Source organism: Lonchura striata, chromosome 4, assembly GCF_046129695.1.
Source record: "Lonchura striata isolate bLonStr1 chromosome 4, bLonStr1.mat, whole genome shotgun sequence".
NCBI classification, from domain to species: Eukaryota; Metazoa; Chordata; class Aves; order Passeriformes; family Estrildidae; genus Lonchura; species Lonchura striata.
The window spans coordinates 20,666,187-20,810,365 of NC_134606.1; the positions used below are offsets into that span (position 1 = coordinate 20,666,187).

At 35.0% G+C, this 144,179-nt stretch overlaps 1 protein-coding gene across 1 annotated transcript; it reads right to left on the reverse strand.

Annotated features, from left to right (window-relative positions):
* Nucleotides 1-22,494: 22,494 nt before the first annotated feature.
* Nucleotides 22,495-90,921, reverse strand: LOC144246135 (uncharacterized). Its single transcript, XM_077782586.1, has 3 exons — nucleotides 90,621-90,921; nucleotides 30,182-30,431; nucleotides 22,495-24,209 (listed from the first exon to the last, which is right to left on the reverse strand). The coding sequence occupies exons 1-3, from the start codon at nucleotides 90,919-90,921 to the stop codon at nucleotides 22,844-22,846; spliced, it is 1,917 nt and encodes a 638-aa protein (XP_077638712.1). The 3' UTR covers nucleotides 22,495-22,843.
* Nucleotides 90,922-144,179: the final 53,258 nt, after the last annotated feature.

Below are 144,179 nucleotides of genomic sequence, written 5' to 3' on the forward strand. Positions count from 1 at the left end.
ATTGATTACCTTGACCTTGATTGATTATATAGATGTTGAATATGAATTAATGAATATGTGAGTTGAATATATGAAGGATTTGGAATATTAAATGATTGCATAACTGCTAAGTATTATGACGTAAATAAGTTATAAGTCACTCACTTGCTAAATGCTGCAAATTAATTCCATTTGATTGTGTACATATATATCCATACATCTATGTATATATGAGAAAAGTTAATATTTAATGAAATTTATGCAATGTAATTTGAAATATTAACTCAGATCAAAGGCAAAGTATCAGTAACATATTGTCTGAATAATAGTAACAGGAGCACAGAAAGGGCAACCATGTCCATGTGACTAGTTGGGATTATGGCCTTTAAAAATATATCCACATTAATTTTTTTGGGCTGCCTGACTCTAGGACCATCTGTTTTGATGGCAGGATGCCCATTCAGAAGTTGGTGGAGCTTTTGCCATTAGGCAGAGATGCCAGATATCAATAGGATTGAGACAGGAAGACCTGCAGAACACTGCAAAGGACATCTGTTCTCCAGGAAAAGAGGATAGGAGTCCATCTTCTGTGACAGCCCCACTATACTGACATCACATGCTTCCTTGCACCTATTGACACCTGTTCATAGTTATATGCCAAAATAACAAGAAAAAAATTGAGCTATCTCTGAACAATGGGAAATGGGTAGTATGGCTGTTAAAGGCTTCTGTGGCTGCCAGGAAAATCGATTTCACTGTGGTAAGCATTTGGGAAACCAAGGAAGACCATATGGGATATCAAGATCAAAGTCCAGGCATTTTGTATACCAACGAGCCCCTGGCAAACAATATTTCTTGGAAAAAACAAAAATTACAAAAAGCAGTAAATGGGGAAGATCTAACATAGGTTTTTTTGCACTTTTTATTAGAAGTGCAAATTACTAGAGGCATGGGTCATTCCTCTGACTGCCTCATAAAGAAGCAGCATAACTTCTGAGTTCATGAAAACTGTGGATTACATATTATAAAAAAAGTAAATGCAGAATAACTCTCTGTTTTTTCTTGTCACCCTGTCAGATAGATGACCAAATTAATCATTCTTCCAAATGAAATACCGATTTGACACTTAACATAGAGACATTGAAATTGTTGTAATGACCTATATGTTATAATTGTGGTATGACACTTTTATATATCATCTCCAGATCTAAAGATTAAATATATTCAAATTTATTAACAGTTTTGTCAGGGAGAGCACAGTCTCTTTGAGACAAAGTTGTGGGTACTGCATATGTGTGTTTAAAAACTGTCATTCTAATGTATAAAAAAGGAGTTCTTAGTCCAGTATACCAACATTGACAGTTGTCAATAAAAATATTTTATGGTGACTGTGTGAACTAGTGCTTCTTCTACAAAGTCTTTGATTGTAGATGTCTTTGATTTAGAGATATTTAATATATAGACATATATTATTTATCTGAGAGATTCAAAAAATTAAAATATTTATTATATATTCAAGAACTTCCTTCGTTTGTGGTTTCCCTTGAAAACTAAATATACTTTCATTTTAAAAGTTAGGCACGGATGAGTCGATATGTGTTTTGCGGAATTAGTTGTTTTCTTACTGAATAATGGAATATTGCATATTTAGGATGTACTTCTGAATTACAGGAAGTAATTAATGTAAAGCCATCAGTTGAAGACAACAGGATCATTTTCTTTTATGGATCTAGGATATAAATAGGAGCTTTTCTTCACACAACCAAAGGAAGCTGCAAATTCTTTTTCCTCACTGTGATTTTAAGCACCCTGATGTCTTTTGGAAGTATAATACAGCAGTGCTCAAGACTTGACTGACAACAGGATAACAGTCCTGGATTTCAACCACTTCAGATATTTGTTTGAAAGTCATATTGGATTAAAGCCTGGAGAGAAGAGGGGTCCAGGAGAACTAGTTGATATTAAAAGGTAACCTCCGCTAAGGTGAGGAACAGTTTAGTTTAAAAAGTAGGAAGTCGAACAGAGATGGCAAGAATCTGTATGGATGAGACCTCTTATCTAAATTGAGACGTAAAGGAGGTGTACAACAGAGAGAAACAGGGGAAGTGGACTAGGAAAGAACTTAGAGTTTCTGACCAATCATGCAGATTTGTGGAGTTAGAAAGGCCAAAACCTGGAGATAAACTTGCCAAAGCTTGTAAAGTATTTCACAAGTGAAAAAAGAGAGAGAGAGAAGACAAGAGCCCTGGACTGAATAAGGTAGGGAGTCTGGTGGCAAAGAACCACAGAAAATGCTGAGGTCACTAATAACCTGAATGATGGGACAAAGTGCATGCTCAGCAAGTTTGCAGATGATGGAAAACTGTGAGTAATTGTGGAACTCAGATTCAGTCAAAGGAAGAAACTGAAAGTTTTCTAGCCAGGCAGAGGCCTGGGAAACAGCTGGGAAAGAATGTAAATAATCCTTTATCTCTCTTGTTTTTCACATTGTTTATAGTTAAGTTCTATCACTGTGAGTCAATGCACAGTGGTGCACCAATGGTGGTGGGTTGTTTTCACTTCAAAACCAATGGATTTGATCCTTGCAAAGCTCTGTATAAAAGGGTGGTGCATTTTGAATAAACAGAGTTTTACTGTCACAGCCTTCTAAATCAGAGTCTTCTTCATTCCCATCCTTCCTTGACAACAAGAAGTATTGGCTGATACATCAGATTGACAGAGGGACATGAAAAGCCTGGATAAACTATTACAGAGGGACTATGTATGTCTAAACAACAAAGGGAACACCAAGTCCCAAAGCTGGGGAGGAAGAATCCCGTGCACCTGTATGTGGTGGTGACTGACCAGCTAGGAACAACCAACCATGTGTCTGTGTGACAAGGAAGCTTAGCAGCCTGGGCTGCATTAGGAGGAGTGTTGACAGCAGGTCGATGGAGGCGATCCTTAACCTCTATTCAGCACTGATAAAAAATCACTGTGTGTGCCCAATTCTGCGCATTCCAATACAAAGGAGATATAGACTCACTGAAGTGAGTCTGGCACAGGGCCACAGGGAGGCTGGAACATATTTTCTTTGTGGAGAGGTGCAGAAAGCTGAGGTTCTTTAGCCTGGAGAAGAGAAAGGTTAGGGAGTATCTTATTAATATATAAAAATTAGCTGAAGCAAGGGTGTAAAGAAGCTGGAACAAGGCTGTTTTCAATGGGACAGACCCTGAATACAAGAACACACTTTTCTGCAGTGAGGGTGGTGAAACTATGGAACTGGTTTCCAAAAGAGACAGAGTCCCTAGTCTGGAGATACTCAAAAGAATTACTTTCTCTAGCTGACAATACTTGAGCAGATGGTTTGGGATCAAAAACTTTCTGTGAATTTTGTGTTTCTGTGAATATTAATTTTTAATGGAATAAACAATTAAGGAATGTGTTTGACAAAAATTACTAATCAACTGGGTTTCATTCCATAATTTTTTATTGTATTTTTAGTGTTTTTTAAATGTTACCCTAAAGGTTCCACGTTCTTAATTTTGATTATTCCCTAGACATATTTATACATGAGACACTATCATTAATTATTAAGAATACTTATTAAAATTATATTACATTAAATATTATTTCCCCTCCATTCTTATGAAGAAAAGAGATTTTTAATTGGTTGAAGTATCTTAAAAGGGAAACCATGAAAAGGCATATGGTATTCTGAGAGAGATTTTCACATTAATTTTACTTTTTGTTATTATTTTTTAAATATGACAAGAGAAAAAAAAACCCTTAAGCTCTGTGTCCCTCATTTGTGAATAAAAAATAACATTATTTTTTTATATAGCATGAAATATCCTATTTTTAAGGTCATAGAAATGGTTTTCTAATAAAAGTGTGAACATTTCTACACAACTGCTGCAATGACTACTAACTTAGTAGTGATCAAGTTGTCAAGCAGAGTTTAAATCTTGCATGCATGTGGTTATTATGCTCCAACGAGTCTTTCTGACTTTATCAGATAAGACAAACTTCCACATTTCAGAAAAACATGGCTTCTTGTGTGACTGTCAGTATGATTCATGAGAAGTTCATTGCCTAATTTCTGGTCTTTTCCTCATATTATGTTTCAAACTGACAAAGATCGTTTAATGAACTGTAGATCTTTACACATATTTATTATGTGGAAATGAATTCAAATAAGAGTTGTATGTTCAGCTGTTCATGGTGATAGCCATCATGTTTAAGAAGTCTCTCTTGATTCTGATTTCTTATCTCAGGAGCAAATACCCTCCCAAGGATATTTGTAGGAGATTCAAGATGACAGGCAGTGTAGTAACAGCATTTTTAACTGGCTAAAAAGCAGTCATATTTCTCATTCTAGGGAGTTTCTAGACAGAACTTGCATCTCCCAACTGAAAGGCTAAATTTGGTATATAGTGCATCTCTATTAAGTTTTTATATTATATTCCATAAAATTCATGTTAAAAGATAAGTTTTTAAGCCCTAGTAAGATCACTCTTGTAAGTAATGTGGAATGTTTGCTTTTAATGACAATAATACCGACAATGTAAATACTAAAGAAATCTATTTCAAATGAAAGTCCATTTTGTTAAATAAAAAAAGCTTTTATTTTCATATAATAAGCTTTAAAAATAATATTTTTCATTGCATAGTACATATTTTACTAAAATTGTTTAGAAAATATTAGTTGTTCAACATATGTTTTTTTTTCTGGAACTAAAATGGCATCTTGAAAAAATTCAAACGGATATGTATAATAATAAAGAATTATTATCTCTGCTATACTCAACATTGTATAAATTGATGAATATTTTATTTCATTCTTTACACTAGGAACTCAGTGCTATATGCAAGAAATTTCCACCGAAACAGATACAGAGAGAATTAAAAACCTGTAAGGAACTTCTGCTTTGAAAAATCAAGCTGCTCATAGGAAAAAATAACACCATATTTCTAGAAAGAAAAATAAAGCTGGCTGAGAAAACTTATTGTTTAATGCTCCTTTATTCTGACTCATGTCAATTTATATATGTCTCTATATATTTGTTACTTTATATATGTGTAGAATTTTTAAATTATAATTTCACAAAGGAAAGACTATACAAAAGTATTTAACATCATAATATTGTTTTCATAAATAAAATGTGCAGGAAAGAATATAAAGTGGAAAAGGACATGTCTCTAAATTCCTAAAATGAGCTAAGCACAGAATATTCACCTTTTGCATTATATAGCTGATATGTAGATTCAACACACTATTATCAACCAATTATATTTAAAGCTGCTCAGTGAAGCAGAAGAAATATAGAGTTTAATACATGTGACAAATTGCTATCAGTGTATTAAATAAATACTAATAAACCCACTAATAAAATCCACATAGAATTTTGATTTCTACCAAATGACTGCACCTCTCATTTGTTACTTCTTGATCACTTTGGATACAGAGATGACCTGGAACACTGAAAATATTCCTTCTGTAAGCTATACTTCTGTGCAGTTATATTTATATCTTTAGTGAGCAGCAGGTTAGGAAAATGAACTTTGAAATGTGACTTCCATAGCCGATTCCTTACATATTTCTCCCTTGAAATTCTATCTTACAGGAAGAGTAGTCAGATGTCAGTAATTTAACCTACATCCTTCTGAATAACACACAATTTTTTTCTGACTTGGACTTCCAGATAGATACTTTCTTGGTATATGCATTATTAGTATACATGAATGTATACGAATTTTTCATATAGAAACATTTTATTAGCATTAATTTTTTCATCATTTTTACTGTGCATTGTTTTAAGTCTTGCTGCCTTATTTCAATAACAATGTTTGGCCAAGATAATATCTATTGGTTTTTTGTCAAATTTCTAATTAAATGGTATTTGTTTTCCTTTGTTCTCAAGTTCAGAGCTATCACTAGTTTAAAGTCAAAGTTTGGGCTTTGTTTTTGAATGGCATTAATTTCAATTACAATGGTAGATTTAAAACTCTAGGTACTGTTTTAAGATAAAGAATTCTTAAGATATTTTTAATTGCTGTTTTTAAAATATATAATTTTATTACTTTTGCTCTTCCTCTGTCTGTAACATACTTATATGAAAGTGTGGATAATCAAAGATCAACACAAACTTCTGAACTATATCACCTATGCTCTGGAAAATAATCTTTCTGTAATTGAAACCATGAACAGAGCAAAGATTAAGATCAGTGCAGCCACAAGCAGGATATACTGCATAAAGCATTGGTGTGATATTAAATTAAATTACTTAGGTTTCTGATGAATATTTTTGGCCTTTTTAGGGTCAATAAATAATGAACACAGATAAGCCAGACCAAAGCAGAAGGTAAAAATTAATCTTTAACAAAATCAAAAGAGTAGTCTCTTAATAAAATTCAAGGGGAAAAATAGTAAATTCTTGTGCTTTAGGGGAATTTCAGTAATATTCAGTAATATTACCTTAAAAATTGTAAGATATTTCTTAGAAACAATGTTGCATTGCTCTTAAATGTTGAATAATAAATTAAACTTATTAATTTAAATATCTGTTAAAGTTAGTATCACAGCTTGAATAGCTCTTCTGATAGTCCTTGGAGAAAGAAAAATGTATTTCTATCAGGGAAAAAATAAGTCTTTCCTTTTGATTGTTTAGGGAATTTAGAACATATTTTCTCTTGTTTGAAACATAATAGTTGACAAATTTTGGTAAAGAAATCTGAAGATCAATGACTTTTTACCTAAATAAGAAATTACAATTTCTCTTTCCAGGAAGTAAATGGTCTTCTAATTCTTTGTGGTAAAACAGGGTGATTGTTTCCTTAGCAAAATAAAATTAAAAGGCACTATAATTAGTAGATTAAACATGCATTTTTATTATAAAATGACAAATGAATATCTTATTTACTCACACTTTCTTAAATATCTCTGAAACAGTTTTGTAGAAAGACAAAAAAACATTCTTTAGGAAAGAAAAAAATGGGATGACTCTCAAATCTTTATCTCTTCTGATAAGTACTTGTCAGTGTTATGAATGATGGAGAAAATGCTGTAGTAGGAAAAAACTGATAGATTTGACAGAGAGTAGCAAAGCACAGAAATCAAAGTCTTCTATAAACTGTTTCAAGAAATGAGAGAATTGTTTACATATTGAAAAAACATGATGTCAATTAATAGAATAAATGTTTTCTTCATTATGTCCTCAAACACAGTAAGAAAATGGTAGATTAAGCCTTGGGGAACAAAATTTATTATGAGCATGAAAAATGTTACAGTTCTAATGCAGTTTTTAAATGACAGCATAATATGTTATGGATCATTTGATTTTTTGTATGAAAACACTATTCGGCGCCCAAAAAGGCATATGCTGCTAACGGCATGTATTGCAGTCCTTTCCTTATGACAGCTGGCAACTAACAAATGCCAGTCAAAACACAAAATGTCAAGCAGAAATTTTTCTCAATAAATGTATTTGTTTGGATAATAGCACCTAAATATACTTTTCAAAGATGCTTTTATTATTTTTGGATACATCATGCAAAAGTTCAACCACATTAATTCTTCAATAGTACACAAAATATCTCATTAAAAAGCTGAAAAATATATAGCTTCCTTTAGAGGAATTCTTATTATTTCCATTATTATAATTTTTTAAAAAATGAAACTTGATTTTTCCATATCAAAATATAAAGGTGACAGGAGAACATTGCCTTTCTTTAAATAATAATCAAAAAAATATCATTTAAGATTATGATCTGCATAGATTATTGCTACCAAAATTTTTGCTTTTTTTAAATGTAGTGAATGATGAGATATTTAGTTTAATAGCAGTTTGTACAGTAGTCACCATGTGCCTCCATTAGAAGTGATAAACTCCTCATTCTGATTTTTTTTTTCTACAAGGTAACTTATCACAGCAAAATCCATTGTTTAGGAAATTACACCTTTTCTTCCCTATAGTTTTTAAATTTTTTTTACTCAAAAGCAACATTTTGGTGAATGAGTGAAATATCCAAGAAGGAAGATGAAAATTTAAAATTTCAAATTTCTCTTTTAACCTCTGTTGGAGAGGTTAAAAAAATATTCCTGTACATTGACTACCTCAGCAATTCTAACTAAACTATGACTTGAAAGGTAGAACTAGCTGCATATTAAATTTTAGAATTTGGTTTCTAACCATATACAATTTTCTAGAAGATTAATTTTAAAGAAATGGGAGAATGGGAATACTCTAGACTAGAAATGGGTAGAGGTTTATAGAATCAGTTCATAAGAGCAAAGGAAAAGGGAGATTCTACTGGCATACAGATGTCCAGATGCCCAATAACCTTTACATTATCAGATAATCCAAATGAAAAACTGAATGTTTTTCACTATGTTTAAGTACACGTATTCATCTATATTTTAATAATATCAAGTCCTGCTGGTAGTAAAAGAAAAGTTTATCTTAAATAACATCATTAACAATGACATTCCAAAAGTGGTCTTCAAGTCTTTTAATGAATTTACTGAACTGATCCAGGCAATGGAGAAAAAAAAAAAAAAAAAAGCTAGAAAGCTCTTATCCCTGCATTGGTAAAGCCATTAGGCTTTTACATTAATTTGATGTTCATACATAATTATTTAGAGAGGAAGGATGCCCAGTCATGTAGGAAAGGAACCAATATATGGGCAAGTTTTTTGACAATCCAAAAGAAGGCTGAACAGAATACAACTTCTGATTGTAAATGAGAAGAGGTCTCTCATGATATATTGAAATGAAACCACAAACAACTATTTCATAAAAAGCTCACATTAAAAAAACAATTAGGATATATTAAGACACAGAAACAAGGTACCTTTGAAATAGAGAAGATGTATGCGTCAGGTAACGCAAGTTAAAATAAAGGACTCATAACTCAGTCTTTCTCCTGTCCAACATTTCTTTATATTATGGGTAGTTCATTCTGACTTATTCATCATCAAGAAACTTTGAGTCACTGTTGGGTTGGAATAAACTTCACACAACTCTCACTAGGTTCCAGGAGGAATCTTTAAAATAGCCTAAAGATCTGAATAATGAAAGACTGTATGCTCCATTCAAGTCATCTGCATAGCTCTCTGTGAATTTCTGAGCATTAGCAGCGTGAACTAACTTAACAATGAGCTAAAATAACAATCATACTGAAAGCAAATACACCCTGATTATGCTGAAGGCTGTCCTTACGGTTTGTTACATACACAGTTGCTACATTCAATCTTTCAACAGAAATGCATCATCAGTGGGGCATTTTGGTTTCTGGGTATATTACAGTTTCTCTGAATGCTGTGTCTTCTTACTGGCCGCCCTTACTTCTCACAGTATATATATTTCCCTAACTGAACATGCTCAGTTACTTTCAGGGAAAATTTCCTCCTCTTGCATTATGATTCTTACAATACAGTGCATTGCTGCTATACAAATCAAACTCAGCCATACAGTAAAACAACCTCAGTTCATACAATAAAGCTACTCACAAAACAGATTAACATCTCTCATAGAATGCTGGAGCATGCATAATCAACATCCATGATACAATATAAAACACAACAGCCATAACCACTCTTCCTCTGAAAATGTAGCTGAAGAAATGGAAAATATTCCTCTAATATTGAATCTGACCATTAGATTATGTTCTTCAGTAGTGAGTAGGGAATTTACAATCTAGGTCCTTGAAAACTGAGGATGACAAGGGGACTTGACTTGTGATATCAGCTGTTAAAATATCAGAACTCTATTACAGAGAAGTTAGCATCATAGAAGAGATTATGTTTGATTTGAACTGATAATAAATTTTGGAACATTAGGGATCAAATCTGTAAAAGAAGGGACATGACATGAAACAGAAAACTCTGTATGAGATCACTGAAATTGACCTGCAATGAAGCACTTAAAACTTCCCAAGAAGAGGTCATCTTGTCCAGAGAGAATCTCATGAAAAAGTAAAAATAATCTGACACAGAGAACAGGACTGAGAATAGAGAGCCGAGAGATAAAGGTAAGGAAACTAAAAATCCTTTAGATCACATACAAAAAGCTTTTCACATTATGTTAGTAAGTAGATTATCTGTAATACATAGAAAAAGCTGTGACAATGTAAATAAATAATATTTATTGTAAGAAGCTCCAAAAAGAAACAGAATGGGATGATGTTCTTTCTAGTCATATCAAAAATGGGAATCTCTGATTGCCGAGTTAAACTTGGTTGATTCACATTCTTTAGTCTTATACAGTTTCAGTACACAGTACAGGGAGCTAGTCTGAAGCCACCTCCTTGCCCTATCTTGAATGAATAACTGTTTGCAGAATGCTGTTTAAAATGGTATTATGGCATATCAGTCTTTTTTACCTCATGGTAGAATATCAAAAGCTATGTCCCTAAACCAATCATGATCAATAGCATCCTCAAAGTGTCTTTATGGGCAGATGTGCTGTGGTTTTTTTCTGTATCCTATTTCATTGCATAAGAATTATTTGGGTATTTATCTATCACTTATGTTAACTATGTACCCAACCCATCACAGATGGCATTCCCTATTAACACCTAGATAGACAAGTAGTCAAAAGATTTAAAAACTGCCCAACTTGCCACTCCATCTCATATAGAGAACAGCACAACAGAATGTGTATAAAGTTTATAAAGGTGAATTATTTGTTGGAGAAGATATTAATATAGTACCTTCATGAAAATATATTGAACAAAAGAAATAAACTTGAACTCCTGTGCACAAATTGTGTTGTCAGAAATACTGAAAACCCACAGATTAGTGAAGGTAAATAGGCACGTCTTGGGGACTGCAGTGATGTGCTTTTCTCCTTGCTAAAGAAATCTAGCTGTTTTAGAAAAGAATCTGAGCATATTACCATGTAAAATTTCACATTGATGAAAGGGTGGGTTTAAGAAAATGGACACAAATAGTCCAGTCCTGAGACTGTAGATGCAACACAACGTCAATTTTATCCTGAAGGCTTCAAACAGCAGATTCTTCCTCAAAAATGACCAAACATTACATGAATGTGTATGTGTTTATAAAAATATTTTTTAAAAAGGTGCTATTATCTTATGAAACAGATAACAAATATCTGTTATCAGAAGGATAGGTACAGACGTAACTCTGTTCCTGAAAATGTGTTTTTATGGCCTGTTTTGAAATGAAAATGTGGAAAATGGTTATTTTTACAGCTTCTGTGTATAGCATAAGCTACTAATATAAAGACATGAACTGAAGAAAATCTCTGGCCAACTACTTACTCTAGAATAATTAGTGAAGCACTTGTTTTGAATAATTTAAAATAAATTGTGTCATTTGCAGTAATTTAGACTACAGAAGGCATAATTAAACTTACTTAGCATATATAAAGTATGCTGTATTCCTTCAAAAACATTAAATCGTGGAATGGTTTGGGCTGGAAGGGTTCTTAAAGATCATTTAGTTTAAACACCCCTGCCATGGGCAGGGACATCTTCCACTAGACCTGGTTGCTCAGAACCTCATCCAATCTGGCCATGGACAACTCCAGGATCTGCACATCCAACAGCTTCTCTGGGCAACCTATTGCACTACCTCTCCACTCTCACAGTAACAATTTTTTTTTCCCTATATCTAATCTGAACATAATCTCAGTTTGAATCAGCACTCCTTTTCCTGTCACTAAATGCACTTATAAAAATTCCCTCTCCATCTTTCTTGTAGGCTCATTTAAGGTACTGGAAAGCCACAAATAGATAATTCCAAAGCCACCTCTTTTCCAGGCTTTCCTCTTAGGAGAGGTGGCCTATCCATCTAATCATTTTTCCTTCAGTAAACTGTTATTCTGTAAGACATGGAAGAAAATGAAAAAGGTTTAAGGATCTTTGTCAAGTCTCTTGTAAATCAACATTGTTCTGTTTCTTGTATTATTTATCCATCCTTTAATTGGTTTCAACTCCCTAGACAGCAAGGTCCTGTGATAAACTGTGTAGAATATCTGGATTATATCTTTCCTCTCCACCACCCTCATCTTGTTATTAATAGTTTTGAAGATTTATAGGTAGAATATCTGTCAGAATGCAGTCAGTGTTTAAGCTCCCCCATTAGTCAAAATTTGCATTTTTCCATTGTGAGGCTGACACTGTAATGCTACATGCTTTTAAAAACCCTGAAAAAGGTAACTACTTATATAAATGAAATGATGCAGTGTAATGCTTCTGCAAGCTACTTAACAGCTGGAAGCCTCATTTTTCAACCACTGTTACTAGAGAGTGACATCTTATTTCCTGTTATTATTTTTTTATCTGGAAAAAAAAAGGGTTTCAATCTTTCTGCATTTACTTGACATGCCCCAAAATTTTTAAATAAAAATATAAAAATATTTAATTATGTTGGCTATTAGGAATTGTAACATCTAAAATATGAGGGGAAAAAGAAAAGAAAAAAAAACTTGTGCTATTTTTACATCATACTCAATCATAATTACTCTGTAAGTATCATTATCCTGTTGAATTACATCATGTCATGTTGTTTTTACTTGATTTACCCCATCTTTAGCTTCTTTAATGTTGGCATTTTTTGTTAGTATGCATAGCAGTTCTTAAAATTCTGTGCCAACATTCTAGTCAAACATGCAAATGAACTGTATGTCTGCCATAACATTTTCCTCTAGGGTACCTTTGAATGAAACAAGCCAAAAATAACTTGTTCATTTTTGCTAAGAAAAAAATTAAACCAAAGGGAAGAGTTTATATGTGCATTTCCACTGCTTAAAGAAAGAAAATAGAAGACATGCAGTCCAAAACTTGGTTTGGATATACACCTTAGGGAAACAGCTTTCAAACTCTGTAAAATGTCTGCTTTAGTTATTTTGCAATGCAGGGTTTGTTTTGATCTAAGGCATGCAATATTTACCATGATACATGCCATTCTTACTGTAATGAAGTTAAATTTTGTTAAAATTTTTAATCAGTCCTTGGTATGATATGATATCTCCTAATACTTTCTCTCTAGGGTTATGGTGTTAGGACAGAGTAATATCTGCCAATTTTTGACAAGATAAGTAGGAAGTACTGAGTTTGTTTCTTTAGTGCATTATATTCCCAAACATAAAGCTAAAACAAGAAATGCACTCATTTAATGTTATTATTAAACATTATGCAATAGGCTCCAATACCCAATAGTATTTCTAGTTTAGTATTCCCATATTTATTCTCAGGTATACCACACTGAACTCCCCCTGTTTGTCCAAGAAAAACCTAGCCTGCCTACAGGCTGACAAAAAAAGGTACTGCAGGGAGAGAGAGGCTGGTGAGAGTTAGAAGAGATACAGCAGACTGGGGAAAAGAGGGCAAAAAGAATTAATTTTGAAAAGTAGACCCTTTTTAAAAAATAAGAAAATAAAGAATCTGTTTAACATGAGAATGAAGCCATATCCTCTAAGGACAAAGTGCTATAATTTGACAGATACAGTACAAAAAAGGCCAAACAAAATATTCATCGTAGACTTTTTGTGCATCAAGTCCTAACCCAATCTTTCAGCACAAACCAGGCAAGAAATCTATATGAAAAACAGCACCAGAGGTAACTGTAAATTGTCCAAGCTCTTGATGGAGAAACAGAAAGCTCCAGCACATTTTGCTCAGGAAAAAAATCCAAAAACCAAAAAATGTATAAAATTTTCGGTGAACATTGTATCTCATTATTTATCTTCATTAAGAGCAGCCAGGTGTAGAAAGTTATGTGGAGACATAGATCCTCTGAGGAGCCCTGGCTGGCAACAAATATGTGATGGAAGGTTGTAGACTAATTAACCTCTATTGTTCATTGTACACAGGAAGAAAATCATATTCATACAGAAGACCTTAAAAAGATAAAGAAGCTGGAAAAATAATATTGGAATGATGAGCTTCTAACTTATCAGTGTATCACAGGGCATTCAGAGCATTTAGACAGACCTAAAAAGTCTTTTGAATGCAGAAACTGGTTCCCTTTGCCCACACTCCAGCTTGACCTAAACTCCCAGCAGAACAGAGTAACTGCTGTGTTATCACAATACATAATGCAAGTGCTATACTTGTCTCCCTTCAGGGATTACTGGATTCATGTATAACACACCAAGGAGAGCTATGCAGTTCTTCATCCAGCAAAAGCAAGGCAGAATAAGCTTCATTTGCCTTTCAGAAAACCACCTGAACATACACACAACAGATTGAAAAAAAAAAAAACCAAAACAATAAATCCCCAAAATTTATGAAGGGATCTGAGCATTGTTTGAAATTTCCAGGTTAAATGATCCATTCAGACTTTTTACCATGGAAATCTGCCATTAAGTTTTGGCAATAACAGGTCACTGCTTTCATACAAAGTTCAAGCCAGATATCAAATATCTTAGCTCATTTGCTTTAAAATGAGCTGGATACATTAATAAAGATTTGCTACGTGGGTTTAGGACTTCCTCACAGGGTTTTAAAACCATATTTCTCATCATTATTATAAATACTAGTATTAGTGTAACATTCTTTATTTTCTCAGTGTTTAAGAATATAATTAAAAAGTTCTGTATCTTTTTTTTGATCATCTATTAGGTATTTTTAAGGTTATTAAGGCTGAATTTTAGGTTTCAGTGTTAGCTATTTGGATTTCTCTTACTTCTTCCTTGATACTGTTGTCAGGTTATAAAAGGGAAGTGATTTATTATTATTATTATTATTATTATTATTATTATTATTATTATTATTAGTGTTGTTGGTGTTGTTTTGTTGTTTTGTTGTTGTCTTTGTTGTTGTTAATAATAATAATAATAATAATAATAATAATAATAATAATAGGACCATAAAACTTACATATTTGTATTATTTAATTAAATAATAAATTATGAGAGTAGAGAATTGATACTTTGTAGAAATGGAAGCTAAATTAATATACTCAATAAAAGCTCAAATTAATATACTCAATAACATACAGGAAAAGGTTACAAGGATGGTTTTATTAGTTCAAAACAAGATTATATCTTGTCATAATTTAAACAAAAAATATTTAATGGAAACCAAGATAAAGAAATGCTCAGAAACAACTCATAAAAAATGCTCTACTGAAAGGAAAGTGTTCAGTCAAGGAATTTTCTATAATCATGCTGGCCCCTGTTTTTATGCAAGAACTGAACTACCATTGTAAGACTATTTCCATTCAATGGAAGACAATAAGGAAGGATAGCATGTGTTTTATGCAAAATTCCTATGCACATCCATATATATGACATGCACAGATGAGCTGGACCACTCCAATCTTACCTACATTTAAGCTAATGATCTCATTCTTATCCAAAGTAAATAAAAATAAAACTCCATTCACTAATGAAGAGAGGTGCTATGAGATGGCTGTGTTTGGCACATGTCCCCTAAATAGCTTCATGTGCTCAATTTCCAATAGCCTGAGGAATATTCCTTGCATGTACAGATCACCTCCTGCACAGAAAACTGAATTAGTATGCAGAAACTGTGCCAAGGGGATGGCCCTTTTCCTTTATTAATTTAAACATTTTAATATTCTCTATATGCAAAACAGAATTTGAATTAATGGACTTTAGCACTAATGCAGTGCCTCAAGCTAGCTAGAACATCTATCTTGTACATGGGATAAACATGAATTTGAATCCCTTACCACCAGCAAGGCTGGGAGCTCAGCTCAGTCTGCTGATGTAGTTTGTGTCCACATAAAGATCATATCAACTGACAGACAGAGGGAATTATCATTCTTTTGATGAGATAAGCAATTGGTCCTCCAGGGAGGAAGTAAACCATGACTGAGTTGCACTGATTTTTAAACAAGATCTCATTATAAATCTATAAAGACAGTGTAGCTGTGTTACAGTAGCATATATCAGACAGAGAATAAATGTCATATTTTAGTCTGTTGTGCCCAAACTGTTTATAGCTTCCTTGCAAAAAATCACAAATTCCACATGTGACAGAATAGAAAATAGAATTTACATTCTGTCTGGTATTTCATATTCACTTAAGAAACAAAAACTTATCAAGGAAAATACCAGAATATTTAATTTGAAAATAAGCATGAAAAATTGTGGCAAACAGAACCAGAAATTCAGGATGTGCTGGATACCAATTCTGAGAAATTACAGTGACTATTATTAAAAAGCCACAAGAACTCATGCACTGTTCTAATAGTTTTCTCTGAACTGAAAACAACAATAAAATATAAGAGTTTGTTTTTGTCAGTAGTATGGCCTGAGAATGAATGAAAGAGTTTTCAGTCTCTCATGGTTATTTGCTCTCCCAAATGTGTTCTGCTATAGGAATGGTGGGGAAAAAATCCACCAAAGTAAAGGTCTGAATTCAAGAGCTATGCACAAATACCTTAATCTACTGTAAGTCTTCCTTTACTGATGTTGGGGTTAAACCCCAGCAGGAAGCTTATCCAAACAGAACTGATCACTCATTCACCCTCAGTGGTATGGGGAAGAGTATTTAAATGATAAATGTGTTCATGGGTTGATCTAGACAATTAAGTATGTAAACCAAATGCTGTATGCATACGCAAAACAAAATAAGAATTCATTCACTGCTTCCCATCACTAGGCAACTGTTTAGCCATTTGTAGAAAAGCAGACCTTTATCATGCACAACAGTTACTTGGGAAGACAGGTGCTCTAATTTGAAATGTCTTTGTTCAACAGTCCTCCTCTTCTTCCTCTTTCTTTCCCCCAGATCTTAATGCTGATCCTGACTTCATATAATATGGAATACCTCTTTAGTCAGTTTGGGTCAGCTCTGTTGACCATCTCCCTTCCCAACACTCCCAATCTACCCACTGGCTGGGTAGTGTGAGAGAGATCAGCTTGACACTGTGCACTCACTGTTCAAGAAAAGCTAAAATATTGATGTGTTAATACTTTTATCTCTTTATTGTAGTAAAATGCTGGACAACCCATGACTCACATTCTTTCTCTGTACATGTCTAGAAAAACATCCTATTTCTTTCTTCAATTAAAATTTTGGCAGTCCAGTGACTGATTTATATATATATATATATCTTGTATTGATATATATATCTATATATATCTTGTCCTTGAATCTTTAATGAGTACACTCATGAATTTATTTTATGCCAATATTAAAAAATTAAGTTGATATTTCCACAACTATATGCAAGCTAGAAACCTGCTCAATATAACAGTGATTTTAAGTAAAAACAGCATTTTTCCTTTACATTGTTGGGGTAATGAAATATAAACTCTCGCAAATTGCAAAAAGTGCATTTTGTTCAAAACTTTTAAATTACTGTAAATGGGTGCAGACAGATATGCAGAGCAGCATGAGGAAATAACAGTGATGATTATTAACTTATGTGTACCTGGTAAGTCTCACAGAGTATAAAGAAAATGAAGTGAGTGAAAAGGATTTATCAATAAGGTAGAGTTTCTGTTCTAGTTGGGGTTCACGCTAGGAATTTGGTGTTTGTCTCTGTGAGGTTTTAAAGAATGTACTCGCGTGACTCAAAGCACTGCCAAAGCCACAGAAGGAACTTTGGGTAAGATAAGCCACCACATAAATCTCCACTGAGATAAGCACAGACGACGAAACCAGCAAGATGCTACTTCCAGGTGTGGTGAGGCACATCTGGGTAACCCTGCCACATGAGTAAGACAATGTATACACCTATTTCTTGTGTGTAAGGGTATCTATGAAAAATTCACTTTGGGTTCAGTGAAATGCAACAAATCCTCTGTGCTTCCCAGCAGGCAAGGGCTGCATCTTGATGAATGTGGAGATGTAGGGGAGGGTGTCTCAACTGAGACTTCTCAGGATGGGGGTGCAGAGAGAGTTGCAGCCCTCCGATGAGGAAAAGGAAGGGAAGGGAAGGGAAGGGAAGGGAAGGGAAGGGAAGGGAAGGGAAGGGAAGGGAAGGGAAGGGAAGGGAAGGGAAGGGAAGGGAAGGGAAGGGAAGGGAAGGGAAGGAAATAGGGAAGGAAATAGGGAAGGAAAGGAAATAGGAAAGGAAAGGAAAGGAAAAAGAAAAAGAAAAAAATAGGAAAGGATAGGAAAGAAAATAGGAAAGGAAAGAAAAAGAAAGAAAAGCTGATTCAAAAAGTAATAGAGATATTGGAAGAGTGGAAAGACCTTACACAAATATCACATTGAAAATTATCTACCAATATTTGATATAGTACACATTAGTATTAATTACTGTTATACAGTCAGTTTGGTGGGGCTGTCCAATAAGTTTTTCCTTCCTTTTCTTCAAAACTCATTTTTACTAGTAGCTCATCACTATGCCCAAATAGAAGAAGTTTGTGTTCTCAACAGCTGCTTTCCTATTTCTCAGTGTCTTTAGGTAATATTTTCAATGACAATTCACTTTTCAGCATTGCTCAGGCTTGTGCTCATTCTCACAGGATGAAATCTTTCCCAAAACATCTGTTCCCAGAAAGAACAATCTTCAGTAAACTTGGATACTTGCCAGCTTTCCAGAAAGTTATCCATTGGGCTGTCTGAAATATTATATTTCCCACTTGAGTAAGTGAAAAAACCTCATTACTCAGTATAATAATTTTGTGGATAATTAGTAACTCTCCCACTTCCTATAACTCATTCTTCTTCTTGCATTGTAAATGTTGCCAGCTATAACATCTACTGCAATAGATTATAATCTCAAGGACAGATTTTGGATCTGATTTAAATTTTCTGTACATTGATGATTAAGTGAACCCTTTCACAAGACTGATTATTTTTCAGGCAGAAATACATATGTGCTTGTAATATCAAGCGGCATATTCTTGGATCTTTCCCTGTTTCAAATTCAATTCTCTTCAACAGTCACCCTCAGCTTTAAACCTTGAAAGGTGTTTTCCCAGAGCATCAAGTCAGATCCATTTTAGCTCTGATGACAGTTCTTGCTCACAACCATGCCCACTCAACTTCAATTTGCACCAGATTTGGATTTATTCCATGGCCACAACCCTGTCTGTATATCAACAACTGTTTTCTTTTCCTGTGCTACTTATGACAGTGAAGGAAAGGCCAATAGCTTCCTTCTATATACTAAGATTGTAATCTATACTTCTAGCAGGAACATTGGAATTTAGTCAAATGTCACCATTACCCATCTTGAATGAGTTCCCATTTAGAACATCAGAAATGACTCAGAAATACAAATTCTGTGACATTGCCATGTCTGACTCTGAGATAATATCAAATGTTGAGGAAGAAATACTGAGATACAGACAAGGAACTGCATCAGTAGGTGGCTTTCTATGTTTTTTTTCTGCAAAACACTCTATTAAGTCATCTTTTTATATACAAGGGTTTTTTTTTCTTCTCCTTGAGATTCAGAGATCTCAAGCCTTTATTTTTTTTGTTTTACTTTGCATTACTGACCATTAAATTTCAAAAGCCTACTTAAATATTTTCCTTCTAAAATTAGCAATCCAGTGAATATATCTTATCTTCTCAATAATGACTGTCACACACATTTTGGCGTCAAATTATTAAGAGTTTCATTCCTGGTCTCACATAACAGCTGTCGAAATCTCTCTGCACATTCAGATATATTTCAATGCAGTAACAGTTTTGGATATTCATCTTTATTTCTTCAAGTAGTACCTGCCATGGAGACAGGAATGATCTTCACAGTTTAATTTTTGTCTCCTGTAAGCCTGCATAATCCCCAGTCTGTCAGTCACCAAGTCTGAATCTAGCATCTCATCTTTTCCATTGAATGAAAGGCTACTGCACTAACTGAAGATTTGCACAGAACTCAGTATCACTTTTTGGTTTTAATGAGATTTTGATAATAAATTGAAGAAGAAGGAACTTGATAGCTGTAAAAATATCCACTCTGATGGCACGATTCCAGCTATGAAATTGAAGATTTTGAAATTCATGAAAAAGTATTAATTCTTCATCTTTTCTCATGAGCTCTCTATTTGGGTAATAATTCTGCTGCTTTATTAATAGTAACTTGTAATCTAATACTTTGTCTAGCCACCTGACCAGCAACAAATAGACCTATATTCTTCTGAATAAACCTGTGCTACAAATGAAATTGTATCCAACTCCCACACTTCCAGAAAAGACAAACTTAATAAAGCAGTTAATATTAACAAGGATATTCAAAATGCTGAATGGCACAATGGATATGAGCTCTAATACTTTCTATTGTTGTAGGCAGACAAAATTCTGCCCTTAAGCTTAAAAGCAATATTTCCTTAAGCTGATCAAAACTCATTTGCCAGCAGTGCCGACATGTCCTTAGTATATTAAAAATATTAGAAAAAAATTATAGGCTTTTAAAGAAGTGATATTAAACAATTAGAATTCAAGATGTTGTAGGAGATATTTTAAGCAGTAAATGGCCATACTTGGAGAGCCTTTAATGGTGAGTTCCAATTTTTTTGCTAGTGCTTTGAATATTTCAAATTATTTATTTTAAATAGGGATAACTGATTTTAGAAAACTCATTTACTTCTGCTGGTTTTGAAGGGCAAAAATCTAGAATCACGGATAATAATAAAATACAAGATGTTTTTTTTCCTTAGCATTGAAGAGCACTGTTGTTTTTAATAATGACATCTTCAGCCTTGGTCTATAATGTCTGTGAATCATTATAATCAATAAAAACTAAAACAAACTTAATGATTTTTAGCAACAAAATATAATTAGTTATATTGTTTTAGAGGAATGAAAAATATACCATTGAAACTAGTTTTCATATATTCAAAAGATTGATTTTCTATTTCTTCCCATTATGGAAGGGTTCCTTAATTCTTTATGTGTATGTTTTTATTTCAATAGTATACTGTCCTAGGGTGATGTTATGATGCTCACATCTCGAGTCGTGTGTTCTGTTTATGGTTGATACACTGTCTCTTCTAAAAGTGCAGAATAAAGTAGAATTTCCATTTTGTCCCATTTCTTCTTTTCTCTATCTATTGAATTATTCACAAAAACTACAGCAAATGATATTCATTGTTTCACAGACCACTTATCCTTTTTCTTCAGTTTTCACATCTCCATTTTCTACTTCTCAAAGGTATACAAGCAGGACTAGACACTCTTTTAGTGTAAATATAATATATCCTCTTAATTAGTTTGAAAATTTATTGTACATATTGTTTTTTCAATGGTATATGAGGAAAACAATTTTCTCTCAGTTCAAGTATTGAAAGAATAATAATTTTGGAGCTTTTTTTCACATACAACAAATAAGTGAGTCTCTATACAAACTAGATCATATGCATTATGAAAATATCTTATAAATACATATGGATTCGTTTAAGGTAAGGCTACTTGTTAAGGAACAATAGTAAGTCTTATTCAAAGAAACCTTTTTCATATGCTCTAAAATCTGGTTTTATATATGATGAAATATATATATCCATGTCTTCGGGTTCAAAAAAAATCAAAGGAAACAATATTTTAAGAAATAAATAGAAAACTTTTTCAAGTACTGAACATGGGTAATATAACCAATATTGTTCAATAAATTTAATGGGGAACTTCTTTTTTATTTAATGTATTGATTGCAAAAAAATTTTAAGAAACATCTTTATTTCATTCACTTCAACATTCATTTTGTATTTATAGAAAAAGGCACCGACTACAAAAAAGCCTTTCCATGACTTCCTACAAACACAGGCTGTCAGGTGTTGAGGGTTTTTTAACAGCATTAGGAAATTAAAAAAAAAAAAAAGAAAAAAAAAAAGAGAAAAGCAAAAATAAACCAAACAGATAATATTTTAAAGTTTTTTTTCAAAATCATAGGAGTAATATTAATACATATGTTATAGTTCACGTGAATAATTTGTTTGGTGAATAGCATTATTAAACTGAAATCATATTAACATAATATGTAATTGTTTTTAATAATGTCTCTGCATATTAAAATAGGGACTTAGAGAATGAGGTAGAAAAATAACTGTCAGAAACAATTTTAGGCCTTTATGACCCAATGCTCTCCATCCCCTCACCCTCATTAATTTTGTTGTTCTCATTTATGAGAACTTATATTTGTAAGTTCTTATTTATGAGACAATGCTCTTCCATAGTTTGTATGTGCTTATTTTGGTTTTGTCTTTTTTTAATCTGTTCTCTTTTGCTTTTTCATAATATATGCTCTCCGTAAGAACCAAGCAATTATTCAGTGACAATCAGACTCAATAAACATTGCAGACTTTTAAACATATATTTTAAACACCTATTAAAACATATACCTTTTCTTTTAAACATCTATTTGAAACATTTAGAATAATCTTTTGTTCTTCTAATTATTGTTTGTAACAACTCCTTGTAAATTATTAATTTTTTTAGAAAGGATTATGATGGAGTTGTAAAAACTGGAGTATTTGTTTGAGTGAGAAATGATACAATTCCAATGGATGATTTTATTATTTTTGGATGTCAACACCAACATATAAAATTATAGTATGAGGCTTCTGGGTCTCTGACCACTCTGCTTGTCAGAGAGCCGAGTCCTCGGAAGCCGGATAGCGTAATGAAATCTTCCTCTATGAAGGCGGGACGGCACACAGGCGGCTTTATTCCAGGAGGGTTTATTGAGGAACAGCAATTCAGGGAGCGAAGGGAGAACAACCACTCCGGGAGGGAGCTCGCTCTGAGAGCGTCGAACAGGGGGCGGAATCGGGATTATAACGGGGACAAGAGAGGGAGGGTCCAGGCATGAAGCGTTCAGTGAGGGAAGGCTTCGGGGGCAGAGTCAGGGTCGAGTGGCAGGGTTATAACCAATGAGGGTAAGGGGAAAGAGCGGTTTCAGGGAAGGAACCAATGGAGGTATAAAGAACAAAGAATTTTCTAGCACCAAGGGATGACAGACATACTGATTGATAACAGGGGAGGCAGGGAACTACACACCTGTCACCTCCCAGGGTAATTCGGGGGGACAGTTTCCCAAGTCCCCTCCCACATCTCCCCCGTTCTTGTTAATTAAATAAATATTTGCCAAAGTCTTGGTAAGCGTCTTTTTGAAGATGGTTAAGGCAACTGAAATGAGAAGGACAATTATGAAAATCCAAAAGAGTCCTTTTAAAATGGAGGCTGCCCACCCGGGAATGCCCCACTGCATCAATAGTTTGTGGACGGGGTCCACAGCCGAAGTTTCCGTTTTGATGTCCTGTACTTCGGTCCGGATCCGCTGGATGTTGGCTTGGATGGAAGTGCTCCGTGATGTTAAATTGAAGCAACACAATCCTTCGAAGTCCTCGCAGCTGTGGCCATGGGCGAGCAGCAGGAAATCAATAGCCGCTCTGTTTTGTAATGTGGCTTGCCTGGTGGTTTGCTGGTCTGCCAGAAGATCGGAGAGGGCGGCAGACGAGGCGTTGGCATGCTTACTTATCCAACATTCTAGGTGAGAAAGCTCACCGAGGGCCTTAGCTGCCGCATACCATGGTAAAAAGATGGATACAGCGACCCTCTTTGTTTTTCCCCAATCGTAAATTTCGGAGTCACAATTTTCGTCGAATTGAGCATATGATCTTTTGGTGCGTGCCAATTGTCTTTCTTTTTTCCAATCTAGAATTTGAGTTCTGTTTGGAGTGAGGGTAGCAAGCTTGCCAAGGCTGCATGGGCCTCCCTGGAGCCGAGATGGAATTCCCGACCATACTCTGTCCCCACAGATAAGAAACATCCCCCTGGGCAATGTCTTGGGATGAGTGGATGAAACCGAAATCACCTGGCTAGTATAATTGCACCAGGTTTGGCTGTTATATTTTTTACTGATAGGTGTTACATCTTTCCGGTATGTGTTTTTGGCCAAGTCAATTCCGTGCCAATTTTGACTTGGCCTCCTATAATAGAATTTGACACAATATCTAGCTGTGGAGGACCCCAGTAAGTCCAATTCTTGGGGTTCCTCTTTGCTGTTGGGCAAAATTTTGGTCCACTCATCCCAAGTATCGACCGGGTTAGGCCTCCTACCCGTGGTTCGGAGCAGGTCGGAATTGGATACCGGCCAATCATCAGCTACCAAGGGGACCCCCACCAGGCAAGTGGACAGGGGATTGTCCACGTTGCCCATGGCCAGACATAGGTTATCCTGCTGCAAGGACTTTGCCAGCGTGATCCAGACGTTTTCTTTCGGCTGTGGTACCACCCAGCCATCTGCTACATGCAGCCACAGGAGGATGGAAAGCGTGGCTGCAACCAGCTGGGCGCAGTGGGACATCTTCTGTTGTTCCTTTTGGGTGAATGATGTTCTGGCAGCCATCCTAGTACTAAAATTAAACAAAACAATATTACCAACATACATTTGGTTCCCTCCCTTCCCCCAGCTCCCCCTTTTGGGTTAAAATAAAAATAAATTTCAGGACGGAGGGGTAAAGGGATGACGGGTTAGGTATGAGGGTAGAGGGAACGGCACAGGAGGGGATGGGGTGGCGGAAGTTGTTAAGTCTTGCAGAGGTAGGTATGTCCTTGTGATGAGGACCCGGGAGACGATGTTGGGTGGTCTTCCGGTCCTCTTCTTTTTTCTCCGTCGCCACGCCACTGCATTATCTGGTGGTGATTGTGATGGGGTCGCTGGGTTGCTCCTCGCTGGGGGGTCCGTGGTAGTGCTCTCCAGGTACGGTTTGACGTATTTTCCAGGAATCCATTTGGGACCCTGGGCTGTGGAAACACAAGCGTACCCTCTCCCCCACGTTATCAGAGGGTACGGCCCTGAGATGATTTTTGATTCTGGGTCTCTGATGAGGACTGGCGGACGCTCTTTCAAAACTGCCCTGGTGTTATTGCAAAAGTGTCTGAGTGCAGGGGGATTCGGCTCCCGGTCAGAACAATTTAAGAAATTAAGAACATAAAGTGCCTTGCATAATCTTTCAACTGGTGTCATGGCCAGAGCCGAATCGTGTTGTTGTTCTAGCAGCCTTTTTAACTCTTTGTGGGAGCGTTCCACTATTGCCTGTCCTGTGGGGTTATGGGGAATGCCAGTGGAATGGGCAATTCCCCATTGTTGTAGAAATTGTGCGAATCTTGTCGAGGTGAATCCAGGCCCATTGTCCGTTTTGATGGCTTTTGGGACTCCTAATGTGGCAAATGCCATGAATAGATGTTTGATGATATCTTTTGTTTTCTCACCAGTGTGGAGTGACGCGAACACGGCCCCGGAAAATGTGTCTATGGACACATGCAGGTATTTCAGGCGGCCAAAAGGATTATAGTGAGTGATGTCTGTTTGCCACAGTTCCAATGCTGCCAACCCTCGGGGGTTTATCCCCGTTGGCAGCGGTGGAAGGGCGAAGGACTGACAGTTTGGGCATGTGGCTAGTATGGCTTTGGCTTGTTCTTTTGATATTTTAAATTGTCGGGCAAGGGCAGGTGCATTTTGATGGAAAAACGCATGGCTGAGCCTTGCCTGTGCAAAGATGTCTGGTAAGGTTAATGAAAGTGCAGGTGCAGAGTAATGAGATGCCATTGCAAGGAGGTCGGCCATCCGGTTCCCCTCTGCAATAGCTCCTGGCAGGTCTGTGTGAGCCCGGACGTGTATAATATAATAGAGTTGCTCTCGGTGGGAGATCAGCCAGATTAATTCCGTGAGCAAATTGAATAACTGTTTGTTTTGAACTTCTTTGAGCAGGGCGTGTTCTGCCCGTTCTGCTACCCCGGCAACATAAGCCGAATCTGTTACCAGATTGAAAGGTTGCTGAAATTTTTTGAATGCTCTCACGACCGCAGCAAGTTCTGCGATCTGGGGGGAACCCTCAACCAGTTGGATGTCAGACTCCCACTTCTGACTCTCCGGGTCCTTCCAAGTGATCACCGATTTGTGGGATTTTCCCGACCCATCGGTGAACACCGTGAGAGCACCTTTAATAGGTGTTTTATTTTTGAATGACTTTGGGGCCAAATATAACGTGTCTTTGAATATTTTATGTTTAGGGTAATGAATGGAAATCTGTCCAGGGTAACTGTCTAAAGCAATTTGCAAACTTTCGTTTGTCTGAAGCAGGGATTCCAATTGTTCCAAATTAAGAGGTAGGTAAATGCACGCCGGGTCACACCCTGCGAGGGTCCGGAGGCGTTGTCTGGCTTTTATTATTATCCTAGCCATCAACTCTGCAGGAGTTGAAATAGTTTTCGCTGGCTGGTGCGGGAGAAACAGCCACTCAATGATAAGGAGTGGGTCCTTCCGCCCAGCGTCCCATTGAAAAAGCAGACCATGGAAGTTTGGGCACTTACCCAGTATGGCAAGGGTGACGGGAAGGAGCCGATCCACACGGTGGGCCTGACGGGATCGTATGGCCTCAGCGACTCTCTCCAGGGCTCCTTTGGCGGCAGGTGTTAGCTCGCGAGGGGAAGCTAGGTCGCCATCTCCTCGTAGCAGGTTGAAGAGCGGCGCCAGCTCCTCCGTGGTGAGTCCCAGGAGAGGTCGGATCCACGTGATGGTACCGCAGATCTGCTGGAGATCCCGCAGGGTCCGTGGGTCGTCTTTGACGGTGACAGATTGGGGCGCGACAGTCCTTCCCGTAATGTGAAAGCCCAAATACTTCCATGGCGCTGACAGCTGGATCTTTTCTTCAGCAATTTCAAACCCTGCAGCTTTAATGGCCTTAACAGTTTTGGAAAGTGTGATCTGCAGATAAGCTTGTGTTTCAGCGCAGATCAAGACATCATCCATATAATGCAGGATGATCGCTTCAGGGAACAGCTTTCTGATCGGCGAAAGCACCTGGGCTACAAAAGTTTGGCAGAGCACTGGAGAATTTTTCATTCCCTGGGGCAAAGTGGCCCATTGGTATCTCTTATAAGGCTCCGCCCTATTGATGGAAGGAACGGAGAACGCGAATCTGGGGGCATCTCCGGGATACAATGGGATGTTGAAAAAGCAGTCCCTGATGTCAATGACTGCGAGCTGCCAATCCCGGGGAAGCATGGAGGGTGAGGGAAGGCCAGGCTGCAGGGGGCCCATGTCCTCGATTACCTCATTGACCCTGCGCAGGTCTTGGAGCAGGCGCCATTTGTCTTTGCCAGGTTTTTTAATAACAAAGACAGGAGTGTTCCAGGGGCTGGTGGAGGGTATTAAATGCCCCAGGCGGACCTGCTCCTCTACTAATTCATGGAGCGCTTTTAATTTCTCCTCCACAAGGGGCCACTGGTCCACCCACACTGGAACATCGGTCTTCCAATTCAGCGGTGGGGAGGTGCGCTCCGCAGTGGCCCATACTAAAAATCCCATGCAGGGCTAGGGATATCGAGGCGGGCACCCCATTGGGACAAAACGTCCCTGCCTAATAACATGATGTTAGATGAAACAACAAAAGGCCGAATGGTGGCAATCTGTCCCTCAGGGCCCTCCACACTTACCAGGTGTTTGCTGCGCATGGAGTTGACAGCTCCTCCCACTCCGGAGATTGTGCCACAAGGGGGCACCAACTCCCAGTCGCGGGGACACTTTGACCGGGGTATGATGGTGACGTCTGCCCCGGTGTCTGCCATCAGGTCCAGTTTGATGGACTTTCCCTGAAGCGATAAAACAGTCTCAATCATTGGTCTGGATTTGCAAACATTTTGTGTGAGGAAGACAAAATTGTCTTCCCCGGAGTCATGTCCAGCGAAATAGTCCTGTGCTGGTGGATCGGTGAGGTCGGTCACGTCGAGGAGGTACATGGCAGCGAAGGGGAGCCCCTTGGTGATGGTGCAAGGTGGTTGATGGCAGACGACCGAGACGGTGACCTCGGACCCCGGCTGAAAACACACCACTTCAGGAACGACGGTAACACGGTCTGGTGTGAGCCTGCAATCTCCGAGTATTAACACTGTTACCTCACAATTACGGTAAGGGGGTTCCAGGAACCCAGCGGGAACTCTCACCAGGTCCTCATCCTGGAGAGTCACAGTGATGGAGCTTTTGAGGACCCGGTGAGTGTCTGAATTTAAGTTGCGGGTTCTACGGAAGAGGCGGAGCCCGTCGTCGTGGCTCCGCCAACCCTCCGGAACTGTCCGCTGGGCCACCGGTCCTCCCGGATGGTGGGGAGGCCTGGGCGCTGTGAGGGGCCACTTGTTGTCCTTGCGCGGCCCCTCCCCGCGCTCCGCGACCCGTTTCCCGCCTGCTGATGGTAGGGCATCGGGTTCCTGGGTATTGGTCTTGGGGAGGGTGTGTACGAGTAGTGTGGTTGCTCCGGGGGCCAGTATGGGCAGTTGGCTTGTATGTGGCCCATCTGGCCACACCCGAAGCACCGGATGGTGTTCATCGTCAACATCGCCTCCCCAATCCCCTTACTTACTGCAAGGGCGACAGTGGTCTCGGTGGAGGCGGCTTTCGTGCAGGCCTCCACCATCTGTGCGATGGTGGGTTCGGGGTCCTGAGGTAAAGTCCTTAATATCTTCTTTGTCTCGGCTGTCGCGTTGGTCATGGCCATCTTTCTCAGGAGCTCTTCCCTCGCTGCAGGATGGTCTATTTGCCGGTCGATGGCCTCCCTCAGCCGGTCCACGAATTTTATGAAAGATTCCTCTGGGCCCTGGGTAATAGCTGAAAAGTTCTGGAGCGGGGTTTTCCCATCGGGGATTTTTAACAGTGCCGCTCGGCCAGCCTCCTTGATGTCATCTAGGACCTCCGTGGGTAACAGTATTTGGTCCTCTGGCTGGCTGAACTCCCCCTCCCCTGCCAGGGCTTCTATGGCTTCCTCTCCCTCTCCAATTGCCTCTGCTAAATTGTGTTTTTTCAGAAGAGGCTTGAGGAGCTTTCTCCATTGAATGTCCCACAATAAAAGCTCGGTGGGAGTGAGCAGGGACTTGGCAATATATTTAACGTCATGCTGGACCAATGTATGGCCCGAGAAAGTGAGGTCCAATACATTCTTAAAGAAAGGAGAGTCTCGACCATAGTCTTTGGCAGCTTTCCTCAGTTCTTTAATCTCCACATATGGGAGTTGCTCCCAGTGTGGCCGCTGCCCCCTGGTCCTCACCACAGGTGCTGCGAACGGCCCCAGATCTTTTGCGAATTCTAAATCCCCATCCTTAATTGCCTCTGCCCTGATCCGGGCCCACCCACCTCCCGGCCTAGGTGTGGGCCGGGGGCTGTCGCTGTCCTCATCCTCATCGGAGGATGAGGCAGGACGAGCAAGGGCTCGGACCTTCCCCTTGGCCGGTGGGCTTCGGTGGCATGAAGCCCGGCAGGCCAAGATGGCCTGCTTCCGGCCAGGCCGACTTCCGGTTCCGGTGGCGTGGGAACCAGAAGAGGCCTGAGGGGAGGCGTGGCCAGGCTCACCCACCGGGGCGTGGCCTTCCGGCAGGGGGTTCCCTCCCACCGGGGCGTGGCCTTCCTGCAGGGGGTTCCCTCCCACAGGGGCGTGGCCTTCCGGCAGGGGGTTCCCTCCCACCGGGGGCCCACCCAGGGGTGTGGCCATGGGGGCTGGAGGGGCGGGTCCCGACGACGTAACAATCGACGCGGTGGTAGGGGCGGGACCCGACGCAGGGGCGGCACTCGACGGGGGTGGAACCTGAGGGGGACTGGCAGGGGCCCGAAGGGAGTGAGGAGGTGGAGAGGAGGCGCCATTTTGTCCCTCGGTGGCGGGCTGCTCGGCCATGTGGCCGGCGCCATTTTGTGAGGTGTGGTGACAGAGATCAGGAATCGAATAACATGGTTTTAAACTGGGTACAGGGGTTTGAGGGCTTTGGGGAGAGGAAAGAGTCGCACTGGGATGGCCAGTCCCAGGACGAGGAGAGGACAGAGTGGGGCGGGGAGCAGCAGGGAGACGGTAGCAGCCCTGTGCCTGGTTATGGCAGGATCTGCTGCCCGACCCACCCTTAGGGGAAACCGGGTTAGGAGTGGGGGGGGCGGAATGAGGTTTAGGAGAACCGGGAACCCAACTCTCACCCTTTTGTTTAAATAAAGTGTAAATAGAATGAAAAAGTGGAAAAAAATGCCCCACAGAAAAATTCCCCTTTACTTGTAATGCGTATAACAGTTTCCCAATATTTCCCCAGAAAATAAGAGAAGAAAAATCATCCCTGGAGGTGTCAGGGAAGTTATCGAAAATAAGATTAACAAAAGCCTTAAGGTCCCTCTTTTTAAAAGAAATGTTACCCAAAACAAGGGAGGATTTAACGTGGAGGTAAAAATCCCGCCGGGCAGGAGACAAGCGATTGCCCATTCTCACTGCAGAAAAAAGGAAATCCCCAAAGAGACAAAGCGAGAAACGAAAAGGAAAAGAGACAGGGTCGGGTGCCAGACAGGGCACCAGGAACTCACCACAAAAAGACCGCTGTCAAAACGAAAAAGCCTCTGAGGGGGAGAGGAAGCGCTGCAGGTCTCGTCCCGTTCGGAGTCTGCTCCCAAACTCGAAGTCGAACCAGGACGAGGTGTCTGCAGCCCGCGAGGTAGGCGATCTTCTTCAACGAAGAGCAGCCGCTCGTGGAACTGGCGGCGAACGGCGCTTTTCGTCCTCGGGCAGCCGGATCACAGAGCCGATGCAGCCGAGGAGACGCTCTGCGGCTGATTCCTGAGAGGGGCCAGTCTGTTCGGGCGCCAGTTGCGGCTTCTGGGTCTCTGACCACTCTGCTTGTCAGAGAGCCGAGTCCTCGGAAGCCGGATAGCGTAATGAAATCTTCCTCTATGAAGGCGGGACGGCACACAGGCGGCTTTATTCCAGGAGGGTTTATTGAGGAACAGCAATTCAGGGAGCGAAGGGAGAACAACCACTCCGGGAGGGAGCTCGCTCTGAGAGCGTCGAACAGGGGGCGGAATCGGGATTATAACGGGGACAAGAGAGGGAGGGTCCAGGCATGAAGCGTTCAGTGAGGGAAGGCTTCGGGGGCAGAGTCAGGGTCGAGTGGCAGGGTTATAACCAATGAGGGTAAGGGGAAAGAGCGGTTTCAGGGAAGGAACCAATGGAGGTATAAAGAACAAAGAATTTTCTAGCACCAAGGGATGACAGACATACTGATTGATAACAGGGGAGGCAGGGAACTACACACCTGTCACCTCCCAGGGTAATTCGGGGGGACAGTTTCCCAAGTCCCCTCCCACAATAGTACATTAAGGAAATTTAATTTCTAGCACCTTAAAATATCCATATTGCAGATATTTTGGACATTATTTTTAATAATTCTTCATTTTTTATGCAGTTTTTCTACCTGCAAAATTTTCAGAGGTAAGCAAATTATATCAGAGTCTAAGATTCTTTATTTTATTTTGAGTTTTCCTATGAGCTTTTTGGAATGGCCTACATGTGAATTGGCATAGACCTATTCATTCCTAGATTTCATATTGGTAAGGGTCAAAGCTTACTTAATTTGCTTCTTTGAATCACATAATTGATTTCCCAAATCAACACAAATATATATAAATAAATGTGAATATTACATATCTAAGTAATTTTAAAATAATTATATAATTAAACTATAATGTATTACAGATTGGCAATAATACATGAAAACAACTATTTAATGTAGCTTTAATATCTTCACTTTTAATTTATTTAATTAAAATTTATTTTAATTTCTTCACTTGGTAGTGAAGAATTCACAAGTGGCAATGGAAACAAGTAGTCTACAAGCCCATTGTTCCATCCTCCCCACTCATCACTTAAAACTGTTGATTAAAAGAAGTTGTTTTAGAAATCTTCTTAGTAAAATTTTAGATAACATAGTAAACATTTAGGCAACATTAGTAAAATTTGAACATGGAATTGAAAATCATTACAATAAATGGAAGAGCTAAACTCTAAATAAACACAGTCCTACTTTAATTATAAGGCACAGGTGAGGAGGATATATTGCAGGTATCTTGAGATGAGTAGGGCCATGCACATGCACATACACACAAAATTATCTGTAAAGATATCTGAATTTAAAAAGCATGACAGTAGCTATAGGATATAGCTGGCAGATGGAAATGGAAAATCTTCTATTATATATTGCAGGAATCACAATTCTTCAGCACTGTAGTATGGCACAAATTGCTTTGGTGAGATTTGGATGAAAAATACCAAAGATAATGAAGTGAAAGATGCCTGAAAAAAGTGCTGTAATCATCCAGATGGATTTGGGATGTTATGGCAGAATGTATTGGATTTTTCTTTCTGATTCTTTGGAAGGTAAGTTATCTGGTGACTTTTTAACTTAGAAGGAGGATGCTACAAACCTTACGCTGTCGACTAATAACAGTCTAAGTGGGCCTGAACTATTTAGATTATTATGTTGCAATATTCAAAATAGCTCTTTAATTATTACATTCTTTTTCTCATAAGATAACATTTAATCCATACAGACATTGGTTAGTGTTTTTTATCTTCTCCTCCTCCTCCTTGATCAAGCCACTTTAGTAGCTGAAAAATGCATTTAAATTCTTTTCAATTATTAGATGTAAACTTGCCTAGTAAAAATGCTCAAGAGCTTACAGTAGATCTTCCCAGGTAATATACTTTGATTTTGTCTTTTCAACTGATTCTAACCCTTATACTTTGAAACTTTTCAATAACCAACCAACCAACCAAATTAAAATTGCTATAAATTACTATTAAATTTTCACATCTATCACAGGACAGCAGAAAATATGTTCATAGAATGATATATTTTTACCTACCAAACTTTTATGCACCATTCTTCATCCATTCCTTCTTCTACACATATAGAAGCAATGAAAAATGATAGCATTTCTACATCAGACAATGATTACTTTTATTTGAAAATATTTTTATGGTATTATACCAAATTTCTTCAGTCAAACAGGGATGACAAGAATGATGGATTTGGTTTTATTGTTGGTTTTTGTCTATGATACAATTACTTGATGCATCTGATATACTGTGCTACAATGTGGTACCTGTTTCTACATTCCACATTTAAGTCTTGGGTTTTTACAAAAAATAAGCTAATGTAATATGAATGTAAGAAAAGAAGGAAAAAGATTAGGATGCTAATGACATAGGATCTTGATTGCATCATCTAAATGGAGGAAATACTTAAAAAGTCAGCCAAACTTCTATGACATTGTCAATATAATTTAAAAGCGATTTTATCCATTGCATCTGATACAGAAGAATCCTTTGAAGTGTGAAGTTATTCTTTTTAATATATTGCTTCAGTCTATTGGTTTTGACTGTGGCAGGGCCTTCTGAAGTAATATGAAAGATACAAAGTGGGGAATAAACAGAGAACTCTATATCTACCTAAATAGGTCAAATGAGAAAAAGAACAGATGAAGGAGTATGATATAATTTCTAAAATGATCTCTGTAGTTTGAAATATCAGTTTTTCTCCATACATTTAAGGACACACTGACAAATACTGCCCTGACACTTTCAATGCAAAGACATGAATAAAATTACAGACTATAAAAAAGTAGACAGAATTTGTCTTTTCATTCTGCCACCTTTTTTTTTTTCCTTACCCAAAACCCTCAGTGGCTACAGCTGAGCATAATAACACTTCAATAACACTGAAAGTGCATACTTTAAACTCAGGTGCAATTTATAGTACATTTTAGAGAACAGCTACTGAGACCTGGGCACAGTTTCAGTGCTGACACTGCAGTGCAATTGAAAGACACTGAACTATCACAGGTTGTTTCTTTTCTGGTAGTGATTATTAGAAGATCATCCAAATTCCAGGGAACTTCTTGAAGTGAGGTGTCCTAATACAATTCTCTTTTTTAATAAAACAGATTGCACTTGCTCAAGGTATGTCTGAGATATTGTTGAGTATTTAATGACTAAGATTTGGCAATATATTAGTATTCAAAACTGAACCAAATTCATGGCTTTGTGAACCTTGAATGCTTCTTTTTGTTTATGGTAAATCAAAACCTATTATAAAGATAACTTTCTGTAACATTTTAATCTTTCACAGTTAGGCATTTTTTATAGCAGTATGAATCTGTGTTTATTTAATTATGTATGCAAATCTTGTTAAGAAAAAAAAAAACCCAGGTAAAAAAAATAGTTTATTTGATGGCTGTCAGTGATAGCGATGTAGAGAAAAAATCCAAGATTAAAAGTTTTAAAGAAAATATCAATACTGACAGGAATCATTATAGGTTTCCTTTTCTGTTTTCTGTATCTTGGATGTTCTACTGTATGTGATAAATGTAACATTTTCTTAATAACTGCAGAAAAACTTGTATAGAAATAAAGAGCAATTTAGATATGATTCACTAAATTTATGCTATTAATATTCATTACTATTTAGACAATACCATCATTTGTTTCAACGGTTTCAAATACATTTAATAGAAGAATGGAAGTCTTAAAAAAAATCACAATCTTCCATAATTTGGAATTTATTTTCCAATATATAAAAGTCTTATTGTCCCACCTGGCTTGGTGGTGTGATAAACTGTTAAAGGAAGATTATTACCTGTTTGTATTACAGAGCCACAGCACCAATGCCTTGGCCAAAAGCAGGACCAATGGAGATGGAGTTGGCCCTGGTATCAACATCTAGCTGACGCAACCCCAACTCTCTCAACCTGCTTTTGTTGCACTTCAGTAGGTTTCTCTCCACACAGTTCTCCAGCCTTTCAAGGTCCTGCTGAACAGCAACTCAGCCTTCAGGTGTATCAGCTACTGCCCCCAGTTTTGAACTGTCAGCAACCTTGCTTATGTTGTGGTCTATCTCTTGGTCCAGGTTGCTGATAAACAAGTTGAATAAGACTGGACACAGTACTGATCCCTGGGCAACACCACTGACTATAGGCCTCCAATTCTATTCCACTGGTTGATCTACCTCACTATTCATCTAAATCACAATTCCTGAGCTTACTTGTGGGAGATGTTATGGAGAGAGTAACAAAAGCCTTGCTGAAATAAAGGTAGACAACATCCACTCTCTTACCAACCCATACTGCCATGCCATAATAGAAGGATATCATATTAGGCAAAATTTCCTCTCAGTAAATCCATGCTGACTACTCCCAATTACCTTCTTCGCTTTTACATGTTTGGTACTGACCTCAAAAATGATCTGTTCCATCACTTTTCCAGGGATGGAGGTCAGAATGACTGACGAGAAGTTTCCCAGGTCCTCCTCTTTTCCCTTTTTGAAGATGGGAGTAAAATTAGCAACATCTGCCATCTCCCTGAGACCCATGAATGCATCCCATCAGGGCCCGAGGATTTATGGATGTTGGATCTCTCTAGCCTATCTCTAACCACCAAGCAGTCTTCATTTCTTCAACCTTCCTCTCTTAGCCTCAGCGTCCATGCTTCCTGAAGTCCGACCTCAGCAGCAGGGACTGAAGCAAATAAAGCATTCAGTAATTGCACCTTCTCTTTGTTTTACATCACCAGGGTGTGTCCTCCTTGGCTTTCAGGGGTGAAAATGCACATTGCTGTCCCATATCCAACTTTTCATCCACAGGTATCCCCAAGTCCTCCTTGGCAAAGCGCCTTTCAATCTATTCATCTCCCAGTCTGTATTGATATCAGGGATTGCCTCAATCTATGTGCAAGACCTTGTAGTTGATGTTGTTTAAATTCTTGATATTAAAATAAATTTACAGAAGAATAGCAACATCAGGGAGTTTGTTTGCTATTTTTCTAGGTATTTTTTGCATTTCAGAAACAAATCCTATGTAGATCATAGGTATTACTGACATTTGGATACCTTAAGGCTTTGCAACACCAAATTATCATTTTAATCCACCTGGTTATGATGCACAATTTCCTAATACAAAGCTCTAGTGAGATGTTTGAATTGCATGCTATTCTAAGGTCAATAAATAGGTCATCTACAGCTCCATCGTGCTGCTATGGTCAGTCAGTAGCATCATTAGAAAGCAAGTATCAGACTGCTGGAAGTATTCCAACAAAATAATGTTGGATGATTTCCATAAAGACTTTTCCAAAAGACATTAATTACTCCATCTCTGCCTGGACTGGCGGTTATCCAGATAATGTCCTATACTCTGTATGGTGCTACCTAGTGACTCACTGTGTATTATATATGCCCCACTGCATCGTGGATTGTCCTTGGTATCTGATAGCAATCAACTGGAAATCTCATAATGATTTTTTAGAGATTCATGTTTTAGAGATTCATTTTTATGTCTTGAGGGGGTTTGCTTAAGACTGTATTTTTATCAGAAGCAGATTGAGAGAGGGATTCCATAACTCCCAATATTTTCTGAAGATCATGATTTGGATAATGAAAGAGTTGTCTCAAGATTTAAAATTATAATTCATCAAATTCATCAATTGCTCACCACCTGAATGACAAGAAATAGCATCAGAGAAAGTCTTAAAGAGAAGAGGTGGAGATAATGTTGAAGAATATTAAAGTAGACCCAGTTATATTTATGAAATGAGATAGAGTTTGATTGACTGTTTGCAGTAAAGTACTGAAATCCTGAACTAATTCTTATTTTAAGAATGTTGTGAGCTTTGTTGCACTTCCTTTACTTGGATGATATAAGAGAAAAATTGGCAGGTAGATCTTAAAATATTTTTTCATTTATTTAGGTCATTTTTTGTTATAGAGAATTCTTACCTAAATGATGACTCATTTATAGGAATAAAAGTTACATATTTTTTAAACTGATGAACTTTATGCCAATCAGCATAATAGCCGTTTTACTGGAACTGCATCAGAAGTAAATGGCTCTCATGATTCTCTCTGAACTAAATCCAAGAACGTATTCATTTTCTGTTGTGTTCCAAAAAATTTGTCCTTCTGAAGTGTGTAAAACTGCATAGTGGACTTTTGCACATTTATTTTTCTTCATATAGTGATTTAGAAAATTGTTTTTTTTTTCTTCATTTCCTCTTCTAATCTCTTACGTTGACTTTAATTTCTCAAGTTGTACTGTATTTTTCAAATTAGAGATCAAAGGATTCTGTGATCACTGGAAAGAGCAACATACTTCACGGGCTTCCCTAATTTTCTTGTTCTCATAGGTTATATATACTTTTCTTAAGTACCATTTTCACCACTGCAGTGAAATAGCCTGCAATTATTTTAAAGAACAAGATTAACTGTATAAGTAATACTTAATTCTTTTTTTTTTTTAATTACAGGCATTAAAATGTTTAAATATATTATAAATTTGTACAATGCATTTTGATGAAAGCAAAGGTAATATTATTATAATCAGATGCAGTGTATGAATTCAAGTTTAGGTAAAATGAACACACCAGCCAGCTTAGAAAAATGGAAAAAGAATCAACTAAAGTTCTAGATGACAAAGAATCAAGTGCAATCCTTTGACGTATATTATATCTTCTTGACTTTCATTTCAAGACACAGGTAAATTTTTACATTTGCACTTGTTTTATGTGGCTACTCAAAAATGCAAATGTGGTCTACAAACATACTTGTTAACAATCTGGCTCTAACAGAATCAAAAGATTGCTCTGATAACTCATTTTAGAGCTCTATGCTTTGTTAATCAATCTGACCCCATAAAAAAAATAGAGTTGTTTAGCTGTTAGAATAGGCATTTTTTTGGACTAAAATATTTAAAAGTATAGGTGAGAAGTATTAATAAGATAATTATCACTGTGGTACTTACATGACTTTGCTTGGTTGAAACTCTTAACAATTCTGTGTTTGGTTGGTTTTCTTTATGACTGCAAGAATGAGCATTTCACTTGGTTCAAAAAAGCAGGCTCACAAAATCTTTGACTAATTTTTTTTGCAATAATTAAAAGGAGACATTTTAGTCTTTGAATAAAATGCAGCCTTTGTTAACAGCTGAGGTCAACAGCAAGTTTAATTCAGATATTCTTTTCATTTAGTCAGGAATTGTTTTCAGCAATAAAAGATAAATTAGTACTTGGATCAAATACATTTTGGTGATGATTTTGCACAGACACTCTTTTGCAAAATTTATGGCCAAAAAAGAGTACTGAGGGGCAAGTCTTTTCCCTTGCCTTTTTTATTTTTCATCATATTAAAAAATCTTGTCAATGTTCATGGAATATAAAATTAAATAGTTCCACAGGTTTGCTTTACATTAGTTTCAGCTTGTTTTGCTCATATACAAATTCAGAATTTCTGTGATCCCACACATAATCTTCATCCCAAGTCAGATCTGCTGAAAACATGGAATGAAGATTTTTGTAGTTACACAGTTTTAGTCAGGATTTTTTTCTAAATATTTAATTTGCTATGAAAGTAGATTTCTCCCCTGAAGATTCTGCTGTTTTCCTAGAAAGGAAAAATTACTGCTTGTCCTGGATATTGAGCACTGTTCTTGCTTCCCTAGCTCGAGCAATGTTGTCTCTCCATTTACACATTTGCCCATTGAACTGTCCATTTTATGGTATTTAAAAAAAACTTGCACAAGGATAATTTCAGCCCCTGGATAAAATTATGAAAGATCTTAGCAGTATCTGAAGGACTAGAAAGTGTCTGAAAATACATCATAGTAAATTGGGTTTGACCAACCTGATACTTTCTTAGGAAGTAGCAATTTGTAACATAAAAATGTGAAACAGTAGAGCTGTGGATGTCATCTACATCATCTTGATTTTAGCAAAGCATTAAACTGATAAGATATAGACTGACAATAGGTGAAAAATTGGCTCAGCTGACAGACTTAAAAAGGGATATTGTGAGTAAGAAGGAGAAAAACTATGGAAGGAAAAGAATTCTCAAATGTGTCATAAGCTGAAAAAGATGTTCACATTTAAGAGGCTCAAGGGAAAAAGAAAACCCACTGTCACTGTCAAATTCATAGGACTGTGTAAGAATTCTGCACATAAAAGAAGGAAAAAAATTGGTGAGATTAGTTAATAGAATTTAGCATCACTATTCATCTGAGGGTTCTGTCTGACACAGAAAAATACATACTAGTTTTTTGCTGCTACTATTACACTTTCACTATAAGCAAACATGAACAGCAAAAAATATCTGTTCAGCTACTTAAAATACCTTTTCAATACTTTAGGTAACAAGATAATTTTATGTGTACTGCTATAATTGCATAGTTTCAAAATTAACTTTATTAATCAGCTACACTTTTTGACGAAAATGTGTAGAAGACTACCTTTGGCCAGATACATTAACAAGTTGTGGATTTTTTTAACTTATAAGTTAAATTTGTAGTTGAAACAAGAACATAATGGATTTTGGTTTTATCACCCCTGGAAATTATACCAATGTGGTCATAGAATCATAGAATTATTTATGTTGGAAAAGGTCTGTAATATCATTGAGCTGTAAACTAGCTGTAAACTAGCACTGCCAAGTTCACCACCAGAATAGTTTTATGGCACTTGGGGACATGTTTCTGTCTTTTAAATACCTCTAGGGATGGTGACTCAGCCACTTCCCTAGGCAGTCTGTTTCGATGCTTGGCAAACCCTGTGATGAAGAAATTTTTCCTAATATCCCATCTAAACTTCCTTTGGTGCAACTTGAGGTCATCTCCTCTTGTCCTTTTGCTTGTTGGAGGACTGTCCAACCCCAGACAGCTGTAGCGAGCAGAAAGGTGGCCCCTTTTCTCCAGTCTAGACAACCCCAGCCCCCTTGGCTTCTCCTGACAGGACCTGTGCTTTAGCTTTTCCTTCAGGCATTGCTGTTGCTGTTATACCAGTCTTGCATTTTGGTACATCCTAAGCTATTTACAACAATGTTTCAGGATACATGCTTTACTTTCTGAGATCTGAGAATTTTATTTATGAAAGGACTGTCCAGTGTTCTCAGTGTGTTAGGGAAGGAATTCACTTAGGTTCCTGTTACCAACGTGCATTTTAAATACTTAATTGTTTCTAAGGTCTGCAAACAGCATATAAACTAGGCCTTCTGTCAGTCACTGAAACCACTGTATCTCACTGCTTCCAAATTAATTTTGCTTATATCCAGACCCTATATTCAGATTAATTGATAGTACTGGTCTAACATGCATTTTTAACTTTGATTATGAAAGAGAAATTGTAAGATGTTCAAGGTACTATTGCTCTAAGCAATAAGTGATATAGTAGCTGGAAAATTCCCTTGCAAATCTTTAATATATTTAGAAAAGGTCTTTCTGTTTTAAAGATTCCCAGCCATCTAGTAGCAAGGAAGGTAATAGTTTTATGGGTATAAAGTCTTTTACTTTCCAATATCTTAAAATGCTTAATGTATTAAAAGCATTATGCACATTATGACATAAATGCTGAAGTATCTAGTTGACAAGACTGCACATACTGTCACACTGTATATGTGAAAGAGGAATTTGGTGAAGGGCAAATATCCATGCTAGAGACAAGACAATGGAAGAGATACTGCTAATTCAGCTAGAGATATTAATTCAACCAACATGAAGTCTGGGATGTTAAAGTTAAATCTAATACTGCATCTGAAATATTCTCAGCAACTGGTTAAACATATTTTTTAAATTTTTATTTCTTTCACATTTACCAGTGAAATCTCTTACCTTTGTTCTTTTCATCAAAGATGCATTTAAATGACCTTTTTGCTGATGTCTGGGAAATTTAATTCTACTCAATTATCATAGGTATATGATTTTCACTAAGAATTGCTTAATTTATACCTTGAGAACTGCAGATTCTAACCTTTGAGGCTTTCTAGTCAGGATATCAAAAACTTACCCATTACTTATTTTCAGTGGCAGTGAGTTGTGTCATTCAATTCATTAGATATCCTGCCTTTCTGTGAAGAAGGCAAAACTTGTTCAGAACTCTAAGATTTAAATGAAGAAGAGCATAAAGTAGGGACAAAAAGAACAACTATATATATTCATGTAAAAATCTACATTTCAAGTTGCTAAAAATAACTTCAAAGATGGTAAAATATATTTTAATTCACTTGAGAAAATTCCTCTATACGCTGCAGTTAACATTGTAGTTTCTTGTTTCTCAGATCAATTTTTCTGAGACTGTTGAAATATTGTTGTTACTGTTTTGAGAAAAAAAATCTTTTGAATAAAATCTGATAACATATATTGGTGTCCTTTTAATTCTTTTTGATATGAATGAAATATCAGCATTTACAATGAATCACTGAATATTAAAATATGCACTATAATTAAAGACATATTTACATTTTTAAAGTCTAAAATTCTAGAAAACAGCATACCTACAACAATGAAAACATTTACATGTAATTCATAAAGTATGCCATAAAATATTTTATTTATTATTTTGCAAAAACAGTGAGTGTTGGCACACTAATATTATAGTGTGAGTACACTACAGTCATGTAATATGAGATGGTAATCAGTAATATAATCAAAGTACCTCCCAGCTGAAGACACTTGCTGTGGCAAATTCATTGTAATGAAAAAATAACAACATTTCTAGAAGGCCAATGGGAAATATTCTTTGAATTTTCCTTCAAGAGAATTTCTGCTATTTTCCTTCAAGAGAGTTCTGGTATTTTTAGAATTCATCCTATGGTACAGAATATAGCAGCTTATAACTAAACAAAAACAAATTAAAAACAAAACCAGAACCAACCAAACAAAACAACACCACCACCAAAAAAAAAAACAAACCAAAAAAACCTCACAAAAAAACCCCAAAAAAACCACAAAAACAAACAAACAAAAAAAAAAAAACAGACCTGCCCACAAACTATTTTACCTCTGACGTAACTTTTTTATGGAAATCTCTGAAAGTGTTTGGAAACATTATCTGTCTAAGGCGAGACACATTTGGGTTACTCACAGCACCAGCCTTTCTTGCATGGGAAGAAATTTACCAAAATAAAAATGTAGAAATGATATTTTAAAAAAGGAAGCTAACTTAACTTTTAAACAGTTTTGATGGTATTTGCAGGTTGATCTAAGTCCTTTCTGTCTTTTTGCAGCATCTCTCCCAGGTCAGAAGTTAGAAAGGATGTTAAAAGCAATACTTTTAGAAGGAAAATTGGTTTGAAATAACGTGTATCATCTGTAAATCTGCTTGAATAATGCTTTTCTCTTGAATCACAAGGGAAGTTATTTTGTATTTCTTGCTGAACCAAAATCAGAAGCCAACATAACAGCCTTGTCCAGTTACTGATTCAACTAAAAACTAACATTTCCTGGCAAGATCTGAATCAGCATGAAGTCTCAGGGCAGCCTGCAGGGCAGCCTCATGTTCCACCTGCCTTTTCATCCAGTCATCATTCTCTCTGTTTTACTGTTAGATTCACCATAATGTGCAGTGTGATCCTTCTCTTTCTTTACCTTACCCTGGTATTGTATTGGTTTTGTTTCTAAGTTAAATATTCCAAGTGAGTTATTCTTCCTCATCCTCTGTTTCTAGCAGATCTGCAAATGCCTGATCAATCCAATGTTTGTCCTACATCTCACAGCAGTGAACATCACTGTGTGCATGCATGCATTGCCATATTCATGTGCTGTGCAAAATGCAGAGTGTGAAAAGAGATTTGCCTCCTCACCCCCCAAGCCCCCCAGTATTGTTGGTCACTACTATGGGTATAGATAGACATGTAGCACTACAGTTCAACATTGTTTATATTCCAAAATATTGTGTGCTGGATTTAGGAAACTGGAAAGATGTTGAAATATTGTTTTGAGAAATACTGAGATGGTATACTCAAGCACAGATGACCCCCAACATAGGCTTAATCAAAGCAATTAAAAGAAATTATATTGATGTGAATTAGAACTTAGCCAGGCCAGCTTCAATTAGGATTACTTCAAAGCAGCACTGAAATGAAAACAAATATCTAAAATTCACAAAAAGGTGGAAGAAAGTCTCTTGGAGAAAATCACTTTAAAAGAAGTCTCTTGTTTGTATTAGTGAGCCATCACGGTAACTGATATTAAATGTTTAGGGCATTCTAGAAAATATAAACTGGTTATTGTTCACTTAATAAGGATGTAGACATCTGAACCTAATTGCAAGTCCAAAGAAAAATATCAGTTTTATTTTGCAGAATTCTCAACTTCCAAATTCATTAGGCAGTTCTTTTAGATTTCTAGTTTCCAAGGTTACTGTGCACCATGTGCTTCCTAAGTAGCTTGTTCTTCAGACTAGATTTATATTACATCTCAGGTTTAGACAGACAGCTGCCTAAATTCTATCTCAAAAAAGTAAAAACAAACAAATAAGAAAAAAAAATCCCACTGGAAAACCAAGCAAAATATTAGAAAATGTAATAACCATAGTTAAGCATAGTTTTTTAAATAGGTAATTCCTTTTTTTTGAGTTTTGAGGAATGTATAAATATAAAGTCAAGCAAATAGGTAGGTGCAAATAAGATATCATCGACATAAACATCCACTCCAGGGATTTTTTTTTACTTGTCTGTCTACATGAAACCTACCTTCTAAACAAGGATATGCATCTTTATTTATATTTGGTGAAACACGTGCAGATAAATTCAAAATGTCTGTCTTTGCAGTTAGCCTATTACTTTTGATACTGCACTGACATATGCCTAGTGCTGCTCCATTAGTGTGGTTGGTATAGGCTGGAAAAGATATTTTGAATGCATATTTTTTATATTATCTGTTCCCTTTATGCCTCTTCCTCTTCCTCCTTTCAGTTGCCTCATTCCATTCCAGATGTGAAATTTCATTTGTTACCTTTTAAATGCACATTGTATTAAATTAGCTTATTGCAGGTACCCATGAAAAAGCAAACATAATTTTTACAGTGAATTTGAAAATAATTTTCTGGGTGACTCACAATACATATAAGAACAAAAAAGAGCGCAAGAAACTTTGTTTAGTTCAATAGCTATTTTTATTGGTTATTTTTTTAATTTAATTATCTTTTCTTTTGATTATCCTGATTATCTTTGACCTCTTTTTAAATTTTCTTTTGAGATGTTACCATTCACTTTTATAGCTGCTAACTTGTATTGTGCAAATCAAGGACATTTTATTTTTAATGCAGCTGTCTAACAGAGTGACGTCAAGTATATTATAAGGTAGTATAAGGTTGGGATGCCACTAGGATTAAAGCTGATTATTTTGTCATTGTTGCATAAATAACTGGATCATAACTGAAAGAAAGAGAAGAATCAAAGTCACCACTATTTAAATAAAATTCAAACAGCTGCAAAAATGTTTTTCACTGAAGACATTAAAACACAAGAAAGCAGTAGTTTTCTGCACAACCTGAGTTTTTGTTGAAAAACAAGTAATAGCACCACATGAAAACCTGTTGTGAAATCTGTAGCCTGATTTAACCAATGGCAAACCTAGGATCACTAAACAAAGTTGAGAAGTTGAGTCCTTATAAGAGAATCCTTATGGTGTGAGATGTCCTGGAAGGGAAAGACAAGAAGTAACAAAAAAAGCAGAAAACATGAACATTACTTTTATACCAATATACTTTTTTGCTGTCTCCAATCTCCTGCTCACACAACTCTACTAAAATTGATTTGTGCAAACTCTAAGGAAACACATTGACAGAGTCTACAGGAAATTACTTTTGACAAAGCTTTACTCTCGTCAGGAAAATGAGTGTGTTTTACAAGGTTCAGTGATAGCTATTGCAGTATCTCTTTTGCATTTTCCAGATGAAGAAGCGTGACAACAACAAAAACAGGAAAAAAGGCTCAGAGCCCGATTGTCAGAGCCTGGAGCACTCAGCACTCATCAGGTACAAACACTACATAACTTGTTGTTGTGAGCAGTGTTGAAAATCTGCCCTGAAGAATTTTCAATCCCAGATCACAAAAGACCAGTTCAAACTCAGGTGAAGTGCTCATTCAAAAAATCAAATTACATGTGATATTAAACCTGATGAAGAGGAAATTTGAGAATTGTTCCAGAAATGAAAAGTTATGATAAACACCATTAAAAAGAAATCAATAAAATCTAATAATGGCCTTCTTAATCCATAATAAGAAAAAAAGAAAATGTACAAGCCAAATTTAGGAATGGAAATCAAGTGGCATATAATAAAATATTTTTTCACTGTGTAGTTTTTGATGACTATGACAGTATTTAAATTATTTCTTTTCTTGTAATGTCCCTTGATTTTCTTCATTCTCTCTAACTCAGTATGATGTAAATTAATAACCACTCCTTTTCTTTCTCTTATTCCTTTAGTAGCCACTCTGCTTATAGACACAAAAGGGTCTAAATGGATGTCTGACTTACGACTACAAAAGGACATTCACCATCCAATATCTTACTCTATCTTTTTGGTAATTATTATATACATTCCCTATTCTCCTTATTCTTACTGAAGCCCAGGGACTTGGACTAGAGTCCAGCGACATGAAAAGTCTTATTAATTCCAATGTTGTTTAATTAAACTCTGATTACTATACCTTTGTGGATTCAACATCTTTCTTGTCCTTATTTAATCATTTCCCTCTACCCTTTTCTTGCCACATTGCTACATGTGACTATGTCAGTGAAATGGTTGTTCGCTGTGGAATATTTTCCTCAAGAGGTGATGAATTTCCTTCAAGAGGGAATGATTCTTTTTTTCTGATACACTTTTCAGCTGAAGCAACGGCTCTTCACAGGTGTGGTTTTACTAGCAAAATTAAATTTTTGTGCCCATGGGATACTGGTTTATGCAGTGTCTCTTTGTAGAAAATGCCTAAATAAATTGATTATATTCTAAGTAATATCAATCAAAGGTCAAATGCATGCTGACTTAAATTATCACGAGAAAGACAACAAAAAAAAGTAGTTTCTCATTTCTTTTCTAGGAAAATAAGGAAACAGAAGTTTATAAAGTAAGTGAATGGTAAATGCAGGATTTAATTTAATTTAGTCTGTGAAAGAAGTGGTAAATTTCATTTTCTGCTCTCATCTTCTGAGTACTTAACCAGTTCCTATACAATAGTACTGGGTTCTGAAAACACATTACCAACCCAGTTGGTGGTTGATCTTTGTTAGCTTATATCACTCAATTAGTGTGACTAACATATGAGGTTTCCAAAGAGCAACTGATATTTTCACTTATTTTCTGATGGGTCTTAGAGTAATTCCTGCACATTTACATTGCCCCCTCCCAATATCTAAAGTCTCCTACTGATTTCATCCATTAAAAACTCTGTAGAATTTTTCCAATAGGATAGATACTGTCTTGTGTTCTGTCTTGTGTTCTGAACACCAAAACAGTTTTATTTTTGTGATTAGTTTTATTTTTAGTTTTATTTTTGACAATGGTTTGAAGTAAACTTTTGGATGGTTCATTAACCTAAGAATCTTATTCAAATATTCCAGATAAGCAAAAGGAACATTTCCTAATGACACAGTCAACTAGCTGTAGTAAACAGCAAAATCGTTACCTCTCAAAGAAGTAAATAAAGATGCCTTTGTGATTTTAGGTTCCTTTTTCTCCCACAAAGTTATGAAAATTAGTCACTTCTGACAGTTTCTAAGCTTTTCCTAAGACTATATACAGATCAATTCTAAAAATATCTGGGGATTGACAAGACAAGGGCCATAATCTAGAATTATTATACATGATCATTGGGCAAGTACAATGGGTAGTAAAAACTTTGCATTAAAAATTTCATATTCATTAATGCAGTCTATAATGAAAACAACTTGCCTTATTTCTGTGTTATATTTTAATTAAACTATGATTGCTTTCTTTTTGCTTTTTAAATAGTATTTAGAAGGCAAATAAACCTGATCTCATTCAACAGATTCTTTTAGCTTCCGCAAAACTGAAATTTGCAGGTTACAGATAAAAATGAAAATATAAATATTTTTTATCTCCTGCTGAGTACTATTTCCTGTGTTACTTCACCTCTGAATATCTGAGTGACACTCTACTGCTATGCAGGAAATCTGCTGTCACAATTATTTTGGACTGTTTCAGTAACTGGTTTCTAATTTTGTTAAAATAGCCAATGTAATTGTTAATCTTTTGACATCTTCTAAAATGATATGTGTGATTTTGTCAAAAAATCCACTCTATTTAAGCTTGTTACATTGCTCAGCATATTCATTCTAAATATTCTATCTTGGCATTATTAAATGTGTTATAGATGTTTTGTCAGGAAAATACTAGGAAGATAATATATTAGGACTTCAATTCCATACAGAATATTAAGGATTAAAACAAAACTTTTTAATACTACTCTGCTTGCCCTAAATATTCCATGAATACCCAATATAGGAATACTACCCATTCCAGCTTCTCCCAGGGAAAATATGAGTTCACTGTGTGGATGAATTAAATAAAAAAAATATATAAATCAAAGTCCTACTCAATGTAATTTCTAAAGAGCTCTGCCTCAAGCAACTAGATCTCCCAAGTCATGGTTAGTACCTTAATCTTCAGGAAAAGCACTTGGCAGACTTTCTTAAATATTTCTAACTAACATTAAGAATTGTTTCACAGTTCCATGCAGAAATACAAAAAAAAATTTGCTTCTTAGAAATGAAAATTTCTATATTTTATATTAAAAAAATAAAATAGAGAAAATTAATAATGTTATGATTAATGTTTATTTCATGCCTAAAGTACTTTGAAGACAATTAATTAGTAAGAGTAATGTTCTGGTGACACTGGTGTTATAAATGAAGGAGTTTATTCAAAAGCAAATATTAACACACTTGAAAAATTTATTTTGCTACCAATGTAAGTGATTCTCTGGACTTGTTTCCAGAATTAACACTATTAGTTTTTTTTCAGGATCTTAGGGCAATTTTAATGAAATACTACATTTCAAACCTCTTTCTATTTTCATTTCTGTTTTGTGGCATTGTAGGTTAAATATAATTCTATTTCTTAGAAAATTCCAATGAAAAGTTACCTGTGAGAGCTACTAGCTTCTTCTTTAGCATTTCTCAGCTCAGAAAGGGACTGAGAAACAGCTAGTACAATCTCAATATCCACTTAATATAGATAAATTTAACTTTCAGCATGTGTATTGAATATTTATGTCATCCTCCAACAATTTTCCAGGAAGTCTATTGATATTCACCAATAGACAGCTTTATTATTTTTTATTCTAAAATTCCCTTTGCCTAGTAATCTTGAGATTTGAGTACAAAGATTTTCAGACAAAATGCTTTTCTGTCTCTGATTATAAGCAGAATATATTTAGTTATTGTTCAAATTCATTGTGCTAGCTGAGAGACAACCCATTATAAATTACTCCCAGTCTGTCTTCTTAACTAGACTCGGGTAATATGAAAAATGTCTCAGATAATACTGGGTTTGAGGCAGAGGTACCAGCAGGACCTTAATAATGCAATTTTGAAAAAGGAACTGATTTAAAATATTCACCAAGTCTCATCTGAGATGCAGAATTTATTCTAATCTTGTTTCAGTGCAATTATTGCATATGTTTCAAATCAGCAGCATATTTTTGCTTCTACCCCATGCTGATTATCCATTTCTGCATTTGTTTTCTCATTGGACTGTAAAACTTGTTTGATTGTTGCCCTATTAATCTAGCATTTTTAAACCCTGAAACTTTTGAATGTCTGCCAAATTGAAGCTCTGTTCTCCCAATGTCCTTTGCCAGCAGAAGAAGGAAAAGATCTAATCTTTCTCAAAGCTGGATTGAGAATGTAGGCTCACAAAAATTGAAGATGACAAACCAGAAGGGAGTTCAGTGTTCATGAGACTCATAGTACACAACTCAGAAGGTGAATCACTCTACTGTCTCATTTAATAAAACAAACCAATTCCAAAGGTATATTGTATGTTATACAATATAAACTCATGTCATCCTTCCATTTGAATTTGATACCATATTTTTCTCATCAAAATTCACCAATCAGCAACACATACTTGTGCAATAGAATTAAGAAAATCAAAAGTTAACTGACTGCTGAACTGAATGCACCATTCTAAAAACAGTAAATATCTATAATACAGGCAGAAAACAAAAGTCAACTGAAAAAAATTTTGTAGTATTGTACTTGCTTAATAACTAATATTAAAGAGCAAATTGCTATGAATCACAAAGATGTTGAGTCTCTTGTGAGAATTTGAGAGGTTTTTATTTCTTCTTTCAGAAACAATGTTAATTTTTTTTCTGCTTGTTGATTTAGTAATTTTCTCTGAAGCACTAAATGAAATTTTCACAATGTTTTACAATGTGGAAACTGAAAAGAGCCAATTATACTTTCCAGTTACTCTAGACTACACCCAAAGTAATAATAATATAACCTAGAGCAGAATTTAGACATTAAATCCCATGGATGTGAGTAATATATTCTTATTTTTTATGTATTTGAATAGATTTGAACCTACATTTTCTGAAAACACTACTTTTAAAAGCAAGTGCATGATGACCATTAGAAGTTCATATCAACAAAACCAGTATGTGTTGTTATTATTATTATTATTATTATTATTATTATTATTACAAATTAATACTTAATAATAAGTGGTCTCATAAATAAAAGTGCATGCTGTAAAGTATTAGAATAGGATAAAAGAAATCAGCATGCTCCTTTTGGTTTGTTTCGTTTCCTTGAATCATTAACCAAACATTGCTATTAACTTACCTGACAGAAAGTGTTCATGACAAAAAGGTTGGATTTTCTGCTTCTGAGCTACACAGGTAAATTTAAATGTCAAAAATTTCCTTTATATAGAGATAGAATATTATTTTATTTTTCCCATGACTGGATCAGAGTGATTATAGACTGGAAAATTCAAAGGTACATATTCAAAAAACCAACCTTAGGGTAACCAGTAGCCTTTCATTGTCAAAAAAGTAACAGACAGGTTATAAGAAAAGAAAAGAATAATTTTAAGAATGGAAAAAAAAATCAACAAAATTTTTTATATATTTTTCTTTATATGCATAAGTGAACAAGAAGTTATTTATTTGTAACAATTCTAGGAAGAAACTTCTTGCATCCATAGCTTTGCTAGTGCAACAATAAATGCTGCAGGATCTCCACAATAGTACAATTTTTTTTTTAAGTTGCTATTGGAAACTTTTTACAGTCATTTTATTTCTTTCAAGAATAAGAATAGATCTACTACCAGAATGTTCTATTTTTAGATGTTCTCAGAAGTATAAAGCAATAAATGCTTAGACGGTGTAGGTTTAGCTTTGTGGGGATATTTTATAATCAGTGATCATAAAAGACATATAGTGAGCCACTTTAGGAAGGCTCTTACTTTTGTGACACTAGCGACTGTGCTTTTTATACATGTTTTGATATTTCATAATAAATTACATTGATTATCTACACAACTAAATTATATCATTTATTACACAGAATTAAGAACATCACTTATCAAAAATGTAACATTAAATTATAAAGCAAAATTATGCTGCATATTAATTGAATATTGAAATACTTCTAACTTTACTTCAATCTTTTTGTTTGGGGCTGAAGTAATCCTTAGATTGAGACTTTCAAAGAGATGATCCCACAGAATTTAATAGATACAGTAGTTCTACAGGGGCCAGAAGCAGAATGCCATTGTATCCTCCAGTGCAGGGCTGGGGATATCTGCTGATGGTGGGGATCAGTCTCAATGCAGGGAGCTGGGGTCAGACACGGCCTTGGAATGTCCAAGCTGGACTGTGGAGATAAGGATGGGCTGGGATATCATTTCAGAAGTAACTTTATTCTCTATTAAACACTTCTGAAATGCAACCATCCCTTGTGGTGCTCTGTAATTTTTGTGAGATTGTACCATGTTTGTTATGCTCACAGGTCTCTCGTCTCATCTGCAGAATTTCATCAGAGTCTCTTCTATGGACTCAAACCTCAGACAAGGATACAAACATAATGATATATTGTCTTATGTCAGTATGGTGCAAAATGTAGCAAAATGTAGGTGTCAATGGTTGCCTTCTCAAGCTCTAAAAATACCTCTGTCTTATTTTACCATTCATATACAATTTCTACTTGGAAATACATTTGAGCTGGTTGTTTTCTCATACCTATACCAAGTCCTAATATTTTGAAAAACCTCTATGATGCCTTTTGAAATGAAACAAATATAGGGATAATATATCTTCCACAAAGATACTTTTATGCTTAAACTAATGCGTATTTCACTAGTTGAAAAAGTGCCAACTATTCTAAATATTTCAGTAAAGGTTATGATTCTACAGATCAATGCTTTCTGCTTCTGTTACTACACAGATCAGCTCCTCCCAGCTGCCACCCACATCCTAAGCAATAAAAGGAGTTCATGTGTCAAATGCCTGCTTTGGCTACAAATACCTCTGCCCCCTGTATTTCTTTACAGACTCAACTCAAGACAGTATTTTGATACTACAGCAGAATGGAATTGTTCCATTCCAACAAGGATGACAAGTCCTTTAAGGTCAAAATGACATTATTTTGCAGTATTTAGAATCCTGAAATTGGCTCAGCCTGCCAAGATGTATTTAATTTCTTTTCTATTTGATTGCTAAGTGCAAAGAGACATTAAACCCCTAGATCCAAATAGAGGAATACTTTCTGGCAAAGGGATGAAAACAACTGCTTTTATGTGCATTATTTCATAAAATGGGGACAGGCCTCAAGGTGCAGAGGACATTTAAACTAGAAGTCCTCAGTAGACAAACTCTCGATTTTCCAGAAATTATGAAAAAAAAATTAAACTGAAAACAGATTGCTTAAATAGCTTCTACTAGAATATCAAAAGTAGGACAGAATGAAACAGATGAAAAAGTATGTTTGCACCCTGTGCCTTCTTTACTGTTCTGAGAAGTAAAGAATATACTTCTTGTTTAGATTGTCACAGATACACAATAACAGCATATTGCTTTTCTGTTTAATACTGAAGGATATTAAAGGTTCCATAATATTAATGACTGGGATGGTTTATGCTTGTGAGTGCTCTCAGGAATATAGTGATCCCTAAGAACATGTAAAAGATGAGTTTTATGATTTTGAACTATAGTTAAATAAGAATGATGGAAATTTAAAATTTTATCAATAAAACACTGGTTGGCAGTTTAGTGTTAGCATGGGTACTGACAGCAGTCCCACCTACACATGATTTCAAACATACTCTTTTCCTTTCATTTGATTTTCAGTTAGGAACTGGATTGTATTGTTTGATATCTAGGAGAAAGTCTAGAAATAGTCTGAGGTGTCTAAAAGAAGGGGAAATTTCACCTGGGAGAAAATGTGTGATTATAAAACAAAATACAAAAATACTAACAAACTTGGACAAAGATAAATGGGCTGAATGCTGTCTTCTTGATATAAGTACCTGGAAGGAGACATTACCAACTTTTGGATATTCAGAAAATTGCCTTAAATTGAAAAATTATCCATTTATACCAGTCCTCTACTGTTATCTTACTGTTCACCCTACTATGTATGCCGAGATGGCTACTGCTCTTCTGAGGGTAGGCAGTAGTTAAGAATTTTATCAATCCTGGTTTAAAATGCAGTTCCCTATATGCACAGAATAGAAGATCTTTAAGGTTCATCTTTGATACTAGCTTGATAAAGTTTGAGGTTTTGGAATTTATTTTATTTCTTCTTTTCAATTTAATTTGACCAAAAGCCCATAAAATAGTAGAAGAGTTGAAAGATTATTGAGATGTTAACATTACACACACACAAAAAATCCAACATAAGGACTTTAGAACCATAAATCTCAAAAATTCCCCTAACTGTGCTTATTAATCGATGTTAGAAATATATCTAGGAAGAAGATTATTTCTAGCAGTGGTTTATTGCAAATTTTGCCATACAATTTGGCAAGAAATTAACAAAAAGTTTACAAAATAGATTGGTTTATGGTAGTATGCAGAACAACACAAGATGTTAAGTCAGAAGTATCTGCAAATTGTTAATATTAGTATTTTACAAGGAGACAAATTTCTGTAAGTTATTTTTAGTCATTAAGTTCTAAATAGAAAAAAAGTGTAAGTGCATACACACATGTACACATTTAAACATGCTATAGAAAGTCTGTTGCATTTCAGTGACATTTTGTAAACAGTTTCTACATACAAACTATTACTTCATTATTTTTCATTTATTTTACCATAGCTACCATGTTTATACATTTCTAAAATATAAGAACTGGATATTTAAACCAGTTTCATTTTTCAAAGGACAAAATAAGTAGGAAAAAATTCACAATTTATTTATCACTATAACAATATGGAGTTTAAATATAAAGTCCTGTTTATTCACATCTTTTGCAAAAACAAAAACAGAATTTGTCCTTATCTTTTCCCATCTCAGAACAAAGTGTGAGCCTGTATATAAACCACAGCAGGTTTTATACTCTTTCCTTACAGTGACTTTAAATTTTAGCAGATGATTAGATCTTTGGAAGAAAATAAGGGAGTATACTGAAGCCGCTGAAAGAGAGATTAAGTAATTCATTAACTGTGGTTTCAAAGATTGGATATCTAATTTTTGTAATCTTCTTAAATATTAAGAGACAGAAGTCCAATCTCAGCACTGCTGTCCTTCTTTGCAAATTGGCATTCTGTCTTACATTACAACTTCTTGATGTACATCTGATTAACAAGTAAGGCAGAACTCATAATCACAAAGCAACAAAGAAAACATTCAAATATTTGAAATAGTTTTTTGTTTACTGGAGGGGTTGGGGGGCATTTGAAATTTCAGTTTCAAACATTATTGAGATTTATTGGTAGCAGAAGAACAATGTGAAAGAACATGCTTTTGGCTTTATTTTATTCAAAAAAATGTTACCTTTTCCAGAAGTCAATTCATATAACATAGAGAATGAAGAATTTTATCACAATAATTTTTTTTCTTTTAAAAAAATGGCTCAAATGTATCAATATTTTTATTAAGAACATACTAAAAATTGAAGTATGTAAAGAATTTAATGTACTATAACTTTCCCAGTATAAGCATAAGTTTCTATGGCTGATGCATACTAGCATAGAAATTACTTATATATAAATCTGTTAAAGTGTAAAATTTCTTCCCACACCTGTTTTAATGTCAACTTTTTATACCTGATATCATTTTTAAAAATTCTCACATAGGTGATCATTTCTATATTCCTTGTAGTAGCAGTTTGTACTATTCTGGTGGATTCCACCTTCAATTCAGAAAAATGTACTTTTTGTTGCAATTTTTTAATATCCCTTTTGCCTTATTTGTTGACCTACTATCCATACACTATATACACTTTATGGTTTGCATGCCATATATATTGTTTTCATTGATCAGAACACACAAGGTCCAAGAAAATGGAGTCTTCAAAACTATCAGCACATAATTGTCAACATTAAATAAATAATTAATATTTTAATTGGGATAGCTTAAAACATCCAGGTGTTAGAAGGCACTGGTTTGACTCTGTTGTCCAGATGGGAAATTACATTTAGTGGTTTCTAAAAGAAAGATATTTTATTGTGATGTTAGAAGTAATTTAAAACATACTTATTAACACTAGCAGAAATGTCTTTAGGTTTTATTATTTTCTATTGTAGACCTACAGTAGATTATTCAACATCCTGATTAGTTAACAGAATTCCTAGTCTATTGTGAGACTGAAGGTTTCATGCTCTAGTTTCTATCACTAAGGGTTCTGTGTGATGCCTTGATCCAAAAGCACACATAATTAAATGGAGTCACCACCCCTGCCATGTATGCCATCTTGAATTCCATAATTCTAGAGTGCCCTTAGGCACACAGCAGGGCTTACTCTTCAAAACCCCATGTCCTCTATGTTATTACTTATCTAATAAGTAACATCAGTGCTGAATTCTGCTCCAGGCTGCTTTACATCAGAAAGCTACCATTTCAACACAATGGCAAAGTGGCATATCCTGAGTTAACAATAATAGTTCCTAAGTAAGGTAGCTATTTCCTTCATCTCTTCTCATGCAAACAACAGTAGGCATGATGTGATGGTACTGTTATTACTGTTCTTTGTGCTACTGTAAAAATATGTAAATACAGAGAAAAAATAGTTGAAATACAATAATAAAATAGTACATCTTTCCACTTTTCACACCAGAAAGTGAAGCCCTCTTCTGGAAGGTTAACTGTGCATATTTCAAAATGAAATGCTAAACTAAATTCTGAAATATACAAAAAGGTTAGAAAAATTAAATAAACCATTCCTTTATTTATCACAGCTCTCCTTTAACCAAACATTAGGCCTATGACTTTATAGATTTCTAGGAATCCAAAGAGTTTTGCAAAGTCACCTAGGATTAGAGTTACAAGAATGTGTACTTTCCAGGTCCAAATTCCCAGGAAATATTTTTGCTTACTTCTAAGACAGAAACAGGACTAATCCTAATTTAACAAAATCCTGAAATTATCTGTAGATTTCTAGAAACCAAAAGTTCAACTTTGAGCCATGGATAGAATTTGAAAACCTTGGGCAACTAGATGACCAAAACCAAATTAAATCTCTCTTGTGTAAAGACCTTAATCAGTTAATTTATATACAAATATGGTGACCCCTATCTGAATGTGTTTTATAAACTGATTGCTATTTGAGTGCTAAAAAAGACACAAAGTAGTCAGCCTTTTCCATGACCCATATCATTAGATCCCTTGTCCCACTGCACAACAGGTCTATCCATTCTGTCCTGATAATATACTTACAGAAAGCTGTTTTCCCACCCTTCACCTCCCTTGCTAGTTTAAACTCAAACTGAGTTTTGGCTTTTCTCCATCCATTCCTACAAGAAAGAAAATGCCTTTGCATTTGTCCCATGTAACCTGTCCCCACTTCTGTCATCTATATACTTCCTTTTTGGAGTTGAGCTCCGTCAGGACCTCAGTCTTCATCTATGTTGACCTTTTCCCAGTCTTGCCTGACAAAACCAGACTATTCTTGTGACTTGAGGAGGTTGACTTTGAAGATCAAGCAGCACTTAAATTTGGCAAATGTTCATCTAAAAACTACAAAACTTATGTTTGACTTAAAATAGCAACTTTAGCATAATTTTGTTTGCACTGTCAGGTGTTTTTTAAGTTGGTTTGTTTTGTTTTGGGTTTTTTTTTGGTTTGGTTTCGTTTGGGTTGGGTTGGGTTTTTTGCTTTTTTATTTTGTTTTTTTTTGTTTGTTTGTTTTGGTTTGGTTTGTTTTGTTTTGGTTTGTTTTTTTTTTGTTTGGTTTTTTTGTTTGTTTGTTTTGTTTTGTTTTTCTTTTTTTCTGGAAGCTTGCTACCTTGCCATCTAATTTAATTTTCCAAGATGCCAGTAAATACCTAATTAGTTTTTTCAGCAAGGAAGTGCATGCAAATACTAAGAATGGTGGAGAGATTATGCTACTGCTTGTGTGTAGTTTCAGTCTCATGCTCATAAACTCCAGTTGTTAATTTTAAACTGTGTCTGCAGTTAATTCATAAATGTTTGACCACTTCTTATGGAAATGAAAACATTTAAATGTTAAAATGTTTCTAGACCCCAACTTTATATTTTCTTATCTTTCTTATTAGATTATCAAACTTCGAAAATCCATCCTCCAAATTGAGAAAGAAAAAGCAATGGTAAAAAACCTGGAAAACTTAGGATTAGAAGCCAATTACACCTTCTTGTCCTTCTTACATTATGAGAAAGTTATGGACAGATTTAGAATCACAGCAGCAAGCTGTGAATGATATATGAAATGAAACAGCCCTGCTGGTTATACTGCTGTGCTGTTTGCTATGACCTGAAGACATTCAGGTGCACAATATTCATATTGTGGACTGAAGAATAGCCATGCAATGCAAGACTTTAAAAGTGTGTGTGAGAGTTTTATACAGTCAGTGTATGCTCTAGTTTTGTCTTCACTTTCTTTACTTTAAAGACCCTGTTTCCAGACTAAAGTCAATGAAGCAAAAATAAGAGCTTATTCTCCAAAAGAAGCTACTTAGCATGGTAAAGAGCCAATACAGTTTATTTTTTTTTCCCTTTCTCATCCCTAGGCAAGACATAAAATGCTGTTTCATGCACGAAGATGAATGGAAACAGCTTGCAAATGGAAAGGAAAATAGTTTACAAGTGGTTTTATTTGCCTAAACTTGAAGGCTCTTATCACAGGGAGTTTATGAATACTATCAAATACTCACAGGTTTGTATTGTGTTTTCCAATGGGCTGGACTTTTATTCTATGTTAAGTGAGGCATAAGGAGTTACCTCCTGATTGCGCAGTATCAATTAAAGAATAATCAAGCCTACAGATAAGCAATGCTCATCAGTAAACAAATAATCTCTCACCAGAAATTACCAAATGTGTGCTAATTTTACTTACATATATTTATCAATAGTGTGGTGTGAATTTTAAACTTTTGCTTAATAAGCAACTTCTTTCTAATTCTTCTAAAATTTCCATCTTTTCAGATAAGGGTTTTCAGATAGTGCAGACATATTGTTAGGCAGCAAATACATATCTCTCCCTAATCTCTGGATTCATTCAATTGCTGCATTGTAACAGCACTATTCCTTTTAGTGGGAAGATAATTTTAATTTGTGGGAGTTTTCCTGATTTACTTAACTTTTTTTTAAAAAAAGTACAGGTAGATTTTCCAGATGGTTTAGACCTTTTATTTTTTTTTTTTTTTTTTTTTGCCAAAACATGCATGGGATCAGAAAGCAATGTCATGACACAGTCACGCTGACAGAGCCCAGAGTGCCGTGTTGACAGTGATGAAACATGGAAACTGCAGTTACTGCATGGGTAGCCAGTAGAGATTACCAACACAATGTTAGTACAGTGAAAATTTGTGGATTTTTAGTTGGGGTAAACTTTTAAATTGTGAGTAAAAAAAGAGAAGTCTATTCAGAAAAATGTTTTACAAAACGTAATAGGCTTTAAAGCCACACTTTAATATGACCTCTTTAGTATTTTCTTTAGTAAAAGCTTGGGATATACATAATTCATCTGCTACTTGATAATATCTTTACGGAGATTTCAATGCTCTCCAATCCCAGAGATTTCTGACATAGATTATTTAGTAATCTTTCTGACAGGTATTACAAGCAGCAATTGCTGCAAGATTAGGGAGGCTTTATCACTGAGGAAGCCTATGGTTGTTTACAATTTTCTTTTAGACATTTCCAAAACTCTCAGAGTTATAGTCAAGAATTTGACCTCAACTTTAACTAAAATTACAGACCAGGTCTTTATGCTTACACTTTTTGCACATTTAAAGCATGTACATGAAAGGGCAGAAATGGTAGGGCAGCAATGGCATATCCCCAGTGCTAGGGCACAGTGGGGGCCATGGCCCCCTGGGTACCAGATGTGGGGAGAGATGGGCAATCCACCAGGGCAGAGCCCACCCTGCCCGTGCAGTCAGGGACCAGGGCAGGCCTGGGGCAGCCTTGGGCACCATGGGGCACCTCTCCAGGGATGGGCTGGAGCTGGGGCACAGCTAAAGCTGGCTCAGGACATCACCCTGTGAGTGAGGATCAGAGTCAAGCTGGGGAGGGGAACCAGAGACAGACACAGCCTTGAGGCAGCCAGGACCCTCTACATTAGTGTTTCAGCTTTGTTTTATTGAGAAATGTGCTTTTGAATTGACTTCTTGTTTCTGCTCTGACTCCTATTATGCTTTCAAATCATTATTACTTGCTTTCTTCCTTTTGAATGAAATTATTTAGAAAGATGCTCTCCAGAGTCACACTGAAGGTTCTCTGATTGCCATTGGTTATCATGTTCAAATTGCCAAAGTAGAATTAGTTCAAAGTTAAATTTCCTGTCTTCTCCATACTGTTCTACTGCATGGAGACTTACACCATTTTGCTATTTTTCACTTGCAGCATGTATGTAGGCCTAGGCTAGCTTTGATTTCTGGGAATATTGATGTCCTTCAATGAGCATATAATACATGCAGCAATCTGAGTCAAGCATATTTTCGCATCACTAGTTTTGCTATAAAATTCATTCTTACTGCTTTGAGAAAGCAAAAAAAATTGGTTTACTACTACTAATTTAGTAGTTAAGTAGTTACTACTGCACTAGTTTCAGCATTACTTGTAAATTGTGGCCTGTTTCTAGTGCTTTCTGACAAATACTTTTTTAGGGAACCAAAGGGATCAATTAGCATGAGAGTTCTCATCTGTCTAATTATCTCATTGCCAATACTCAAAATAGCATGTAAAGAATCCAGCATTCTCATACTCTTTCACCTGAAAACTTACACAACTTATTTCAAATTACACCTTTTCATTGCATAGACTACAGACTTAACTCTGACTTCTACTTTTTAGGCCAGCATTTCAGCTCCTATGAAGTATAAAGTTCATAACAGAGACAGACTGTTGCTATTCAAGGAGTGTAGCATGATGTCATACCTGAGATTTCAAATCCTTCCTCACTTTGTTTATTCAGCTATCGTACTTTTTGTTCCATAGCTGGCTTAGTCACAGCTTCTATTCTCATTTTTGGTCTCATTTGAGAGCTCCATTCATACTCAACAGATAGCAGAGAACCTGAAGAGACTAATACTGTCTTGCAGTGTGTCACTGTCATAATAATTTCAAATAGTGTGGAAGTCAATGTCATGTCTTACCTAAATGATAAAATGACACCAGATATGTCAGTGTCCAGCTCACTGTGGATTGGCTCCTGTGGTGACATTTAGAAATATCTTAACTACTCACCCTCATCTGAAAATCTTAATGAATGATTTTTATTTACGCTCATTACAGGATATATGTGTAAAGAAACACCAACATTTATGAAGATATCAAAATCTGTTTGTTTATTCATGCATTTGCTTTTTCCTTTCATAGCTATACATAATTAACTAACTCTTAATTAAACCTAGATCTAATGTACTTGCCTGATTTTAAAATTTTAAATGCAAAATTGATTTAAGGAGCCACTAAACGCTTTGCTGATACCCTAAAATGAATACAGCAGTGAAGAAGTATCAGTGAATCTATGTAGGACCAAGTTTAAACATTACTCACTTTCAGAAGCAGAAATTCCTTCACTTCAGTCAAGATTATAGATTTTGCTCTTGTGTTTTCCACTATTATTTGGCTTGAAGAATTTTGCATGAAACCTTCATTATCACTATAGAAAATGAATGGCATTGCCAATTATTTAAACTGAAATAATTTAGGAGCTGGCTGAGAAGAACCTAGTATGAACTGAGCCAAAAAGCATTACTTTAAAAACAAAAGCAGTGTCTCTAGCAGAGATATTTAAATATTTTCATGTGTTATTACCAAAAGCAGAACAATTCATGGAGGCTAGACTTGGATTTTTTAATTGCTATTGGCTTCAAATTTTCATTGATATCCTAAAATACACCAAAAATATTTCAAGTCTCGATGTTATTAGACATCAGTTATATGAGACCGAATATTAATGCAAGTAAAAGGGTAAGCACGGGAAGTGACAGACTTTTTAAAAGATACAGTTTTTTAATTGTATTTTGTGAACATGACTGGATTTACTGACTAAAAAAGTACAGAAGAAACAGCATTATCTGCTACAGGGTTTTCCTGGTGTCATATTTAGCAGTGTACCCCTAGATTACTTTGTCCTGTTTTAAAAAAATAATTTATGTCTAACTTCTGCAAAGTTCTATTGTTCACAGAAGCAAACAGTTATTTTGATAATGCAGCAACAAGAAATAGCTATTTTGACTGATGTCCTCAAAAGAATGTTATCTCTACACTATTTTGTAGGTTCAGTTTGTGGTAACTGGGAGTGGGGCTGTGCTGCAGTGGGTGCAGCTGTGAGAAGCAGGTGAGCAGCACTGAAAGCAACGAGCCAGGGAGTGCCCAGGGGCACTGAGCATCACCAAAGGGAACAGAGGCACACAAGTGCAATGCATGAACGTGAGGGGTATAAAAAGTTGGGCTACAGAGCAAGAAAGGCAGATGCTTACAGCCTTCTGAAGTGGTGTGCTGTTATCATGTATGGGTGAATGCTTAAAAGCCTGCTGATAGTGTATGGTGATACTCTGTGTATTGCGGCCGTTGTGACTGTGACCTGTGCTGTGATACTATTTTCCTTTTTTTTTTTCCTAGTTTGAAACATGTCATTGTCCCTGCCTGTTGCAATGGGATTGGAACTAGATGATCATTCTGGTCTCTTCTAACCAGATCTGTTCTGTGGTTTTTTAACTATTAGTGAACTGACTGCTTTTGTCATTATTACATATGAATTATGCCAAATTCTGTGTGTAGATGTAGTGTAGTTTAAAAACTGGAAGGACTTCTGGTTTTATCTTGCTTTTTCCTTAGCAACAATTATTCAAGTTGATTTGGTTTTGGGTGGTTTTTTTGGTGAAAACTGATTATTGAACTAATGCTACTATTATGAAGCTGGTGCAGTGTCTTTCTTTAGCACCTAATTTTGGGAACAGATAAGTAGGTAGCTGAAAGTACCTGTACTTTTTTAGAGCTCCTCTCTAAAATCTATCACCTGGTGATTTCAAGACATAAGTCATACATATCTTCCAGATTGTTCATTGGGCCTTCAAAATCACTATAAACATCTAAATGGCACTAAATATTTCTTTTCAGATCTTTTCTTTATATTCTGTTAATGTGAGATATGTATAAAAAAAGAACAATAAGAAGGTGCAGATATGCTGCTACCACTGCATAGAATGGTAATTGATAATGCCATATGCTCTGTTGTGACTCAGACTGAACAATTATATATTATTACTATTTTTCAGTTGTGTTCTAGTGACAGGCATAGACAATAAGAAAATACATTCAAGGTCTTGGGAACTATAATATTTTTCACTTATTAATTTAATTTAGAATAGTTATGCATAGTAGTGGTCAAATGTAAAACACACTGCTCATCATATTTATGTTTCCTTTAGAAGTATGAGATAGGTAAAAAGATATCTAATCTGTTTTTTTTGGACACTGTGTCTACTAGATTTTACGGGTATAATCTTTTAGTGCTTAATTACCCTTATTATTAAGGTAATAGAGAAATTACCCTGATGTTAAGGAATACAACTACATACAAGGTAGAATCTGAACCTATTTTTTATAGGCTTCACCTTTTTTTTATATCTCTGAATCAAATAATCAGGTCCTCTGTCAAAGTTCTCTTCAATAAACTGATTAGACTGAGTTTATCTAGTCTCCCAGCATGACTCTTGTTTTCTGTGCTTTGGATCATGTAAGTGTCCTTTGTTCAGTGTTCTGCAATCTTGACAAATTCTAAAAGCAAAACCAACCATTTGATATGGTGATGTAATGTACAAGGAGAAAAATCACACCCTTCATGTACTCTATGTTCCCCTTCTGAGCCCAAAGATCACATTTCCCTGTTTGACCTTGGCAGTACTTTCTGACCTTATTGAAGTCTTTAGAGGTAAGGCTTTCCTTAAAGAAGTTTTTCTAACTCAATCTGTGTAGGACAGAGTATTTTGATTTTAGACTCTGCATTTTTTCACTGCCATTGAAGTCATAGGTAATGAAAAAACTTACAAAGTTTTATTTTTTTCCAATGATTTTTCAGTAGTGATCTGACATTTGAGTTTGATGTGATATTCAGAGTGCATTAGGCAAATGCAAAATACAAGCCTAAAATAAACCTTTCTCAGTTTGTGCTTCATTAGTTTGGTAAAAAGCATACATTTGGCTTCAAGATTTAGTTCCTATTGCCAATGTTCATGGCCAATAAGGTGTCTGCTAATGAAGATTGTATTCAGGAGTGTGCAGGTGCAACTGAAGTAAATATTCAAAAATATTGGATGCTGGAGTGGCAGGTAAGGTAATTTCTTCATATATGACATGTTGAATCACGTAACACTATCATATCTGTAGGCATGCAGCAATGTCTACTTTTTTAACAACCAATGTGTCTCTTTTACTGCTCATCGAATAAATAAGTGCTAAAATACAGCTTCAGGCTTGTTTGCATGACAGTTGACATTTCAAAATACTGACAAAAATGACATATCTTGAGTAAACCCTTCTAAATAAGTTGTCTCTTTCCAAAATGCTTTTTTTTTTCATATAAGCAGCAGTGAGAATGCAACTGTGCCTCTGTCATTACTGGCATTTGAAGAAAATGTTTCTTTAAAAGTGGAAATTGAAACAAGATTACATGAAGTGTTACATCAATATGTTTTATATTTGAGAACACAAAACTTGACATTTACACTAGTTAGGTTTGATATGCAGAAGAGAGAGAACTAACACTAAAAATGTTCAGGTTTTACAAGATTACAGGCCAATACTTACCACTAAATGAGATTTTGCTTGGGTTTAACCTTTTATTTGCCCTACAGGGTCTAGGAGAAAAGAGGGAGAAAACTTTCTCAGCTATTTAACATCTCCTTTTCAAACTGATTTTTTAAGATGAATAAACATTTTACAATGAAATTAGATATAGCAAAGATTAAGTGAGCTAACATTTCAGATAAAGCACAGTTTAAGAGACAAGAATTTATTTTTCTGTATCTTATTTCAATCTGTTGTAGACTTGAACTGACTAAAGCAGTTACTTTTTTCAAAGGACATAGTTAACAAAATGTCTTTTTTTTCCTGCAGTTGTCCTAATTTTTATAGCATAAACTTTGAAAATAATTTCTTAATATTTGCCTAAGTTGCATTCCATATACCAGTAGCATGCAAAAGATAATTGCAACAAATTATCAGTATTTTCAGAATCAAGAAGCCTTACTTCTGGTGAATCAGGACAGAAAGTAAATATTTTCTGTCTTGGAGAATTCAGTAAATTTAGTTTGGCTCACATCTCCTATTCTCTAGCTTAAACCTGGGCAAGAAAATAATCTCATCTTGCAGACATGACAGGAGCTCCTGTTCTGAACTGGCATGAATCCTAGACATGAAAATGTTCACAAAATTTAGATTCACATCCAGAATAATCTTACATTACTTTATTTGGCTTTTAGCAATCTGTGTTCAAGACCATGGCCTAAATCAGGATTATTATTATCATTATTACTACCATTATTATTTTAGTCATTCTTCTTTCACTTTGCATCTCTGTTATCTTCTCTTTTCTTCTCTAGAACTCTCTCTCTGTGTGCTTCACTAGAAATTGTATTCTCAATGTGAGAAATGTTTTCAGGAAGAAAAGCATCCATCTTAATAAAGTAATGATAAATCATTTCATCAGAACATTCTGGAATGGTTTATCCTACCTTATTTCCCATACCAGCTTTCTTTGTTTCATGGGAAAAGGTTTTGAGGTTTTATTTTGCATTCTTATAATTATTATTATTTACTTTGTTTTCAATAGGGAATCATTTTAGTCATAAAGGGTGAATCCCAGGTTTAAGGTTTAGCACCTGAACAACATGTTTCAGAATATCCCTTTTCAGATTGAAAGGGCAAAAGAAGTATCAAATCTCCTGATTTCTGAACGATATTTATTAAATTCTTAATTTACATTTGTACTATATTTAAAGATTGCAGGATTTAGTCTGTCACCAGAAAACCTGCTGCTCCCAGAGACAAAACAACATTTGCAACTTCTTGAGCCACTGCTAATTCTGCAGCTGTTTTTTATTTAATGCTGTGCACTTCTTTCCTCCATTTCTTTGTTCTCTGAATGGGCACAAGAAGACTACTCTACCACACTTGCTATTTGTTTTCATGAGAAGTATGCCTGACTGTCTAAGGTTAATAGTTTAACCTTATATTCAAATGTGACAATGTTTGGAGATGTTCTAAACGATACTTTCCCAAGAGTTTTAGCATTGAGCCCAAGTAAAAGGTATGTTTTTAAAATATTAATTTTTTTCCTTTCCTAGTTGACTCTGTTTTTCTTAATTATGTTAGCAAACACATTTTCCTGTTTCTATTCTTCAAGAGAGGCCAGGAAAACACATTTTTAGTAGAAATCAATGAAGTGTTTAGAAAATACTTGGGTAATGGGAAGAAACCAATGAAGTTATTATTTTAAAATAATATGGGTATTGTTGTGATAATCTACAATGATGATTAAGACTAATTATTTTAATACCAATCTTTCTTCATATCCTAAATTTCCCAACCAAACTTGAGGCAGGGTTATTTAACTTTCAGGCTGCTATCAAGTAGAATACTTTTTATTTGTGATTGTGGTATTTTGTAATTTTTTTTTTTGTTTGGTTTCATTTTATCCCCATTTAAAACTTGAAGTAGTGTTAATAGCTCCTTTTGGAAGAAAGCATCACAATAAACACTGTTTTTGGCTTGTCTGTGTGTTTTCTTATGGTTTTGGTCAACACCCACTTCCTCCTGTGTATGATTCTGAGTAAAAATATAATCATTTGAAAATATGATTGAATCTATTTATTGGGTGGTGCAGGTTTATTTTTTTTTTTTGCTTACGGACAGAAATACTAAACAAGTTTCTTGAAACACCTAAAAATATGCAGACATTAAGTTTATTTGTATTTTAATAGCCTAATAATACTTGAAATATAGCATTTCAAAATATGTGTCCTGGTAAAATTGTGGCATTGAATAGCATTTTCTTGACTATGTTTTGGTTTAAAATGTTAAAATGAAGACCTTTGCAGTAACCAGAAAATTGTTATAAAGTTCATATGCAATACAAGAATATTTCTGTTACAATAGTCTTTCAAATTGAATACTCAATGAATAGAATAGCCTTTGGGAGTTTGCCTAGGGACAGAAAAGTCATTTTTCAGTTTCCTTATGTATACTTTGAAGAGCAATCTAGCTGTTTCAGTTATTTCATTTAAAAACAGCATCAAAAAAATTCTCCAGCATTAAAAAATTCCAAATCTAAAAGTCTAATTATTTCTTTAAGGTCTCAGAAGCCATTAGTAGTCACATGCCTACAGTCACATGCAGCATACAGGAAACTTTCACCATTTAGATCATTATGAAAACATGATTAAATGTCGATTAAAACATAAGTAAATCAGGATTAAATTTACTCTTTTGTTGCTGGGAACTCTTTTGTTGAAATCTGTACTATCTCCCTTGCGAAGAGCAAAATAAGATATGGTTCTTTATAGTGAAAACATTCTTGTGATTTTCATGTGTAAATATAACTATAGCTTGACAAAAGTACAGTTGTTTCATGCCTGAAAAAACAAGAACAAAAAAAAACTCCTCAAGCTTACGTTTTTTTTCGGGGATAAATTTTATGGATTTAATTCATCAGGGAATCATTAATCTTTGAATCAGGCTACAACGATAACTTATTAAGATTTCCATGAAGTGTTCATAATTTTTTCCCAAAAGGATGAAGTTTTTTAGAAATTTCATTTCTGCTGCTTCCCTTCAGAGATTTTTAGTCTACTGTCCATGTTCCCACTTTTCATGTTATTAAAATAACATTTAAATACATTAATAGAATAAAGGGATTTGAAATTAAAATGTTGCCTGATTGCTCTGTTTGCCCAGGTGGACCGTGTCTATCTGTGTATTGTATATGCATGTTAAATAGGTTAATAACACTTATGAACTCTCAAGATGACTTGTCAATGCATTAAGAAGTCATATATAATAAAATAGAAGAATCATAGGGGATTTAATAATCAAACTAATACATCATCAGGATACTGCTTCTTAAAACTTTCAACAAAATGTAAAATCTTTACGCTTTCAGATAAAAGATAAAATTAAAAAAAAAAACAAAAACAGAAATAAACCAAAAAAACTCCACAACTTTAACTGCACAGAGGATATGGTTTCTTTTTTTTCGAAAAATTTGAAATCATGTAGTCTAGAAAAAATTATTTATAGGAATTTTTTAGTTGCTTAATATGAAAGCAGTGGTAACCATTCTGTGTAATACAATAATTATACCTGCAAGTTAATAAGAAAAGGTAAGGGGAGAAACAATCCAAAAATTACCTCCTGGATTTATTTCCTGTCCTAAAATAGACATAACTCTTAATGAACATTTTCTGTGCATTTATCATGAAACATAGGTGCTTTGTAAGATTTTAATTTAAATAGAATGATTATAGTTTGAATTACACCACTTATTAAACTGACTGATATTTAGCCAGCTTCATAATCATGGACTACATTGTTTTGATTCATTGTATTCAGGCAGTTAAAAAAAAAAAAGGAAAGAAAACCTCTTTGATCATCTGCATTTCATTCTTAAGGACGATAAAAGAGAAGAGTATACTCAAACAGTTATTACTGAGCAATCAGTGCATTGTTAATCACCACATTTACCTTGGGATGTGAGCAAACCTAAAATTAGCTTTCACTTTACCTTCCACTTCTGGAAGGAGTCAAGGAAATAATTTGAGAAGCTGAAAATGATCACAATGTGATTAAAAATACTAAAAGCAAATTTAATATTTAGTTAAAATTCACAATAACTTTTTTTCTTGTTTTATGTTGTTCAGTTGTTTTAACAGAAATAATATAAAAGACAAGGCAGGTATATGGAATGCCATTGTATTTTCGGATTCCTCTTTGGTTCTGTAGAATTATATTAAGAATTTTATTTTCCTGTCTTGAAAAATCTCATCTATTTGATCAGAACTTCAATATCTGATATAATTTTTTTTTGACTCTGTAAAGCCATTCTTCACCCACTGTTCCATTTTCTAAGGAACAGATTTCTGAAGGAAAGGAGTTCCTAGGACACCACTTTCTTCCTTTGTCAAACTTAGAATAATTTCACAATTCCTGAAATCATAAAAAAAATTTCTAACCCTCTATTCCAGTAGCATGGTATGGTCTAGCTTCTGCCTTGCTACCTGTTTTGACCACAAACACTAGGGTGATTTGGGTTTTCCTTTCATTCCCTACATAAAATACTCAATGCAACAGAAGGACTTTTTTGTGAAAGTTCATGGTCAGATGAAGCAGATTTTATATTATATATTGAACATACACACTCAGTATCAAGTTTAAAATTTATCTGCAACTTTCCAGTTTGGATTATATAAAACCAACACCCACGGGCAAAGATGTTTTTTCTTAAAGAAAAGTTTAAGGACTTTAACTAGAAGCACATATAACTAGCCAACCAGTTGCCAAATATAAACTCCATTCCCTTTGTTTCCAAGAAAATATTCAGGCCACATCTAACAGCTCAGCAGCTGCATCTGGTCTCATGTCACTCCATCCCAACTGATTCTCCTTCAGTTCCAGTAGAATGCCCCTAGCATCTTCCAGAGAAAATGAAAGTGCATAATTTTTAGCCTGAATTGAACATGTAGTCACCAGTTTTAGAAGTTTCATTGTAAAAATGTAAAGGTTTATGCAATTTGGAGGAAGGAACTTTATAGCACTCATTTTGCTTGCAATAATTATATTTCCTTTAACCATTTTTATTATTGGTATTCATCTTTATAGTATATACTTAAAAATTCTACATTTTAGAATCTCACTCCCCTCCCTGTCCATATTTTAGGACTAAAAAATTCTCAAAATTTAATTGTTCCTTAATTAAAAAAAAAAATTTCATGTTCCTACCTAATATGTTATATTATTTTTTGTAATAAACTTGCTCATAATTCAGATAGTCAAGCTACAATATATGATTTCCTAACTCTTATGATGTTTTAATTTTATATTACTTATTTCTGAAAAATTATCACATTATAACAATCTTCAAAAGCTTTGCTTCCTTTTCAGAAAAGTCTTCACTTCTGAAAAATTAGTAAACTCAGTAAAACAAGGAAACTAGAAGTGGTATAAACCATTACATCCATTCTATTTTATGCCCAGTAATTTTCAATAAGTATCCACTATATTAAAAATGGAAGTCTTTTTTATGCATGGCATAATACATTATCTCTCCAGATGAAAACTTTAAAATGTTTTATTGCTTTTCTTTGTTTGCTGGGTTTCTCTTTTTTCTTTTTTGTTGTTGTTGGCTGGAAGATAATACCAGTTTAATATATTAGAAGATTTTTTTTCCTAGCAAAATTGTCCAGTCTAAATTTGTAAGGATTGTGTCAGGTAATTTCTATCACTTCATAAATTTTGCACAAGAAATGCCTAAGTTTCACCAGGATTTCTGAAATTCTTAAGAAATTTAAAGCAAATATATTTTTTTTTAAATTAAATGAATGCATAAGCCTTGAAGGAATAAAAATATCTTCTTACTTGAAGGGAAAAGTAAAGATTATATATTAGTTTAATAGTTAAATACTTTATTTCTTGAAACAATTACTTTATTTCAAAGTGATCAAAACAAATAAATGAGATAACAAAATCCTTAAAGAAAATTCCTCTATACCTTTCATTTAATTGTGAAGCAGTGGCAATCATAGAGTCATAAAATTATAAATGTGTTGACTTCGCAGTGAACTAAAAGGTCATTTAGTTCCAACCCCCTGCCATGGACAGGACACCTTCCACCAGACCAGGTGGTTCAAAATGCCATCAAATCAGGCCTTGAACATCTCCAGGGGTGGGGTATCCACAGATTTTCTGGACAACCTGTTCCAGTGCCTCATTATCCTCAAAAGTGAAGAATTTCCTTCTAAAATCTCACCTAAACCTGTCCTCCTTCCATTTAATGCCATTACCCCTTATCTTATAAGTACAGACCTGGTGACACAGTCCCTCCTCACCCTACTTTGAAGGCTCACCTAAGGTCTCCCAGGAGCTGCCTCTTCTTCCTGCTAAACAACTCCAGCTCTCTCAGCCTGACTTCATCATTGGCCTCCTTCTACTGCAAAATTGCCTTTTCTTTCCCAAACACAAGCCTCAAGTTTCCAGATTTGCTGTGTAGAATTTGAAGAAACAGTTCTCACATGACCATTATAACTGCACCCATAAATACTGATTCCTCACCATTAAGAAATACTGTGCCACTTCATAAACCCTCCCAAAATGTTGCTGTAGAGAAGAAAATTACAAGTGCTTAATATTTTTACTAGTATGTTTAGATGTCTAGGTTAATATGTTCTTTGTACTGTAAGCAATGTTAGCAACAAATCAATTTCAGGAGATTTCTGTACTAAAAAGGACATGTACAATTTACAAATTGAAATCTTACATGTTGAAAATTTTTGTGCACCATCAATAAGGTAATTATTGGACTTCTATTATGACTTCTAGACTTCTCCATGTTACTAACAGAACCCTGTTGATAGGCTTTTATCCTTCTGACATGTGAATTTTGCCTTTAAATTTTTCATTTTTTTCCTAATATGTTCATTTGCAAATTTTTCAAGTGTATTAAAAGATTAAAAGAACAGACATATTCTATTAGCTATCTTTTTTAATCCTAATGAATGCTTAATTGCTTATGTTGCAAAGATGGGATATGTATAGTATGTTTTGAATTTTTTCTTTTTATTCTACTATATGTATTTATGTTTTATGCCAATTCCCGTATTTTAACTTTTTAAATTCTATGTAGAAGAGATTGAGGCAAAGCTGAATCATTAAGGAAGAAAAGACTGAGAAATTTCACCTTGTTAATAAAAAATATTGCAATACAGCAAATCTTTTTAAATAAAATTTGCAAAGAAGAGAAATATAAATTTTGCCTGGTGAATAAACATAATGCAAACACCTGAAATAATTAAAGAGAAACAAAATCTGAAGTCTTTCATGCCTCTTCTGGTCTTTTCTTCTGTTCTATTTCAGAACACAGACAGTCACAACCAATGATTTTATTCTGGCTGAAAATACAAATACCTATATTCCCTTCAAAACTATACCAATTTCCTATTCAAATACCTGAAAGTTTTATTCTGTATAGAAAAGACAAATTAAACCCCCTACAAAATAAGAAATAATTATTGAAGCACTTAAATCATTACATGTCATTCTTTCCTGGACATGCTGGAATATTCTAAGCATAGAGGGCTCTCATTTTTTTGACCTTAACTTTCCCCAGTTTGCTTTTAGGCTGATTTTCCCTACTATGAAATTTTCATGTCTGAGAACATAACTCTGATACTGGTAATTTAGTGGGAAAAAAAAAAAAACAAACTATGAATCAAACAAATACATTGAAAGAATGCTTACAAATTCCTTTCTTAATACTGATTATTTAGCATAATGTATGACATTATATATTACCTGAGATTTTTAGGTATCTGTGCTTCTGAGAGACATCAATTTTATTTATATCAAAATATATTTTAAAAGTTTTTCCCAATTTTGAAAATAATTTATAATAGCAGGAAGAATAGTGAAAATATAACTGCAAAAAGGGTTCCTTATCTTGCAACGCTTATTTATTTCCCAGAATTTTTGTTATATTCCCCCTTTAGCATTGCTACAACACAATTCTATATGCCATTCTTAAAACAGTATATTACGTTATAAGTATTTTATAGATGCATATGATCCATATGTTATTCTTAAAGCTAATTTTTGGGCCACAGATAGAAAATCCTTCAGTGTCCCAGTGAGTCTTAAAATCTGCCTTACAAGCCAGTACAAGTTCGTATGGAATGTCATGATCCAACTGGCCCAAATGCTTGCCTAAAAAGTCTCTATTTCCTAATTTCATGGAATATGTCTCATCAAATCAGGACTGAGAAATAATGCTGGGGACACAGATTTTCCCATGCTTTTACTTCATCTGTTACAGAGAGATGTTTCATAATATATTACCTTTTGGTAGCAGTAGAAATATTTAGTATGAGAAAATGATTTGGAGGCTCACCTTCCCCATAGGATAATAATGCAAAGGGAAAAAAAAAAAAAGGAAAGAACTTACTGAGTACTGAAAAAATATTAGTTAATTAGCATAGAAAAGAAATTGATTCACTGTTTGAGTTCAATATTGACAAACAGGACAAAGGGGAGCCACAGCTGAAGTTAAATTTCATAGCACTTTATGAAAAGCTACATTTCATAACCATTCCCTCTGAAAAATATTCTTGCCTTGGGAGCAGTTTTATATGGATTCCTTTAACTGGTAGCTCAGTGTGAACTAAAGAAAAGAGAGTTCCTCCCTAAAACATATCCAGTACTGGATGACAAGTATCATAGTTCTGATAACAATGAGAAATATCTGTGTTATCAATTACATTTCCCCCCCCTTCCATTTAAAACTATACAAATCACAAACACCCTACAGTCTGTCTGATACAAAAATGCTCCTCTAGAATACTTAAATAGTTCTCTATGAAAATTGGTTCTTGTGGCTTAGTGGCCGCACTTTGAGTTTCCCTGTTTCAGCAGTGGCAGACATTTGGTTTGAAAGAATTCTTGAGGAAGTAATAAATTACTGAATTCACACACAAATCCTAAAAATGAAGAAAATATATGGGGGAAGAAATAATTATATTTTACTCTACTTTACATATGCAATGTGCATCTATTTTTAAAAGCATTATTATATTATTTGTCACCCAATATACGCAGTTTCACATCCAGTTCTACCAAGAGAATTATTCTTAGATTTTATCTCTTTGAAGGCTTAGAGGTAGATGATTCTGATGAATTAAGAGGTGACTTACACCTGGTATCAACGTAAACTCTTAATCTGTCAGAATTAACTGGTTTCATGTCATGCAATAATTCTGGATTTAGGTTTTCCTACATGCTGGGAATGTTGTCACAAATAATTTCATCAGGTTATGGCTCTCCTTAAGTGCTCAGAAAGTACAGTGTTCAGAGTTCTGTGACAAACGTAAAGTAGTTCTGCTGTAGATTGCTGCATGGAAAGTCTCATAGGAGTAATTCTATCTGTCTATCTATCTATCTATCTATCTATCTATCTATCTATCTACCTATCTATCTACCTATCTATCTATCGATCTATCTATCTATCTACATATCTACCTTTCTATCTACCATGCATCATCAGCCTTATCTGCCTGTTGCACATTTCATCTCAGCTGTTGAAATCAAATTATATTAATTTCATCTCAGCATTTGAAATAAAATTTAATGCATATATGTTTATATATGCTGCTTATAGACATTCCATTAGTGTCAAAAGGGCCTCTCAAAACAAATCACAAAGCTCATTCATATAAGCACCTTCAAAATTTTACTTAGGGTATTTCAATCAATGTTTGGAATCTAATGTGAAGTAACATGGATCCTTATAAATTTATAGGGAACTATGCAGATGATCTTTTAAGGATATTTTACAAATGTATGAAAAAGATTAAAAATCCAGAATCAATATTTTTACAGGACAATATCCAGTATTACATGTACCTTTGGAATATCCCAGGACTGTCTAAGTGAAAAAAAAAAATCATCATTTTTTAAACAATTTTTATCTCTCTACCCTAGCTAATTCCTGTTAGCATTTTATTTCCTGAGGATAAAGACAAGATACCTCAATTTTCAGAAAATTGAGTGTTATATAGGAAAAATGGTTAGGCTAATGATGAGAAACATAAGAGGGAGGGTGAGACTTTGGAGCCTTCAGCATTGTGCCCCCAGTATTTTTTACAACTTGTGATGTAAAGATATATGGAAAAGTTATGTGAAGCTTGCTTGTGGCTAATGCCTGCGCATACCATTCAATGAATATCAGCCCATGAATTCCAAATGGACAAAGGTCCTTTTCAGTAACTTTCAGCAAGAAATGAGATTTCATACATTTCAAAATTATTTATTTTTGGATGAGCATGGATACGTAATTTTCTCTAGGATAGTCTGCTGTTAAGACCTGGCTAATTTTGAGCTGCTCAGCTGTATTGCCTTGCACTACTCTGTTTTGTCCTTAATAGATCCTTTCTAACACTAGTACTCCTAGAACTGTTTGTCCATATTCCCACCTCAGAAGACCATTAGGAATGTTATAGGAATGTTTTAAAGAAAAAATCCAAAACAGCAGGTGTGATCAGTCTTGATCTGATTGATAACAAGAACTACATTACCTTTGTAGTTCTTGATATCAAAGGCAATGCTGTGCAGAAACAACGTGTTTTTGTAGCAGAAATATATGCCATACATAGTTCCTTCATATTCTTCATCAAAATGCAGAGGAGGTTAGTAACACTCTAATCTTGTACCCTGAGCACATTTTCAAATAATTTTCATTTTTAATTCACTTTTCATAGGAGCTAAAAAGAAAGGGCATTCAGATTTGCAGTATTGTACAATACATCTAAGTAGGGGAAAACATAGCAGAAGAGAAGAAACAAAAATTGGGTACTGTGTGACTGCATAATATATGCAATAGATAGATAAAACTGTTCTAATTACCAACACAACACGCTTTTCTTCAATAAAAGTGTTTGAGAGTTATAGATTTATTTCTTTAATATCTTTTCCCTAGAGAGTTATCAGAGGTTGTTTTTCTGCTGGAGTATATTCCCTTGTCTTGAGCTCTGAATGCCATGATTTGAGTGGAAAGCTGATTTTTGCCTACTTCTGAGTAGATGCACATTGCTGAAGGAGCTGTTCTCCACTGAATCACCAGTGTCCACCTCAGCACTTTCAGCCTCCAGGGCAAGCTTTTGGTATTAATCATAAATTGAATACATGAAGAATAATAATTAAAGAGTAAACTGTAATTATGAGCAACATCCAAAGGGAGCAAAAAAACATTAAATGTAGGCCCTAGGTTTCCTATTAGTGCATTTAGGATTAACTACAAACAGTCTTGTTAAACTCAATTAAATAGTTAATTGGATGAATTTTTCCTATTAGGATGGGATAAGAGGCTTGACTTTTAGAACTATATTGTTTGTAGGTTTTCCTCTTCTTAACTCTTACTGTGTATGGATTTCCTTTCCCTGAGAGACAGTTTAAAAAAGATAAAAAATTCCTTTGTATGTCTTTAGGGGGCTTTGGCATTTTGTTTCTTTTTATCACTGTCCCTCCTATACCCCAAAAGTATTTAGTGATATGTCAAATGCATATCTGCCTGAGAAACAGTGATATCCCCTTGTTGGTAGGGATCCTAGCAACTAGGATCCTTTTTCTTCACCTACAGTTGTCTGTTTTACTAAACCTGGATCACATGTTTGCCATCACAATTTATAGTACATATCAGTCTAGAAATAACTGCTTTCTTTGTATGTTTGATGAGTCAGGCTGAGCTGTATTCTGGTGAGTTTCTTCATTCTATTTCCCCATTCTGATTTTGTCAGCTGTTGCTAATGTGTGACAGTAAAATTAGATAGAATGAAGCAAAGCACATTTATTGCAGTACAAATGTTGTCACCTGTTTATACCTGACAGACCTTCCTGAGGATATTTTTGAACACTGCAGAAGTATAAGTGCAAGTAAACTGAGAGAAAAACTCACAAATATTTTAGGTTTCTATGCCATAGTGCTAAAATCTCTGGTCCTCAACAGATGCATAACTTCTGATTAAAATTTAATTTAAAATTCACTTTGATTTTTTAATTATTCTTCAGCTATGATCAAGTGATTTTTACACTGTGTAGTGGATAAAGATACTTGACATCTATGAACACCTCTAAAATGGTCTGTCAAAGGTGGACTAAACTCTTTAGGGGTAAGAAGCAGAACACAAACATGTCATTTAACACACACAGAAAGTACTTACATGGTAATATCAGATATAAGTTGCAGGTTAATTAAAAATACCCAGAAGTATAAAAGCAAATATATTAAAATAACCCCAAGCAGACCCTAGACTGAAGAAGGAAAATAAAATAAATATCATATTCTTCCTTTTGAGTGTTGAATGTTGTCACCCTGAAATCACCATCAGACTGATTACATGGACTTCTAGAGTCAAAAGTGCAATGGAAAGATAAGGATAAGCATAACACCAGCAAAAGGGGTAGGTACTACAAATTTTGTGCACTTATTTTTTTTTTGTGGTACAAGAAGATAGCTTTTCCAGATTAAGACAGTAAAAAGCAGAAACAATAAGAACACCTTCTCCTCCCAGCACCCAAATCTCAGGTTCATCTTTACTTCTTCTGTTACCAGCTATGCTGACTGTGGGAAGAATAAGATGGGGGAATGTGATTGTGGTTATATTATGAAACACTTGATGTCCTGCTGTTCCTTATTCCTCCCACTGTACCTCTGATCAAGCTTGAGGTCCTCTGCTAGGATGTAGTCCACGAAAGTTTCCAACATGGGTCCTTCCCACAGGCTGCAGTACTATAGCAATTATTCCACCACAGCATCTCTGATGGGCTTAGTTTTGTCCAGTAACAGGTTCATCTTGGAACCATCCTGAGCTGTCTCTCTCTACAATGGTGACAGCTCCTGATTTCCTATTCCAGAGGCCATCCCTGCAGAGCTCCTAACCTCTCTGCAGCCAGAAGTTCCCCATGTAAGGGCAATGTAGAATGCTAACACTACTTTTTGTTCTTTATAGTGAATGTTTTTCCTTTCTGCCTGTTAATAGGTCTGAGAGTAATAAGGTGTGGCACTTTTATCTAGAGGGCTTAGAATAGAATTTTGAGAAAATGTCAAAATGTTATTTAGACATCTGCATTTTTAGCATTTATTCAAATGAGTAAAAATAAGAGGTCATTGAAATCTTGTTTTTAACATGAATTGAAATTCAAACTCACAACACACTACTATCATGTTTAACTAACTTGACTGAAATTGTAGATTATATTTAGCTCAAGAGATCAGTCTAAATGGTCTTGAGAGTAAATTTTGTGTATAGCCACTCTGTTTTTAGAAGCTTGCTCCTTCATTGCATATCCTCTGATAATATAGCTGCTGGCATAGTAATAGATAGACCTCAATTTTGTTAGTATTTCCCTTTCAGAAAGAATTTAAAAAATAAATTAATCAGATGAAACTTAACTGTTTCTTGTTACTGTTAAAGAGATCAGTTTCCTGGTTATCACTGAATGTCATGTCTCTTTCTCAGTAGTTTATTTTAATCGTGGACTTTACACATAGATAATCTCTTAATTTTTATACTCCAAAAGCAGCTTTTTTCCTTCTTTTTTTTTTTTTTTTTTTTTTTTTAACACTTTTAAACATCTTTACCAATCCCATTCAATTTTCTTTACCCTGGAAAAATCTTTCTCTTTTTTCAAAAACTTAATAGTTTTTGTTATAGTAGGTGGACAACAACTAATGCCCTAGGCTAGCTGCAGAGACAAAAAATACATATGTATGATATGTAGAACTTAATTTCAAATGCCAGGTGCAGCTTGTTTCCTTTTTTCCCCTAGAAATTCTATTGTGTCTGATTTGTACCATAACTTTATTCAATTCTATGTAGTCTGAAATCAATCTCTCTTGTGATCTTCCTGAAAAAACAGTATGTTCATTTTCAGCAAATTTTAGCATCTTTAAATTGATGGGAATTTTTTAGAGGTACATACTCTGATTAACAGGGACAAAGCTATTTTGAATATCTACTTCTCCCACTCTGCATTAAAATGTAATGATTATTATTAAGGGTCATTAGGTAATTCCATCATGTATAACTCATTTAAATGAAACCATGTAAAATGCACATACAATCCAAGAATCAAGAAAATAATGATTTTATGTATTTTTGATATTACTATATGAAAAACATAAAAACTGCTGCTGATAAACCTATATGGTGCCAGTATTAAACTCCACCTGAATTGTCAGAACCTGCTCTACATTCCAAAGTCCATTTTGTCTAGATTTTCATTTGATATGTTTTGTACAAGTTTGTACATCACTTTCTAGTGTTATTTTGAGAAAGAAATATTTAAAAGAGCTTTTGAAGTCCTACACATTTTATGTTTCGAGAGTCATAAGGGAAATCAACTAATGTCATTTCTGCATCAGTAAGGCCATGGACACTAAGCAGATCTGTGGGTAGGATTCTACCACTAATTAAATAGAACCATGTCAACTTTCAAATTCCACAGAAAACAGAGAGGAAAAATGAACACAGAAAAAGGATGAAAAAAAAAATTTTGAACTTCAGCTCAAGAATTCAGAAAGCAGAAACTTAATAGCCTTTTTATTAAATTACAGAAATTGTATACAAATTGTTTTACATTATTCTTGTTCAGTATTTCAAAAGTCACTCCCTCTTTTATGATTTTCCTGTATTAAGTTTTTCATAACTGTATGTCTTCTGTTTTGAAAGAGCTACTGTAGATGGTTCAAGGATAATTTAGTCTGTATCAATATAAATCATCTCTAATTTTATTGAATGCTAGTTTCCTCTTGCACATCCTTTTCCCACCAGGTCATTGTAACACCATAAGACTTAGAAGAAAGAAAAGAAGCATGCTTTTTCTTGGCAATTTTCAATTGTTTTCTTCACAAGGAGGTAATATAATTTGAACGGGATTTATCTTTAATCTCAAATTTCCTGTAAGGACATGGTAAATTTGAAAAGGCTGTTACTTCCAGCTAAGAACTATCTGACTTTCAGTGATAGATGAGCTGATGCTTTAGTCAAGAAGATATAACACACTTTTAAACTTTTCAAAGTGCTTTGTTTTCTTTAGCTAAAGGTTAAACAGTGTCAGTTATTATTATGTTGTTATTATTGTCATTAATATTTTGTTCTTTTCATATGTGTGCACTAATGTGAATACGTATTTTTAAGTGTTGGATGTTGATCTGTAACTGCTTCTTACTACAATCAGAGCAGAAGATCATAAAAAGACACAAAATGGCAAGTAGTTATAGATAAAGTGAAAAGAAAACAAGCTGAAATAGCCTATTTTGAGAGAAAAAAATGTTAACATACTGTCTTATTTGTTATAAAAGGACATCCTTTTTCTTTAAAATAGATGCAATTCTAATTTGAAACTGAAATCCCTGAATCAGTCACTGTCAAAAGGGTCTTTCCTTTTCAGTTGTAGCAACTGAAAACAGAGATCTGTATATACACACACTTATATATATATTCACAGAAGGGCTTTTTAATATTTATACACACACATCAGAGAGCTAGAAATTACTATGATAAAGTGTTTAGAAGACTGCTCAGTCAGGCCAGTTTTAAACTTTAAAACTGAACTTTACTGATTACATTCATTGAGCAGGTTAAATTATGGTAATTTCTTGCACAGGATTAACTATTTTCATAACAAATGCAAAAATATTAGTTCATAAAACTTCTAAACTGGCTGTAAATTTAACATACAATAGGGGTGATGCAGTGTGGTGGGTCTATCTGCAGTTCTTTCTAGTTTTTAGTGACCAAGATGTGGATGTAGGGGCTCCAACTTGAAAGCTCCTCTTCAGAGATAGGTAGGATTATTCTTTCTTTCCAGCTTTCATTTGTTTAGTTTAGTTTTGCCTGATGGTTTTTATGCCTTTGCCTCCATCCTCTGCTTCTGAAACTGTTCTCTTTTTCTGTTATTTTCTACTTTCTGTATGTTTGAGGAGCTATCATTTTGTAATGTTAGACTTCCTTTTTCTTGTTCTCCAGCAACTTCTTACTTCCACTTCCTACATGGAGCTACACCCAGGTTCTTTGGTGATCACATTGCATATATAAATATGTAAAACTGTGTTTGATTATGACATCACAGTGCTACAAAATCCTTATAAATTGCTGTTAGTTGCACTGTTTCAGTACACTTTTATTGAAATTCAGGTGACTGTTAGTCAACCTGTTAGCTTATTTATATTGGGGCTGCCTTCTGGGTTAGAATTATGAAAACATGCAAACATTTTAGTTGTCAATAATCTTTGGAGATACATCAGGCTGCTCAAGATTTTTCCTAGTGTCATGGTTTGATACTGGTACAATGCCAGTGCCTCTATGAAAATGTAATTTCTCAATTGAATGCTGTGAAATGGAACTGAGAACAGAGCAAAACAGGCTTAAGCTTAATAACAGAAAAAAACTTTATTAGGCTACTACTACAAAAGAAAGAAAGAAAGGAAAAAGGGAAAAAAAGCACACAAAAATCAAAATGAAAACCTCGCAAAGCATTCTTCCTCCCACCACCCAACTCTAAGAAATCACAGTGAGACACAATCTGGACCCCAATCAGGTTTCCACCCTCCAGACAATTGATATTCAGCCCATCAAGGGAACAGGAGTCTCTCCTGTGCCACAGACCCCCCAAGAAAACAAAGCTGCCACTTCCTGTGCTTCCATGTCACACATGGCACTGCCCAGAGAAAAAGTTTGCCATGGTGACCCTTCTCCTTTCCATGCACAGTGCTCTCACCACCAATGCATGGATGGACAGACTGCTTTTAGGATTTTTCCTTTCAAGGATGCCCTGCCAAGAGCGGAGAAAACAACAATTCAGTTTTTCATTTTTTGGGACCACAGTCCCCCCCCATTTTTTCCATTTTCCCCTGGGACCGAGGGTCTAAGAACAGAGATCTTCTTCTCTTCTTCTTTTGAGAAGAGGGGGCACTACCACAAACCCCCTAACATTTTCTCTGTTCACTCCACTTCTGTCTTTTCCCAGCTGAAGCAGGTCTCTCGACTTTGCTCTGGCATCCTCCTAAAATATAGTCTTTCTTGAAGGAGAAGATTGGTTCAGTTTGTGGCCAACATGGAAAAGTCCAGCCAAAAGCCACTCCTTGTTCCCCTCCCATCTAGAATTCTTCCTTCTAACATCCCAGGGTCCAAGGTGTCCCTCTTCCTCCCTTTCAAACTGAGGAGGGGAAAAAAAATTCACAAAGCTTTCATTTTCTCAAGGAAGGGTTAAAAATCCGAACTCCCTGGATGGCTCGATGCCCAGACTTCGGCAGCTCCCACGCACTGGGCACCTTGCGGCCCCCTCCCCAGCTCCTCCTTCCCCGTGGTGAAATTGCTGACAAGACTGCTGCTGTCTCTTTCCCTCTCCCTCTCGGGAGAGAAACTCTGGGGGGGGAATGGAGACATCCCAGATTTCTCCACCCTTCCATCTGCAGGGGCCAGCCCAGTTCCAGTCCCTGCACCCTTGGGCCCACCTCAGTCAGGCCATGGGCCTTCCCCTCCCCACCCAGCCACAGCCGGGCAGGGGAGAGGCTGCACTGCGGCTGAGTGGAACCAAAGAGAGAGAGTTCCCCTGGGAATTCTGCTTTTAACCCCTCTGTGTTCTCAGAGGCGTGTCCACCTTCAATTGGTCAATATCCAAATTGACCTCTTCCTTCCGGAAAAATTCTTTTTCCGTGTCAAACTACAACACCTAGACAATCAGGAATATCTCCTCAGGTGAATATTCCACAACTTCTCTGAGCAATCTTGTCCACCATTCTTATCTTGCAGTGTTTTCCCTTATATCTTATCTGGTATGAGTACTGTTCACTGTCTTTCAACTGTGCATGTGTGAGAAGTGTGTCCCTTCAATTTAAACTTTCATTAGACATCCTTTGTCTTCTCTTTAGCATGAATAAACCCAAATTTGTCTTACTTTTCATGTATCTTGTATTTTATGACCACTGTGATGGACTACTGCTATATTTCCTGTAGTTTGTGAGTCTCTTGTATGGAATAGTCTAGCTTTGGACACCATATTCCAGATTAAATTGAAAAAGTGTCAAGTAGAGTGGAATAATTACTGTCTTTGACCTACCACTATGCTTTCCCTCGTGCAGCCTAGAATGAATATTGTAATATATAGTTAATTCCTTCACTTAAATATCTCAAAATTGATTAGATTTTTTCTTTTTGGTCTGATATTCAACGGAAAAAGAGACAAAGTATGTGAATAACCATTAATTCCTTTCAGTATTTTTGAAAAAAATTAGACAAACTTGTTGACTTATCAGCCACACAGTTGGTTTTTATATGGCCTTTTTTCTGGACTTTTAGTTGCTTAGTTGTTTAAAGCAGGCACTTCCTCCTATCCTGACTTTCCCCTTTAACGTTGTGTTTTTGATAACAGAAAGTTTAATCACAGTGGGTACAATGCAAGAGTGTTTTCATCTGTGAACTGATATCTATCAAAAGAAGGCAACTTGTTAAATACTGAAACACTTATATTAATGTTAAGGTCCTCTGTACATTAGTAGATGATAACAGGTGCTGTGATAATGGATATGATATATGAATTAAAACTGGAATTAAATGCAAGATTGTTATCAGAAAGCAGTATTTTCAAATATACAAGAAAAATGCAAGAAATTCAGACCTTGAGAACAAATTCTGGCTATTTCTGATTTGAAAATTAAAGTCCATTAATTAATCTACAGTATTAAAAATATCTTTGACCTTTCAAAACCTTTTCTTCCACATAAATGGTAAAAATGTTGAAAACAACAATGTATTCATAATAATTGATTGTATTTTGGTGATCCCTAGTCTATTTAATTTGTTATGCTATCATGTTATTCATTGTAAAAATCCATCCTCTGTAAAGTGATTTCTTGGCAGGAACATATTTGGATCCTTCTCAATCTTCCTTACATCCAGAGCACAGTGTCTCACACATCAAACTTTACTGTGTTAGCTGTAAATTGAAGTATGTGGAATTTCTCCAAGAAGCGTGAAATCAAGTTCCAGTTTTGTAAGTGAACATTTTTCCCCTTGAGCAGAAAATACAGTGTAGAGGATGCATGATCAGCACACCAATAAAATTTTACTTTTTTTACAAGTTAGGAAGTTAAAACACAAAGAAAAAGTCATACAAAAAATATGAGGGTTCAAGGCCAGATGAGAAATGTGCATTCTGTTATTGAAAGCAAAGCTGCTAGATTATGAATCCCTGAAGTTGATATTTTTCAGAATTCACGTCTGCAAATTGTTGAGGAAATGTTAAAAGGCTCTCTGCTCTTGTCAGAATCCACAGTTGGAGCTTAGCCTGAGGTTTGGAGGGGAGTAACTCTGATGAACTCAGCATAAGCTTTATCGGCCAGTTGTAAATATCTCTGCACCAAAACACTTGGGGCATATTTTCTCCTAACAGTCTAACTAAAGTGAAGTATTTGCTGTGAAAAATTTGATTTCTTCCTATATTGCAATACAGAGATTAAGAATGATCCACCAGGGATAAATTTGTATCACACAGGCTACCTCCTGTAACTTACCTGTAATTTCAATTGTAAATACAAATTATATTTGTGTCTTTACCTGGCTAAGTATTTCCATCCATTTTTAGCCACTATTTGTTTCAATGCAATTATAATATTGATTTAACCACTGAACAAACAATAATAAAAAAGTCTTGTAGTCTTAGAACTGTTTAAATGAGAAAGACAAAAGGAACGCTGCTTTCTCCCACTTACAGATAGGGAGCTGAAGAACAGTACAATTATTTAGTTTGCAAATGCTTTTCATCAGCAATGTATACATAATTCAGTGATTCACAAATCACAGATACTGTCACTAGCTCTGAGCAAGATATGTCTAGAACCCAAACTAGTAGAGATTTTTTTTTTAATAAGATAATTCTAGAATAAAAAGTATTATAGCAATGTTAGGTTTCTCTCAGCTGAGAGGAAAAAAAAAGGGCAAGACTGCACAGTAGCATAAGTTATAGCTATCCTGAGATATTAACTAGCCACCCTGCTCTTTGCCATGCAGACTTCATGCCTAGCAGTGATACTTCATGAACAGCAAACACCAAGAACTGATGCTAAATAATTTCCATAATGTATTCTAATGCTAATGCTTAGTCCTCAGATTGCAAGACTTTCTAGTCCCAGTGCCTCACGCAAGAAAATAGCTTCTTTCAAGTTCTGATAAGAAAAATTCTGTTTCCAACTTCAGAAGAGATTTAAAGCTGTGAATTTAGAAAACACAAACACATAGATTATTTTTACACTACATAGCCAGTATAGAACACATTTTTTGTTGTGGAAAGTTCCCTTCTGAGAAATTTTTTTATGGAAACAATTCTCAGTTAACTTTTTTTCTTCACTGTACCTCATTTTGGACTATAAAAATATTGGGAAGAAATAGAAAAATTCGTAAGTGTGTTTGAGGTACTGAATGATTAAATAACAGTACAATTACTACATGGTGAAAATAACAGATTTTTCCATTAATGAAAGACTGAAAAAAAGATCTCTATCTCACGCCTTCTTAGCTCATGGATTGTGGCAAGGCAACTTCATTTATAGGTATGGAATCATCAAGGTTGCTACAGACGTTTTGCATCATCAAGGCCAATTGTCAATGCAGCACTTCCACTTTAACCCCTAAACTACTGAAAAAACCACATCATCCAATATTAGATCCAGATGCCTCTTTAAGACCACCAGTGATGGTGATTCCACCACCACTCTGGGCAACCTATTCCAATACCTACTCACCCTAACAGAGGAAAAAATGCTTCTAATATCAAATTTGAATTTCCTCTGTCTTAGCTTAAGGCCATATCCTCTAGTCCTCTCACTGTAGGCATGGAAAAATATGTGTAACTCAAGTTTGTCCTACAGTTATAACTGTAATGTAACTGAGTATCAGACCAGGGCCAATCTATACATTCATGTATGAGTAATTAATTAGTTGGATGGGCCAACTAATTAATTACTCCACATCTAGTCATCCGCACAGATGAATTAATGGACTGATCTTAGTGAAAGGAATTGAAACATTGTAATTAAAATTATATCCACCTGCTCAATTAAATATTTGATTCATTGATGAAGGAGCTCTTTGAGAAGGCATTTTAGAGTCCTGAAGATTCCAATAATCTCAGCTGTGCCTACACAGATTTGTTGTTTTCCGTGTGTTAACCACTCAGGGAGAAAAAAAATCTGGTGCTTTCAACAATTTCTCACATGGTTTTTGCTGCATAATTGATCATACCATATGTGGATAGGGTGTTAATAGGGTAGAAGCTGTTCCTGGAAATGGAAACATAGTCATGTAAGACAGTCCTGTATACATAATTTACATAGATGGGTGATGTTTTGCATGTGTTTTCAGATCAGCCATAGAGATAGGTTCTGTATATGCAGGAGTAGTCATGCATCAGTTGTATTCACCAAAACAAAGGCTGGATGAGGTCTTATCTGATCCCATTTAAATACCTTCCTTAGGCTGTCAGAGAACAATCCTCTTTGAGGTACTTGATTCCCCAAACATGCTAAGACTCTATCTGTGCAGTAGGAAAATGAGGGAAATGGATGAAATATTTTGGCTGTTTGCTTCCTCTAACTATTCAGACTTAAAATTTTGTTTCATTATTTCCCAGGAACCATCAGGTCCTCAAATGAGGAAAGCATGGTTGGATTTTCCAGAAAGTATAGAATCAATGTAGTTATGTTTATTTCCTTTAAGAGTTGAGGCAGCTCTGGCAATCTGAAAGGTAGAGCATACCTTTTGCTTTTCTGAATGGCTTTATTCTCTTTAATACTAATTGTATTGATATGATTTATACTGCTCTTATTAAACTATTAATCTTCTGATACTGTAATCAAATGGGATGAAATAAACTTATACAACAGCAGTTTGATGTGAATCAGCAGACATTCTTTATTCAGGATGCTGGGAACACAGAGGACAATTCCTCAGAAACTGTGTTCCCAACAAACAAAACTCACCCCTTTTATATACTTTTCCTGCTAAGCCATTGTTACAGAAATTCTTTTACATCTTATGCACACTATGCAAGCTTTTTAATTTAACCTTTACATTGACTGGTTCCAATAATTCATTACTTCATCAAAATTCTTATCCTAAAACAATAATTGGCTACTGCTATTGAGGTCTACTGATTGGAATCCTTGTTATTAAAAGCAAGATGGGAAGGGTAGTGGGTTTCCAGGCAGCATAATTTTCTTAACAAAAACATAAGGGTCCAGTAACTTGTTGGTGAGGTTTCTGTGGTTACACATTCCTGTTTTCTATTTGAAGTCATAGCTAAGGCTTTTATAGTATTTAATTCATTATTTGATCAAATATTCATAGCAATACTACTGTTTTTATTCCTAGAAAAATGTCCAAAACTTTCTTCTTGTTTGTTTATATTTGTTTTTTTTCCCTGCTGTTCAGTCACACTGTCTGAATTCCATTATGTCTTCTAATGCTGCTGCATCAACACACCTACAGCTTATCCTTTACTTCTTTAGTTGTGGTTTTTCACAAGAGCTAGTTAACTACATAGTGCCTCCTGAGCTGATTCAAACTTACCAGCATCTAATCCAGTGTTTTCTTTAAAACAGAAAAAAAACCCACTAAACACACAGATATAGAAATGACATAATTAGAACAGTGGGAATGTATTACTGAACTGTACACTGCCACTTTTCAAAATATATAACTTAATTAGCAGCATACAATACTTTTCTATCACCTACTATATACATACCTAAATTTTTATCAATGTCCAAAACTACTGGTAATATTTTCATTTTATAACACACTTCTACTGACAGCCCACAGATACTGAAGAAATGAAAGCTAATTTTTCTGTTGCTAAATTGAAAAAATTGGAGGCATGGGAATAAATATAGACTGTTGAAATTATTTTTAAATGCAAGTTGCGAATGCAACTGAGCAGTCTTGTCCAAAGACTACTTTTGAGACTCTGTTGTTAACATTTTAGTTGTTGTCATTTTTATCACTGTCTCACACATCTTTATCACAGTGTAATCTAAATTTCATCTAGACAGCATCTATCTCCCTAGGTCTAATAAATATCTAGAACTTATGTCAGTCTTTTCAAAGGAGTGCACAAATGAATAAGGTTTTATCTTTACCAGTGACTATGCAACACAGAAAGTTTCTCTTTGCCTATAAGCATACAAGAGCAGGACCTTTCTTTTAAATTGATTTTTAATTTTAAAAGTATTCAGATCATCTAAGGTTAGATGGTTCTTACCCATTGTTCTGACAAGTAATCAATGGCACTGCTTATGGGAGTAAAATCTCCCTAATGTGGTCACATGTAGAGCTCACAGCCTGATCTATGAATGTCAGTATCATATTAATAAATCACTTCTGAAACACTTAACAAGCTACATGACTTTGAAATTTACTGTAATTTTCCAAGAAATAAAAACTTCACAAATCCTAAAAAAGCAAACTAAACCAAATAAAACCTCACATCATCGGAGAATTTAGAATAATCTCAAATCAAAAGCAATATTCAGTGATAGTAAGGAGGTGATATCAAATGTACAGAGGATCAGTATAAAGCATGAACAAAGAAAGGAACACAATATTTAGAAGGAGCAAATAATTTTTCTCCTCACGGTGATATTTGTTATAAAAGTAAATTATATGTTCTGAGTAAGTTGTACACAATTCTAAAGATCCTATTTGAATAATTATATATTCTCTTTGTGTACTATTTAGCTCTCTGTAATTCTGCTTATCATTCTAATATTAAAAATTCAGTTTTATTCTCACTGAAATTAATAGGCAGCCTGTCATGCTTGACATAATAAATGTAGTCAAAATGTTGATGAGTGGTGTTTTACATTTTTTTTCCAAATATCTTTTCGCATGTCAGTGTTGGGGGTAACTATGAAAAAAACCCTTGATATTCAGCAAATGTTGAAATAAAATCTTACAAAAACAAAGCAACATTTTAAAATTATTTGTGTTTCATGTCAGGACTACTTGAATTCTTTTTAAATTTGTTGTTCAGTTTGGGGTTTTAGCTTTGTTTCCTTCCCCTTGCAGTGTTAAGTGAAGAAGAGGTCAATAGCAGAAGGATCAATATCCTGTGTATTCCTGACATGAAAGACACTGAATCAAGACCTTGGGTAAGGCAGAGCAGGGTGTGAACTGGGTGTGAACTGACCATGAATTCTCACTATATGATTTAGGAAAATAGAGCTATATATTGCACTCCAAGTTCTACTCATTCTAGTATATTTCTAAGAAAGCAACTGATTTCACTAAAACCACAAGAAAATATGCTTTTGAAAACCTCCCAGATGATTATAAACTCCTAGAAAAGCAGAAATTCTTGGCCAACTTAGTAATTAAAAATGTTCCTGCTTCTATTTCAAGTTTGAAGTTTATCATGAAAGATTACTGCTTGAAATGTAAAACACACAAAATTTTTTCTCTAAGACCTCTATTTAAGTTGCTTCTTACTATCTTTTACACTCCAGGTTATAAATGTTTAACTCTATAACTCTGGAAAATGCACATTCCTCTTCTAAGACCCATGAATGTGCATCTACAGAAATCTATTAATTTGTACAAAAGGAACAGATAAACACACACCCCACAAAAATTAAAAACCAAACCAAAACAAAAAACCCAAAACAAACAACCCTCCCCAAACCAAACAAAAACCTCCAAAACAAAACCAAACAAACAAGCAACCCCCCAAGAAAAAAAACCCACAAACAAGTCTAGCATGGTTATACCGCTCTGTGCTACCTTGTTCATTATCATAACACTATAAAATGCTAAGTATCTCCATTAAATAATGAATGAGACATACAATTGATACTGAGATCTACTTAACAGGTAGAAGTTTAGAAATTTGATTACAGTCCTTTTATTTATTGAAAAACATCTATATTGAAAAGAGTACTTCAAATGAAAATATGGAAAATATTGGTAGACTTGAAATTGAATGTCAGGATCAGTATATAGTGTATGATGCAAGCATTAACAGCAGCTGTCAGAATTAATTAACATGTTTGAAATCTTAACTTCAGCAATAAAGAGAAAATAATATTATTAAGAATAATATTAGGTTTATCATGTCTAAAAATGTCACATTGGCAACCCTGAGTTTACTTGCTTATTCAAAATATGGCCAAATCATATCTTGTGCAATTATTGGATTAAATCAAGGCAATGTCCTAAGCATACAATAAAGTGGAGTCAACCCAACTCCATTGTCTTCACTGCAGCAATATGGAATCATGATGTAGCCAAGCTATCTTCAGGCGAGAACAGGTGGCCAAGGGAAGAAAAAAGATATTTTTATCCATAAAGAAATCCACAGAAGTTCTGCTAGAGCACTTCTTTCTAAACCCAGTGTAGAATCGTGCATCTCATAAACACTAAGAGACTTATTTTTTTCTTTTTTTTTAAGTAGACATCATTTTTCTTAAACATAAAGAATCCAGATACTACACTACCAGAGAGTGGGGTTTATGTGGACACCTTCTCTCCCCACAACGTTCCTACACCAGATTACCTTTTTCCTCTTACTAGTTTATGTTGTAATTTAATTTTTTGTTCTCTTTTTGACCTTGCTACATTTGAAACTTAAAAGTTTAACAACATCAGATATCAGAACAGATTATTGTATTTCAGCTTTCTAGAGATGCTTTCCAGAAAAGCAGGGAATTAATTTCTCTACTGCTTTTGCAGCTTTTCTTTCTTTTTCTAAGATAAATAAGTAATAAAACAAAGCATACAGACAAGGAAACAGATTAAAATTCTGACTGCTTCCCATATAAAACATGTACTGAAGTGCAGGAATCAGTTGCAAATCACAATTCTAGCCTCAAAGGGATAATTAATTAAGTTTTCAGATAGGTAACTCTGTCTTGGAAGACAATAGCATTTCAAATAACTCTGCTCTTATATCTTTTGTTTTCTAGCTTTTTTTCTGTATTATAGTCTGAATCCAATTCTCAGATATGAAAATACTTTCTCTTTTCATTTTTTAGTTAAATGCATGCTAACTCTGTACTGTAAACTCAGCTATTGATTTCAGCTTTATATTCTGCACATGCGTGTAGGGAGACAATAAATTTTAAGTAAGTAATCAGGTATGTTTCTGGACGTAATTATTCACTAGACACACATCAATCAATATTATTGTAGTTATACAGATCTCCATATACCCTACCTGTGCACATGTGTGCTCACACAATACACATAATCACATTTGTTTATATGGAGAAAAATCATAGAAAAGCAAATATTTTTCAATATATGGAGATGTTTGCAAGCAACAGAAATATATGTAAATATTATTAACTACAAAAAGCAATGTAACATCTATATATATATATATATGTGCATATTATCTGCTATTTTTTCTTCTATATTGTTTCTTTCTTAATTTTTCTTCTAAAGCAATATTTAGTGGACATCCAACTGTTATATGACATTTTCTTTGTAACTATTACATTTTAAATGTTTCTTTTTTGTTGGCATCCTTTCTAAATTCAATAACATCCTTTCTAAAGTCAATAACAAGCAGTAAAACTTTCAAGCAATTAATCAGTAAAATAAATAGAACATATATGCAGCTTCTAGATTTAGACTCTAAGAACTGCATTGTAAAACAATTTTCTGATTTTTTTTAATGCCAAATTAGATCAGTTCTCTTTCAGAAAAGGTCCACACATCTCAGCAGAATAGCTTTCTATGACTTTTCACTAAGTTTATGCTTTGATGCATTTTATTTATACAGCTGTGTTTCAAAGTGGTGTTTAGGGCAAAACTATTTCTAAATGTGAAAAAGCAGAAAGAAAAAAAATATATATTAAGCTTTTTATGTTCTTTCTTCCCTAGCCTGAAGGGAAGAGCTCTTTATCAATATTTTTTCTCCTAAGCACTTACAAATTATTTAATTATTTTCTGGAGTTCTGGAGTTGAGGACACCTGAGTGCAAAGTGGGTCATGATTCCTGGGGACTTTCTTTTTTTGTTTTTTTGAAAAGCTGCTACTATGTCCCCACTTCATTCCATATTGTTTCAAGTACTTAGATTCTGAATTAAAAGTTTAGTCATGTGACTTCTCTTTGACCAGTCATATGCTTTCTACATATGTTCTTTTTATTGTCAATCTAGCAAAAAACCAACCACAGAGGGAAAAACTGTGGCTAGAGTGGGGACATACACTTTATCAAGCCACAGTGAGGTAAGAATAAGAATGTAAAATATTTATGTATTTTTGTCCCTAGACAGTAAAAAGTAAATACTTCTACTCCTACAATTACTACTAAATGTTATTATTATTTTTTTTATTATTATTACTTCTTTTAACTATCTATAATTCTTGCTAGTTTATTGGGTTTTTTTGTTTGTTTGTTTTGTTACTTTTAAGTTTACTTTTTAAATTTATATACCAATTAGCAATTTGATAAGTTTTCTATTCCTTTTGTTTTGTGGGGCTTTTACCTGTTTCCTTTCAGTTCATTGCTGAACTGATTTTTCCAAGTGGGTATCTCTGTAATACCTATATGTTTCTTCCATTAGTTTGTGCTTGTATTAGCAGCAATGTTCTTTTATGAAACTATCCTTTCATTGTGTGAACTCATTATTGTTTCCTTTAAGGAAAAAAATCAGATCTGCTTATTTGAATCTATGAATTTTAATATGCATATTTTTCTATATTAATAAATAAATTTCAACATTTGCAATTATCTTTCTTACCCAATTCACATTTTAATTTCATGTTCTCATTTTGCACTCGTTCATCAGAAACGATGATAAAAAGGTTTAGATTTGTCTTCAACTTGTGTATCCAAATGTTGGCTCCAACAGACTCCAAGAGATTGCTTGATGATCTCTTACAGATTTCTGTATCTGAATATGTGTCTCTCTTTACTAACAGAGGCACAGCTTGTAGTTCATAAACTTCAACTGACTGTGCAACTTCCTGATCCCAACTGACTGAAGCACCTGTTCTGCACTGTGTACTGCAATTCTCTTCACAAAACATCACTACTCTCATGGTGGGCATTCTAGGGACAAGCTGATCACAACCATAATTTGGGTTAGTAATTTACTTATTTTATCATGAGAGAATAATTCCTAGCACACATTGCTTGCTCTTAAACAGCTCACAGAAATCCACACATATTGCTTGCTCTTAAACAGCTTACAGAAATCCAGGTTCAAAGAATTCTGGTGATCTTTTTCTTTTACACTACTTTAACTGGTTTTCTAGACACTATGCACTTTTCTACTAATTACAGTAAATCTGTTGCTTCAGTTTGAATTGCAGATATCTTACCTGTAGCCCAAATATGAATGCTCTTTAATCAATAGGAGACACTAGGAATGCAGTTAATTTTATATATTTCTGAATGTTATACTTGTTTTACCATCAACAGGCTCTCATCTTACCATAATACAGTTATAGATCTTAATTAACTCTTGGCCTACAGACACCTTCCTTCTTACCTTTTTTCTTAGTTGTTTATTTGTCACATTTTAAATCAACTGTTTTTCTATGAAGTAATTTCAATTTTCCAGTTCAGAAATCCTTTGCTTCAGCATCATATGGCATTGAATTTTAGTCTATGTTTATGACTTCATGTATTTTTTTTCCTCAAATAAATCCTCCAGTTCTTAAATTCCCCTTTAGAAATAACCTCATGATATGATGTTCATGTATAGTCTTTGTGACTCTTGAGGGCAGTATTTTTATTCTTTTCTCTTTTCTACTTGGCCCAGTCACAATCTTATTATTTTGTAACACAGTAAATCCTTGATTTGTCTCTCCTCCCTTTTCCCATTGATACGCTTTCCTAAACTGCATGTACAGCAGTAATTTAATTCAAGTTTGGTATTCCATTAAATTATGCACCAAGATTTCCAGTTTTAATATTCAAAAAATTTTGTCACAATATTAAACTTGGAGGGATGGCTCTGTGGTCCAGTGAAAGGGAGTCCAGGTCTTTTCCTAATGGAGTTAAAAACTGAGGAGAGTTTTGCATATGAATAGTTTCCAAGGAACAGGAATGACTAGATTTACAATGCTAATTTCTATTCTGAGAAGGCAAACTGAAGATGTAGGATTGCATGTTTAAACTGGTAGTTGTGAAATGTCTAACAATATGTCTGAGAAAATTTTGCAGCAAATTAAGTGCCAGATATACACCATTGGTATAATTTCTATGTGCTCATATACCTTTGTATGCATGTATATGCCCTTGGAACTGTGCCACTCATTTCAGATTTCGTTAGGAGGAATTTACTTTCTGCTTGGCAAGGGCTGCAACTTTAGGGCCACTCACTAAAATCAGAATAACTTTTCCTGGGTTTAATTAAAACTAGAATAGTAGAATACTCTAGATATATCTTACTCATGATCCAAGTGATTTTAAAAATAGCATGGTCAATAGTTTAAGTTGACATGATGTCCACTTAGAGTGGACTCTGCTTGTGATGAGGCTGCACCAATGCAGGATGCAGTGGGATAATCACTTCTTCTGACCAGCTGGTGATGCTGTACTTGATGCTCCCCAGGATGGGCTTGCTCTCTGGGCTGCCAGGGCACACTGCTGGCTCACACTGAGCTGCTGCTGACCAAGAGCCCCAGATCCCTTTCTGCAGGGCTGCTCTCTAAGCAGTCCTCTGCCAGTTTGTACTTCTGCCTAGTCTTATTCTGTCCTTGGTGCAGAATCCAGAATTTAGACTTGCTGAATTTAATCACATTAATCATTGTCTAGTGCTCTAAACTGTCTAGATCCTTCTGTGAGGCAAGTCAGCATCCCTTCCCAGTTTGGTATGATCAGCAAACTTGCTAAGAGTATATTCAATTCTTGCACCCACATCATTGATAAATATATCAAACAGAGCTGGCCCTGGAACTAAAACAAGAGGAAAGTCACTTGTGACTGGTCACTTGATAGATTTAGCCCCATTCCCACAACCCTTTGAGCTCTGCCCTTCAGCTTGGCCCAGTGCACCAGGAACCTCATCCCACAGCTGGACAGTTTGTCCAGATGGATGCTGTGAGTGACAGTATCAAAAGCCTTACTAAAACCTAGAAAAGCTACATTCACTGCTGGCCTTCATCCACGAGGCTGAATTGTATCCCCATTCATCTGCTAAGCCCAGAAATAAGTTTTGCACCTTCAAGACTGGTTACAAGAGTGAAGGGGAAGGAGAGAAGAAGTTAGTTTCATTTTAGGATTGAACCATAATATCTGGGAAAACAAGGGGGAACTGCAGATTTTGTATAAAAAGACTTGTAAGATTTCCTTACTCCCTTGATATACAGGAAAATATGTTTGTATATAAAACCATGATCTTTGGTTATCATGGTTGAAAAAGCACTTCACACATGCAAAAGTTCTCTGGCAAAATAAGAGGTTTTCTTCCAAAAGAAGAAAAGTCACAAGTCCTCTGCATTCTGATGTGGTGATGCAGACAGACCATAAATATGTATGTAACCATTCCAATTATAACATTATATGCATATAAATATAGACATTTTTAAGTTTAAAGTGCCACTGAGCTGTAAGGAGTTGCCCAAACTTTTACAGAATAGAATTAAACATTTCCAACCATATTTAAATTGGACAAATATTACAAACCTGAGAATGCAGAATTCTATAACAAACAATAAGATATTACATTTATGAAAGGCAAAATTATGGTTATATGAAGTGTAGAATTGATGGTGTCATATCAAAACTGTGTTTAAAAAAAGGCAGGAAAGCTAATGAATTAATAATCAAATTCCAGCTGTATTTGAGTTACATGGTAAGGTTTCAATAGTCAAGGGGGCTGCAGGGGTGGCTTTTGTGAGAAGCCACCAAAAGCTGCCCCAAAGTCACACAGAACCAGTTCCAGTTGAATTCCAGATGGACCTGTGAAACTGAATCAATCAGGGATACTGCACCCTGTGAAGAAGATCACGGTGAAGCAAGTTGGCTCCATGCAGTCAATGCAGATCCATGGTAGAGAAGATATCCACTCTGCTGGCTGTGAAGGATCCAGTGCCAGAGAAGATAGATGTGTCCCAAAAGAAGCTGTGCCCCTGTGGAATCTCCTCAGTAGAGCTGGCTCCTGTCAGGATCTGTGGCTCTAGGGAGAAAGGAAGCCTTATCAGAATAGGTATTCTGAGAGAATATGTGATGCCATAGGGACCCATGCTGGAGCTGTCTGTTCCTGATAGAACTCACCCCGTGTAAAAGACACGTGCTGGAGCAGCTCTTGAAGAACTGCAGCCCATGGGAAGGACCCACACTGCAGGATTCTGTGGAGTACTGTCTCCTGTGGCAGGGACCACACACTGCAATAGAGAAAAAGTGAGGAAAAAGGAGAGCAGGAGTGGAACTGTTAACTTCATTTCCCATTTTGGGAAATGGCAATAATTTTTTAATTTTTTTGTTTAAATTTTTAAATTTTTTTATTTGTTTAATTGGCAATAAATTAATTGCCCCAAGTAGATTCTGCTTAGCCCTTAATGGTAATTGAAAGATCTTGGTGCTTCTGTTTCTGCCTAGAAGCCTTTTCTAAGCTCCTCCTGATGGAGGAAGAGTGACAGAGTGGCTTGGTGGGCACCTGGCAGCCAGACAAGGTCACCATACCACACCAGTTCAGTATAGTGCCACTGAAGTAAAAAGGAGATTCTCATTTGTGATTTAATAATAGAAGTTCTGCACAAGAGTTTTTCAGTAATTATATTTGTAAGGCCTCAGTGAGTACTGTGTCCTACATTTGGCATCTGTCTAAAAATAATACATAGAGAAATGGAGGAAAGGCTCAGTATGAGGTCAGAAAACATGACCACTGAAGGAAAGAAAGAATTTAAGGGAACAAAAGATCATGTCATCCTAAAACTAACTGTCATTATTTGTGCATCATCTTCACTGAGAGGAAGGGAAAGAAAATTTGTACACTTTGAAACAGTAACGTTAGATGCTAGGCATTTTATTTTTTAACTGTTTGCCTATTTAAGTTTCAGAATTTCTTCTACAGAAGCTTCTTAATATTTTACTTGCACAATGTTTTCCAGATAAAGATGAACTATTTGTGATCTTTACTACTACATAAATTTCTGTCAACTTACTTTTAATGGCTCTCAGACTTTATAACATACATGAAAAACTGAGAATTAGTGACAAAAATATAATAGATCTATAATGTAGTCCATAGTGGTTATGGTGGAAAAGAATAAGATCTTAGCAGTTCCATAAAAAATTTTAATCCTATGAGTCTCCATTTCACTGTCTCAAGGTTACAGAGTGCAAAGAGAAAAAAAAAAAAAATCAATTTCCAGTGAGCCAGTATTTTATACTTTAAAGAGAATATTTCTAGGTTTTAATATTCCATGGAAGCTATGAATGGAAAACAAAGAATCTGTTACAAATTTGTTTGTATTTTGTGGGTAACCTAATTAGACTTTCATTCCTGTAGGACTTGGGAAGTCTTTCTATATAGATAAAATGTTGATTTTACTTCAATAAATACAGTCCCATATATTACATTCTACACTGAAATATATCCATAATTAGAATTCTAGCAAGTGATTTTGTAAATTTATAGGATGCATTACCACTTTATGGACATTTTAATTTACTACTTGAATTAGTAGTCCACATTAGAGACATTAGGAAAAAAAAGAAAAAAAAACACAAACAGTTATAAACACTAAATGGGATTAAGTAAGCATTTTTGTTAGCCCCAAAGCTATCCTGATATAGCTTTATTGTCTTAATCAACTTAGTTGACTCATTTTACTGCTCTTTTGAGGTGGATGTTGTGGACACATGCTGGGGTACTAGTTCACTTCTGCCAAATTAAAAATGATAATTCTCATGCGTGAAATAACTGCATGGACTAATGACCAAGTCTCAGCATAATTTGAAGTGAAGTCTCAGCAGGTGGCAAACAATTAAACACACAACATAATATAATATAGTCAGAAGTATTTTTTCTTTTATTTTTTAAATAAAAAAAAGGAGGGAAATAGGGAAAGCAGATACTCCTTTCCTTGAAGACTGCTAAACTTCACTAATAAATTCAGAGGGATAAATGAGGAAGAAATAAAAAATGTGCCACCTACTAATAGAACTCTCCCAATTCTAATCCAGAATTCTAAATACAATATAGCTGTTTTCTTATGAAAGTGAAGACATGATTCTACTCCTACTGAAAAAATAACCCAAAATTATAAACACCCAAATTTTTTTTCAGCAGCAGAATAAACCTTGAGAAACACTTTGGCCTAAGCCACACTTTCCTAAGCCTCAGAAATACTTTTAAGCCTACTTGAGGAACAAATATGTAATAATTTAGTTATTATTTAAATGAGAAAAGAAATTCTAACCCCAAATCAGAATAACTTGCCCCTACAGAACCCTATCTAATTTTTCCTTACTTTTATATTGGATCACTTATTTGCATGATTTCTAAGAGTGTTATGTGTAAGTGCTGAACTTATGTCTCTCAGATAATGATAAGAAAGGTTTTTCTTGAAAAAATAAATGCTTTTTGAATAACATGGAATGTTTTCAGGGGTTCATTTCTTCTGCCTGCAGGCATTCAAAAATACAGTAACTGGATTTTAATTTCAAATATAAACTTAATCAGTTTACAAATATTCATAACCTGAGTTTCAGATTATTTAATACAAATTTATATTTCATTGTGAAATTTCAGGTTATTTTAGGAGTTGGTGACTGTCTGCTTAAGTTTATATTTCAACCTATGCTAAAACATAAATAGTTAAGTACTTCTATAGAATAGGAACTTAAGATGCCAGGTAGCTCTTAGAAAAAGAATTAGGGTGCCTCCTATATTCCAGAACAGTCTACACATAAAGCAGAAAGGATTGGTGTAATATTCGCTCTTTAAAAACTGTAGATTTGTGTTGCTAATGAGTTTTCAAGTTAGGTAATACTGAAGGGTTTTTTTAATAAATAGCTTTTATCTTTAAAATAATTAAAATAGAATAAAAACTGGCTCAAAACCAGCAAAAAAATTCTGGGTTTGAATTTATAACTACTAGACTATATATAACTTAATAGTAAAATGAAATAATTTTAAAAGCAATAACTTCTATTTTTGTTAAATATTATAACTTTAAGACAAGAATAATGCTGAAGATAAGCATGAAATCAAGCAGTTCAATTAACACAGAATTTTTGTACTCTGTTAGTGGCAGTCCCTGAATATATTTGTTATTTTTATTTTGAAGACAATCACAGAAATGCTGATTTTCAGGAGTAAACAAAAGAAACCCAGGGCAAGACATTCCCGTTGTTGTATTTGCTTTTTTTAAATCTAATGTTAAGGGGCAATTTGCAGCTGCAGCTATCATTTTAAAAGGCTTCTTTTGGAGAATGTCATGCTGGGAAAACAACTAGAGAGACAAACTTCAAAAGAGCAGATGAGTACCCTCCCAAACATAAAGCACTTCTGATAAGGGGACTTTCTCCTTTTAGTCACAGTGTGAGGAGAGAACCTGAACAGAAATTTTGTGAAAGGTTTCTGTCTGAAGAAATGTGGAATCAGAACAATGTAAGTGTGTTGTATTAGAAAATGGTTTCTTGGAACCTAGTGTTTGTATTCTCTGATTGTTCAGGGTTGGTTTGGGGGGGTTTCTTGGCTTGGTTTTTTTTTTTTTTTTTTTAAGTTTTCGCAATAACTCTGGTAAACAATCTTTAAGGCCCACAAAATTTTACAAATAATTTTCTGCTCTCTCTCTCCAACACTTTTCTTTTAATTGTACTTTTGTTTAGTCAGCTTAGCACAGATGCCATAAAATTACATGTGAAGAAAAAACACATTACCCACATTGTCACATTTCATTTGAAAATGTAATTTTGTCTTTAAGGTACATAATTATATTAATTTCACTGAAGATTTAGGTTAGTATTGTCACACCTCTAGACTTACTCTCTCATCCACTTTTAATCTAGTGCCAATGGATGGAGAAAAATATATTTTAATGTATTCCTTTCTTCTTCTTTCAAATGGCCACACCTTTTGGTAGTGATGCCTACTTCTTTTTTCCTATTGCAAAGAATTCCATATGAAGAAACACCCACAAGGCAATCTGTTATTCTCTGTACTATCATCAACTTCAGCTTATCTCCTCTAGTGACTCACTCTTTCAATTTTCTCAGCGCTTGAAGTAATTTCCTCCATGAGGCCTGAATTTTGCTGTTGTCAAGGAAAGAAAGAGGGATCAAAAGACAGGACAAAAATTATTTCTCCCATCTTTTTACAAAGCCATCATCAGGGCAATATTTATTTCTTTTGCTTTGTGACAAATTTTAGCATACTGAGAATGTATAGTTGTGATTTAGTTGTAGTATGCACTTGGAGCTCTACACAAATGTCAGAATCCTTCAAATGAGTTTAATGAAGGGATTATGCAATATGATCTAAAAACTACATCTACCCAAACTCATTAGCATGGATTTTCCTGAATTTTCATTACACCTTTTCAGTTATTTTTAAGATCTTTGACACAAAATCCACAGGAAAAAAAAATCAAGCTGCACTTTACAAGACATTTCCTGTTAACTCAGTGTTGTAGATGTTCAACAGCAGTACTCAGCAGCTTACATTTTCACATAAATGTAAGAATGAGAGCCTGAGGCAATCTGAATACAGGCTTTCCAGACTTCAAAGGAGTAGTGAATGATTCTTGCCCTGCTTTTGCCATCCAGAATTGGCCTAAGCTTGGGGAGCAATTAAAATTAAATGCCACTGAACTGCAGAAAGTGAAGATCGGCAGCTCTGGGCACGAGCAGACTTTTATGAAGTCTCCTGACTAATTCATATCTTGGTGTCTGTAAAGCGAGGAAAGGACTCTGAGTGAGAACATTTATTCAGAAAGAGAGCAAAGGGCAGCTGCATTAACCTTGAACATAATGATTCACATCTTTGTTTCAAATCAGCTGTTTTTCAGTTTCTGATTGCCACATTTTCAGGAGAGGAACCCTCTGTAAAAGCAATTAGCTACTAAAGATCTAAGTATCTCTTTAGTCCTAATGTATTCTTTTGTAAATAGCTCTCAGGGCACTTAAACATATAGACAAAGCAAAATGTATCAGATCTCTGGCTGTGCTGAAAGGTGAAGCCTTTATTTAAAGAATGGAATGTTATTTTTTTAACAGAGGTTTTATTTCTTTTTGTTTCATAAGTGCCAGAAGAAGTTTTAGATGGGTATCACTGAAAATCACAATATTCAAGAATATATGCAGGACTACTGAAATAAGATGTAGATGTATATTAAAACATGTTTCCTGACATAGTTTTGAATTTTGAAGTTAAGAGATATATGGATAGGTCACAAATTTGTGAAAAAATAACCACTTATTTTCCTGAAATTGTTTCATGCATCTTTTGTCCAGCAACAAATACCAGAACATCACTTTCAGTCAAAGTTCAGAATACATTAAAAACAATTTAATTCTGGTGTATTCAATTTAATTTGTCTTTGAAAGAAAGTGTATTCTGATACTTCATATGCCATTGACAGTTTATATAATTTGTAATAGCCTGTCTAGTGTTCCAAATAATATTTTGAATGGTTGATAGAGGCATTATTTTTTGAAAGGAAGTAGAAAATAGGAGAAACATGAAAAATTTTGAGAAGCCTTGACTGTATAAGACAAGGAAATTTTCAAGTATATTCCTGTTAAAGTCTCAAAAATACATAATCTGCAAGGATTAGCGTTTTCCAGTGGTTTGGATTTTTTGTAGGGCAAGAAAAATACAACATTTTATCTGTTGTGCTGATGACAGAGCTCCAAAAGACATGACTCCATTGTAGAAAATGTAAATTGCATAATAACCTGTGTTTTCCATCTATATCAACTCTTCATAATTGCTCAATTAACACATATCACCCCTTCATAGCTGGTGTTTAATAATCACTAGAAGTCCCCTTTTCCTATTCAATCCATGCTAAATGTTCTCACAGAAATTAACACTTTCCTCAGTATAGACCCCTGATGTGAATAATGTATCTGTAAAAATCATTTGGATACTTTTACATTTTCCAAATATTTGCAGTGTGATACCAGCACATATAGATTCCCCTTTTCAAATGCCCTGCATTTCAGATGGATTTTGCTTTATTGTTGGTTTGCCCCTCTCTTTCCCGAGCACACAGACCAATACTTGTCGCTGAGTAGCTCTGTAATACAGTATTGTCGTTTCTAGCAACACATCATTAGCTTTGTACTGAGTTGACAAGGTCTCAGGATAAAGGCTAAAGCTAAAGCTTGTTCTCTCTGATACTTTCTGACCTGTCCATACATTTCTTTTACTTAGTTTAGTTGTAGCAGCAACATTTCAAAGAATGGCTTGAGTTAGAAGGGACCTTAAAGGTTATCTGTTTCCAACTCCCCTGCCACAGACAGCGACACTTGCTAGTAAAACTTGCTCAGAGCTCCAGTGATGATTCTTGGTGGGGATGAGCAATGACAGAACAGAACATCCCCTGAAAATGAAGAGGAGTAATTTCTTTTTTGATCATTTGCATGAAAAAATAACAGAATCCTGCTGGGATGGGGTTATGCTTTGCTAAGAACAATATTTGTGATTAGCTAAGACACATGGATGAACCACCCAAAACTCAACAATGCCCAGAGCACAGTCTGCTCCAGAAGTTCTCCATGAAAAAGGTTTCAAGTGAATCAACCTCTGAAACAAGCTGTCTTTCCTCCTTAACCCACTGAGGACAACTAGGCCTAATTCAGTTTTTTAGGTAAGACTGACATAAAGTGAGGTGACAGTCAGGAAATGTAAAACAGCACTCCTAAACAGTAACATGGCAAATAAACTTCACAGGATCACAGAATTTTCTAATCAAGCAGGTCTCTACATTGATTTCTTTTTTACTCTTGTTCACCTTTTATGGCTTTGCATCTCTAATAGACTGTCATAAAACAGGAAAAGCAGATCTGATATGACAACAGAGGGTCTGAGAAGTGGTGATGCAGGATGCATTTTGGAGGACTTCTGTACTGGGATGATGAAAGATAGGGAATGAGGCTGGCACTGAAAATTCCACAACTCGCACACATGATAGGTTAAAGAAAGATCTGCTTTTAGAGGCAACACAAAACAAAAGTGCTATCTACATATTGTTAAAATCACCATGTAAAATGAATTTGGTATATAAAATGGTATTGCAGAAAAAAAATGTAAAAACAAGAAAGTATAAAATCATCTTATCAGACATAGAAATTACACCAGGTGGACCATACAGTGAGGAATAAGCCATCAACATATACATCATTCTCATCATAACTTCAGCTCTTCCTTCAGGTGCTAAATAATCATCATAACAACAGAATGAAGCCAAAATTTTTAGGATCCAGAGAAGTAAAGTGTAAGCAAAAGAGCAGAGTAGTAAATAAGTCCTTGTATAATATTTTTAACTGCTACACTGGTAATTTCAGTCATACTGAAACTTGTATCAGTATGTTCTTATTCCTTCTTTTCCTGTAATAATTAGATCTGCATTATTAATGATTTTTGGATTAGACTGGTAAGACTTTAATTATAATAAGAGTAAGGTTTGATTTACATATCATATTTAATCTTTGCTTGTAAACGAGGTTTTAAGCATAGCATACTGAACCTTCATGCTTCCAAAAGTCTGGTAGAAGACCATATTTCTTGTTATCCAAGAGTGTTATCCCTCAAGAGAGTCTGGAGAATGATACTTTGCTGCTGTTGATATCTACCCTTAGCCACTCTTTCTAGAGACAGAAATACACTTAATTCTATTTGCTTGTCAGCTATGTCTTTTTTTTTCTGGAATGTTGTTATAATTTTCTGTTGAATATATTGCTTATGGAAATATTTTAATATATTGTGGTTTCTGTTTCACAACAATATTGAAAAGACATCCATGTTCATGGGATGGTAGTGGGCATCTTAATTTTTTAGGATTTTGATGAATATTTATTATGTTTGGGGTTTGGGTTATTTTTTCCTTTGGACAACAGAGAGAGATTCTGTATCCATATTCAAAGGCAATTATTCTGTTTACTTCAGAGATGTTTACATTAGAAAAGTCTGCTGCTGTCACTATTTGGGCAAAGCTATGTCGCAGAGAGACTCAAGGGAATGCTTTAAGTGCCATCAGAGAGACTCCAGTTGCATCTTTATTTTCTCCCCAGATTGCACAATCTTCACTAAAAATCATTAATTTCCTAAAGTATCTGCATTTGGTCTTCAATTTTTTTCTTTCGTAACTATGTCATCCACAGATATGTCTGAATTCCTTTTTTCCTTAGAGCATATAGCATATAGCTACAGTTTGTAGTAGCTAGTAGTCTGCAGACCTCGTGTACCACATATTTATTCACAGTAGGTTTATTTCCAAAAGCCTGCAGATTGTCACCATGCCCAAAGGCCTGCCTTTCTTCACCTGTGTGATATAAGCAAAACATTTGAACCCAGGAGTGAAAACTGGGACTACTAAAATGGATGCATGTATCAGATATAGAAAGCTACAACACTTTGTAATGGAAACTACCTTGTCAATACTGGTGACTCTCTCTTATTTCAAAACAAGCTTGTCTTACTGTTACAAGATGTCAGCTGCCTGCAAAAGCATCTAATAGTCATTAATAAAACCAAACGCCTTCAAACTTACAATTTACCTTGTACTGCTGGTTTACACAAGATCTGAAAGAATTATTCTTCTTGGATTTCCAGTTTATTGCAACTTGTAATTCAAAATTTATCACAAATTTTACAGTTCAAATGTGATTAAAAAAAAAAATCTTAAATTGCTTAGAATTACAGATTGAAACAATTTTCAGGAAGGGTTAAGAACAAACTAACATGATCTGGAATTTAGAGGAGACATAGTTATAAACTGTTATGTGTTGCTATCACTTATTAATCTATCAATGATGGAAAACCACAGTAATAAAAATTTTATGCTGAGATTTTAAATTAACTCTATATTTTAGAGAAGTTTATTGTGGCTGTGATATATGACATATTTGACTGTGGGTATTATTAAACTAGCAAAAATGTAACATAATTTCAACTACTTGGTTTAAATAGGGTAAAAGAGATTCTAAAAGTGTATTTCTCTATGTATATATAAGATAACAAATTACAACAATTGATAAATTAGCTAAAACTAAGCAAGAGTTTTTGGCCTAATTTCTTTTAAAATATTAAGTCACAGGCCTTCAAAATAAAAATACAGAGAGGAAGTTCACAGATATAAGAACATTTGGTTTATGAGAAAAAATTACACAGTGTAGAGAAATGCTGAACCATCATTCACAAAAATATATGACTTTATAGTGCAAAACATCAGTAAAGGATATGTACAAAAAATTCAGTGGACCATTTTTATCTGTAGAAAAACTATTTGTGGATGAAAGATGTAGAAGGAATATGGAAAAAGACTGCATCTCTGCATAGTCTTTAATAGCTTCCCAAATGAGCTTAAGTTACAGAACATTTATCTGTGGTGGACTGGGGTTTTCCAGCAAGTGTGTCATAAAGTGAAAGACAAAATGTAGTGCATTAAAGCACAATGGTAATTTAAAACCTGATTAGATATTGGATGTGGAACAAAATATTGCTTGAATACAAGTTTCAAAATGCTGTAGCTATATACTTTGAAATTTTGCCTGGTGGTTATAAGGGACTAAAAGCTCTCACCCTCCCTATTTGCTATTTTCTATTTTGTCTCTTCTATATGTTGAGTGCTTCATCCACATAATAATTTTTCTTTAATTTGCTATTTTTGGGGGTTCTTTGCCTGGTATATATTTAGTATTTTACCAGATGAATAATTTTTATTTAATAGAATCAAATGACTACAGAGATACTCTTAACAGAAACTAAATTCACTACACATTTAATTGCCTTATTACCTATCAAATAAATACAATTGATTGATATAAAGGAAAAAATAACCAAGATTAATATTGTCTGTCTTTCCTACCTACCTTAGAGCTTTATAGATGTCATTTGCTGTTTAAACACATTATAATAAAAACACAAACAACAATAAGCTAGTGTGGAATTTCCAGAAACTTTTCTTTGTGATAAGAATACTGCTTAGCAATTCTATAGATAATAATAGTAAAGATGGCATTAATTATTTTATTGAGAAAAATAAATGTATATATAATCTATCACCTACAGAACGGCCTCTTCAGTGTTGGAAGGGGAAGCTTTTCAGACTCAAAACTAGTGATCTTTGCACATTTGTTTCAAAGTCAGGTAAGCTTTACTGATACTGATTTAAGCACCACTCCCCCAAAATATATTCTCCATCTGACCTTCACAAAATTATTTCACCCTACAGAGAACTTCAATTGCTATAATGGCTCATAAATAACTGCATTAGCATTATCAGAGCTTGTTGTGCGTAACCCAGGTCCTCCATTAATTGGAAATTTTGTATTGATAAAAACAATTGAAAGTAAAGTGTTTTTAAAAATACAGAAGGTGAAATATAGCATGCAAACAAGCTTTAAGTTGGATGGGGTATATTATATCTAATCAATCTTCTATATTTGCCTCTCAATATGATTTTTCTTTTAATGCATAAGGTCTTCCAGGAGAGGTATGAAGCAAATACCCCACATTTGATGGAAGGCAAAAGGTATGCTGCCTTAAACATTTGTCCAAACAAATGGAAGTGGAAAACAAGTGGAAAAAGTTACCACAAAGTTCAGGTTTTGAAAACAGACCTGTATGTTTAAAAAACTCCAAAGTGATACTTAAATTTTGTCACATAGCACCTTATGCAATAATATATAACTGCATCTGTATGCTACATATTCAATGAATGAAAACAAATGTACTGGGAAGTAGGAAAGGATACTCAGTCAAAAACTCTGTCTCTTAATTCAATTGTAAAAATAGGCTTATTCTACCCCTACTCATTAAAATCAGAATTTTATAAGAACTAATATAGACTAGGTAATTCCTATCACATTTTCAGGACAAGTCTATTCACATCTCAAAATTGTTAGATTTTCAAAAGCCTGAAAAGAATTGGTCAGGAATTTTCTATGGATTAAATGATTATTTTCCAGAAATCAGCATTTGGAAAGGAAAATTTTAATTTATATGTATTTGGTTTACTTTATTTTTCAGTTTGTATAGAATATATATATGATCTATTTTGTTATGCAAGGGTTTGATTAATTCCTTGAGGAGGACTACAATATTACAAAAACAACCTGAGAATTAAAATAAACAATAAAAAAATATTTTGTGAAATATTGAATTTTAAACACTGACAGGTAAATTTTAAACACTGACATGGTAAAGTTCTCATATGAAATATCAAACATTCTCAAACTAGATAGAACCCAAGAAAATATAATAAATAATCTTATACTTTACCCTAATATTGACATCAAGTTTGTTAAAGGAAATTATCTCTTGCATAAGCTAATGCACTAGGCTGATATCAGTCTTTATAAAAAGAACAGTTTTGTGGAAAGTATTTTATTAAAAAATCATAATGAAATATTGAATGCTTGAAGAACACAATATTTGATACAATATTTGTTCCTGTGAAGACTGTATTAGAATGTCAAAGAAAAAACAGTACGGCATGTTTATATAAATGATTTCTCTTTCACTAGTAAATCCTAAAAGCAGGATTTCAGCTATGATCCTATTAATATCCCATTGGATAAACTTCAATATTTGATAGAAATTGAAAATACCAGGGAAAAAAAGGTCCATACAAATAGTAGAAACTATTTAATAAATATTTAATAGTTCTGTGCAAGAATATTGCACAGTGCCTTAAGTGTCATTAGATTTTTATGTTGCTGAGAGACCTTCATTTATACCTCAGTAGCCTGCCTTTCACTTGCATCATTACTTCTCTGGCACTTTATTTTCCACATCCACTGTGGCAGCATTTTTTGCCTTATTTTCATGGCCTTGGACCTGCAAACCATTACTTTTATTATTGTGAGCTCTCCTGGGAAGTGACTGTCACTGGCATCAGACAACCCTTCCTTTCTCCACTGTTTCTAGCACAGAAAAAATTGATTTACATTATGGAACCTAATAATGTGTATGCACATACCTTTAGTCAGATGCTGGCAGGTAAACAACTGCTCCTAGGAAGAGTGTTCTACAGCCATCAAGAACAGTGCCATAAGTAGGTATATATAGGTATATATAAGGAGACTGAGTAGGTAGTCAGACATTTCTGTAGAAAATTATGTACTTTTTCCTCACATTGAAATGAGACTTTTGTTCTACATAACCTAAAAGTGCAGAGTTTTTAGTCTTTATCCACAATTATTGTAAATATTTATTACTAGCCAAAGCCTAGCTGCTTCTAAATATCTCTCACTGTGTGAATTCCACCTTAGTTTGACTGATATGGAAACATTAGTTTGTCTATGTCTCTGTGCATATTGTGTAGGCTTTAACTGCTGCAAGTTTTAATATCGTTTTAATAGAATACTCTTAGAAGGACTGTGCTTTAACAATCAAGTCAGTTTATGCCTGCAAGTCTTGTGTCTTATGGAAATGGATAATATACCTAAGGCACACTGTTGTAATCCATTATCTACTGAACCTGAAGAAATTTTTAGTTAGAGTATCATTCAACTGTGCAAAATGGTTCCAAGCCCTGAAAGCATGTCACACTGAAAGAAATCAAGCAGAGAGTTTTGCTGGCACGAACATTTCATGTTAAATACTAAGCTGTCTGGAAAACAAGGATAGTATATTCAGTACTACTGTGGGCACATATCTAGACTGTTAAGATTATAGAGCTAGGAGACACTGGTGTAATGTGAATGAATACAGGTCAGCTTAATGTATAAAAATACATGATGAGTAAAAAATATATATGTAACTCAAGATTCAGTTATGAGGAGACCATACAGGAAAATAAACCCCAAAAAATATGGCCAAGAGATATACTCATGAGATCAGGTTAAATTTCCAACTTTTTTCCCTTCATTTAAGAATATTGTCACTAGAGGGTCTCCAGTTCTGTCACTTTCATTTCTCATTAAGATAATTGGCACTGAAACCTTTGACTAGAATTTTAATACCCTAATTTGCAAATGATGCCTGCAAACTGTACTGTTTTAACATTCTAAATATACTCTTATTAGGTTTAATGGTCTTTATTTTTCACCTGTATTTTAATCTGAAAAATTATCAGTTTCCTGCATCTCAGATCCAAATACAGAAAAAACTTATCTGTATACTTTCTTTTAAACAGACACTTGATACCCTTTCCCTTCTTTCACATACGTGTACACAGATTTATATTATTGATGAAGTGCAGCAATTTAGAGGAAAAAGGATCATTGATTGTCAACAGCAGACAGAAAATTTTTGAAGTGTTGATTGTTTGATTGCACTCTTTGTGTGCTCAAGCTCCTGTGCCAATTGCATGCAATTTTTAAAATATACTTATTTATATTATTTTTTATATTTATTAGGGCTGCCAGCCCTAAAAAAAAAAAATAGGGAAATCAATGATGTAATCTTGGTTTCCATTATAGAATATACAACTTCAGTTTGAATTAATGTAAAATTTTATTTATGAATTTAGCACTTTTGAGTAGTTAGCTAATAGTGGTCTCCACACCCCTGGCCTCACTTCAGCTGTTGGCCTCAACTTTACCCACACTGTTCCTCTCAGTAGCTACCACTTAGTCCCTGCAGCCCCCCTCCACACACAAAGGAGACAGGCACTGAGATTACACAGGCAGATAGTTAAGGATAAGAAGACAGGATGAAATCAGGCACATGGCTCAGTTGAACTAACTAGCCTTATTTTACACATGATCATCTCCTTTTATGCCCCTTTCTTTCTATTCTTATATTGCTTCTTCCCAATCCCCTTCCATTACACCTTGTGCCATCAGTTTATGTAGCTCCAAAATAGTCCACATGCCCCCATACCTGTGACTCTCAGATCCACATCCCCATCACTTTCTAAGGCACTTTTTCAAGGTTTGCAGTTTCTTGACAGACCAACAGTTTTTGTCATTGATTGTACTGGTTTCTTGTCATTCTATCCATTGCCGTTTTTCAGGTCTACATTTCTGCATTTTTTTTTTTTAATTGTCTTCCCCCCTCTCATAGCATCCCATTTCAACAAGGACCTCATCAGGTAATCTTAATGAAATAAATATTATCACTCTCCACATATACTTACAGAATCCACTCTTTCTATCATTACCATATGAAATTACATTTAACTTCTCCTTGATTTTTAGCAAAAATTAAAAAATGTATTCTCTATGAAACCCATGGTTACCTACAGATATAAGAGGAGATTCTCAGAAATCAGTGAAAGAGTGGGTGGAAATTAACCTGCAAGGCAGCTCCCCATTTTATGAAGCATCTGTTATCTGAGTAAATATAGACTGTCTTTTTTGGTTGTACTGAATTGGTATTTTATTTTTTCTTGTTACTGGGGAGATACAAGCAGTCAGTCAGCAGTTCACAAAGCAAAACTCTGCTATCACCTAAAAGCTGACAGCAAAGCTATATTGTTTATTGAAACAAAATTAATTTATCTGGAAAGAAAAATTATTCTGGCACCAAAATGTAGATGAATAAATTTCATAGAATAAAAGTTAAATTTAAAGACATAAAGTTTATTTTAAAATGTAAAATAGTGTTCTTTTTAGATAAACAGGCATGCCCAATTTCAACATTAAGTTGAAGTTCTTCTTACATGTATCTTTTGGTTTTATTTTTTCATAATATTGTAAATTATCTAGACAAGAGAGATAATCCATGCAGTGAAGAGAAGGACCTAAACAGGGCCTACAAGAAAGGCGAATGACCTTGTACAAGGGCAGGTAGTGATAGATGGTTGTAGATTTAGATGAGATATTATGATAAAAATTTTCATTGTGAGAGTGGTGAAACACTGACGAAGGTGTGGGTACCTCATTACTGGAAGTGTTTAAGGCCAGGCTGGCTTTGAGCAACCCAGTCTAGCGAAAGGGGGATGAAACTAGATGATCATTAATACCCTTTCAAATGCAAATCAGCCTATGATTCCATGACCTCACAGAAAAAAAGGTAAAACATATCATTGCACTCCATTGGATGTCTAGAAATTTTCAGGCTCACAGAACCCTACAGCAAACATACAGAAGACAAACATAAAAAAATTAGAAAGTACATGTAACATAGAATCACTGCTGATTTTGTCTTGTTTTTTTTTTGTTTGGGTTTTTTGTTGTTGTTGTTTTTTGTTTTTTGTTTTTTGTTTTTATTTTAAATAGCATGTGTTTATCCTTAAATAATTAGAGTTATAGAGTAGAGAACTAGAATTGCTCTAAGGATGGTAACTACTGGGTCCCAATTGATTACATTCACTATGACACCTGACGCTGGTAAAGGTAAAATTATTAAAATGGTGCAATTTTATTTCAAAACATGCACAAAAATTGAAGAGTAAAAAAGAACAGTAAGCAACTTTCTGTGAAGGATCAAAAGCAAACCTGGTATAAACAGTAATATTCTCACTCTGTGTGAATAGGCAGATAAGAATTTATCCTGAAAGCAAATATTTTACATGGATACAATCTTCCCTTCTCTAAGTTTCTAAAGAAAGATTCTCCAGTATTAAAAATGTTCCCTTTCATGAGATTTCTGCATAAAAAATCTTTTGCATAGATGACTAAGTTGATTGTGGGGAAGCAGTGATTTCAGCTGCTTTGAATTTGTACAAAAGTTACCCTAAATTAACAAAATATATTCAACTGAAAAACTGTATAATTTTTAAGAGGTAATTATAATATTAAGAAGAAAACAGTTTTCAGGATCCACAGGAGTGGCATGAGGTGAGTCATTAATGACAAACTATAGTGAAATCATTAAGTACTTATTTATATTTCTATCAGTGACAATATTAATCTCTGTATGAAACACAAAATAGAGTTTTTCTTAATCAAAGATATTATATTATAGCCAGAGTAGTGTACTATACAATCTGCATTTATAATAACCACTTCACAGCAGTAACCCTTATATCTGCTTTACATAAGTATTTTGGGACAGGGACATAAAGAGATTTAAATCTTTACATTTTCTATTTCTTAGGGAATTCACATTGTTCACAGGAAGGTTGTGCTTTCTATCAATGTATCTCCACAAGGAGACTGACAAGTGATTGACAAGGCCCTGCAATGTGCACTTACAGCCCAGAAAGTCAAATGTATGCTGGCCTGCATCAAAAGAAGTGTGACCAGCAAGTGCAGGAAGGGGATTCTCCCCCTTGACAGTGCTCTCATGGGAGCTGACCCGGAGCGCTGCGCGCAGCTCTGGGACAGCCAGCGTCAAAAGGACACGCACCTGCTGGAGCGGGGCCAGAGGAGGCCACACAGATTGTGAGGGGAATGGAACACTTCTACTCATACAAACTGAGAGAGCTCATACTATTCAGCCTGGAGAAGGCTGCAGGGAGACCTAACTGAAGTGTTTAGGACTCAAAGGGGACCTACAAGTAATAAGGAAAGGGATTTTCTACAAATATACTTTACATATAGTGATAGGACAAAGGGGAATGGCTTTGAACTGAGAGTAGGTTTAGACTGAATATTAGGAAGAAGTTTTTTCCTGTGAGGGTGCCCAAACACTGGACTGAATTGCCCAGAGAAACTGTGAATGCTCCAGGCCTGGAAATGTTTAAGGCCAGGTTGGATGGGGCTTTGAGCAACCTGGTCTAGTGGTAGGTGTCCCTACCCATGGGTAGGTGGCTGATGGTAGTAGAACTTGGAATTAGATAATATTTATGGTACCTTCCATCCTGAGGTATTCTATGATTCTGTGGTCATATGATCCTAAAATAAACTTTTGTTTTTCAGTTTGTTTTCATGGGAAAGAGTTATGTCAGCTCAGACAGCTATGTGGCACTTACTTGTCATGGCCAAGCTATTTTTTCAAATATTTTTGGGGCTGTGTTCATTCAAGTTGCTAACATCAATATTTTTATTGAGTGCTTTGATATTACAATCTTAATATCTTCAATAATCTACTCCATTTATTTTATGTACAACATCAAGTACTTTTATACACATAGTGTCAGGAAAAACAAAGCACATGCATCCTTCAGTCCTTTTCCAGATATCAATATCCTACTGAGTACAGTACTTTTAGGCAGAACTAACTTATGCATCAGTCATAGAATGTAGACTATAGGAGGAAAGTCTGAGAGACATAGGTTTTAAAAAAGAGAAAAAAAATACTTTAAGACTCACATTATTTATTGCAAGAGAAAGTAGCCAAGACTTTCAATTACAGCTACCAGTTCAATATAAATAAAATAATTTAAAAGTACTTGTTTGGTTTTATAGTACACTATACCTAGCCTCTGTTATCTTGGAAAACTTGTGAGGTCACTGAAGATTTTTCCACAAATATTTTTAAATTATTAATTATGATTTTATTACTAATTATAATTTTGTCTAAATAATGTTTATTTTATGTTCATTTTTGGAAAACCTTTTGGTAAACTAAGGAACAAGAGTTTTGTGTTCTTCCAAGATTCACACTATTTGAGGATTTGTATTTTACTCAATATTAATGGTACTTTTTAGTTGTCTTCTCTCTCAGTTTTTAGTTTACCACCATAGTGATGTAAAAAAGTAGGTGCAAGTCTTGCAAAGGGATTTTCAAAATAGAATAAAATATTTGGTCAATAGACACACATTGATCTTACATGTCATAAAAATAATTAAATACCAATTCAAATATTAGTACAATAGATATTAATCAAATGTACTCAGTTTGTTTGGACAGGGCTGTGAAGAGACAGGTTTTGGAACTTGTTTCAAAAATAAGATGATGATTTTGAAATTTTATTTTTCTTAGTACTGAAAATAAAAGATTTATTACTCGGAGACTGGCTGAGAGATAAAGATTACTGTGCCTTGCCTTCAAATCTATGAGTGGGCAGCAGTAGGTATGGTAGGTAATGAAGAGTGTAAGGATTTTTCTCAGGTAGTTACCCTTTCCTGGTTTCATTAGATTAGAGAGAAATCAAGCATAAATTTATTTCTGGATATTCACAATCAATAACTTTCAACCATAAAAGGACCACTTCTTTCTGCCAAGCACCAGTGTTATTTTATCTGTCTTAATAGCTCTTATAAAAAATGTGTGTATTGAAAATGGCAAATTTATTAGAAATGGCACAAAAGATAATTTTGTCATTCTCTAATAACCCTTTTTTGAAAATAGAAAATAATTTTATTCTATGGTATTCCACCTAAATTTGAAAAAATGTCATACTGGAAGAAATTGCAAATACCTCTTTCATTTCTCTATGTAAGAATAAATGCCTACTATGTAGTCTCTCTGAACAACTGAAGATTTTTTTAATGTTTCCTCTTGTGGCCCAATTAAATAGAACAATTTTGATTAAATAGCTCCCAAGATAATAACAATTATAATGCAGCAGACTTGGGAATAGTTTAATCTGAAATGCACATTGATGCACAGCACGCATAAAATACCTGTATTTCATTATGTTTGTTTCTATGAAATGTCTATATGAGATGAGTAAAACTTAGACTGTCCCTGACATTACTGAATATAAATGCTAAACTGAAAGATAAATTGTTTATTTGTTAGGGAACAGCTGTATGAATATTTCAATAATCTATTCTTTAGTAGGCTCTAGAAAAGACTATATATTTGAAATGGCAATGCAATTAACTCTGCATGGGCATCTTTAGATTAGATTATCTGTATAAGAAGACGCAAACCAAATTCCTAATATGAATATGTTATAGTAAAATTGTTATCATATTCTTGTGTAATTGATACCATAAAATCAGAAAAACTACTTTAGAACAAGTGAGGTATTAAATGATGATAGTGAGGAGGCTGCTATGATTAATCAATAACAATACGAGGAAAAGCCATACACAATATCCTATATTTCTTACACTTTTAAAAAATTTGTCCTAGGAGGAAAAAGAAGAAAACAGTCAAAAAATCAGTACTGTATTATTCTGACAAAGACAATAATTAAAAAGACAAAGTGATGCTTAGTGCTTACATTTGTGAGTATGTTTATTTATTCTTAATTTGCTTTACTGCCTTTGAAAATTTCAGCATCTTTGCCATACTTTTCTCACACCTTTCATGGCTGCTTAAGCTAAACTGTTGGCACATTTCTTACATATATAGATTACTATTTTAAAGTAGGTATCACAAAAGTATATTTCTATTTTGCTTGTTTGGTTGATTTTAATACAAAAATATAGAGGCAGCAAGTTTGACATCGATCAGTAGGGTCTGTAAGAAAAAATTAAAATGAGAAAAATTGAAATGAGAAAAAAAATGTTTGTAAAGAGATTTCTAAGAACCAGAAAGCAATATGTAAAACTCTTAGGCACCAGCAAAACAGCTTTAATAAATCTTTTATGATTTTTAGCTAGCTGTCCATAAACCCTTGACTGAACTTTCAGTCAAGACTAAAGCAACAGAAGAGACTTTTAAGTACATTCAGCAAGAGAATCACTTAGACAATAAGACAGCAGTGAAGAAAAGGCAACATAAAGTATGGGTTTTTTTATTCAGAACCAGAAAATAAATTATTAAATTTGCATATGAGTGTTTATGTAAAGTTTTGTGTACTGCATTTCCCAGATAAGGGTTGAATTATCTCTGTAAACTATTGTCAGAGGAAGAAATATTGATTTTCTTTACTATAAATATAATTGTGTCAATTATATTTTATGGTGCAAATTCTGTCCATAAATGTTCATCTAGAAAAAAGAGAATTTTAAATTTTTTCAAGGTTTCACATTTCAAGCTCTGGTTTAGTGCTGGAATATTTAAGAAGGAAAATTTAGCCATCTTGAGAACAGCAAAATTAATGCTTCCATGTTTTGAGAAGATACATGTCTAAATAATTTTGATAAGTACAACTAAATAAAAATAGTAAATGGAAAGCATATTTATATAATAGAATCATTAAGGTTGGAAAATTAATATCACCATGCCCACTAAATGATTTTTTGAAGTGCCATGTTTGTTTACTTAGATTTCCAGGGATGCTGGCTCTATTACTTCCCTGGGGAGCCTTTTCCAGTTCTTACCACTCAGTGAAAATATTTTTCGTAGTATTTGACCTGAGCCTCCCCTGATGCAACTTAAGGTCATTTACCCTTGTCCTGTTGCTAGCTAGCTGGGAGAAGAGGCTGACCCCATCTTGTTATGGCCTTCTTTCAGGTGGTTGTAGGGTATTCACTGAGCTTTTTTCTCTCAAGGATAAGCAAATCCAGCAGTTCCTCATAGGACTTGTGTTCCAGACCCTCCACTATCTCCTTTGCTCTGTTTTAGATTTGGTCCATCACCTCAGTGTATTTCTTGTACTGAAAAGCTCCAAACTGAACACAGTGAGGTGTAGTCCCATCAATGCTGTTTACAGGGGGATGATGGTTCCCCTGGTCCTGCTGACCACACCACTTCTGATACAGGCTGACATTGACATTGGTCACCTGGGCACATGCTGGCTCATGGTGGTTGTTGACCCGCACCACCAGATCTTTTTCCAACAAGAAGCCTTCCACCACTCTTCCTTAAACCTGTAGTGATGCTTTGGATTCTAGTAATCCATGTGCATAACCCAGCACTTCACCTTTTGGATGTATGTATCCATGGCCCTTCCTATATTTGCTTGCTACCATAAATCCTCAAAAATCACATAGTCTCATAAAATTATCTTTGGCTATCTTCACATTTTTGAAAAATTCAAAGTTAAGACTATGGTAACCAGGATGTCTGTCATGACTCTATCTCTAGTCCAACATTTCTTTCAGAAGAGTGGGGACATAAAGTTATAGTAGCTAAATGTTACTCTGCTTTCCAGCTCATACCTGCTTAATCCAGCCAGAGCTAGAATTTGTCTGGGAAATGCTCTTGGACAGGTTCCACCTTGTGACAAATGATGTGCACTGATTCAGAACTTTCTGAGATAAATGTAATTATGAGGACAGAGATGTCATCAGTACTGTCAAATAGAGAGAAATTGTGGTATTTAATATATAGTGAAAATATCCTTATATTTTTGAGACAGTTTAGTTTCTTTTGGATTGGGATGAGTAGCAAATCGTGGCAAGCTATTCAAAACAGAATATTGTGAAATGCTACAGTGAAAAGTACAGTTCAAAGGAGAACGTCAATTTCTAGAGGCATTAGTTTTATCTAGTGAAGCAAAACATGACAAAAACAAACATGGAGATTTACTTCAGGAAAAACCTAAATGAATTAGCTATGATGACATCAAAATTAAGATATTGGTCTGATTACAGAAATAACTAGGAGAAAGGCAATGGCTTGTAAAATATAAGCCAGGCAGATTTAGTGGTTCTCACTAGTCTTAAACTTTGATGAATTGAAATCATTGTTCGGTCAGGGTTTTAACTATCTGCACATATTTCTCTCATATTACTGGAACTATTCAAATGGTGGAATACTTGTTGGCTGAGAGCCTGAGGCTTTTTTCCCCCATAGGAGCCTCATTAAATCTTTTCAGTGCACATGGAGAATTATTTCTTGCTTAGAAAATCCTGTTTTGAAAAGCCTAAGAAGATAAAGTAAGTTTGCTTGTACTGTAATGTCCTTCAAGACAATGTTTTTGAATGTTCCTATTTACAAAGCATTCTTCAAAATACACAGTTGCAGAAAAGGGATGGAATTCTTCTTTACACCTGCAAGATTCATTTGCTTATGCAATTAAAACATTCACAGTTTGTAATGTTCATATGTTATTCAAATTTTATATACTTTAAAAGGAATAGGAAGTCAGTGAAGATTTTTCCTCTGTTACAAAGAAAATGTTTATTAAAGGGAGAAAAAAAAGAAAAATGATGGACTAAACATCTGGATTACTCTCTCGTGTCAGGCTATGTCAATGCAGATTTACTTCACTGTCACTGGTCCCTCATTGCTTTCCCTCTAACCCTTCATCATAACCCTTCATCATTTTCTTTCTGACCTCTGTATTATTAGTCTTTTTTTTTACCTGGCCAAACAAGAATATGGAAAAAAAAAATCCCACACAGAGTAGGTCAAAATCAATGAACTGAACCATAAGAGGTAGTGTTTCAGTCAGTTGAGAAATATTTGCTGTTAAACAGGGGTATATCAAAGGTCAGAAATCCTTTAGATGAAAATCACATGTAACTAAAATAGTCATGATCTTACAGTAGCTCCTTTCAATTTTTAATTTTTTTCTGCTTGCATATTCTGACTATTGTACCTTTGGGAGTACTGTAAGGAGAAAGCAGTTTACTTTGCTCCCTTTCCTTTAGCTGTCTGACAGCTCCTTCAACACATCCCTCACTACAACAGCTGTTCACCAGCATTTTTAATTCAATTTCTGGCTTTGGTGATTTTGGAAAGGGAAGATGAAAATGTTTTTAGACCGACTTTTTTTTATCCTTTTTCTTAATGTTTAACACATACATAGCAGTTCCATCCTCTTCTTCTGTTGCTAGAGACGACAGTATCTAGCTATGCTGGCCACAAAGTTAGCAACTGAATGCTCCTTCTTTTTTACTTCTATGGAATCATTGAATGACTGAGTAATTTTCTTGTCTTTGCTGTGACTCAAATTTTTTTTAAATGCATATTTTTAAGGTAAGACGAATCTAAGAACATAGATTTGATGTGTATGAATGAATGAATAAACAAATACTGATACCAATCTACATACATATGTCTAGACACATGGATATATATATATATATGCAGTCACGTATACACGCATATGAAAACATATTATATTCATTATTAAATCCAAGGAACTATTATTATTATGTTCAGTGTGATAATTCATTCTCTTCTCCTTAGCAGGCTCTCCATCAGGCTGCCTGGCCATGTTTGGTTATTATATATCAATATTCTATTCCTCAGTAATATTGATAGTACATTGCAGGTAATTATTCTACAAATAATTTCCCAGTCTAAATGATAATGTATTTTTAACCAATGCAATACAATTAAAAAAAAAAACAAAACGAAAACAAACATGTTTAATTCAAGTTTACACTGTGATAAGTAATATATTTTTATACTATCAATTTAACAAGGTGGGCAGTTATGAGTTGATATTACCTATTAGTTCAATAATGTAAGTGATTTTTCTTTTGTCCAAATGTTAGTCTTCCCTTCCAAATGGAAGGGTTTTTTTTGAGCACTGCTAAACACAACAGCAATAAAACCTAGAGAACCCAAATTATACTAACCTTTTCTAAAGCTGTTCCTTTTTAATGCAAGGAAGAATCAACATGACCTTTTATGCTGTCTTCTGAGAATACAAATTAGATAGCTTAGATTGTTTTTTACTGTAGTTTAATCTCTACTGAAGTAGAATATTTCCTGCAGAAAAGGATGATTTACTTCATTTTGACTATATTTTCTATATTTTCTTCTAGAGAAATAAAATCTTTGCTAACTTCTTCTCTAATGAGGGATATTTGTGTGAAGTGTATATATGAAGTCTTAATGGTTTACCATCAGAAAAAAGGATTAAAAGCATATGGTCTATTACAAAGTCTAATTTATCTGTAACTCTCTCTCTAAAAGAGAAGACATTAAATGTAGCATCATCATAAATTAGCAGTGAGGAACTAAAAGTCAATTATGGCATTTTCAGGTATATGACTATAAGAACATTATTATAAATGTAGGTCAGAGAGAATAAGATTCACAGAACTCTGCTTATGTCCCTGCAACACAAGAATTAAAAATTTAAGACTATACTAAACTTCTTCTTTGTACTAAGGAAACAGTGATGCTTGATTATCAAAAAGCCCACTCAACTGACATAGCAGGACTACAAAAGATGTACCCAAGATTCATGGTGCTCCTCCTAGCTGCTCCATGAGTAATGTAATGCCAACTCTATGGTATTAGATGATACTAGATCTGAATATGGTATCTAGATGATACTACATCTGAATAGTCCAAGATACTTTCTCATTGTTAAGGTTTTCTTTAATAAAAAACCTGCTCATGCATAGAGAGATTGACATTTTATAACTGGTACCACGTGTTCCATAATGTGTAAGTAATACCTATGAGTGATAGCCTTTCAAATGGTGTACTACAAATGACAGACATCTAGATTCCCAAATTCTGTATTCAGAGGCTTAAAATCCTACTTTACAGGATGTAAGACAATATTTTTCTCTTTCCTTTATGAATAAACATATTCCTACACACAAGATGTTTTTGTAAAATTCTTCAGAAGTGACTATGGAGGAAAGCTTTCTTTGTTTTGAAAATATTTACTAGTATTTACAATAATTTTTTACTAACACCCTCTTCTCTCTAAAGAAATTGCAGGTTCATAGTTTTGTCCCATTGCATCTGAGAGAAAAATAGTCTATGATCATAACTTTTGGTTTGTTTTTATTCAAGTTGCTAATTAATGACATATTGGGAAACACCAGTCTCCTTTGCATTCACCTCACTGTCTGAAAGACATATTTAATTTGATTCATTTGTACTTATTTCTCTTTAAAAATCTTTAACTTAAATCTTTTTACTATTCTATCCTGTATGGAGGATAAGGGGTAAGACCCTGAGCTAGACATGTGTTCTCATTACCTACAGACATACTTTGTGATTTTCAGTAATTTTCTTGAGATGAGGTTTATCTCAGTTAACTTTAGACTAGTAAATTCAATCAATGGACACAGTGGACATAAGACGCAGGAGGCAACAGTCCCTCTAATAATGAATGACCTAGAATAGGAAAGATGATTCTTGTATGAAGGTCCAGCCTGAACTTTTACATGACTAAAGTAGAGGTAGATGTGTCTCATTTTTCAGTTTAGTTTCTTTTGGGGGTTTTTGTTTGTTTTGTTTTGTGCTCAACCAACACCATTATTTATCAAGAGGAACAATATTTGTCCAGCATGGATTTACAAGATCAGAGAGATATTTTGAAGAGACTAATGAAAAGTTTTAGCTCTTTATCTATAAAATGATAATATTTTTCCCAAATGGAACAATAAAATTATTAATGAAAATTTATAGTAATTATTAGGTAATGAGAAATTCAGTAAGAAAATATGTAAAATCACCTTGACATACACACTCCAAATTATTCTAAGATTATTTGAGTTTATTCTTAAACACCTTTTAATAACTATCCTACTATATCTCACTTCATATTTACAGTAAGATGCAAACATCAAGTACGGTTTACATAAAAAGTATTTTCTTTAAATCATGAAAGTGGATCATTTCACTAGTTCTTATTCCTGTATCTTTCTTCAGGACACAAAATATATTTTTTACTAGTTAAATTCACTGCTATAATGTCATATCTGAACTTTTTAAAAAATTTTTTTGGTGGTCACTTTTGTTATGAAAAATTTCTCTGATACTAATGTAAATAAGTGATTCAAATTTGTCTGAGAAAAATAGATAAAAATCATAATGATCACCCAGTTTTTTCCTTAAATCACCTAGTGAAATATTTCTTGTGGTTTCAAGATTTACCTTATAGTAACAATCAAACTGACATTATGGTTTATATCCAAGGTGAAGTAGAAAGTTGCACATTTTATTTGAAGGCTTGTTTTAAAAAGAAAATTAACAGTACTTTCATAAAATCCTAACTGAAAGACAGTGGTGAAGTCTTCTCTTCAGCTTGCTTAACTGGACTGTATCTCCCATAGAGAAAGTGTTCAAAATTTGCTGTAGTATTTGAATACATCCTGACAAACATACATTCAGGAAGTTACTGAATGGTTTGTCAGATACCTCTCTTCAGCTTTGCCATCAATAGTTTATCTTTACAGTATGACTAAATGTCATTGTATAATATTATTTTATTGAAGACAATTTTATATTGCATCTAGGTTGATTTATTTGGACTTTTTTTCTTTTTGTGGGTTATTTTATTTGTTTGTTTTTAATTTCTCATTTAGTACTCAATATAATCTGCCCTTTTTTTTTTTTAACAGAAGCCTTTCATAAAGCTTTAGGTTAAAAATGTTGTATTGTATTGAACAAAATATGAAGCATTAATCTTGCTTCCTGAATTCTGATGGTTTAAGAAGATTCAAAACCTGAAAATAAAGTCCCAACCCACAGCACAAAAAATACCACCAAAACCACCATCATCCATATACTGTTACATATAAGTGAAAAAAATTTAAATGAGGACTCACACGTGGTTCCATTTAGGCTTTTTTTTGTGCTTGTCATAACTCATCCTCCTTTAAGAAACATGTGTGAAGAAAAGGACAGTAAGCCAATAACCATGAAGCACATCTTGTGGTTGTGATGTAAAATTACATTAGATATTAGAAAATGTTAAGGTTTTTATTGCATTCATTTCAAAGACCACATACACATTTTATTTCCCTTAATATTGTGAGAATATTCTGGCCTTTTAAAAGAACACAGTACATAATATTTTTAAGATGTAACAATGTTTATCATTGTGCATCTGAAATTTCATTTTTTGATAAATTTGGGCTTTTTTGTTATTCCTTCAGTTTTACTGGAAATTTCAAAGTTGTTTTAATAGACATCTGTTCAGCGAATTCAGTAACTCACTGTAAATGCAAGCACATACTTTTGCAGACATACTTATTAACAGGTGTTATTAAAACTATGTACTAAATTTCCCATTAATAGACTGTGATGGAATGTGGAATGTGAGAGATCTGCTTCATTTAGGTTATCAGAACAAGGTTCCTTTCCAGTTCAACAGGAGTCAAAGTGATGAATGAAACAGACAGAGACACCAATCTGACAGACAAGTGACAGGGGGACTGAAGACTAAAGCTCTTGAAATGGTAATTGATGGCCCATTAAAAACTCCAGGCTTAACTTTGGAGACTGTCAATCTGGAGTCTGCGGCTGTCAAGAACAGGGAGGGAAGCAAATGAAAGTATAGGGATATTCGAGGCAGGCTGTGGCACTCTGCAAGACTTACTAAGGGATGTTTAGGAAAGCCCAAAGGGAGAGAAAAAGAAGGGACCAGAGACTTGGAAAAGGAGGGAGCATGATAAGAGGGGGAATAGGAGGAGCCAGTTCTGTGTATGTGTGCCATCAGTAAATTGGCCTGACCAAGCCCTATGCCTACCATTGCTGTCTATCCTGTCTTCTTACAAGATATTTTCTAAACTATCTTTGTAGTCTCACCATTAGTCCCATGTGTGAGTGCTCAGACTGAAACTGGAGAGATGGTTGGTGAATTCAGAGCTTGCACCAGGAGTGACAGGTCTGACAGGGTCTGTGTGTCCACGGTGTGAGCCACTGGATAGGACAGTGGCTCTCAGAGCCTGTCTGCCTGGGTGTCAGCAGCTGTGAGGAGAGGGATGTGCATTTTTCTCAAACTTGGGAGGTGTGAGGTGGGAGTGCATCTAACATACTAGCAAGCTTCAAGCTGTCTCAGCACAGGAGAACCCAGGTCCAGGCCAAGATATCAGACAGGGAAGGGGCTCATATAAAGATGCACAAATGTGGGGTATCTTTGAAATGAGTGTGCAGGGGTTTGCTAGTAAACATCAGGCTAGATACCTATGGAGTGGGTAAGAGGGCTCAAGATACAGGCAGAGGTATTGGACAGAGGAATTGTTGTGCTACTTTAGAGATACATGAGCATGTGAACATGCTTGCAAACCTAGAGAATGAGTGTGTGTGTCTGCATTTTCATTAGTGAACCCCAGTACTCATCAACTGAAGAAAAGTACTTGGCTATTTGTACTTATGTTTTAGGGACTTCTTTATCTGTACTTGTGTTTTCTGTGAATCCTGGTGGTGCCATATTTGGGGATTGTTAAAGACAGTGCCCTGTCCAGAGTCATCCCTGCAGTCAGCCATGACAGTGTTCCCAGTGCTTGCAGGAGTGGATCTCTGGAATACATGCTCAGACTCACTGCCTCCAAATGAGAAAGCAGCAGCTGCATGCATCAGCTTGGGAAAAAGCCTCCCAGGCCTCCAGGGCACCAGGCTGAGCTCCAGCAGCCAGGACAGAGAAACACCTGGGCCCCAGAGTCTGCCAGAGTCAGAGACATCATAACATCCCTTAGCAGAAATAGTATTTCATCCTCACATCTATTACAAATGCCTAAAATACTCCTATATGACAAAGACACTATGATTTTATTTCACAATTGGTATTCTAAGGAAATATCCACCTGTTCTCTTATTTGTTGAAATTACAAGCTATTAATAAAAATCATTTATGTAAAACTTTTTTAATTAAGTCATTTGAATTCCCTTATGACATGGTAGTCACACTAGATAGAAGACAGAAGCTGAATAAGCATAATCTTTTTTAATAATTTCAATATATTCTGCTATGTTTTACTGATGATTAAATTATACTGTCTGATATGTTTTGCGAAGGCATATTGTAAAAGAGAGTGTTGCATTGGAATAAATTATTGAAAGATGTATGTCATTAGGCATTCAGCATGCATGAAGGAAGTGTTTCTGAGTATCATGTTAATCCAGGTCAAGGAAGGACAATGAAGGTCAAGGAGGCAGAGCCTTGAAAGCTTTTTAAGATATGAAATATTATTTTGGGGGGGGGTCAAAAGGATTTGCAAAATGAGCAAGATAGTAAAGTGTTTTCTGAACAAGAGACAATCATAAGATCTTTGTGGAAAGAAAGCTAAATTGTTCTTCACAGACATAAATCATTGTAATATTCTTGACAATTCTTATTATAATTACCATATTGTGCTTACTTGCTGCTTTCTCTATGAAGCAGCAGAAAGGATATTCTGTGGTGATTCTGGAATGAATCACACTAATGTCATTCCACAGAGAACAGAAAGTAGAAAATGACTACTCCTGAAGGGTTATGAAAAAAAGCACCATAGGGCACACATACTTCCATAGCCAAAATAGATTAATATTATCTGCTCCTCTAAGACATTTTTTCCTTTTTCTTTTTCTTTTTTTTTGCATATTTCAGCCAAGATTGTGGATATGATGAACGTGATTCAAAAACTCTTTAAGAAAAACATACTGACACTACCTACCAAGTAGTCTAATATCATGCTATTTTCAAGCAATATAAATACAGCTTTAAAACCTAAATTGAAATATTTTTCTTTTGTTGTCAACCTAATCCAAGATTCTAGCAGTTTTTTCATTCCCATACAGATCAAAGTTTTGTGTCCCCCATATAAAAAAATACTATAAAAAGACGCTGAATTTAACGACATTAAGAACAAGCTATATCACATATTAGGTATATGCAGTTACAACTGCATAAAATAATGTTAATTTATTAAGAAAAAAACTTCCTGAGAGTGTAAAATAGCTTTTTAAAGTACCATGGTTTTGATACATTATTTATTTAATAATAGATTTGACAAATAGCAAATCAAATAGGAACAAAATATATAGCACATAAGGCACAAAAACAATGTGACTTTCCTGTACTTTCATAATAAGAAAACCAGTTAAGAACATGCAAAATCTGATAACTGGTTACACTGGCTCTTCTTTATAACTTTTTGTAGCAAAATTATCTGACTTTTAATGGTAATATTTGGCATAAATCTAAAGGAATAAAGAAACGTAATTTGCATTTTGAGCTGCCTTATTCAACTGTTGAAATGGGACAATGGTATTATTCAGAAATGAGAAGGTCATCCTTTTTCTCATAAAAAATATCGTACAATGAATCATTAGGAATATTACTAATAAGGTAAAAATTATTGCTGTTCCAATATCAGGGATATTGGAAATGTACCAGTTTGAGATCCATATTTTGACTAATTTTAAGCAATTTTTAAAGATACTCTGTAAAGAATCCATACATAGGCTTCATATAATGATTTATTAAGTACAAACATAGCCATTATAAAATTGAAATATAAGAGAATATTGTGTTCACTAGAGAAATAAAACGGAAGTTTTTAAAGTCATAATGAATTTATTTTTTCTTAATTGTGAATTTTTGCAGCTGACTTATAGAGGCAATGCTTTTCTTTTTATGAAAGTTGGTGTCACACAATTACTGCCGCTCCAGTTTTTGTTAATAAATGTTATTGTATTTTAATTTGTGGTTTTTCTTCTCACTCAGCATTTTCCTGTTTGGTACATTTGTGAATAAACACATTCTAACTATTGATATTTAATACACGTGTGTGCATTTAGAGGAAGTTTGGAGGTTTTGGTAGGACGGCTTTTCCTTTTGTAAGAACTGATCGTACCAGAGCTTTAGGTACTCTATATGAAAAAGGACTTCTTCTAAAGCTCCCCCAGGTGCAGGGATACCTGACGGAGGTTTAAAGCTGTTAATTCCACACCACACACTTCCCCATGGTGGCTTCAGTCTTCGTTGGGGAACGCCGAGCTCCAGAAGAGGGAATTTTTGTCTTACCCCCTCAAGAAAGGATTTGCGGTGGTGTGTTTTTCTTTCATTTGATATTTGTTTAATATCTGTTCCCCCCCCCCCCCATCTCCAAGTGGTCAATCCTCCCTTTCCCTGCCCCTTTCCCTAGAACCTTCCCTGTCATTCATTCTAGCCCCCTCCTCAGCTTCCAGATGTTAGTTCTGCCCTAAACTCCTCCCCTGCTATTCCCTCATTGGTTGCTGTTCCTACACCCCTCCTCCTGAGTTCTGTATAAAACCTTTGCCCCCCCGCCCGCCGGGGTCTTGGGGCTCATTGAATAAAACCATCTCGTTCCCCCCCAAGTCCCGTGTCGCCTTCGTCTGTCCCCGCGCGCCACGAACTGAACTGCAGAGCTTGCGGGGGAAAGCGGCCGCCCATTCTCTTCCCTCACCGCCCAGCACGGCACGGCTCGGAGTGCCGCGGCGAGAGGAGCGCATGCCGCGCCACAACAAGGATTGGTGTTGTGCCCTGTAAAATTTGAAGGTGGAAACTCTGGGCTCGCTATGGAGAGGGAGTGTCCCACAGTCTCCAGCCTCTGCCTGACTTCACATTGCCAGGGAAAGCCCCTGCCAGGCAGCATGGACTGAGCAGCTTAGTAACAGAGCTCCCTCTGAACAAAACAGCCTTCCAGGTCTACTGTGCCCATTTTCCATTGTCTTCTGCTGGGTGAGGGCTTTAACCACAGAAACTCTTTCATCAAACTGTTTGCTTTTTTTTCTTGAGCCATGTGAACCCCCTGCCATTTTGGCTTTGCTCCCAAGGGGCCCATGTGGCAGGAATGACCACCATCCTGTCTTTGTTCTAGGGGACAAGGCATTATCTTTTGGTGGTGAATAACCTTTTTGTGGTTAAATCGTTCACTCTTTTTCACAATATTTTTTTAATAGTGGTGTGATTTTTGTGATTTCTTCAGTCATAAATTGTAAATTTATTATTGCAAATTTATAATCGCTCCTAGTATTTTTCCTCTCCTATTGAAACGATGTGGTTTGAGTGGGTTTAATTTTCTTGGTGAGTTTTAAAACTAGCACAAAGGTAAAAAGTACAAAAGGAAAAATTAATCTTATATTATGATTTTTGGTGGGGATTTTTTTTTTGTTTTGTTCATTATTTGTTTGGGGTTTGTTTGTTTTTACAGAAACATTACCCTGCATACCCAAAAACCAAAACTATGATTTTCTGTTGAATAACAAGGACCAGTTATACCACTAAAGATTATATAACAGCTGCAATGCATTATGGGTATAGTAGACTGAACATGTTAATGTTGATGTTATAACAAATATGAGAAGAGCTGGAAACAACCTAATGGCAGTGCTTCATCTTTGCTGAATCTCCAGATCTATGTCATTAGTGAGATAGTTTAGAAATTCATCCCAAAACCCCCATATTTTTCAATATTTTTCTGCAGTGATGGAGTAATAAATTTGACATTTTAAATCCTAAATTGTAAGAAAATGATATATTTTTTTCTTTTTTCTTTTCAGACTCAAAGTTTCTATTAAGAAATAATATTAGGCATATTCTAATAGTTCCTTTTGAAATCAGAAGAAAATGCTTGCCAATTCTGTCTTAATTTGATGTTTCGCTCATATGAAATTAAGGTGGAAATGCATTGTTTTGATGCAATAATCTATTACAAAACAAAAAGTTGAAACTGCATATTTCAAAATAATTTAAATAAAGTAAGGATATAAAATAATAAATTTGAGTCTTTTCACTATTTTAAGTGAAAAGACTTTTTCACTATTTTAAAAATAAATATATTATTATTAAGTCTTACCTTCTTCAGAAAGTGAAAATTAGTGATCAAATTAATTCTGCAATAATCTCTTATTTCTTTTCAGTTTTGTGTAATTCATAGGACATTGTAATAGAATTAGTTTCCTTTCCAAAACAATTGTAACAAAGGACAATTCAGAAGTTACAGCAGGACAAAGTACTCGAGGTACAGCTGTGGAACATATATGTAATAGAGACAAGAAATATCACAGATGGGCTTTGAATTGACAGAAGTGCAGCATGATTTGGCCTTCATTATTTTTGTCCTTCAAGAATGCTTACAATTCATTCAGTGTATTGAAACAGTTGATTTTTTTCCTTTTACTATTCAAAGTCCTACATTATAAAAGGATTTTTCAGAAACAAGGTCTCGAAAATATTTTTTCAATGTATTTCAGTCCCTCTGGTCTCTTCCTCTTTCATCTGTTGTATTCTGTGACAGAGCAATCAAAAATTGAAAGGCTCTGGTGGATAGTCTCTATGTTATATTCTTCCATGACATAATTCTTCTAAAAATTCTCAAAAAAGAACCAGACAGTATGAAAGAGAAAATACCAAATTTTTAATGGATCTTAAAACACTCCTTTCATATTGTTTTTGTATGTCTCCTCAAATTACTCTTTATATGTGACTAAATAAATAAAAACCAAAATTATTAACATTTTTGAGGGGGAGGACTTTTCAATATTCAAAGGTGCTCAATAGAGTCTAAAGATTTATTAAAATGGCCACCATATTGCTAAAAAGTTTCAAAACCTAAATACCCCATACCTTTACCAAGAAATACAAATTCATTAGATTAATATCTAATAGAATTATGGAAAATGAACTTAGAGCACTGATTTGTTTAAATGCTTAACAAATGCTAAATCTCAATTTGTTTATTTTTTAATAACTGAGTGATTAATGGAAGCAAATTGCCTGTGCAAATAGAAAGACTTGATCATTATTTCAATAAAATTATAATTAATTTTTTAAGTGAATTAAATTTTGTATCAAAATTGAGGAGGAACATTTTGACTGATGTTAATGAGATTTGAGACACAGATGTGTTTCACAGCTCTTCTCTCTTAAAATTCTGTGTACGTATATTTTGAAAACTAGAAATAAGTCAAAATATTTTATATGAGGAGAATGTTAATCCCTTTTTTTTTTTGTCCTAAACAAATAAAACAAATTCCTCTAAATGAAAATAATGTGAAAATTGGTCTTTTATTCTTTTGAATTGACCTTTATTCACTTGCCAAATACACTAAATATGGGGTTTTTTTAAAGCATTTAAAACTCAGTGATGAAATGCCATCAGCACTGCAGAATACTTTTGTTCAGACTTAGTGGCTTCTAATTAAGAAGTACCAGTGTCTTTATCACAAACACTTTACTAACTAACTCTAGCAGTCTAATTTATTATTTCTGTTATACATGATCATTTACTTTGCCAAGAAATGCACTTTATTTTGTAATTAAACCAATGGGTAGGTTTTGCTGACCTCAAGTATGCATATATCAAGAAAATTTTCAAGTGACACATGAAATTATCTAATCAGTTCTAATCAAATTTAAGGTTGATATTCTAGCTTCATGAAGATTAGTTCAGTTTTTATTACATGTTATTTCAACTTAACTCCCATTATGTAATTTGATCTGCTTTCCTTAGTAGAGTATATTTTATTCAGAGAAGAATGGTACATGGTAATAACTGCAGGGATGGAACATACACAGCTTTTCGGGGCAAACTCTTCTAGTGTCTCACCACCCTCACAGTAAAGAATTTCTTCATGTTATTTTATCCAAACCCACTCTTATTCAGTTAAAGACATTACCCCTTGTCTTATCTCTACATACCCCTGCAAAAAATTTCCACTCCAGCTTTCTCATAGGACCCCATCAGGTACTGGAAGAACTCTATGAGGCCTTTCTGGATCCTTCTCTTCTCCAGGATGAACAACTCCAACTCTCTCAGCCTTTCTTCATAGCAGAGGTGCTCCATCCACTTTTAAGTGTCTAATTCCTGCTTTACATCCATTGGAAACTGGTACCTTAAGTTCCCTGGAAAGCAGAGCAGTTTAGGTGCTGAAAACCTCTGTCTTTGTGAACCTTACCTGGTATGGCTGACAAATGTGGCCAGACTGCAGAAAAAAAGTTTGCCAAATATCAGTAAAGTACATTCTAATGTTTAAATTTTTAGTCTATGGCAGTATACATTTTTCTCTATTAGGAGCCATATAGTCCATAAAAATTAACTTCTCTGAGGTTTTAAGGATTAATTCCTCACTTAATTACTTCTAAGTTTATCCATTAAAATACCCTAATGTCTTCTCTGAATCAATAATTTTTGTTTTCTTTTTGTTTGTCTTATGCTAGTAGTGTAAAAGAAGAAAACAAGCGTACTCTTTCATTAAAGACAATTACTACAAATTAAGCAGGCTCATAATGGCTGGTGTTACTACAGTTACTCTTTTCTTGCTTCTAGCTCTTAAATTTAACACATTTTCAGTTTAGATAATTCTTAATGCAGTCTTACCCAGAATAAATAGAATGTTTGAGTCAGTATGTTGCTCACTAAATAAAAACACTTCACGAAGTCTGAATTTTGAAAGCTCCGTAGAGAAAGATTTCTGATTTCCCAGTTTTAAATAAAATAACTGGATAGCTATTTTAGGCAAAAGAATAATTTATGTTGAATCAATTTGTTTGAAGATGAGAGACCAAAGCAAATTTCAATTTTTGCAATTACATTAGAAAAAGGTATTTTTAATGTAATTTTTAACTTAAAAAAAACCCCAAACACTTTATTAAATTGCTCAGTCTATAAAGCCATCACTTCTGTCAGAATAGGTGGGCTTTGGTCCCCAAAAAAATTAAAAAATGTTATTTCAACTTGCCATCAGATGCCATTCTAGAAGCATATGGGTTTTACACAGGTCCTGTGTCATGTCTAAGGAACACTGAGGATGGCTAAAATCTCTAGGCACCTCAGCTGAAACCCAAAGCTTTTCTTTAAGCAACAGAATTATTTTATTCAGTATTTTATGTATTTTTAGTCACTTATTATAATATATGGGGTACTCAGAATTCCAGTTCTTGTTTCTGAAGTATTTAGAAATATAAGTAATTTTTATCCATGTAATTCCCTTAAAGATATACCTCTTTTCTTTCTAAACTAAATATGTTATTGTTTATGGTAGTTGTTTGGTTTAGAAAGGATATTCTTTTTCTTATTCTTCTAGTCCTAAAATACTAATTCTATGAACTCTCTTGTCTAACAGCAGTCTGGATAAGAAGTATTAACATTTGTTCAGGCTTTCTCTTACACTGGTTGAACTGCCTGTCCATTTCAGGCCAGGCCAAAAGTTGCCCAAATGCCTCTTAAACACTGGCAAGCCTGGGGCATTGACAATCTTTCTAGGTAACCTGTTCCAATGTTTGACCACCCTCTCCCATCCTAATAAGAATTACTTGAGAATTCCTGAAAACAAGAATGACTTTTTAACCCCAGTGCTGTTATTCAGCCTCCTGCCCCCTAGCCTTTAGAACCTTTTTGACTGCATTGAAGAGGCAGATCCTACAATGTGACATACAGTCACTTTGAGCCACTTGCCCATGGCAGGGGGCTTGAAAAAGATGATCTTTAAGGCCCCTTCCAACAGAGATCCTTCTGAGTATAAAGTTTAAACTGCAGGGTAGTTATTAATTTTTATCACTGAGAAAATTAATTAAATACACTATACATAGCAAATAGTTAAAATTAGCAAATAGTTAAAATTAATAAATAGTTTAAATGTGTAAATCCTTTGCACATATTTAGAGCTATTTTCTGTAGGAGAGAAAACATTTAATTTGAGACTAATGATTAGGATCCATGTATTCTATTAAAGCTTCCTTACTTTTGTATCCTCTGTCCTTTGAACTGATAACTGTTGCTAGTCACACTGAATAAGCTAATTATTGCACACTTATGTTTCTGTTTAAACACATCTGCTCTAACTGGAATTGCAGAAGAAATACACTTATGGCACTCTATTGATTGGTGAGCCATTAAGGTTCCAATTCAAGAAACACCTGCTAGTTACTCAGCCTCAGGTGTCTTGCTTGATTAGGTATTAATTCTTAAATTGATGCCAGATTCTCATTAACCTCCACATGAATAAAGATAAGGACTAAATATACCAGTTCTGTAAAGCAAATTTTAAATGTACTATAAACTGGCCTTGTTTTTAAGATAATTATTAGATCAGAAGGATCATTGAGAGCAACTCCTGGCCCTGCTGAGGACAATCCCAAGAGCCACACCATGTTGTTATGACCTGCCTCTTAGGCAGAATAACTGAGGTTGGTGTTAATAGATCCCTTGGGTTGAATTAAAGTGAAATAACACTTAATGATGAGTGTATATATGAGGAAGGTTTATTTTAAAACAATCTGGTTGCAGCAGAAAGCAGGTATGTATCTGGTTTTGTCCTTTACTATAAAAATATCATGGGGAAAATATATAAGGATAGAAAGAGAAGATAGTAGAATAGAAAGATATTGCCTCCTGTGGCTCCACTGGTGATCTTTTCTGTTTTGATGTCTTTGTGCAGAGTATTGGTTGCAACTTAATCCATTTGGAATATGGCAGTGCAACAGTTTGTCAAGCTACATACATTTGATTTTGTGTGGGAACACCCTGATATCTCCACTTGGGGGGGAGTTTACACTGTCAGATGCAGTTGTGTCTTCTCTGAAGGGAGGAGATTAGCATGATAAAAAGCATTACCCCATCTCTTCAGGCTCTGCTTCTTATCAGCCTTTTCCCTTATCTGGAATGAAAACACTTTGTTTAAGACAGTAGTCCCTGGTTATGGGGAAGTGATAGATGCAGGACTCAACCAGCCTGTCCAAACAAAGTTACATATGCCTCATAGTGCATTCTTACTCCGCAGGCTTGGTGACCTCTTCCCTGGGGAGCCTGTTCAAGTGGCCAATCCTAATCTTCAACCTAAGTCTCCCCTAAAACAGCTTCATGTTCTTCCCTCAGGTCCTAAAATTGGTCACCAGAGAGAAAAGTTCAGTATCTGCATCCCCACTTCCCCTCATGAGGAAACTAGACTGAAATGAGGTCTTTCCTGAGTCTCCTCTTCTTTAAGCTGAACAAACCAAGCTACTTCTCAAAAGACTTACCCTCTTTGTATCAAATTCCTTTCAATTTATATGTAAATAATTTTTCAAAGCTTTTTGTATTAAACATAGTATAAAAGTACATTCCTTAAAGAAAATGCAGTTGGTCTCATTAATAATTGGTCAGGTGTTCTAAAAGTGTGGACTTTTTCCACAAAATAAAAGGTGAAAATGTGAGAAAAGCAAGGCATTGTCTTATTTATGGTGTCATTTGGAACAGAAATATAGTTTCATGAACCATTTGAACTAACTGTGCCAAAAAAAGTGTGTATAGTATAGTTTTCAATTAATACACCTCTTGCTGTGGTTCTGCAGCTTGATTACCATTGGAACAACTTGCTAGTGCAAATTGACTGGAGAAGTTAGTAGACATTTTACTCTTCCTTTCTCTAAGCTCAGTAACAAGGAATGCTAAGCTCAATTTACAACTTTATTTGAGAGTATGTTAACAAAAATATACTCAAAAACATTAGTAGGTTTGCTTCTTGGCCTTTTCTCTGGTCAGTGCTTCCAGAGATCTGCAGGCTGATAATATTTGTCTATCTTATTTAGGATATCAGGGTAAAGAAAAATGGCAATTAAGTGCAATTTTGATAGATGGACATGAAGATGGGACTGTATAAGCCCTCAAGTCCAAAGACTAAAAGCCAATTTATAGGATTCCTAGACATGGATTAAGATCTTGGTTTCATCATTGGTGGTGCTAGGTTAAGAATTAGATTTGATTATCTTAGAGGTCTTTTCCAATCTAAATTATTATATGATGATATCAATCAAAACCGGAGCTTTTTTGTTTCAAAAAAAATTATCACTGAAGAAAAGGCACAACTAATATCAACACATAAATAGGAGAATGCAATGGAATAACTGTGGCAGATCCATCTCGGCCTATTGCACTGGGCTTGGAGTAGATGATTTTTGAACCCTTCCAACCAAACCATTCTACCTTCTGTAGCTGGCCCTGCTTGTGTAGGTGGATGTAGACCAAATAATCTCCAGAAGCTCCTTCCAACCTCAATCATTCTGTAATTTTATGAAGAAAAATTTATTACCAAATAAAACCAGAGCAAGACTGTTAAAAAACAATGAAACAGGTCCCCAACTCCCCTCCATTTTGCCAACATTCAGCTTTACTCCTTCATTCCTAACTTTTCTACTCCTCCCTGGTCACAGCATCTGCCAAGAATGGCGCAGGGAGGATGGTAGGTGGAAAGGTGAGGGGTAAGGATAACTGCTGCAGGATGGATCCTTCCCCCCTATATTTGATGTCTTCAGGAAAAAGGTCTCATCCAGATAGGATCTCTGTGGGTCATGATCCCTGTCAGGTAATATCCAACTGCTCCACCATGGATTGAAGGGAATATCTGTTCTGACACCTGTATTTTTAACTTCCCCTGCTTCTTCTCTGGCTTGATGTTCTGTAATGATACTTCTTTCTGGCATGGGGCAGCACTGGTCTCTTCTCACTGAAGTCAACTCTGCAACCCTCCGTGCCTTGCCATGGGACACCCTATGCAGTGTTGCATCCAGTTATGTTAGTGCTGTTCTTACAGAAAGAAAAATGTGACCCAGAACTCTTAGATATCTGTCTGGAATTTTACAGAACAATTACTACTACCATTATTTATATTTTAATTTACTATTACTATTATTATTATTGATATTATTTTCTGTTTGTTTGGATTTAAAATAGTGATATGCAGTTAATAGAATGTGTAAGAAATTGAAACTAAAGCAGTCTTGAAACTAAAGCAGTCTTGAAACTAAAGATAAGCAACTTAGAAATTTTCTCTCAAATAAAACAAAAGGGAATACAAAAATGTTCTTTGACAAAAAGATCTTCAAATACTCTGAAATGTCTAATTGTTTATATTTCCTAATCATTCTAAAACATGTCTTTGCACAACTTTCATTCCACTTACTCACTGCTGAGTTCCAAAATCCTTTAGTGTCAGTAAACAGATAAGATATCCCAAGAAACCAAAAGCATCTGCATTACAGAAAATTGTTATGGATAATAGTAGTCTCTGCCTTTTTCTTGAAGATTGTGAATATTTGATTATCTTGACTCTAAAATTACATGGACAAAAATGATTGTGATTTTATGGTTTCTTTGCACTAAGGTCTTGTTTAGTGGTGTTTTGAACAAAGAAAATAATGTGTATTATATTTTTTTAAACATTGTTCTTTAATATGGGTACAATAACCCGTGATTTCAAGTGGTAAGGTTTCAAAGAAAAATATCCAATGTGTCAATTAAGGTTGTCTGTGAAAACAACTCATAGCTATTTTCTTTAAAGCTGTACCATACTAAGCAGATGTATAAAAACAAAGACAAATTGAAAATATTTCAGTCACCACTGCAATTTTTAATTTTGTTAATGTCAGCCACTTGGAACTCAAAACTGTTTGAAGAACAAAAGGGTTGTTTAAAAATGACACTGATGTATACCCATCAAAAAAGTTTGAGAAGAAAAGCATGAAGACAGAGATAGGAAATGAGTGACTAAAGTACATAGAGATTTTTTTGCCTGTGCTTGTGCTTGGTTGCACTTTTGTTATTGCTCAATCCAAATACTGAGATTTACAGCTAGAAATCTGCATCCCATTCTTGCCTAAAATCACAATAATAAACCCAAAATCTTTTTATTCCTTGCCTGTCTCTTCTGTCTCAGCGCTCAGAATATTTCTCTGATACACATTTCAACACATGCCAAATCCCTGTGCAATTTTATCTGAGATGCATTCAATTCACCTCTGAAGACAATATTTATTAGTTCTTCAGACAAATTAAAAGACCCTGACGGTTAAATGAAGTCCCATTTTATGTCTTAACATATCTCCATAAGGGACATTCATGTCTGTAACTTCATTATCTGCGTACATTTCTCTAATACAAACAATGACTATCAATTAAAATAAGATTGAAGTGGGGCTTGGGGCAAGTATAATTTCCTTTTAATATGCATTTGAAGCATCATTGCAAAAGGAAATGGTTGTGTTATAATGGCTTCTCCTTTGAAGTTAAGGAGATACAAATCTGGGACTCAGTTCAGCTGCTTTGCAGCAGCTCTTCCATAGTACAATGCTGGAAGGAAATGAACTGCACCTTTGAGAGAATTTCACTGTATAGTCACAATCCCTAAGGATATTAAAACCTCTGCAGCAGTTTCAATAAGTTCATTTTTCTATCTCTTAAGTAAAGGAGATATAACCTGAAGTCCCATACACCATGGATATTCTGCTTATAGCTGCTTATAAGGTCAGTTGTTCTGCATTACAGAAGTGTGAAATATCCACAAAATTATTGTCATTTAATTCACTTAACATTAAAAATCATTGAAGAGAGCTGAAGAGAGGAAATGAAAATAAAAAGTCTCTTTAAAAGGAAAAAGAAACAAAATATTTAGGCATAGCTGAGAGATCTTACCTTGGCTAAGTCATAAAACTAAATAATGTAATAGTCTGAGGCTTTTTAGTGTCTTTGGTCATTTTATGATGCCCTTGAATTTATCTAGGAATATGAACAGAAACATTGGGTAATAATTACCTATTGTGAGTCCACATGGATTTCTTCCAAACAGTTCCCCTAATCTATTCCACATTGAAACTCTAGGGGAATGCAATCAAAGGCAGTAAATGAACTTACTTTGAAGCTCTCTAAGGCATTCTCAATTTGCCATCAAACTATTACTGTAACAAATTGTATTTGTGGACTCTGCAAAAAAAGTCTTTTTTGTTGGATTCATTTATACGTGTCTCATCTGAAAGGGAAATCTGCTGAAAAACAGAAGATAGATAATAAAATGTTTTTCTGAAAAGAAGGTTTAAATTTGAAGTATTTAATGTCAGACTACTTATTGCTACTTATTAATATAATTTTTTTCAGGCACTTCAAATTGCATTCATGGAAAATCCAAAACTAAAGCTTTCAGAGACAAAAGAAAAGCAAAATGTTATCTATGATCCAAATGTCTAGGGTGAAAAGATTTATAGTGTTAGGATAAACAATGAACTAAGGTAAAATGTCAAAAAGCAGAGAAAGTTGTTCTTCATAATTATATTCTTTCAGCATGTTTTGTTAAAAAAAAAAAAAATCAGTTTCAAAGCCCGAAATAGCAATAACGTAGCAAGTGAAAATTCCTGTCAAGAAAGTGAATTTTCTTTTTTTTTTTTTTTTTTGAGTGTGAGGATTTTTTGGGGTTTTTTGTGGGTAATTTTTGTGTGGCTCTAACTTAAAAATACACAAAAACAACAGTGTTTTCAATTTTACCTAGAAATACTTTCAATTTAATGATATTTCTGCTCCAAAATGGTCTTGAAGTACCAGAAAAAATTGTTGATCATTAACCCAATGTCAGACTTTAAGCTGAAATTGCTTTTACAAATATTAAGTACTATATGACATACATTCTTGATGTGGTGGGCCCATTTTCATACTGCACTTGACTCTATTTTATATTTGCCAAAACGACAAATTCAAATTCAACTCCTATAATCCTGCCAAGACATGAAAAAATATATTTTGGTTATATTTAATAATTACTATGGTTATGCTTATCAAATTTTCCAGTTTTTATACAAGAAAGACTTTTTCCCAACACACTACGAAAACTTTTTGGCTTCTGTTATTTATCTGTCTTACACAGTTGCATTTTCGTACTTTACAACTTCAGTTATAGTTTGCAAACAGGGAGGAAGACCACTAGTTTCTTTTCTATTTAATGAAATTTTCTATTAATCTGCTTTATTAAGTCCTGAAGTCCTTACAACTCTTGAAACAAAAGTCATTTTTATCCTTCAGTAGGACCTCTTGGTTTGAAAGAGCCTAAGGCATGATGGAGTACTGTTCCAGGATAAGACATCTATTTTGTCTCTCTACAATTCTGCACGTGTTTCTTGTTGATTCTCTGATATTGTTTGAAGAAAATGAGATTAACTGTGAATTACTGATTCTGACTATCTCCAGAGATGAATGAATGAATGAATGAATGAATGAATGAAGCTATGGGTAGGATAGAAATAAGTATGCATATTTCATACTTCTGGTAGGAATCACATTAATCTGGTACAGGATGCAAGAAGGTTTTAGAAAATAACTGCAGTATTTCAAATGTTGCTCACTGACACAGCAGTTAAAGCACATGAATAAAGCTAGATGGTGGCAGTACAACATGTAGTGCCCATACAGGCCTAGAGGTGGAAGTTATTTAAAACTTCATGTTATCCCTTAGCTTAGATTTCTGGGGAAATTGTGTCTAAAACACATAGCTGTTGTGAGGTTATTTGGCACTGTGGTCTTTAGGGCTCCTGAAGGATTTTGTTGCAATATAAACAACTCTGTTCTTCATTTCTACTCTCAGGTAACAGAATGTCACCTGCAGATAAACTGCTTAATCTCAAGATAAAGCAAGGGCTATAGACGGTGTCATCTGCACATACTGAGCAGGAACCAAGAACAGACTTTCTCTATTACAGCGCTCTGAATTTGTCTGAGCGGCAGTGGAGTTCACAGAGAGAAGTATGTTTGTACATATCTCCATGTGAAAGAAACGAACTCAAATGTACACATGGTGGCACATGAATCTCTGCAATCAAGACCTATAATTACACCCTGCCTAAATTCTGATTGAAATATATATATATATATCTTTATTTCAGTGTTTTCTGTCTGTAGCCCACTGTGGCGAAGGCAAATGGTCAAACCCAACTCAGAGTAAGGGAAGCCCTGGTCAGTTCTGGGACCTTATAAAGCCTACAGCACTGACTAGTATTGGCAGAGTTGAATTTGCTGGGCTACAGTCTCATGAGGCTGCTACATTTTGGCTTGTTATATGAGAATTTCTGTATGACAGAATTAAATGGAATTATATGCAGACTGCAGATAAATTGTCTTTTGTGGTGGGATGGGTTTTGGTTGAGTTAGGGGATTTTTTCTAGAATGTTAGATTAAAATTGATACTTTTGCTATAACTTTAACTTTGAAAGAACTTACTGTAATTTAGATCAAGTATAATTATGAGGGATTTGATTAAATATAGAGAGAAGCTATAGATTATATCCTTCATTTCTGAAAAGAAAAATACATGATAAATAATGCCAGCCATAAATATCTGCAGGATGGGGACTGGAACTGTATTTCTATGTTTGGAAATGACTGCAGACCTATTATTATTTGTAGAAAAAAAATCAGTAAGTTCACTGAAGTATTTTCTTTCTCAAAAATACACATGCAATGGTCCACACTTGTTGTATGTCCAGTTGTATATCTATGAAGAATTAGTAGAACTAAATTAAATTTTATAGGGGACAGAAACAAGGAAGTAAAAGGAAAAATGTTAAACCTAAATTCTAGTTGCCAGTTCCATACAGTGGCTTCGAAAGAGATTAAGACTTAAGAAAGAACAAGTTTTTAATTGGAATTTTACTGCTGAATACTATAATGACACTAAGAATCCAGAATAAATCTCTACTTTCCATTCAAGAAAGAAAGTTGAAAGAGCACAGTAATTGGAAAAGATAAGCATTTGCTGATGATCTTCATTTTTTTTTTAAAGAGCAGCAAAAAGTTCAGTAAAGAGATGGATTTCAATGAGAAAACAAGGCATGATTTCTGTGGTTTTTTCTTTCAGATCTTTTTGCTATTAGCTTAATTATTCAAAGGTTCTGCTGGCTGCTTTTGTAAATGACAAGTAACATGTATTTCTCAGATTGTGGACCTCATCTGTTATCCTTTGACACATGGCTAACATTTAGCAAAATATTCCTTTCTAAGTATTTTAGGTTTTGCACATAGCTGTTCAAATGAATGGTTGCTGGCAAATCTTTTTCACTTTGTTAGTGTAATTACAAAGCAGTGTCTTTTTTCCCAAGCATGAAATAATACCCATTTTTAGTGTACATGTGTTTCAGATGTATAATCTTTCCACAAACAAACAAACAAACAAGTTTAAACTCTTTAGTAAATTTGATTTACTGATTTTAAATAAATTTATAATTCTTCCTGATTAGCACAACTAAATGAGCTCAGCCTATTTTATTTATGTAGAAGAAGTTTATAACTTCATAATTGTGTAGAAATTCCTAGAGAAGAAAAATTACTTCTAATAAAAAAAGCTCATGAACTAGACAAACACATAAGATCTGGTGACTAGAAAATTATATCTGCTGCACAATAATTTTAAAAAAAATTAAAACCACCCCTTATTAAATCCTGTGATTTAACCGAATGTGTTTTAGCTGTACCAAATGCAAAAGCCAACAATATAGCAACATAGCAGATGTACGTTTGCTAAAAGTGAAGGTTTGACCTTCACCAAACCAAAATCAGAACAGGGCAAACTTACTGATGCTCTCTATATATATTTTCCGGAACAATTTATTTACCATTAGAGGCTTCCTTGAAGATAACACCTCTATGGTTGGTAGATTATAATGGATTTTTATTGACAAAATGTGTGAATTGGCTTACTTTTTTCTTTCTTCCTTTTCTCTTTCCCACTCTTAATTTTCCCTACTTTTCCCCAGTTCACAGGTATTTATTTCAAAATACCTATTTTTACCTCAGTCTTATAATTTATTAAAAAATTTTATTCCATACTGACTGTAAAGATCTTGTTTGAAGATGTGAAATAATCTTAGTTGTTGTGAAGGCTAAGCAGTGTTATGACTATTATACCTGACATTACCTTATGTGAATTTATTTTATTTTATTTCAAATTCTGTAGCACATTTCATCAAGAAATTGGTTTTTTTTCACTTAAAATAATATATATATATATAATAATATGTATTTTCTTTTTAATTAAGGAGAAAAAAAATTAAAACCTTCAGCCAACAATTCCCAAAGTGACGCTGAAATGAAATCATGCCTTGGTTGCGTTGTTGCGTTCAGAACTCCTCCTCTCAGAGACAGATGTGAACATAATTATGTGTTACACTCACCTCCTTGGCGTGTAACGCTCCCACATTTGCATGGGATTGCCTTGGCTAAGGGACAGGGCCTTGGCTAAGGTGCCTGCCCAGCTGCTTGCTCTTTTGTCCTCTCCTCAGCAGGGCAAGGGGAGAAGATAGAATGAGGAATCTCATCGGTTAGGTGGAGACATGTAGGTCACTTAATAGTTACTGTTAGATGTTGAACAAATGCAACTTGTGTAAAATTAATTTTTTTCCACTTAAAATAGATTCTGGTAGACACAAATAGTATCCTTCCTCTCCCACCTTTTCCCATGCCTTATTTAACGCCTTTACTTTCAACTCCTCCAAGGCCAGATTGATTCTTTCATTTCCTCTGGAGGATGTAAAGCTCCAGTCAGCACTTCATAGTTTCTGTCTGTTGCTTCTTCCTCCTCATGCTTGCCCTCTGCGCCAGCATGGGTTCTCCATGGACTGAAGTCCTTCACAAAAATTCTGTTCCAGCATGGACTTTCTACAGCTTACAGTGGATATGTTCTCCATCCCCTGGAGCACCTCCTATTTCTGCTTCTGTGGCCTTGGCATTCCCTCTGCTGTTTATCACTCTTTCTGTTTTTCCCTGCTCCTCAACTTTTTAAAAATTTTTTTAGCAATTATGTTTTCACAGATTATTTTCATCACCATCCTGGATGACAGGCTCTGCTGTGTCCTGTTGTGGAGTCAGATAACAACCTTCTGTGTCTTCCATAGGGGCAGACCTTGGCCTTCCCCCAGTGCCAAAACCTTGTCATATAAACTAAACAGAGTATCTGCAAAAGACTTGACTGGAGGGCATGACAGCATAAACTACTAAACTGTATAAACCTGCTGCATATTACATGGGGTGGAAGTGTTTATTTTTGTTCCAAGCCCCAAAGTTTCAAGTTCCTAGAAGGACATTGTCTCCTCAGCTGAAAACAACTTACTATAAGCTTTGCTAATTTGATTAATCATTTTTCCAAACAATTCTTTAATTTAATTAAATCTCTGTCTATTAACTGAGTTTCCCTGTAATAGAATTTTCCATGGGAAATGTACTTATGCCCTGTAACTCAGGCATTAGTTGATATAGTTTTTGAAAAGTAAAGGTTGATCTCTTCAGAAGCTTTCACTTTAGATTGGGTCTCCTCTCTATAGGGATCTCTAAAGGAGAGAATAATGGGAACCTTCTCTAAAGAAAAATAAATAATAAAAATGTTAAATAAAAGAGAGCATGACCTTCACAAATGAAAAATTTGTTACCAGGTGCTTTAAGTTTTAATAACATTATATTCTGCATGCAGAAAAACAGATAAAGGTCCTGAACGATGTTACTTACTCCTGTCTGCTTATGTTTTCTGCTGATTGACTCTGTCCACAAACCAATTAAAATCTATGACTATTTAGAGGAGATGTGATACACCCACCCAATGCCACGATCTTTGGCCCATGTTTTTATGAAGTTGCTTTGGAAATTCTGTTGCCTGGCTCATTTCTCTGGGATGCCATGTCTCCATGAAACTTTCTATTCAAGGCCCAGAATAATGTTTCAGGCATTAACAGAGAGCAGAGAATATGTTTTCAACCACCCAGTGATTCCTTACACCATTATTAGCTGCCGCGCTCCCGCCCCGGTTCCCTTTGTCTCAGCCCCGGCTAGCTCTCATCCTGGGGCGAGGGCGGGCGATGGAGGCACCCTCCGCCGCTCCCAGCTGGGGTTTGGAGAGTGCCTTTGTGGGTTCTGGGCAGCGCTAGCAAGCCTCGCGGTGGTAAATGAAGAGCGGATCCTGCTGGGGGCTAAGTCCGAGTTTATTGTAGCCCAACGGGGCCAAATATCCTAGAACGATGCCAGCCAACAGGAACAAGCACAAGGTGCTTGCACTGGCTTATAAACTGTAAGGGAGGGGTATCCAACGACCAATGGGGATAGGGATAGGGGGTGGCTCCGGGATGGGGGGATATGGTGGGGTCCAATGGGGGAAGGATATGGGGGGAGCCCCAGGTCCTCGCCCAATCACCCGGTGCCCTGAGTAGAAGCTTCTGGATGGATGGGAAGGGGCACCGAGTGATAGACAAGGCACCCGGGGGGGGGTAAAATGCCTCTTTCAGGGTGATGGATAGATACTGGGAAGGCGGGAAGGGAGGACAAGGCGGGAAAACTGGGGATAAACCAAGTTGCACACGGGGGTACAAAGGAATAAACCAATACATAATACAGGGATAATAAAACATATACATAACGCAACTCCACAATTAGCACATGGTACTTTCCTTGGTGGAGTGTTTTGGCGTATATTACAGTCAATCTTCCAAGCCTTCCCATATTTATATTTCAGCTAATTCCCTCAGGTACTGGATACCTTTCTCTACTGCGGTCCATTTGCCTGGCTGGCATATAAAATCTTCCTTCACACTAGAGGGGATTTGCTCCAGAGGCTAAGTACTTGTGTCCCTTTTCCAATCACCTTTTCAATGCCCCTTTCCCTAGAAAGCCATCCCAGTGGCTTGGCTTCTCTACCCTCTAACTCCAGGCTATTCACAAATATTTCTTTTTTCCTGCTAGACCATCTTAATAAATAAAAACATTATCACTACATTGTTTGAGTTACTTTTGCTGTGATTTATATTACCAGTATTTTGGCATCAAAAGTTATGTGGAGAAAAATTCTTAATTTTTCAAGCAGTGAGGGAAAAATATTTTTGAAACACTTCATTAATCTATAAATTTTTTGCAGAGCTGTTTTCTGTTCATGCATAAAACTCTTATCATATATACATCACAGTCATGAGAAAGTATAGATTGTCAGAGAGCTCTTCAGTTCCTCTGGTTCCAAACCTCTTGTAAAAGCAGAGCTAAACTGATCTTGATGCCTTGAGAGGCTATCTAGAACAGAGGCTAGACAGTGTTAAAGGAATAAAGTATATATTTATTAAAAGGATACACCTTGGGAAGTACAAGAGCCCAGATGTGGCTACACCCAAGATGGATGATGGGTCACGAATTTTCACACTTTTATAAGTTTTGGTTCATTTATATATTGGGGTTAATTGTCCAATTATAGCTTCAGGTTATGAAGTCCCATCCTCCCATATTGCTCTCCTCAGTTCACTATTGTTTACACTTTTTGGGCCTGAGGCTGTCCTTGGTTCTCAAGTTGGAAAAGGATTGTTTTGCCTAACTAAACTGTGAGGAGAACTTGCTAACACTTTATATGAAGTTCAGAGTTATATACTAATGCAGTACAGTATCTTGAAAATACGAAAGCTAAAATTAAGTCATCTGTCTAGGTCCCTGTCAAGCTGAATCTTGAACTTCTCCAGTGACAGAAATTTTGCTTTGTTGTCTGTCTGCAACCTTATCTGATATTTGAATCTTCTCATAATGAGGAATTTCTGGCTTTTATTTTGGCAGAATTTCCCCTGAAGCAACTTGTGCCTGTCACCTCTTGTCCTGTCACCTTGCAGCCTAGTGAGAAGACAACCTTTACAAGTTCTCTGTAGCTCCCTTTTAGCTACTCAGAGACTGTGATTAGGAGTTCCCATCTGAGCCTTCGCTAAGCTGAGTAAACCTGATTTCTTCAATCTTTCTTCATGTGTCAAATCATTCAGCCATCTAATCATATTGGTGGCCCTTTGTTGGACCCTCTCCAGTTGTTCAATGTTTCTCTTAAACTGGTGAATCAAAACAGTCAATCAAGAACAACAATCATCTTAATGAAAATTCATGTTGACAACTTCCAACTTACTGTGTCTTCAACAGCTAAGATAGATGGTCCTAGGTAATTATTGAGGATTTTGAAACTTTGGCTTTACCGAAAATATAATAAACCTTGAACTCTGTTGTCATAAGCTGCTTTGGTTTGTTTGACTTTTGTTTGTGTTTTGCATGTTGTTTATTTGTTTAATTTTAAATAAAAACAGAAACAAAATCTAAGTTTTATTAATATAATTTCTCTTCTTATTTCCTTTTGTTTGTGAAAAGTTAGGCATAAACTAGCAGAGTATGCTGCTAAAAGCATTAATAGGATCACAGCCAGAAAGCTGAGTTGAGTGACTATTGCCCTCTGCTAAACAGTTCTGAGATCACAGAAACTCAGTTCTCCATCTAGGTATGGACCTTAGGATACAAGAAAGACACAATCACAGAAACACACAGTCACAAAATGGATAAGACTGGAAGGGTGTGAGTGAGCGAGTGAGTGAAAGGTGTGTTAGGCATTTAGATACTGTTCAGGGTCAAACCATCATGCATCTCTAAGTTATGTAGGTCATGAGATTCATCTGGGGAATAGTCTGTGTGTAGTTACTGTGTGTTCATTGTCTCAACAACTTACTCAGGAAAGCTAAAAATTAAAAAATCACCTTGATTAAGCAGAAAATACTATAGAAATAAGCAAAGCATTATTGTTTATTCTCCTATTTATCTGATACACCACTGAACCATGATCTATCCCATGAAGAAATCTGCTTGTCCCAGAATAATCAATAGTCAAGTTATATTTCACAGGAGCATGAGAAATCATTAAATGTTATTTTGTCTCTTCTGGAATAGCAGTGAAACTAAGTCTTCAACTTTCAATAATGTTTTTCAGTAAGTACACTGTAGATAGTGCTTAATACTTTTTAGTCTGTCAAGATGAGTTGTCTACTACTCTTGAAAATTGTTTAAAAAATCTGGGGTTTGTGCTTCTCACAGTTGATATTTAGTGTGCACAAGTAAACTACTGTGTGCTAACACTCTTTTGCTGTTACCATTTTAACTTCCTTTTTAAAACTAAAAATTCTTTTCTGCTTTTGAATTTCAGTGGTAAATGAACAAACTTCTTTTGCAAGACTACAAAAAAAAAAAAAAAAAATTACAGAGATTCTGTCCTGCAAGCTCTTTTTCATTTAAGAACCTCAGATATATAATTCTCCCAACAGAAGAAAATCTGTTGCACACCAGAAAGGCTTGGTGCCATTTCTTCAAGATTTTCTGGAAAGGTTCACTTGAGAAAAATTCAACATACTTTTGG

Excerpts from the sequence above, each read along its gene's own strand:
- LOC144246135 (XM_077782586.1), bottom strand. The coding sequence starts at position 90,921 with ATGAGAGTAGTGATGTTTTGTGAAGAGAATTGCAGTACACAGTGCAGA. Across the intron at positions 30,432-90,620 it reads GAAATTAAAATGTGAATTGG|GAATCAGCCGCAGAGCGTCT; the intron begins GTAAGAAAGATA and ends GGCCCCTCTCAG. Across the intron at positions 24,210-30,181 it reads TTGACAGCGGTCTTTTTGTG|TACTAGGATGGCTGCCAGAA; the intron begins GTGAGTTCCTGG and ends GTTTAATTTTAG.